At 34.7% G+C, this 144,179-nt stretch overlaps 10 protein-coding genes and 1 pseudogene across 11 annotated transcripts; 7 read left to right on the top strand and 4 right to left on the bottom strand.

Annotated features, from left to right (window-relative positions):
• The first annotated feature begins 36,161 nt into the window (after window positions 1-36,161).
• LOC145031920 (putative glutamine amidotransferase GAT1_2.1) lies at window positions 36,162-38,032 on the top strand. Its single transcript, XM_078980574.1, has 4 exons — window positions 36,162-36,332; window positions 36,550-37,277; window positions 37,377-37,583; window positions 37,674-38,032. Exons 1-4 carry the CDS (start codon window positions 36,242-36,244, stop codon window positions 37,911-37,913), a joined length of 1,266 nt encoding a protein of 421 aa, XP_078836700.1. The 5' UTR covers window positions 36,162-36,241; the 3' UTR covers window positions 37,914-38,032.
• Window positions 38,033-40,624: 2,592 nt separating this feature from the next.
• LOC145031919 (LEAF RUST 10 DISEASE-RESISTANCE LOCUS RECEPTOR-LIKE PROTEIN KINASE-like 1.4 pseudogene) lies at window positions 40,625-42,728 on the top strand (annotated as a pseudogene).
• Window positions 42,729-50,781: 8,053 nt separating this feature from the next.
• On the top strand, window positions 50,782-51,623 carry LOC145031918 (50S ribosomal protein-like protein). The gene is made up of 2 exons (XM_078980573.1): window positions 50,782-50,977; window positions 51,057-51,623. Exons 1-2 carry the CDS (start codon window positions 50,790-50,792, stop codon window positions 51,520-51,522), a joined length of 654 nt encoding a protein of 217 aa, XP_078836699.1. The 5' UTR covers window positions 50,782-50,789; the 3' UTR covers window positions 51,523-51,623.
• Window positions 51,624-75,397: 23,774 nt separating this feature from the next.
• On the top strand, window positions 75,398-77,320 carry LOC145031917 (uncharacterized). Its single transcript, XM_078980571.1, has 5 exons — window positions 75,398-76,007; window positions 76,306-76,342; window positions 76,441-76,677; window positions 76,754-76,801; window positions 76,886-77,320. Exons 1-5 carry the CDS (start codon window positions 75,703-75,705, stop codon window positions 77,054-77,056), a joined length of 798 nt encoding a protein of 265 aa, XP_078836697.1. The 5' UTR covers window positions 75,398-75,702; the 3' UTR covers window positions 77,057-77,320.
• A 2,188-nt stretch (window positions 77,321-79,508) lies between these two features.
• CRS1 (maize chloroplast splicing factor-like protein) lies at window positions 79,509-82,778 on the bottom strand. Its single transcript, XM_078980570.1, has 8 exons — window positions 81,947-82,778; window positions 81,511-81,868; window positions 81,288-81,418; window positions 80,857-81,216; window positions 80,602-80,758; window positions 80,222-80,511; window positions 79,919-80,117; window positions 79,509-79,792 (listed from the first exon to the last, which is right to left on the bottom strand). The coding sequence occupies exons 1-7, from the start codon at window positions 82,712-82,714 to the stop codon at window positions 80,040-80,042; spliced, it is 2,142 nt and encodes a 713-aa protein (XP_078836696.1). The 5' UTR covers window positions 82,715-82,778; the 3' UTR covers window positions 79,509-79,792; window positions 79,919-80,039.
• A 1,487-nt stretch (window positions 82,779-84,265) lies between these two features.
• LOC145031915 (delta(7)-sterol-C5(6)-desaturase-like) lies at window positions 84,266-87,063 on the bottom strand. 2 transcript variants are annotated; one of them, XM_078980569.1, is made up of 4 exons: window positions 86,593-87,063; window positions 85,723-86,028; window positions 84,796-84,842; window positions 84,556-84,680 (listed from the first exon to the last, which is right to left on the bottom strand). In XM_078980569.1, exons 1-4 carry the CDS (start codon window positions 86,807-86,809, stop codon window positions 84,678-84,680), a joined length of 573 nt encoding a protein of 190 aa, XP_078836695.1. In that variant the 5' UTR covers window positions 86,810-87,063; the 3' UTR covers window positions 84,556-84,677. The 2 variants fall into 2 exon arrangements, with proteins under 2 accessions (XP_078836694.1, XP_078836695.1); XM_078980568.1 differs by having other exon boundaries at window positions 84,266-84,842; window positions 86,593-87,044.
• Window positions 87,064-104,762: 17,699 nt separating this feature from the next.
• LOC145031913 (uncharacterized) lies at window positions 104,763-106,342 on the top strand. The gene is made up of 4 exons (XM_078980567.1): window positions 104,763-104,933; window positions 105,200-105,260; window positions 105,340-105,520; window positions 105,600-106,342. Exons 1-4 carry the CDS (start codon window positions 104,826-104,828, stop codon window positions 105,640-105,642), a joined length of 393 nt encoding a protein of 130 aa, XP_078836693.1. The 5' UTR covers window positions 104,763-104,825; the 3' UTR covers window positions 105,643-106,342.
• Window positions 105,773-109,019, bottom strand: PGLCT (plastidic GLC translocator). The gene is made up of 12 exons (XM_078980566.1): window positions 108,508-109,019; window positions 108,143-108,248; window positions 107,989-108,056; window positions 107,767-107,899; window positions 107,572-107,671; window positions 107,389-107,501; window positions 107,043-107,290; window positions 106,796-106,942; window positions 106,626-106,699; window positions 106,423-106,511; window positions 106,228-106,342; window positions 105,773-106,146 (listed from the first exon to the last, which is right to left on the bottom strand). The coding sequence occupies exons 1-12, from the start codon at window positions 108,752-108,754 to the stop codon at window positions 105,964-105,966; spliced, it is 1,623 nt and encodes a 540-aa protein (XP_078836692.1). The 5' UTR covers window positions 108,755-109,019; the 3' UTR covers window positions 105,773-105,963.
• Window positions 109,020-119,941: 10,922 nt separating this feature from the next.
• Window positions 119,942-122,752, top strand: LOC145031911 (zinc transporter). The gene is made up of 10 exons (XM_078980565.1): window positions 119,942-120,217; window positions 120,713-120,905; window positions 120,981-121,066; window positions 121,136-121,299; window positions 121,397-121,527; window positions 121,608-121,694; window positions 121,790-121,899; window positions 121,987-122,117; window positions 122,240-122,382; window positions 122,464-122,752. Exons 1-9 carry the CDS (start codon window positions 120,159-120,161, stop codon window positions 122,350-122,352), a joined length of 1,074 nt encoding a protein of 357 aa, XP_078836691.1. The 5' UTR covers window positions 119,942-120,158; the 3' UTR covers window positions 122,353-122,382; window positions 122,464-122,752.
• A 166-nt stretch (window positions 122,753-122,918) lies between these two features.
• Window positions 122,919-125,232, bottom strand: LOC145030194 (putative pentatricopeptide repeat-containing protein At3g47840). Its single transcript, XM_078978601.1, has one exon. It carries the CDS (start codon window positions 125,064-125,066, stop codon window positions 122,919-122,921), a length of 2,148 nt encoding a protein of 715 aa, XP_078834727.1. The 5' UTR covers window positions 125,067-125,232.
• A 3,825-nt stretch (window positions 125,233-129,057) lies between these two features.
• On the top strand, window positions 129,058-130,109 carry LOC145031910 (ribulose bisphosphate carboxylase small subunit, chloroplastic-like). Its single transcript, XM_078980564.1, has 3 exons — window positions 129,058-129,331; window positions 129,423-129,557; window positions 129,675-130,109. The coding sequence occupies exons 1-3, from the start codon at window positions 129,155-129,157 to the stop codon at window positions 129,906-129,908; spliced, it is 546 nt and encodes a 181-aa protein (XP_078836690.1). The 5' UTR covers window positions 129,058-129,154; the 3' UTR covers window positions 129,909-130,109.
• The last annotated feature ends 14,070 nt before the right edge of the window (window positions 130,110-144,179 follow it).

The following is a 144,179-nucleotide window of genomic DNA, read 5'->3' as shown; positions in this document are numbered from 1 at the left end:
AATATGCATCCAGCTGCTCCTAAAGTACTGCTTCACTTGAACTATCTGAAATTGACACAAAAAATGCTAGCAGTACAGGAATTCTGATAAAATACTTGAGCTAAACATTATTTAAAAAAATTAAATGAAAATGTACAAAATATGATGCTAGATGATAATAAAAAGTACCCTAAAAGATGCATAAAATGGCATCTAACAAATCTCCCCAAACTTGAACCTTACTTGCCCTCACGTAAGAAAAAAAAGGTTAAACATTATAAACAAATGGAAAGATGTAGATGACCTAAAAATAATTTAGAATAAAATAAAGGAAACTAAAAAATTAAACTAAAATACTTCACTTTTTTCTCTCCACATGATCAAATTTCACAACAAGGAAGCTCTAATGAAAATAGTGTATTTTCAAAAATACCTTATTGCAGTGTCAATACCTTATTGCAGATTCAGAATTCATATTTAATAAGTTAAACCAAACTTGAGTAAACAATTTTTATGCCGAATTAAATTTGTTAAAATAGTGTATTTTCAAAAATAATTTCATGAAAATTCGATTATAAAAACTTAGCTTGACCAACCCATCCTTTTTTTTCGAACTCGTCTAGTAAATACGGTAAGCTCCATTATGGAAAGAAAATCCAAGCTTACCCTATGATTCCACTATCGAGAGATCAATATCATTATACCACACATCTTCTTTGTCTTGATTAACTCTTCAGATTTAACTTTGTTTGCTTCTTGATTTCAACTTGAACTTGACTTGGATTTAACTTCGAATTTCATATTTTTCAAGTTGCTTGATGTACCATTTCTAACACACACACACACACACACACACACACATATATATATATATATATATATATATATATATATTGACTGGGCGCGAATTTTACTTTAAGGCGCTCCATATCTTCAATAGTTCAAAAATGATAATAAATTATGGATATAACAAGAGTTCTCTCTCCGACATCAAAAGGTGCATAAAGTATATGATTATGTACTTTAAGGAATGATAAGGGTTATCCAATCTATGTTCTTTGTAAGGCATCTGAGGAAATTATTTCTAAAACACTTTCATTTTTCCATCCCACACTTACATTGTAAAAATTATCTGACTGTTATGTTGGTTCATATTGAAAACACTTAAGCACTTGAAAAGATAACTCTTTAAAATTGATTGTCACGAGACTATTATTTTCGGTAACTATCACACTTCATCTTAGCAGAGCTATCGAATGTAAATATATATCCTCATCTCATGTAAAAATTTTCAAAAATCTTCATTTTTTATAAATGCAGAAAATAAATAAAAAACTAAAATAACTAGAAATAAAACTTTTTTTTGGTTTTTTATGAACGCAGAAAAATCAAAAGGAAAATATTTTTTTTAGATTTTTCATTTTTTTTATATGAAAATGCAATGCAAAAAATAAAATGCAAAAAGAAAAATAAAATTTGAAATTTTTTTACCTCAAAACTGAAAAATTAAATTTTTTTAACAAAAAATGCAAATTTTTTTAACACCCTCCACAAGTTTAAAATGATGCATTGTCCTCAATGCTCAAAGAGGAATGAACAATTCAATAAAGCATACAAAAATAAAAATGGTGTAGCTAGGAATGTATATACCTGATAAGTTTATAGTAATCTGATTTTGACGAAGATGTGGCGAAAAATCTGAATTTCAGCAACTCTTTCAATCCTTTTATTTCCCTAAGCTTGCTTAGAACTGCGGCCATCTCTTTATAGAAATTGTAAAAAACTAAAAACTACTCCTTGAGTTGCCTCCCGCAAAATTGTCCATTGTTAAAGTCGTTGGCTCGACTTTGTCCAACCAGATTATTAACTGGTGTAGTTGGGACTTCTCTGAAGCTCAACTTTCTTCCTTGTCACTCTAGATCCCTTCAAATATGGCAAGATGGGTGGATCTGGAACTTGTTCAGCAGACTCGAAAGACTCCCGATTGTCTTTAATTTTTTTTTTTCTAATTTTCAAACTTCTTTCTCTTTCTAATCTTCTTTTTATTTCCATAATTCTTGTCATTCTTCTTTTCAAATTTTCTTCTTTTTAGAAAATTCCTCAGCAGAAATCATCACTTTTTCTTGAATCCTTTTTCCATAAATCCTCTTTTCTTCCTCCCCAAGCTTATTTCTGATTAGCTCTATCTTTCGTGTTTCTTCATCAGAAATATATCTTCCTTCTCCTTTTCAGTTTTATCAGCTTCTACTAATTTCTTTTCAATAGCCAATTTCTCTTCTTTTTCGCCAAACTTTTCTTTTTCCAACTCTTCTGATGTGTCTGATAAATTCTTATCTACAAATATTCCTTGCACATAGATATTAGAAAACGCACACCAGCCATTAGAAAAAGGATTGTTGGTAGACAAATAATTAACAAAAATATTATCAGAAGGAAAATTATCATCATTAATTTTAAAATTAACCACTTCCTCATCAAAATCCATTGAAATCATGCCATTAAAAACATCTATTTTTGTTTTTGCAGTTTTCATAAGTGGCATTCCGAAAATGATAGAGTTTGTATCTGAAGTGTCCAAATTTCCCATGTACAGGATATAAAAATCAACAAGAAAGATAAGATTATCCACTTGGACAAGAACATCCTCCAGTACACCTTTTGGGTATACTGTCGAGTGGTCAGCCAACTGGATATGTGTCCCAATCTTTTGTAAAGTTCTCATTTTTAATTTTTCAAAAACAAAAGAGGAAAGGACATTGACTGGAGCTCCAAAGTCAAGCATGGTATTTGAAAAATTAAGGTTCCCCAATTTACAAAGGACTGAGAAAATCCCCGGATCTTTGCACTTTGGGGGCAAACCTTTTTGCAAAATAGTTGAAATACTTTCATCAGCTTTGATAATTTCATTAAATTTCATTTTTTTCTTTGAGTAGCATAAATCTTTCAGAAACTTGGCATAACGAGGGATGTGTTTGATAACATCTAAAAGTGGAAGATTTACCTCAACCTTGCGAAAAATTTCAATGATGTCTTCATCCTCTCTTTCACACTTCATATTCTTTAGTCTTGATGGGATTGGAGGTAAGGGCTTATATTCTTTCAGATTTGACTGGACTGGTTTTGTAGTTTCTTTTTTCTTCCAGATTTTCAGATTCGTCTTCAACCAACACCTTTTCATATCCTTCATCTTCTTTTTCATGCTCTTTTGCAACTTCTTTTTCAACCAGAACTTCTTCAAAATTCTTCTTCATCTTCGTCTAGTACAGATGCGCTTGGGCTTCCATAACTTTTCCCTATTCTCAAGGAAATAGAACTAACATTGTGCTTTGGATTGTTTTCAGTGTGCTCCGATAACTTTCCTTGAGATTCCAGACGACCCACATAAGTGGCAAGTTGAGACACCTACTGTTCCAGACTCTTGATACTAGCTCTGGTTTCTATCTGGAATGCTTGGGTGCTCGTGGCAAGACTCTTCACAATATCTTCTAAGACCACATTGGAACTGTAACAACCCGGATCCCCAGGTATCTTTACTTTCATATTTTTGATATTCTATGAGGGGACTCGGCGAGTTGGAGGTCGAACTCGCCGAGTCGGGTCGCGGTTTTAGGCGGAGGTTCGCGTACGGACTCGGCGAGTCCAAGGGATAGACTCGGCGAGTCCGCGCTGTTTAATGAAACCCTAATTTCCCAGCCCTAAGCCCTATTTAAAGGACCTTATGGCCTTCATTTGCGGCCACCTTGAACCCTAAGAGCACTCATACGTTTGTGAGCCCTTATGAGTGTGTTAGGAGGCCATTTGTTCATCATTTTGTGTATTATTGCAAGAAAGGAGGGAGAAGATCAAGCTTGAAGAGTTGGGGAGCTTGGATCTGCTTTTATTTCATCAAGGGAGCCTTCTTAAGGTAACTTTCAGAGCCAAACTTCGTATTTTGGGTTGATATGTCAAATCTAGGGTTTCTTCTTGCATTCCTTGGCTTAAATTGGAAGTATGAAAGGTCCCATGGAGATATGGAACCTAGATCTGGACCTTAGCAGGTGCAAGAGGTCCCATATGACAAGCTTTATGTCCATTCTCTTGAGTTAGAAGCTAGGGTTGCCATATTAGAGGTTATTTCTCCAAAATAAGCCTTGTATGGGTTGCATGGCGACCAAGACTGAGACTTTACGTGACAAATAAGCTTGGGAAGGCCAGATCTATGTATGTATGGAACGGATCTGACCGCAAAAGCCAGCTTTAGCTGGTGCATGGCATGGACTCGCCGAGTCTGAAGAATAGACTCGACGAGTCGCTTGAAGATTGTCCTTCAGACCACCCAGTGTGTAATCCTGACCGAGTTGTGGGTGACTCAGTGAGTCGCAAAGAGTTAGAAAGGTTTTGACAGGTGGACCGAGTCAAGTTGGGACTCGCCGAGTTGTCCTTGCGACTCGGCGAGTTGAGTCGCAGTGGCCCTGTGATTCAGGCCCAGGTGGAACTCGTCGAGTCGGGGGAGTACTCAACGAGTTAAAGGGAAAATCCTTGCGAGTTGGTTAAAACTCGTAGACTCGCCGAGTCACTATGGTGTCGCCAAGTCCGGTCCAACTAACCAAAGACTGTTGACCAAGTCAACCTGTGTTGACTTGATATGGATGGTCAACCTTAGTGGTACAAGTAATAATTATAGATTCATGATATCATAGGAGGATTACAGCTCGAGGGTTCGAGCACGAGTGATTCCAGGATTCACGATTAGCGACTTAGCGAGTCATTCGACGTGAGTCTTCTCACTATACTGTACCCGGAAGGGTTTGACTGTGTGACCGGAAGGTCGATTGTGATATGAGTTATATGTATATGTGTGATAAGATATTCGTTATATGTGCAGTGTATGATATGCTTGATTTGGGCCGGAAGGCATCATGTTATGGGCCGGAAGGCGTGGTCATATGGACCGTAAGGTTGACGTGGGTAGGACCGGAAGGTTTACCCAGTCGGGACGGAAGTCCCCTGAGACACATGGACCGGAAGGTCAAGGCCTGGAAAGGTGTACGTGCGTAGGTTGTATTTTGGGGAACTCACTAAGCATTTATGCTTACAGTTGTTGTGTTATGTGTTTCAGGTACTAGCGAGGACCGTGGGAAGGCGCCGGCGTGATCGTACACACACTCGGGGAAACCATTTTGTGATCTTTTGTTATGTAATCGGTTGTGGCTAAATTGTTATATTGGAACCTAAACTTATTACTCATGTTTCGATGATTGTAAAAATGAAAAAATTTTGGTTTGAAATTTTATGACGTTACAAGTTGGTATCAGAGCCTTGGTTTGAGGGATTCGGGTACACCTTCGGGCGTAACTGAACTCAAATCGGGGATTTGAGAAAATTTTAATTAATAAATCAATAAAAATTTGATAAGTGATTTTGAGACAACCAAAGAAGAAAGAGTGTGTACGGTCAGCCAGTGCCCGAACGGTAAAATCCCCAAAATACTCTTACAATATGTGTTATGATATATGATATGATATGATACGCATGCTAGTAGACTAGGTATACATATTAGGACTAGAGTGGCCTGATTTTGTGATGCCTTAGTCTAGGGAAACCTACTTATATGAGGTGCTTGAGAGCGAGTGGGTAACTAGTGTATGGCAAGAATAGAGTACTCAGGATTCGAGGTTTGGGGAGGAGGACTTGGGGTGAATACCGACGCGGTGTAATTGGTAGTATTGGGCCCGTACTACCAAGGACACCGGATTAGTGGGCAGCCCAAGTAAGAATCCCTGGGTATCGGAGACTGAGTAGGACTGCGTTATCGAGTGCGATTATGCCCGATAGAGTCTCTGATATTTTTATGTTGTATTTCAGAGACATCATGGTTGGACCACGACACAGACCTGGTATGAGTGGTGTGACTGACGAGGAGCTTTGTCAGATGATTCATGAGAAGGTAGCGGCAGCGATCCGGGCCGAGATTCCGAAGATGTTTGGGTCTATTAAGACCACGCTGATGGAGACATTTGATGAGCGGTACGCCGCGTTGACTGAGGTTGCCGCCGCTGCAGCTACCGCAGCTGTGGCCGCTGCCAGACCACAGGGGGGTGACTCGTTGCTGTTCCGGGAATTCAGCAACACAAAGCCACCAGAGTTTGACGGGACGCAGGATCTGATTGTTGCGATGAGATGGATTGCTGATATCGAGGGATGCTTCTATACTTGTTCATGTCCGGAGCATCTGATGGTTCGGTTCGCCCTGAACCAGCTCCGCCTGGGAGTAAAGGATTAGTGGAAGTTCGTGACGACGAACTTCACTCTGGAAGAGGTCTCAGCTGTGACTTGGGAGAGGTTTACTGATATGTTCAGAGACGAGTATGTTCCCCTGGTGGAGAGGGAACGGTTGGTTCAGGAGTTCTTGACCCTCAAGCAGGGTAATGATTCTGTTACGGTGATCACGCGGAAGTTTCATGAGAGGGCGATGTTCTGCCCCGAGCAGGTGTCCACAGAGCAGGCTCGGATGAGTCGGTATTTGGGGGTGCTGAGGAGGGATATCCGGGAGTTCGTATCGAACTCGTCATATCAGACTTTTGCTGAGCTTCAGGCGAATGCCAGGAAGCGTGAGATCGAGTTGGAAACCCAGGCCAGGGAGGAGGCCGAGTCTCAACGGGTGGATCGGCGGCCGGCTCAGTCTTAGCTGGCAGCCAAGCGGATCAAGTCCGCTGATTTGAGATCCGGAGGTCAGAAGAGCCGCACTTGCGGGAAGTGTGGCAAGGGTCACGAGGGGGCATGTCGATCGGGTGCTTGCTACAAGTGTGGCAAGGAGGTGCTTGCTACAAGTGTGGCAAGGAGCCGCACAAGCTCTAGTATAATCTCTTTGACCTAAATTAGTTAATAAAAAAAAGCTCTTTGAATTAAGAATAACTTTTTACTATTCAATTAAACAAGCTCTTAATTAAATCAGCAAAATTGTATTAAGTTCTATGTAAAATTCTCAACAATACTCGATACTTTCTATAAGCTCGGAAGCGTAAAGATATGATATTTACATTTTATACCATAGTTAAATCCTAACACGAAACCAATCTACTTGTTACTTTTACCAGTTGATAAGAACAATTACAAATTATATTAACTGATTAACTGGAATGATAAAACCCTAGCTAGGTGATTAGACTAAAGAGAATTAAAATCAAACATTCACTAAATTCAAAAACTGAAAAATCTAGATAGAAACACAAAACGAGTTGAATGAACCTAATGTACCCATTGTGCAACCTGAGTTGAATGAAGGACATCCAGAAGAAGGAAATTACAGTAGAATCGTTAGTCAAGCTGAACCATCAATGGTTAGAAGAAATAACCAAGACGAAGGAATTGAAAAGAATGGTTGCAAGTATAAAGACTTCACAACCTACAAACCATCAAATTTTACTAGGAAAGAAGATCCAATCGGAGTTATGGATTGGATCTCTGAGATGGGGCTAGCTTTCATAACATGTGGTTATAAGGGCAAGCTACAAAACACTTATGTTGTGCGTCAGTTTATGGGTGGTGATGTTCGTTGGTGGAACACTTTAGGAAAGATCACAAGCCCCAATGAGCCACTACAACTGAAATGAGAAGAATTCTTGGTAAACTTTAAACGCAAGTTCTGCTCAGCCTAAAACATGCTAGAGCTGGAGAACTAGTGTCTGACATTGAAAAAGGGCAACATGTCCATTCATGAGTATACCAATGCCTTCACGGACAATATGGAGTTTGCCTTGCGCATCGTCCCTAATGAGCTAACTAAAATCGACAAGTATACAAAGGGACTAACATGGGAGTACATTGTGCCAGTATGCCAGGCACCTACTCTTGAGGCGGCCATCTGGACTGCTAAGTCTGTTAAAGAAATAATCGAAGGATGAACTGCCAAGAAGGTTGAAGTTGGTGAGAAGAGGTAGTATTATGGGCCTTCAAGATCCAAACACAAAAATAGGTTCCCAAAGTCTGACCTCAATAACAATAGGTATGGGGATAATAATGAAGAAAAATGGTGTGATAATTGTAGAAGGAAACACATTGGGAGATGCTCTAAAGAGGTGACCCGCTTCAAATGCGGGAAAACTGGTCACTATGCCGACGAATGCACGGCCAAGAGAGAAGTTTGCTTTAAGTGTGGTGAAGAAGGACACTTCAAGCAAGATTGCGCAAATAGGGAAGGAACTACAAAGCTAAACGTACCACTGAAGCCAAAGGCAAGAGCATTCCAGATGATCCTTGATGAAGTAGGTGATAATGCAAGGGATCGGGATTGAGAATCTATACATCCAAAGATCGGGATATGAAGAAGCCAAAGAGATAGTATCATGTGATGTAGCCTAATATAAGAGGCATAATGTAGGGTGAACTTGAGTGTCCATGTAATCGTTTCAAGAAATAATATAAATCTTAGTTATGTTATCTGATGTATTAAATGAATATGTGAAAATCTTGTATGGTGACTTGGTGAACTACGAGACAATACTTGGGACGAGTTTGAGTAGGTGTGAAAGGTAGTAGAGGCCTATACTACAGGAAGCGCATGACTCACACTTGGATCAGGGAAAGTCACAAGGTTACTAGGGTGCTAATAAATGATTCCATTTTATTCATGTATGTCGTTACCATCGTTTCGGTAATGACTAAGAAGATGAATGCTATTCCGATCCTAGTGGTCATATCACATCGATTCTGAGTAAGATGAGTATGGTACGTGGTTCAGAGAACTAGGATCGATGTAACATCTGACTTAAGCCAGACGATTGAAGTGAAAGATAATCGAAGCGGTCAATAGAAGTATTGTGTTCGTTGTTAAAGTAAGAAGCTTGTAGCTAGAAGTGCTACATGCTATAATGTGATTATATCACATTAGATCATGAAGGAAAGGTATATTCCATTCTGGAATCTGACTCTAAAAGACCTGAGTCTAAGCATTGTATCATACAACAAGAGGTCATTAGAAATGACCCATCGGTCTGTTACGATAATCGAAGTAAAGTATGTTTATGAAGGAGTAGGAGTCTCTAATAAGGATTGATTTTGTAACTCGAAGGCTACAATGGAAAGTCAAGAAGTCCAAGAGTTAGATATTTATTTGAAAGAACATAAGAGTTACGTTTATTACCTAGGATGAAAAGATAACGTGTGAAGTCATTATACAAAACCTGTTTTGTTGATGATTCTGGGACGTAATCATCCTAAGGGGGAGAAAATTGTAAGGTACGTAGATTCGGCCTAGTCAATTTAGAGACAATAAGCGTCAAAAATGACTTTTTAATAGAAGAATATTTACAATAAATAATCTTAACCAAGTTATAATATATGTCACAAGGGTTTCGTACATATAAAGAACGTTGAAATCCGAGTTATAACGAAGAAGTTATGTCCCGTCGAAGTTGTACGGCTTAACCAGCACGACACCGCATAACATAAAAAGTGAATTTTTGATAAATTACTTTTTAGCCATATCAATCTAAACTAAATTCATATTAGATGGAAACCAAAATCGTGTGTATAGAGAACGTGCAAATCTGACTTCGTATGAGTAAGTTATGATTTTTCTAAGATTTAGCATGGCAATGCATAACCTAAAATTCGAATTTTTGATTGATCGATTTTTAGTCGACACAATCTAAACGAGAATTGAAGATATCGTTAATAAGAACTCAACGATATAAAGACAGACGAAAACAGACGTCGGATGACAAAGTTATGATTTTTTAATGGATTTTAATTGTCTAAATCTATTAAAATATAACTTTATAATTTCAAAATTGGCCGATGAAGTCTAAAAGAAAGTCGTAGAATGTGTCACCACCTACGCGTGGATATAAATAACATCAAAAACGGAGCTCGTATGCGAAAGTTACGGAACTTACAACTGTTGGGTTTTCTACGCATCAAATGCACTCTAAACTAGCTAGCAAAAAAATCGAAACTACGATATACCTAAGTGTACATGCAACCTATGGATCTATGGTTTCATGCTAATTACATCTACCCTAGAAAACAAAAATACAAAGAAGAAAAACATACATCTTATGTAGCCCTTGATCTCCATGCTTGAGATCTTGTCATCCACAAAGTTGCTTGGATGAGTGGACCCAAACCAAAATCCCTCTAATGGTATCACGCCCAATGACACCAAAGAGTGGAATAAAAATAACTAGGAGAAGGGTTAATTTCACAAACCATAAGAGGGTTAGAAATCGTCCCTATGGGAGGAGGAAGAAGAGTTGGCAAAACTGCATGCCAATGTGCAAGGAAGAATGAAATCCTTAAGGTCTTATTTATATCCTTGGATCCATTCGTAGGTTTTGTACTCCTTTCCGTGTGGGATTGAATACCTAGAACGAAATTCACTCCCTTTCCCATGTGGAATGGAGTGATTTTCATCCAACCCTAATCCCATAAAGGTTCTGGAATATTCCGGATCAACCAACTATTGGTTAATTAAATATTCAACCCTTTAATTAATTAAACTGTTAATTAATACCCATAATATATTTCAAATTAGTTTCTAATTAACTATTAACCATAATAATTAATAAACCAATTTCTCCTTTATTTATTCTACTCAATTTGGGTCTTGAGGGCAATCCAAAAGGACCCTGTTATTATTAGAATTATTACCAATAGTTAATGACCTTGGACACTATTCCCAACACTCATCACCACCAATTGACACACCACCCTCACCCAACACCCACCAAAACCACCACCCCACTACCATCACCACCACCCATCACCAGTACCCCCACCACCCACCACAACCACCACCCATTATACCACCCACCATTATGACCACCATCCTCCAATACCACCAACCAGTACCCATCACCACTAGTTGCCACCACCACCTATCACCCCCACCCCCACCACCCATCACCCCCACCCCCACCACCCACCACCACGCATCAGCACCACCCGTCACAATCACCCCCGCCAAGACCACCACCACATACTATCATGACCATCGACTACCAACCCCCATCACCACCACCCGTCACCACCACCCTATCCATTGCCTACCAAAACCACCATACACCATTACCACCACCCATCACCCACCACACCTTCATGTCATCACCACCCACCACCACCCATCTTCACCACTACCCACCTCCCACTACCTATAACCACCACCACTACCATATGTGATTAAATGGATATAATCACATAAATCGTATGTGATTATATGTATTTAATCATATAAATCACATGTGATTAAATACATATAATCATATTTGATTATATGTATCTAATCATATTTGATTATGTGAATGTAATTCCATCTAATTATTGAATCAAGTAAGCTGAAATGAATCTTGTCGACATAAATCATATGTTATTGGATACATGTTATCATATGTATCTAATCACATATGATCATATGTATTTAATCACATATGATTAATGTGCAGATTTTTTTTTTTACATATTGATTTAATAGTTATTCCCGCGTATATAATAACATGTGATTATATGTACTTAATCATATATGATTTATGTGGTCGATATTTAATAGTTATTTTCATGTATATTATCGCATATGATTATATGTATTTAATCACATATATTTTATTTGGATAATATTTATTGTCGTTTTTTGTATTAAATAGTTGGTCTCATGTATTTGATCACATGTGATCATATATATTTAATCACATATGATTAATGTGGACAAAGATCTTTTTCACATCTTGATTTAATAGTTATTCTCGTGTATATAATCCCATGTGATTATATATATATTTAATCATATATGATTTATATGGTCAATATTTAGTAATTATTCTCGTGTATATAATCACATATGGTTATATTTATTTAATCATATATGATTTATGTGGTCAATATTTAATATTTATTCTCGTTTGTATAATCAAATGTGATTATATGTATTTAATTACATCTGTTTTATCTAGACAATATTTATTTTCGCATTTATAACTCAATAGTTTGTGTCATGAATTTAATCACATATGATTAATGTGGACAAAGTTTTTTTTTTTAAATCTTGATTTAATAGTTATTTGTGTGTATTTAATCACATGTGATTATATGTATTTAATTATATGTGATTTATATGGTCAATATTTAATAGTTATTCTCGTGTGTATAATCACATGTGATTATATGTATTTAATCATATATATAATATGTATTTATTCATATATGTTTTTTATTTTTTAATTCAATAGTTGTTCTTGTGTATATAATCACGTGTGATTATATATATATATATATATATATATCTAATCACATATAATTTATATGGACCTTATTTGTTTTCACGTTGTCGATTCAATAGTTTTGTCATGTATTTAATCATACATGATTATATGTATTTAATCACATATGATTAATATGGACAAAGAACAACTATTGAATCAATAACCTAAAAATGAAACTTGTTCATTTAAATTGTATGTGATTAAATATCTGTAAATGTAAACCTATACTAACCTAAAAAATATATTCTTCGGCTCTAAAAATAACTTGGAAGTAACCTATAAGGAATCTCCTTATTCTAATAAAAGAGTAGTTTTATTCTCTATTGACAAGTGTTATAGTATTGTAACTCCTCATTAATATTAATTGACAACTATCATACCACTTGTCAACATATTAATTATCTATTTCAAATTTCAAATTTCAAATTTCTCACTCTAATTAAATTAAATTAATAATAGATTCTCTATTTTAAATTTCAAGTTTCAAATTTCAAATTTTCTCACTCTAATTTTATTAAATTAATAACATTAAATTAAAAAATAAAATAAAATTAATACAAATTATAAGGTAATATAACTTTACGTATTTATTTAAATCAACGATTAAAATTTTATATAACTAAAAAAATATCCCTTAAGTAATAGTTATTTAAATTATTGATTAATAATTTTGATTATTCAATATACAAGTTTAATTAATTTTATAATCGTGATTCTCACGGATTATAAACTAGTTAATTAATAAAAACAATGACGATAAACCCCCAATCAACTAATAGAGATAAATAAACTCATGACAAACCATTTATTGTTCAAACTCTATGATCCCTGGAAGATAAAAAAAAAAAAATGGGACCCTTTTTATAAAATATTTCAACTTGAAGTCATCAATCGATCAAATACGTAAAATTAAATATCAACCCACCTTGGAAATGTTGAACTGATATGATTAGAAGAGGTAGGATTTGGTATGTATTCAATAAAATTATAATGTCATGTATTGCTTATATTGAAATATGAATAGTATTTTAAGTAGGATTTGGTATGTATTCAAAAAATTATAATGTCATGTATTGCTTATATTGAAATATGAATAGTATTTTAAGTGTAGATTTAACGCTTTGTGATATGAGAAAGTGATTTGTAAGTTATAAATATCAATTCTATAAAAGATTACAATTAACATATAAAGTTAAAATAACAGTTCACAATTACATATTTAAACTTGCAAGTCGAAATTACCTCAAAAAGTCAAAGATGCTTTTGAATGTGCAATTTGAAAATGCATGGTTGCTTCAATTTGGGAGCGTGGCTACGGGAGCTACAAAGTGCTTTAGGACTCTTTAATAGTTGCTGACTGAGTTAGATCTGACTGAGTCAGGATTTGACTGGGTCTGAAGCTCTGTATTTATTTCTGACTGAAACTATATTGTTTGATTAAGCATCTGATTGGCTCTGTTGACTAAAAAATGATCATTTTATCCTTTTATTTTGTTTTAAGCGGGATAAAATGAATCTGGTTAATAAAATATTTGGATAAAATTGATGAATAATCATACAACATCGAATTAAGCATAAATAATTTTAAAGTCTGTAAACACAATGTTATCAAAGTCTATACACAACAAATATTACCAAAGTCTATAGATGATTGTAAACAATCACACCAGATCTACACCTAACCATTGCTTTATGTTTGCCCTTTCCTACATAACTCTTCAAACTTACAACCTTTATCGTCAGTAGCATGAATTAGCCAAAAGTTATAAACCATAATCTTATTTTTCTTTCACAACCACACTTGTTTTTCTTGAAAACATTAACAAATGTCATATAATCTGTAAATAAACAAAGTAAACAACAAGATCCATTGACAAGCTTGTCGATGACTTTTGAAATAAACACTGTAAACAAAAATCATATTTATGAATCATGATCATTAAACTCAAATTCACAACCAAAAAATAATCATTTCACACCAAAAATAATGATCCCAAATCATCCCTGAAGCCTTTACCCCACAATCATACATCATTACAGTAAACGAATTGCCCTATTTCGAACCCAATTAAGCTCAAGGTTTTTTCAAATTAAAAAACCAGGGCAAGAAAAACTGAATCGGACCTTTAGTAGCTTTGAGAAAATGAGCCATCGCAGATGATGAATTCTTGGGCAATCAAGATGTTGGTTCATGGAGAAGCAACGAATTGTTGAACTTCAGAGGAACAGAGAAGTAAAAGAAGCAGGTCGATGTAAGATGGTGCTGATGGTCGACGACGAAGAAGCAAAATCAATTTTGAAGAGAGCTGATGGTCGTGAATGGTAATGATCAATAGAGAAGAAGTATAGAACGGTGAGAGGGAGAACAGAGAAAATATGGTCAGTAACAAAGAGATTGAGAGCGATAAGAGAGACTCGATGGATATCAGGTTAAGGCTCCTTTTAATATACTGTATTGGTGGCGTTGGAGGAGGAAATCAATAGACTATAAGAGGAGTGGCAGACAAGTCTAGAGTGGTGAAGGAAGGAGAAGGAGAGCGATGGAGGTGGTTCACATAGAGCTAATGAGACCATTTGTTATCCACATAGCTTTTAAACCCTAGAACTTTTATTTTAAAGCTAAAGTGGGGTTTAAATGTTTGTTTTCTAAATATCAGGGCGATGGGTATTACAGTACCAAAGACTTATATAATCCTACCTAATAAATGAAGGTTTTTTGGCCACATGTCAATCTTTCATGAGTTTTGATACTTGTAATTTTGTGGTATTTTTGAAATAAATATTATTCACTTGTCATTTTTTTATTTGTTTCAACTTTTAAAATTAAAGTCATCTACTTATATATGTAAAGTATTAAATATCATATATATGATATTAAATTGCAATAAATAAGTTTCTTCCTTTTCTTATTTTAAAATTATACATTAAAAAATATTTTATGTTTACATTTTAATTTAATGTTTAATCTTTTTTTAAATCAATCCGTATAGTATACGAGTCTCACACCTAGTAACTTTAATAGAAAACAATCTTGTTTTTGTGGTTCTAAAACCTAACCGAGAGACCAACAAGTGCAAGTCAAATTATTTTGTCAAAATTGAAAAAGATTGACAACTTAGTGTTAAAAAAAACATAAATTTAGTGTCAAAATTGAAAAATAAAAATAAAAACCTAATTAGTGATTTTTATGCCATTTTTTTTAGTTTGACGCGTCAAGATAATTAAATATGCCATGTCGTTATCTATGCTATCAATAGCGCGTTATAGCGGTGCAATAGCGGCGCTATAGTATTTTGCGGTGTTACCGAGCCGCTATTTTGAAATAGCGTTTACAAATAGCGGTGACGCTATTAGTGGTGCTATTGACCGCTATTTACCGCAAACCTCACCAGAGCTATAGCGACGCTACACCCGTTTTTACAATTTCGTACATATTGGGCTATTTTGATAAAGAAAAAAACGATTGTATGTTATTTCAATATTAAATCTTTATTTTTTTTAACTAGTTCACTACACTATTTGTCTTAATAAGTCCAAATAATAAATATAATTAATTACAAACAACAAAATGATAAAAGATAACTTCCCTTTCTCTTCTATTTCAATACTTAGAACCCACGAACGACTGGAGATGCGATGACATTTTGAAACTTTTTAGTTTCTATATTATTATATTAGAATATTACATATAGATTAGGTAATGTTTTTATATGATTTTTTACGATATTAATTCTATGTAGTATTAATAATCTAATATATAAATTTTGTATAAATATATAATATAAATTATAAATAATATGAAAAAAACGATATACCATTGCTATACCATTGCGATAACCGCGATTTCAAGTTGCGGCATGTGACCGCTATTGAAATTTCGACCACGATAACTGCTTAGGTCGTTATGTCATAGTGGATTAGTGGTGTCCACCCTGCCGGTAAATGGTCAATATTGCAACAAATCTTAAACATAATGTTTAAATTGCAAAAAGTGTCAAAATAATAATAATAATAACAATAATAATAATAATAATAATAATAATTTTTGTGCAATTTTCAGTTAATTAAAATAAAAAGAGAGGGTTCTGATCATCTCCAACATACGTACAGATTTATATATACAAAAACAAATCTAATCATCTTTAAATTTTGTATGATAGAATTCCTTTTTTTTTCTTCCATCTCGTTGCGTATATCAAAATTGCTCATGCCTCATGCATGAATTTAGCTAATCTCATTCATTCACGTAAACCTACATTTATAAATAGAGCACACTTCGATGATTCGTCACATCTTCTGAAACATCCACATTTAAAGATGAAGTCGTTAGCCATGGTTGCACTTCCATTGTTAGTGGTATTACTAATCGACGGTGCAACACAGACCATGGCTGTCTCATGTGACCCCACACAACTTGTTGCATGCTTGAATCCGATTGTTAAAGGAACACCACCACCTTCAAGGTGTTGTAAAAAGCTCAAGGAACAGAAGCCTTGTCTGTGTCGATACGTGAAGGACCCAAGTTTTGGCAAGTTTGTCAACTCCCCTAATGCCAAGAAGGTAGCAGCAACTTGTAAAGTTCCGTTTCCTAAATGTAAATCTTGAATGTGTAACTACTTAAAAATGAAGGCAATTATATATATATATATATATATATACGTGAATTGAAACATTGGGTTTATTGAATAAAAGTATGCAATTCAAATTTATCTAACGATGCAAGAAATTGTATATGGTTAAGGGTAACAAATTACACCTCATCATCAAAGATAAAATCGACAGCTTCCTAGAAAAAGATTGTACATAATACACAAACACCGATACATTGAACAGAGACGTTGGCCTTTCGTGATATCCACAGGCCGAAAACAAGTTTCCAGTTAGTTTCATAAGAACCCTTGTGGTTTAATTACGACCATTACCAACCCAAAATATTTGGAAATAACAAACTATCCTACAGGTTCTTTTGAATCTGCTTTTCATTATTTAGCTACCATCGGAAAACAACCGGTTTACCCTTAAATGTAAAAGTGGTATTGAACTTGTTAAAAATATTTAGAAAATGTTGTTTACTTGTTTATATGCCTCAGCTATTATGTTGTATATTTTAGGTAGAGGCGACAATTGATGACATGATATAAAAAAATATAAAATACGAAACAAAATTGGGACGAAACTGAAATTTGAATTCATGTTCTTGTCGTGTTCGTGTCAAATGTAAAAAACACGAGGACATATCGTGTCGTGTGCGTGTTCAAAATTCAACACGAAATTGACACGCTTTAGCATTTGTTTGACGTGTTTTTCGTGTTTATCGTGTATGTATGATTAAGTATTAATTAAATAAACTAATTGTTATTTTATGTTATCTTTGTCGTAATTGGTTCGGTTTCGTGTTAAATTATTATGAAACCCAAAAGAGATTAGAAAAAAGTACCTTCAATGTGATTTATGGCTTTCTGTCGAAGGCGCATCCTATGTTCCTAAAAAAAGAAAAAGAAATATCAATACTAAAAGAATAATGTTTTTTTTTAAAAAAAAGTTTAATGGAACAACAACATGAACACTGAACTCACATAATATGCTGCCCAATGACAGACCTCATGCTTCAATTCAAAATCAAACATGGAATTTGGAATAAGTACACTATAATATGACAATGGCAATCACAATGACAAGAATAAGTACACATAATAGCGTTCAGATAGAAGAACGAAAACATTAGAAAGAGAAAATCAATAAGAACACACCTTAATAAGACACATGACTTCTAAATTTGAGCAATAGAAGAAGTAAGCCTAAGGTCAGCGGACCTGATGTTGTCGATAAGGGGAGGCGAGGTAAGATCTTCATTCGTGATCAGTTAAATGTTGTATATGTTGAATAGGGTTGTGAGTTGTTGGAGGTGTATAGCAGAGATGGTATCGTGATTAGGGTTCGCAAAGAGAATGAAGGGGATCTTGCAGCGGGGTATTAAAAATTTAAGAATTTTGAGTGGATTTCATTTCTCCCTTTCAAGAATGCGCGTTTTGAGTAAAACATAAAGCGACATTCATAGAGGACGCACATTTTACATAAAGTGTCCTCTGTGTTTTTATTTTTTTTACATGAGACACTAATTTAAGGGCATGCAATAATGCGTGATCTAAATCTTTAAATTTTTTGAAGAGACGACACTTTTTTAATGTCACTCTCTCTTGCGTGACATAAATCAAAGAGTATCGTGGCTTGCGTGTCATAAAAGGTCTTTTTCTTGTAGTGATGAGACATATGCATATGAAGGGTTTACCAATGAGACAAATATATATATATATATATATATATATATATATATATAATTGGTTAATTGTAAATTAGACTCGTGATTTCTCAAAAGCTTAATTGAGGGTGTATTTAGCACTTCATTTTGAAAGAGGGACCTGTGGAGAAATTATTAAATGTTAAAGCCGACAATAAAAGATTAGGATCAAAGTCAAGAAAGAGCAATGACAACGACTTTATTTCAAGATACAAATATTAATCTAATACTCCGTAATTAATATCATCACATTTATCGCCACCATCAAAATTAAATCACTTTAAATGATTGCCACCATCAAAATTAAATCACTTTAAATGATTACCATAAATAAATTATGTAATAAAACATCTGTTTACTAATAGAGAAATTAAATATTTTTTTACTAGGTGTGAGCCCCGTATATTATACGGGTTTATTAAAAATAAAATTTTAATATCAATATATAAATATGAAAAATTTTATAATGTAATATTTTAGATAACATAATCTAATCTTCAGGAAACTTGCAAAACAAACTAAATTGTTTGAAATATTTATGAAAATTTATTATCAAATTAATAAAATGATTTTATTTCTTTATAGAACCCATTATAATTTTATGGAATTTTATTTTAAGAAAATGAAAATCCCTAAAAAATGACAAGTGGAAAATAAATTTTCTAAAATTCTCACAAAATGACAAGTATCAAAATGAAGGAGAAGATGATATGTGACCAAAAAACCTTCATTTATTAAAGATGATTTTTTGTTTCTACTAATTCTTCTATCCATTTAAATGATAATATGTGTTATATTAATATACTAAAATATCATTAAACTTTATTAAATAAGAAATTAAATGTTACACATGTCACCATTTAATTGGGTATGAGAATTTATATAAACAAAAAGTAGGAAGATGTTTAATTTCACTTTTAAATATGTTTTGTATTGAAAACTATAGAACTGAAATATGAAACTTGAAGCTGCAAATGTTAAGAGCGCTAATGGTTCTCAAAATGTTTTTACAATAAATAAAATAGATTTTAGGTATTAGATTGTCAAGAAATTGTAATATATTATGCATTTTATTGATATGGAATGAATTTGTTTTTTATTTGGTTTGCAATTTGTCTAAATAATTTACAGATAAATTATGTGATAAGACAAAAAAAAAAAAAAAAAAAAAAAAAAAAAAAAAAAAAAAAAAAAAAAAGTGTGTATATTGTGGTGGGGTTGCGTGTATGTGGTCGTGTGTTAGGTGGAGGTAGTTGTAGATGTGGGGGTGGGGAGGTGTAAGGGAGTCACTGTAGGTATGTGTGGGTGAGATGTAGTTATGGTATACATGTCTGTGTGGATGTAGGTTTACATGATAGGTCCTAAGAAATCAAATATCATTAAAGGTGCTGGACGGACAAAAAAAAAATAGGTCTTTATTTTTGTTATAAGTTTTTACTTTTAACTAAACATATATAATAATATAAAATAGGTCCTGTGCGACCATCCATTTTACCCCCAACCCCCCTATGTTAGGTGTGGATAAAGGTGTGCATATTAGTGAGATTGTTGGGTGGGTATAAGTTTGAGAGATTTGCTGATAATTTGTTTAATTTGACTAATCATTATAAAAAAGTATGATACATTTTTATCCGAATGAATTCTAAAAATCTGTCGTTAGCCAAAGATTGGAAATTTATTAAAATACCAACTTAATGAAATTTAAAAAATATATATATATATATATATATATATATATATATATATATATATATATATATATATATATATATAGAGAGAGAGAGAGAGAGAGAGAGAGAGTTCAATCGAGAACATTTTTTATTGCGACACATTTGAGAACATTTCTTATTGCGGGATATTTGAGAACAAATTTAAACCATATAATTTTTTTTAATTAAAACTATAAAATAATATTCATAAAAATCAATCAATATTTACAAACAATTAAAAAACTCACTAGCCAAAACCACTCACCACCCATCACCACTACCTACCACCCACTACCACCTCCATCACCACCCGCCACCACCACCAACCACCACACCCACCACCATGCACCACCACTCATCACTACCGACCACCACCACCCACCTCCACTACTGCCCGCTACTACCACCCCCACCCATCACCCACCAAAACCACCACCCGCCACAACCATCACAACCTACCTCCACCACCCATCACCACCACCCCTACCCACCTTAATCACCTATCACCACCATCCCATCACCACTACCAACCACCAACCACCACCACCACCACCTATCATCACCCACCAAAACCACCACTCGCCACGACTAGCACACGCCACCATCATCATCACCCACCACTCTCACCACCCGCTAACACCACCCCCACATATCACCCACCAAAACCACCACCTGCCACCACCATCACCACCTACCTCCACAACCCTCACCCACCTCAATCACCTATCACCACCACCCACCTCCAACCATGACCCTCCACCACCACCACCCACCATCACTACTACCTCCACCCACTATCCACCAAAACCACCATCCGCCACCTACCGTCACCCACCCATCACACGCCACCACCAGTACCTACCACCCACCACTACCATCACCACCACACCCAACACCACCCACCCATTACCATACACCACCACTCATCACTACCGACCACCACCACTCATCACCACCACCTACGTCTACCACTACCTGCTACCACCGCCCCTACCCATCACCCACAAAAACCACCGCATGCCACCATTATTGCCACTTACCTCCACTACCCATCACCACCTTCCCCACCCCACCTCAATCACCCATCATCACCACCTACCACCTATCATCACCCACCACCAGCACCTATCACCACCATTCGTCACCACCACCTCCACCCACCACCCACCAAAACCAACACCTACCACCATCATCACCACCCACCACCTATCACCACGACCCACCACCACCATCCACCACCACCCATCACTACTTCCTGGCTACCACCACCTGCCCCCATCACACACCAAAACCACTACCTACCCACCTCCACCACCCATCACTACCACACACCTATTACCCACCATTATGACCACTAGATGCCATTACCACCAAGCACCACCCATCACCTCCACCCGCCTCCACCATCCATCACCACCACCCCGCACCGCCACCACCCATCTCCACCGACCACCACCACTTATCCCCACCACCCACCTCCACCACCCATCACCCACCAAAACCAACATACATCATCACCACCCTCACCACCAAACGCCACTCATCTACCCACCACCACTACATATCACCTTCGCCCATCTCCACCACCCATCACCACCAGTCTCCACCGTCACCTGCCACCAACTATAATCACCACCCTACATGTCACCCCTCCACCCTTCACCACCACCACCTAACACCTACCACCACCAAACATCACCACACACCACTACCATCCATCACCACCACCTGTAATTAGGTGTATATAACAAATGTGATTATTTGTATTTATTCACATATGATTTATATGGACAATCTTCTTTTTTGTCCATATAAATTATGTGAGTAGATACATATAATCACATGTGATTCGATATATTTAATCAAATGTGATTAGATATATTTAATCACATATGTCATTATTGTGTTCTCGATTCAATAATTATTTTTTTGTCAACTTTAATCATATATGATTAGATACGTATAATCACATGTGATTATATATATCCAACCACATATGATTTACATGAACAATATCCATTTTTGATTTTTCGTTTCAATAATTTGTCTTATATATTTAATCACATGTGATTATAAGTATTTAATCACTTATGATTAATGTGGACATAAATTTGTTTTAATGTTCTTGATTCAATAGTTGTTCTTGTGTATATAATTAAATGTGATGATATATATTTCATCACATATGATTTATTGAATCAATAACGTGAAAATAATTTTTTTTCACATAAATCGTATGTAATTAAATACACGAGACCAACTGTTGACTTAAAAACGCAAAAATGAATATTTTCCACAAAATCATATGTGATTAAATACATATAATCACATGTGATTATACCTAATTACATATGATTTATGTGGACAAGATTCATTATTTCTTCCTCAATTCAATAGTTGTACTCATGTACTTAATCACATGTGATTATATGTATCAAATCACATACGATTTATATTGATAATATTCGTGTTCACACTTTTAATTCAATATTTTTTTTCTTATGTATTTAATCGTATGTGATTGTATGTATTTAATCACATATGATTAATGAGGAAAAAGAAAAACTATCGAATAAAAAACGCGAAAATGAATCGTGTGTACAGAAATCATATACTATTGAACGAGAATGTGAAAATGAATATTGTTCATATAAATCAATTCTTATTAGATACATATAATCTCATGTAATTAAATACACAAGAACAACAACTAAATCGAGAATGCAAAAATGAATATTTTCCACATAAATTCTATGTGATTAGATACATATAATCATATGTGATTATATGCGTTTAATCACATATGATATATGTGGACAGTATTTATCTTTGTGTTTTCAATTCAATAGTTGTTCCCGTGTATATAATAATATGTGATTATATATATATATATATATATATATATATATATATATATATATATATATATAATCACATATAATTTATATAGACATCATTATTTTTTGTCCATATAAATCATATGTGATTAGATACATGTGATTATATGTATTTAATCACATATGATTACAGTTGACAAAGAACAATTACTGAATCGAGAATGTGATAATGAATCTTATCCACATAAATCATATGTGATTGGATACATATAATCACATGTGATTATATGTATTTAATCAGATATGATTTATATAGACAATAATTATGTTTGCGGTTTCAATTGAATAATTGATTTTGTGTATTTAATCACATGTGATTATATGTATATAATCACATATGATTTGAGGTGGACAAGATTCATTTTTTCCTTCTCGATTCAATAGTTGTGCTCATGTATGTAATCACATACAATTATACATATAACCACATGTGATAAAATACATGAGAGCAACTATTGAATCGACAAAGCAAAAATGAATTATGTCCACATAAATCATATGTGATTAGATTCATATAATCGCACATGATTAGATTTATTTAATCAAGTACGATTAATGTGGAAAAAGAAAAAGTATTGAATCGATAACACGAAAATGAATATTGTGTACATAAATCATACGTGAGTAAGTGTAAAAGAACAATTATTTAATGATATTTGAAAACGAATATTATCCATATAAATCATATCTGGTTAGGTATATATAATCTCATGTAATTAAATACACAAGAATAACAATTGAATCGAGATCGCGAAAATGAATATTTTCCATATAAATTCTATGTGATTAGATATATATAATCACATGTGATTATATGTATTTAATCACACATGATATATGTGGAGAATATTTATCTTTGTGTTCTCGATATAATAGTTGTTCTTGTGTATATAATCATATGTGATTATATGTATCTAATCACATATGATTTATATTGAAATCATTCTTTTTTTCCATATAAATCAGATATGATTAGATACATATAATCACATGTGATTAGATGTATTTAATCATATATGATTAAAGTTGACAAAGAACAATTACTAAATCAAGAATGTGATAATGAATCTTATCCACATAAATCATATGTGATTAGATACATATAATCACATGTGACTATATGTATTTAATCATATATGATTTATCTAGACAATATTTATTTTTGCGGCTTCGATTAAATAATTGATTTTGTGTATTTAATTACATGTAATTATATTTATATATAATCACATATGATTTGAGGTGGACAAGATTTATTTTTTCCTTGTTGATTCAATAGTTGTGCTCCTGTACTTAATCATATGCGATTATACATATAATCACATGTGATAAAATACACGAGAACATCTATTGAACCGACAAAGCGAAAATGAATTGTGTCCACATAAATCATATGAGATTAGATCTAGATAATCAAAAATGATTAGATGTATTTAATCACATATGTTGAATGTGGATAAAGATTTGTTTTCGCGTTCTTGATTCAATGTTTGTTATCATGTATATAATCACATGTGGTTATATGTATCTAATCACTTATGATTAGATATGCAAAAATGAATCTTAGCCACATAAATCATATGTGATTAGATACATATAATATCATATATGATGTATGTGGACAATATTCATTTTTGTGTTATTGATTCAATAATTGTTCTCGTGTATTTAATCACATGTGATTATACGTATCTAATCATATATGATTTATGTGAATAAGATTCAAATTCGTGTTCTCAATTCAAAAGTTGTTATCATGTATTTAATCTAGTTGTTATTATGTATTTAATTATATGTCATTTTATGTATTTAATCACATACGATTAATATGGACAAAGAACAACTATTGAATAGAAAACATAAAAATGAATTTTGTGCATATAAGTTATATGTGATTAGATCATATAATCACATATGATTTAATACACGAGAACATTTAACAAATCGAGAACACGGGAATAAATCTTGTCTGCTTGTCTCACTAGAGAAGAAACTACATTCTGCTTGTCCTTCTTCACTTTACCGGATGAGGGTATCCATGAACAATAAGATAAAAAAAGTAATGCCTATATAATTGGAGAGTTAGTGTAACTCACTTCCTTGAACTTGAAAATTAGCTAGCTTGAGTTAGATGGATCATTTCCTTTTCGAGAACCTACATAACAATTATAACATTATTTAGCTTGTGCTTTGTTGTATTACTCTTATAAAACTTTTGTACATATTTCTTTATTTTCTATTTGATTGTAGTGCTCTATTTGGGATCTGTTTTCTTACCTTTCAACCCATTGTTAAATTTCAACAAAATAATATTGGTGAATTACCCCTTTTATCTATTCATAAATATAAATATCTCGTTCTAACGATTTTTAGTTGATTTTATATTAAATTTACAAGTTAGTAACTTTAAGTTGTCACTTTATGTACCACTCAACACTCTTGGAATAAATTGTACCAATCTACTAGGAATTACATTAGTTCCTTTATATGTGGGAAACTATACATCCATATCTAACTAGAGGCTTTTGGAATTTTAGCATTTGAAGTTTTGATGAATTTATTATGATTTTTTGAAGACAATACGTGAAATCTATGACAACATGGACAAGCCTGAGAAGATTGCCAATTTTACCCCTCAAGGATTTAAAATTTCGAAAATTGACTCAAAGTTTGAAGAAACTAGGTACACTAAGATTTCCATAAAACTAAGTCTTATGATTTTTAGATGTTCTTATTGACCTGCACGAATTTTAGAAGTTGGAGGACAGATTTGGGAAAATTGTTTATAATAGCTTCTAAATCACTTTTGGTGTTCTATTAAGTGATTAATGGTTAAGCCTTAAGTTTATCACTTTTAACATGAGTTTTGGTTACTTATTAGGCTATAGAGATGTTAAATTAAATTTAAACTAAGTGCCTTAATGCTAGGCTTAATGAGGGTTCAAAGTTAAGGATTTTCATATAAAATGCCACTTTCACACTTATTAGGTTCTTTCAGACAATATGACAAACACTTGGTGTGCATGAAATCCTACAGTGACCATCAACTCTCTAATAGACTCCAATTAAGCTCCTAGAGCTTACAATTTTCAATAAAAACAATCCAACTGCACATATAATTCCTCACAAAAGCAAGCAAATGAACAAGCAAGTTCGTAATTCATTAACAACAGGAAAACATAAGGAAAATTTTCAAGTAGAACGTCTTCTATGATGTGAAATCAAGTATTAGACAACGATTAGTCATTCATTATAAGCTTAATTTCATGAATTTAGTAAGAAATCAAGTCAATTTAGGTTGAAAAAACTCAAGTGTATAGACTGAAAATTTACTACCTAGAAGCTCTCATAGACTGTGACAACCCGAAGTTTTTCCATCGCCACAACCCGTTCCATCAGTAAAACTCGTCTTAAGTGAATTATTCCGATTTCGTTTTTGGATTAGGTCAATTAAATTAAGACTTTTATTTTGACCTTGTAAGTATCCAAACATGTTAGAAACACATGAAAACGTCTCAAACTAGTAATTAGAAAAAGATTAGTTTCGACCATATTGGGTGACGACAACTTAATCTGGTGCGACCAAAAGCGTCGGTTAACATCAGTATCGGGTAGAATTCCACCGTGTCTCAAATCCAAACCATATTTAAAGTGGTCTAAGCCTCATTTCAAGCCTTTTTCACTCTCTCTCTCTAACCTCTCTCCTCAATCCAAGATCTAGGTCCAAAAATCACTCATTTCAAGCTTCAAATCACCAAGGTAACTATCCTAGCTTCTAGTATAACATCCTTATCCTTCATTTTCGTGTTCAAATCATGGAATAGGACCATAAACATGTGTTTACGGCCCTGGAACACTCTTGGGCCGTGAACACATATAAAGGGGGTTTTTGAGCCTTAAAACCCTTCCAAACCACCATTGGAGCTTAGATATGGCTTAAGGACATATTGGATTGGACTTAGAACACCTTAAACTCAACATTTGGGGAGTAAACATGAGTTTACTGCCCAAGAACATGCTTGGGCCGTAAACACCCTTTCATGGGTAGTAAACTCCTTTTTAGGTATTAAAATGTCATTTACACACCTCATAAGCCTTGGAATCAAGTCTAGAAACAACCACAAACAAGTTAGGGACCTTAAACTTTATAAAAGCCACTCCATAAGGAGTTCAGGGTCGTAAAACCCCCCAAGAATGGGTTCCTAGGCCGTAAACTCCTATAAATGGGTTAAATGGTGCCCTAAATTCACCCCTTGGCTTGTAAAAATGAGTAGAATCACTTATGATTAACCTACGACCTTCAAAGCACATAAGAATTGAGTGGGTGAGAGTTTACGGCCGTAAAATCATATTTTACTGCCGTAAACTCATCAAATGGTCCTTATGATTGATTTAATCCCTTTCTAATGCCCTAGAACCAAACCTAGCATCACCCCTCAAATGATATAAGACCATTTAGCACTTAAGAACACCACTCATGAGTTTACGACCGTAAACTCATGAGGATGTGGTGTTTAGGGCCGAAAAATATTCTAATAGTTTACTCTTGAAGAGTAAACTCCATATCCGAGCCATATATGTCCATAGATGTCACCCGGGTCCCTCCAAACACTTGAAATGAAGTGTTTTCGCGACTAGAAGTGTATATCCTCAATTAATTAGTGATTTAAAGTCTAATTAAATACATTTTTGTATCATTTAAATATTATATAGGAACCTCTCACGTTTTCAAGCCTCGATCCAACGTTTAGCATCATAGTCGACACATTTCTCGTCCGGTGAGTTCATACCCCTTAATTAACCTTTTTAAATGGTTTTTTTTTACATGTTTTTTTTTTGGGGGGGGGGGGGATACAAGTAAATGCAACAAATTATAGTTACTAATCATATGTGATTTATAACTTACAACCAATTAGGATTTTCTATACTTTTAGCTATTTTTCAATAAACTAAATTGTTGTTAAACTACTTTCAAGTTGTATTTAAATTACTCTCTTTTAAACTATAACGACATCAATATATTTATATAAACAAGACTTGAAGGACTTAGGACCGATAGCTCACCTTATTTCCTATTCTTGTTTGATTGTGGTCTTTGGGTGTATTGTTATCCGTCCGACTGTCGTTGATTTCTTATTTTTATATCATATATATTGTGTTAGATATAAAAATCTTCATCTTATATAATACCTTTGCATATCAAAGGCATCCGACTCTACACTCTATATATAACTATAATAGGTATAGTTAATACTACTGCTCGTTACCTCTATCATTATGATATCCGCTATAATTACTACCAACACGAGTTAATACACATTTAAGAAAACACTCACTATACTATACTATAAGTTACTATACTATAATACAAGAGAATGTATTAATCCAGAATATAACACACTAATCCTCAATACGACACTCTACTACGCAAATACCATGTAACCAGGGCATCCCGAAAGGAAAGCAACACTACATGTATAGATCTATACAAGAATGACGCTATTACATCCCGACTGTTATTTATAGTCCGAGCCGACTAGGCCCAGGGATGGCACTACATCACTACACTGCGGATGACTGGGAAGGTCATTGGACCCTCTATAATCACTCAGTCTAGTTACATGAGAAAAATCATATCCATATCCAAATTAACACACTAAGAATTTAAGTCTAAGTAAATTCCCGAAGTAAATAATTATACATTGAAGTTGCAACACTACTACAGTAAATCAACAATACTTTTACTCAGCTACGCTACTTGTATGAAATTTACCACCTTATTTTAGCACTGATGGTCTCAATGAAAATACTTTCACACATTTAATGGATTTAACTTACATATATTTAAAACTGGAAAATATAGGATTTTCTAGGGATTTCTACTACTCTCAACATTTATTTCAGCTTCTATATTACTTGATTGTAAACAATTTTGTACAAGAAATGACACTAAAATCTTATGAACTCACCATCTTTATGCTGATACTCGTTTTCAAAATAACTTGTATCCTCAGATCAAAGATAGACATGTACTGTGCAGCTTTTGGGAAGATGGAACATATACAAGACTCATCTTTTATTTTGTTATACTTTTGGGTGTCTATCAACTGTACAGAACACATTTGTAATTATTATCACTATATTAATGAAATGGTGGTTGTTTCTTGTTTTTACTATTATGCAATTGTAATGATACTGTACATGACGTCCTCCACCCCAAAATGTATTCCGCCGTTCTCAGTTTTGGGGTGTGACATAGACCGTCTTTGTAGAGATCAATTTCATTGTTGATTGGGACTTGCGGGAGAGATAGTTAACGATGAGCTCCGTCAATGATGATGTTGATTCAAATTACCTAGAAATATGTGTAGAGAGAGAAAGATATGTAAATAGAGAAATAAGAGAGAGAGAGATAGAGAGAGAGAGAAAGAGAAAGAGAGAGATGTAGAAAGAGAAAGATATGTAGAGAGAAATAGAAGAGAGATATGTAGAGAGAGAAATAGGAAAGAGATACATAAAGAGAAAAAGATGAGAGAGATACGTAGAGAGAGAAAAAAGAAAGAGAATGTCTATAAAAATAAAAATAAAGTTCTAATTATGTTTTAATAAAATTAATTTTTTTTTAACATATCATTAAATTTTCAGCATTTAAAAATTAGTAGTTAAAATTTGTTCTCGCAATAAGAAATGTTCTTGATTGAATATATATATATATATATATATATATATATATATATATATATATATATATATATATATATATACACTAGCCGTTTACCCGCGCTAAGCGGCGGGTGCGAATCATTTGTTTAACCAATTACTTGTTGTAGGCGATTACTATTCTTGCACAAATAGATTACTACATATAATTAATTATCAATAAGAGTCCTGTTAACAAATACGAAATCAATAAGAATTAAAAATGAAAAGTTAAGATTGTTTACAAATCTACAAAAACAGATGATTTATTGTGCATTATTAATTGTCCAACATTTATTTATACGTCTCACTTGATGTATACACTTCACTATCTTTATTATATATTATAATAATAAGGTTACAGATGATGCAATTCCATGTGATATCTTTGGTAGGTTACAAGCCTTGCAAATAACTTAATGGATATATTATATATTATAATAATAAGGTTTTAATTAGTATTGTATTGAATGAACAATTATTTTACAATTGTTCTTATTTTTGTTTTATTATTATTATTATTATTATTATTGTTGTTATTATATATATATATATATATATATATATATATATATATATATATATATATATATAAGGTTATAAAAAAATCGTCAATACTGAACGACTTCTTAAAAACCTGTTTGATACGATTTATTAAACATGTATAGTTGGATTTTATTTAGTTCGTTAAAAACAAAAACATTTCTAAAGAAAAATGAACATTTTTTAATTGTACATAACTCGAAGGCCGACACACACCATCAGATATAGGGAATTTTCTTAGTTGAATCAGCGGACAAACTAGTTGAACTGACAATCAAACCGAGAACAGCAGTTCAACTAAAAATCAATTTTTTAATATATATATATATATATATATATATATATATATATATATATATATATATATATATATATATATATATATATATATATAAAGTAATAGTTGATGTGGTGGTAAGGACAACTTTTGAAAGATGAGTGTTATTGCACTGATGTGAGTAGTCATTACAAACCTGATGTGTCACAATTAAAAGATCAGTGGAATTGCACTGATGTAGATGATCTAAACCCATATGACTTTCATGAAAACGCACCATGTTCCATAAAGGTGGATTCAATCCTAGTTCTAATTTTCCTATCTATTTAACACAGAAACATGTCGTAGTACTTTGTTTCACAAATTTATGTAATAGTTATTGTACATCAAAAATAAATCTCGCTCTATTTTAATAAATAAATATATTTTTATCGTATGCCACATTTTTATTTATTTTATAATATTTCATTTTATGGTTATTATAAATTAATTATTTTTCATATGTTATTTTATGTTATTTTATGGTTTTTCACAAAGTATTTAAAAATGTAATAATTACAATAAATCAAATAATAAATAGATATCAATATTATTAAAGTACTTACCTTCTAATTTCTAAATTAAAGTTAGTTTCATTTGTTTATTTATTTAAATTATATGTTTAAATTTAAAAGAAAAAAATTTAATTTTAATAATTCAATATTATTTTATTTTTCTTATAAATTCAAGTTTTTTAAATATTTAGACCTTTATAATTTTTTAAAATAAATTCATATAATACATGATTTTTATAATTAGTTTAGTTTAAAAATAACATGTTTTATAATGTTTCACCTTTAATGCTCATGTGTATTTGCATTCTAAAACGTTTTGTAGGGCATCTGCATAATTCATCGCTATGATAAATTTAAAAAAAGAATTAGATGAAAAACTGGAATTTGATTTGTAAATATAAATATATTAATTAATTTTCTAATATTAGTGGATTACAATGTATAACATAGATAATATTATCACTTAATATTTCCTTTTTTTATAGACTATTTAAATAGCATCAACTAACGGTGTGGATTCTAGATTGTCTATTATTTAAAATCACCAAAGAAGAAATAAGTTTTGGCTTTTAATTAAATACACTTGGGAGCATATTCTTCCAAATATCCATTTGAATGCTTATTGTAATGGTTGATTTTGATTAGTCGATTTTAGAAGTAACAAAAAGAGTGGATCAATAATCGGTAAAAATAAATAAATATTTTAGTTGAAGATAACATGAGTCGAGTTAAAGTTATATGCAAATATATTACTTTTCAACCTGCTAAACTTTATATACAAATAATACTAGTTTATAAACAGTAAAAATTACAGCTATAAAATTAATTAAAATTTCATATTAAAAAATTAAAATTGTTAAACAATTATTTTAATTAAGGGATATGTTTTTTAGTTATATAAAATTATAATCGTTGATTTAAATAAATATGTGAAGTTATATCGCCTTATAATCTATATTAATTTTATTTTATTTTTCAATGTAATATTATTAATTAAATATAATTAGAGGGGGGGATTTTAAAATCAAGAATCAATTATTAATTTAATGTAATTAGAGTGGGAAATTTAAAATTTGAAATAGATAATTAATTATTAATTTAATGTAATTAGAGTGAAATTTAAAATTTAAAATTTAAAATGGATAATTAATAAGTTGACAAGTAACATAATAAATGGTATATAACATTAATGAGGAGTTCTAATTGTATGATACCTGTCAATATGAGATTAAACCTATTTTTTTTTATTAGAATAGGGATTTTGTTTAAATTATATAAGTATAACTAGGTTAATACCCGTGGAAACCACGGTTAAAATAAAAATACTATTGATAATTTCAAATCATAATAACTAATCAAAGATTTGCAAAAATTTATTAATTTATTAAGATTGAAGTTTTGTCTGTAAATTTTATAATGATTACTTAAAATTCATATAAACATTGTTATTCATATCTTATATGTGTCCTGTATGTATAAATATATGATAAAATCATAACATTGTACTACACAATATACATTTGAATAGAGTAAAAGATATGTGTTCTTTAAGTATAGATATTTGATAAAACCATAATTTTGTACAATACAATATACATTTCAATAGAGTAAAAGATAATATAAAAAAATTTTATTTACAAATTGTTTCTAAATTTCTAAAAAGTTAATAGTTGTATAAGTAATTAGTAACGGATTTGCAAATAGTTATTTTATTAGAAACTTAGATATGAAATATTTTATCCGTAACATTATAATTGTTACTTTAAATTAACTATGCAAAATGCTTTAAAGATATAAGCAATTAAGTTTCAATTATTATTGCATTTCTAAAATCATGTCATTGAGTTTAAAAGAATAGTGTTTTGGTCGAATTTGTGATCAACTCAAATAGCAGTCCAAATTTAAATATATTTATTATAAAACACCACTTCTTAAAAATAGTTTTAATTTTAATATTAATTTGATTAAATGTTTAGATTGAAAAATTACAATAAATGTTGAATTATGCAAATAACAACAATAAATTAGAGTTATCAAAATTATGAATACAAAACAATTGAAGTAAAACTGTTTTTTGTATTTCATTATTTTATATTATTTACTTATCTACTTATCGATTGCAACCTAATTATGGCTTTCCTATATTTGAAACTTAACGTTATTTCAAAATAAATTATAAAATCATAAAAGATAAGCACTTAAAATAGATAGAATTTTTTTTTAACCCAACGTAAGAGTGATGTGAGGTGTAAAAATGATTAAATTTAACACTAATATTTTTTTTTAAAAAAAATTATAGCATTTTTAATAACAAATTCCCAATATTAGAACACATAATTAATTTTGATATCAAGTTCATTGCTACTTTTGATGTTTCCAAAAAATTCGATGTTATTTTTGGTGATTGTGTACAAAGTTTATTGGTATTTTTGTTAGTCCACAAAGTCTGTACTATTTTGGTGTTGCTCACAAGAGTAATTGTCATTTTCCAGGGTTGCTTCAGATTCTAGCAACTACTTGGTTGATAATTGATCTTGACTCTTGGTCTTTACTCCAATGTTGCAGACTAACATGTGTGTAGTTTCATTGTCTTTTGGTTCTGATTGTTATGGTGATCTGAAAATGTATAATTCAAAGTTAATTTTCTTGATATTTTGCAAAAGAGAAAAGGTTATACCCCTCCCTCATATCAATTAAGCAATGGATAAAAAACATCATATACAGTTCATAATTGCAGAAAAATAGAAACAAAAAACAGGAAATTAATTTTCAAACTATTTTTTTCTAAATGGTTAATAAGCATACATGCAAAAATCAAAAATCGACATTAAAAACTTAGGTTGCTAGATGAAAGACCAATGAAGTTGCAAAGGCACATGAGCTCCTATTAAGCCTATGCAAAAAAAATGTAGCGATAAAAAGAAAGAATATTTAAAAGATAAAGCACATGAAATGCAAGTAAGCATAATAGGATACCATCTCATTTGGGCTGATGATCAAATTAAAAATCAAAAATTGTTTGGAAGATAGGATACCTCACTTAAGTAAATAAACAATTAACAGGTTGGTATCTTTATTAAAGTATTCTACTTTCATTTCTTCCTATTATACATGTTTCTTATTTTTTTTTTACATTAACACTTGTGAGACCCGGGAACACCACAATCATGGTCAGGTTACCGTATTACTATTTGAATCCACAATTATGATTTTGAAGAAATATACTATCCCAGCTTTTTTGTGTCTTAAGTTGATTATAATAATGATGCTAATCATCTCAATATTACTAACCTTATTTGTTGCCTAAGTTCCTTGTTTATTGTGTTCTCTTTGTTTCTTGTTCCTTTCAACAAAGATAACATGTTAAATATTCATAAATTGTGTTTCACATAAATAATGTAGTAGAGCTAGAAACAGAATAATATACAAAATTTGACCAAATTCTCATCTCCAATCTTTCTTTAATGTGGTAATCCAAATGCAAATTTATACCAAAAAATGTTAGTAATGCTTGTGAACCATGAAAAGTAAAAGTAAAAAAACCTTTTGCTAAAAAAATGGAGGTGTCCCTCGATGTTTAAGATCAAAGAACCATGTTTGGCTTCAAGGTTAATATATAAAGACATTCTTATTATATCCCCGGTGTTCAAATATCACTACTGGAACATGCAATCAAACTTAGTTTATTTGACTTACAACATTCTAAACACACACAAATAGTAACACAAGCCCACGTTATTTAATAGTTTTGAAAGTAAATTTTGTTAGAAAAAAAGTTATCACATACATTTTATCAAACACATAGAGTGCGACATCAATTCATCATATTCAAGTTTTCCATCTGCACATCATGTACAATGGTTTCTGAATATCATTTATTACGCTAGATTAAGCAGAAAGAATTAAGTGATGGATCAAACTAATACCTACATTTAGAATCAAGAAAAAATTGAACAAACAATAAAATATAAGAAGCCCGGATTAAAGAACGAACACAAATTGCAGAAGAAGAGCAATATCAATGTCAAGGATGACACATTTGAGTCATAAGAAAAAAAGAATCATCAATTTGGGGGTTAAATGGTAGACGGAGGTAAAAGCATACCATGAGTAACAATAAAGGAGGCAAGAAGAGAAGGAAGCAACATCGTTTATAGTGGGGTTCGTTGTCGGTAGGTAGAGGACGAATGAGACACATCCAATGGTGGTGACATCTAGGGTTTTAGATCGAGAAAATAGGAAATATAAGAAGTCAGCATATCAAATACCTATTTACAAGCAGAGTATATCGTTGATTGATTCCAGATTTTCAGGAAAAAATTAGAGTGCAAGGACGAAAAAATAGGCAAATTGAATTGCACCGATTCAATTTGAAGTGAATGGCATTTATGTAAATCGAGCTAAAGAAAAGAAGTGGGAAAACTCTATTTTGGGGGTCTGAGAGACTGACACGTGATACGATTCTACTTATTTATTAGGATAGGGGATATAACGTATTTTATCTTTAATAGAAAAATGTATGCATTTTAAGCTATATTTAACACGCTCAACACAAAAATCTTTAATTTTAGCTTCTTTTTTTGTAAGGCCTTTATTTTAGTTAGCTGGTTATAAATGTATCAAAATTAAAACTACTATTTAATATCATAACTTCTAAAAAAATACATGACAATGAAACATATAACACTAAAACCCACACAAAATACATCCAATAATAATAATAATAATAATAATAATAATATATGAGACAAAATTGTTCCCTAAATTAAAGTATAGCCAAGAACTATAAATGGATAAAACCTCCACCGGTGGTGTATTTACTTATAATATCCACATAACCCTTGACACGTCACACTGCCTTCAGTTTTGACCTACCCTAGTCGCCATCTGATGACTACCCATATATTTCCACGTGGCTTCCACTCCTTCCTCCCTATAAATACATATCACCTCCTAACCTTCCATGTCATCATCAAGTTCCACAACTACAGCATCCGCGGCGCCTCGATTGTTTTCGTTCTCATCTCCCTTTCTCTTTCTCAAACAACCGCCATGTCAACCTCTGATCTCGCCGTCATCTTACCTCGTGTCATCATCGTATCTAGACGAAGCCTTCGCAAGAACAAGTTCGTTGATTTCGTAGGTACGAATTAATTAATTTCTTTGCTAATCGATCCCGGTTGAATCACGAGAAATTCGGATCTTTTTCTTTATGAATGTGGCTGTGCTTTTGATTAATTACTTTCACTCTTTTCATCATATATTTATCATAAATCTATCGTCTTTTTATGAACAAAACGACGGAATCATGTCGATAAAACGATAATTAATTGAGATAGGTGTTTTCTTTTAATTATCAGGCGAATATCATCTAGATCTTATAGTCGGATATGGAGCTGTTCCGGTGATTGTACCCCGGGTGGCCGGTGTTCATACGCTGTTGCACAGTTTCGAGCCGATCCATGGAGTCCTTCTGTGCGAAGGAGAAGACATCGACCCATCGCTATACGAAGCTGAAGAAACCAATCTCTCCCCGGAAGAATTGGAAGAAATCCGGCGTCTGCATGTCAGCGACACCGCCATTGACAAAGAAAAAGACACAATAGAACTATCGCTCGCTAAACTTTGCCTCGAACGAAACATCCCTTATTTAGGAATATGTCGAGGCTCACAAATCTTAAACGTCGCATGTGGTGGCACCCTTTACCAAGATATCGGGAAAGAACTAACCAAAAGTCGGCCACAAGAAAACAAAGTGATCCATATGGATTACGATAACTACGATGGCCATCGTCATGTGGTTGAAATTGTAAACGACACCCCTTTGCATCAATGGTTTGAAGAGTCTTTAGAAGACAACATGGAGATTCGTGTCAATAGTTATCACCACCAAGGAGTTAAGAGGCTGGCCCACCGGTTTAAGCCGATGGCTTTTGCACCAGATGGTTTGATCGAAGGTTTTTATGATCCCGATGCTTATAATCCTGAAGAGGGTAAATTCATCATGGGTTTACAGTTTCATCCTGAACGAATGAGAAAACAAAATTCAGATGAGTTCGATTACCCTGGATGCTTTGCAGCTTATAAGGTAATTATATTAAACAGTAAACACCATCGTCCCTTTTCAAAACCAGATAATCAGACATTATGTAATGAATGATATGTAACATGATGTGTAATGTTGTAGGAATTTGTTAAAGCGGTTGTTGCGTATCGAAAGAAGCTGAATAGCACAACAAAGATACCAAAATCTTTAAAGCTTGATAAGGAGTTGGAGCAAAAGAGAAAGGCTATTGTTCGAAGCTTTTCTCTTGCAAGAAACTTATATGAAGGAGGTAGCAATATTCGTCAACCTAAAGAATCTGATCTTAGACCAGGAGCAGAATTTCTTGAGGTATGAAATATGTACATATTAATGGAGTTTGGTTTCATTTTTTGATTCTTTTTCTTTTTTTAACTTTTGGAATTAATTTGTTAATTTCAGTCAAATACAGCATTGAGTTTGCAACAAGAGACGAGGTTGAAGCAAATGGGAGCAACAGTGAGGAATGCATCTTCATACATGGAGAGATTGAAGTTGAATGAAGATAGAGAGAAATTGGCAAGAGTTGTGATGGGGAAGATGACAGTTGAACAGTTATCTGATTTAAATATCTTCTATCACATGATGGGCCAGATTTGTTCTGAAATGCTGGAGAAACATCAGCTTCAGAATGCTAATTAATTAGTTGTTGTTCTGAAAACCAATGATCATAATTAATCATCTTTTATTTTTTCTTATCAAGAATCACATGAATCTTGATGAATTAGCAATAAAGATCAATCCTTTTCTCTTTTTGTTAACTACCTTTCTGAAAGATTTCTTGAGTGTTTTCATGATCAATCACATGCATCTATCTATGTTTTGTCACTATCAGCTTCCACCTTCTTTGTTGTTTGCTTGACAGTTGGAAATTGGCCTGTATTGGTCAACGATCTCATATTAAATGAAACAACACATCTAATTTACTAACAAGTCAAAATCAATTTCCCTTTTTATCCAACTAAAGTCAACAAAATCATATCATACCTAAATTGATCATGGAGCGAATTTTAAAACTTTGGATCTGACTGAAATAAACTCGAAATAGTTCCGTCGTTAATTTCATCAAAGATTTTGTGGGCATGATTTTCTTAAATGAGTTGTACGTTTTTTGTATACGATTCGATTTGCAGATTAATTGATTTATGAAATGAAGCAAGGAACGATTCTATATAGCTCATATACCATGTGAGAAATTCCACGAATTCGAATGATCGCTTTTTCTAGAAAAAAAAAAAAGTACATTAATTTTAGGCGCAATTTCCCAATATACTTTAAGTTCCCAAAATTTTCAGGATATTCACATTTTTTCAAATGCACTTCTTCATTTTTTAACAAAATTGATATTGTTCTTATTTTATTATTATACTCTCTTTTCCGCAAGTAGGCCATACATGTTCTTACGTCTAAACGACCAACAAGTTAGATTAAAATTTGAAGAGATGCTCCTTACATGTGTAGAGAGGTGGATCTAAAATAAAAAATCATATTTTTCTATATGTATTTTTCTATGTAAATTCAAAGATTTTTATTGATAAGATAGGTCCTAAATACTTTTTAAGATAAATCCCTAAAAAATTTCTATAAAAAATTTAAATAAATTAAAAAAAATAGGTAGTTCCTATGACCCACTTTCCTTATACATAGCCTCATCACTGCATGTGTCTGTTCCTATATATTTGGAAAAATAGAGAAAAGAAGGAAAACACACACTTGTGAGGTTGGACCATGAAGAGGCAGAAAGTGCGACCACATGGTTGTTGTTTCTACCATGTGAATGGTTCACGGCCAAGATGCTTCATTGCTAGAGTTAACACACCAGAATGATAAAAGAGAAAATTCATTAAATAACCAAAAGGTGGGGAGTGTTGCAAGCAAATGACTTTGAAAAATACAATTTTATAAAATGATCATGACTTCCGCAGAGAGTGGTTCTGCGGAAGTCCTTATGCTCTAAGGAACAAAAAAACTCTCTGAGGAAATGACGTGGAGGTGGAAAAAAAAAAAAATATATAAAATTTTAATTCCGCAGAGGGTACATCATTCCACAGAGATGTCCTCTGCGGATCTGTTCTTTAGAGGAGTATCTCTGAGGATTTAAACTACGCTAAAACATGGCTTGATAACGATTTTGGTGTTTGTTTTCTTTTAAATCTAACGAGGTATCAATATTTAGCACATCATTGATTCAAAATAACAATTTAAATTATAAAACTATGTTTCGAAGAAATAGACTTAAAATTTAGCGAAGAAATAAGTCATGTTTTAGTGAAGAACAATTCCTCAGAGTTACTACTTTGAAGAACCGATCTGCAAGGGGTATTTATGTGGAACGATGCACCCTCTGTAAAATTAAACTTTTATAATATTTTTTTTTGGTTTTTTCCTCGCCACGTCATTTTCTTGGAAAGTTTTCTTGTTCCTCAGAGCATAAGAACTTCCGCAAGGCCCCTCTCTACGAAAATCATGGTCATTTTATAAAATTGTGTTTTCCTTAATCATTTGCTTCAAATACTCCCGTTCTTTTAGTTATTTGATGAATTTTCTCATGAGTAAAGAAATCTAAGGGTACTAGTTGGACACTGCATCGATTTGTTTTGAAGGATAAGGCCCATCAGCACATATACATGTTTTGAAACAGTTTCACTTTTTTTAAAATCGTTTTTTGTAACAGATTCGTCTTTTTTCCTAAAAATCGGTTTTATTTCGGTTAAAACACCATTTGAGGAAAAAAAATACAGTTTCCAATTTTTATTAAAAAAACCGGTAAGATTTTTTCCCTTCTGATTAAAAAAAACCCATTTGAAATGTGCATTCTATTACTAACTCTACTATGATGAAATTGTGGACTCTTACCCACATACGAATTAGCGAGCCCAATCAGCCAAAATAGCTGTAGCTTTTTTTTTTTTTTTTTTTCTTTTTAAAGTACGCTGAGTGCCAGTGGATATATACCCTCCCAAAAGGCCAAAAGTGAAATTTTTGTGAATCACTACACTCTACAATATACTATATTCACCGAAAATATACATTAACATATCTATATTATTACTATCTTCCACCTTCTTAATGTGTTTATGTGTTGTCGCTTGGCAATTGGAAATGCACCTGTATAGGTCAACGACCTCTTTTGGTTATATCATATTGAATGTAACAACACATCAAATTTACTAACAAGTCAAAACCCAAATTTCTTTTATCCAACACTAAAGTCAACAAATTCCACCAAAACTTGACCTAAATTGATGATGGAGTAAAATTCCAAATTTGGTTGTAGTTAGTTGGACAATTAGGTCCATAATCTTGAACAAAAACTAGCAATTAATAAACCTCCATCAAATCAAACACAAAGATATCATTCCTAATGAACTCCCAAATCCTTTCTTGGTGTCCTTCCTCCCTAACCATAGTCAACTTGTTAATTCTCATTGTAGCTCAAAGAGCTTCAAGCAGCCTCCATGAATCTTATGAAAATTGTGCCGAGTCATTCAATTGTGGGAATATTTCCAACATCCGATACCCTTTCTTGAAGCATCAAGATCCCATCTACTGTGGGTATCCTGACTTCGAGCTCGACTGTAATGGCAAAAATGCCCCTACTATCGACATAAACAACATGACATACCATGTTCTAAGCATCGATCAAACATCCAATATCCTAAAGATCGTTAGAGAAGATGTGAAGGAATCGATATGTCCACATGATTTCGTCAACACCACCATTAATCACAACCTATTCGATTACTCTCCAGCTTACATGAACATCACTTTCCTTTATGGATGCCCAGATTCCTTCAAGCTTCATGGGGTTCCTCTTGATTCTTTGTCTTGTGATGACAATGGGATTGATAAAGTTCTTGTTTTACCCGGAGAACAAGGACCTGGAATCTGTAATCACAGTGTCATTGTCCCGATTCCTGTAATGGCAATCGAATCCACAGGATTGGTGAATTCAACCGGTTTAGATCAAGTTCTCCGGGGAGGATTTGAGGTTAATTGGAAACTCGATGCCACTAATTGCAGTCAATGCACTCAATCAAATGGTCGTTGTTTCTACGATTATGATTCAAATCGAACTTCATGTGCATGTTCTACTGAACCTTTCATCGCAGAAACTTGCACCATGGCTAACGCAACCCAAACCAGTTCTTCGTCAAAGAAAAAATCCATGATTATAGCTCTTCCTATCACCGGCGCCATTCTTGCTGCCATTGGAATTGTCTCCGGAATCTTTGTTTGCATAAAACGGAAGAAAAGGTATCCCACCGGAGAAGATGAAGAAACTCAGAACAAAGAAAGTGCGACAACGGCTGTTTCAAGCAAAGGAGTTGCTACCAGTTTTCCAGCTAGCATTACTTCTTATTCTTCTTCAACAACGGAATTGGGAACCAGCACCTATTTCGGAACTAGGGTTTTCACTTGCGATGAACTGGAAGCAGCTACCGGTGGCTTTGACGATTCAAAAGAACTCGGAGATGGTGGATTCGGCACCGTTTACTATGGTAAGCTGACGGATGGTCGAGAAGTGGCGGTGAAACGCTTATACAAGAACAGTTTCAAGCGTGTGGAGCAGTTCATGAACGAGATCGAGATCTTGACGATGTTAGATCACGAAAACCTTGTGAAATTCTATGGATGCACTTCAAGAAGAAGCAGAGAACTTCTCTTAGTTTACGAGTACGTTGCTAATGGCACAGTCGCCGATCATCTTCATGGAAAGTTCGCCAACGCGAACGCAAATCTGAACTGGCGATTGCGGCTGAACATCGCGTTAGAAACAGCGGAAGCATTAGCATACCTCCATGACTCCGACATCATTCATCGTGATGTGAAAACCTGCAACATCCTTCTAGACGAAAATTACAAAGTCAAGGTTGCTGACTTTGGGTTGTCGAGATTATTTCCGTTCAACGTCACACATGTCTCCACCGCGCCACAAGGGACGCCGGGATACGTGGATCCGGAGTATTACCAGTGCTACCGGTTGACAGATAAGAGCGACGTTTATAGCTTCGGGGTGGTGTTGATGGAGCTCCTATCGTCGTTAGAAGCCGTTGACACGAGTAGACACAGGCATGATATAAACTTGGCTAACATGGCTATTGACAGGATTCAAAATCGTCGGTTGAGTGAGTTGGTTGACAAGGCAATTGGGTTCGAGAACGATGGTGATGTGAGGCGGATGGTGACGTTGGTGGCGGAGTTGGGTTTCTGGTGTCTGCAAGTTGAGAAGGATATGAGACCGACGATGAGAGAAGTGGTGGAGAATTTAAGAGGGATACAGAATGAGAAGATGAATGTTCAAAAACCAGAGGTGGTTGACATTGTGGTGGAGGACGGTGGTAATCCGCCTTCATCTGATTCAGGGATCACCGGCAAATTGGTTGAGAGTTAGGCGCAGGAAGGTGATTGAGTTTATTTCATCTTCATAGTTCATATTCGTTTCCTAGAAGTACTATTCACTACTTTTGTTATTAAAATTAAAATTGTATCAAATGATTTGATACTTCCTTAGTTCCTTTCACTCTTTTTAATGTTTTTTTCTTACTAATACAACTATAAATTAAGTCGTCAGAACAAAAATAAAATATGTTAGTAATTCATAAATATATGTGAACTAGAGTTTAGTAGGTTCATGGGCTTATACCAAAACAAACGTAAACACATGTGAACTAGAGTTAAGTATGTTGATGGGCTTATACGGAAAAAAAACGTAATTCATTACATCTACAAATTATTTTACTAATATTTTATCAAATAAGATAGTCATAACTACTATATGCTTCTAAACAATAGATAACATCATATGTTATATAAAAACACTAAAATGAAATAAGTATATGAAGTTGGAATAGGACAAGTTTCAATCTTGAAATGACATGTCCTTCAATATATATATATATATATATATATATATATATATATATATATATATATATATATATATATATATATATATATATATATATATATATACTAGGCGAATACCCACGCGTTACGCAGAAACACCTGTATAGTTAAAATCTTTACAAATATATGTTTTTTAAATACAACAATAGCATTATTATTAAATTTGATATAATAATTAGTATACTAAGTTGATATAGTATATTGATTATTAAGAATTATATTATAATATATACGTTTATTAAAATTGCATAATCTTAATCGTTTGAATGATTTCTACCTATAGGTTACTTATGAATAAAATTAAATATAATATATGGTTTATGTTATTTATAGTTGTTGTTATTGTTAATTACATTTTTAAAATTTATTTGTTTAACGTTTTAATTTCTATCATTGTAATTATTTAAAATATCAAAAATTGTTTTTTATTTTAAATGTAACAATATAATCATTTATTTAGATTTATTTATAACTATTATTATTGTAAGTTATTTTACGCTATATATTTTAAAACTTTTAGCTATTATAAAAATATCTTTAGGAAATATTTTACTTATATCGAAATTACAATTTACTTTTTGCATTTAACACTTCAATTTATCACTTTTAACAATTCACAAATTATTTTTTGGGTTTTTTAAGTGGTCTGAAATTTATATTTAAGTTGACACTATAATGTTATATTTAAATTAACAATTTAAGTAATTTGTACAAACTGTTCAAATGTTGTAGCTTTAAACTCATAATGGTTTACATATAACAACATATTAAATCTAGTAAATTAAGTATAATATGTTAAAAATAAAATACATAACTTTATAAGTAGAAGTAAATATATTATTTTAATATTGAAATTTAGTTTATATATAATTATACTTTAGGTTTGATATTCATTTAACCTTATTAATCAAATTATAATCATTATTAGAAAGACACTATAATTAATCACTTTTAACTATTTACAAAATATTCTTTAGTTTGTTTAAGTTAAACTAAAATTTATATTTAAATTAACCATGTAATGTCATATTCAAATTAAGAATTTAAGTATTTTATACAAATTGTTCCAAAATTGTATCTTTCAAATGATAACGGTTCACATCTAACAATATATTAAAACTAATAAATTAAGTATAGTATGTTAAAAGTTGAAAAACATAACTTTATAAGTAGAATTAAAGATATTATTTTAGTATTGAAATTTAGTTTATATATAATTACACTTTAGATTTGATATTTATTTAATCGTATTAACCAACTTATAATTATTATTATTAAAAATAAATTGACAGGTCATGTGAGTTTCAAATTAATATGGTAAAAGGAAATATGCATAAGAGTTTCAAATGAATGTGGTGAAAAGAAAAATGTTTCATTTATAATATAGTATGATATATATATATATATATATATATATATATATATATATATATATATATATATATATATATATATATATATATATATATATATATATATATATATATATATATATATATCAGTTATTCGTGGATTTCATTCATTTTATGGTAGAGTTTTATATCCATTTTTTTTAGTGTATGTCTCTTAGATCATCTCTAACCCATCTCTATTTTTTTTTCCCTATAAATGAAGTAAAAAATTAGATAAATGGTGTTTCATCTCCAACCCCACTTCATTTTCTATCCAAATTTTTACCCCGAAAAATATATTCCTAAAATATTCCATTTTTATAACTTATATATATTATCAAATATACATCTTTACTAATTAGATTTTAACAAATATATATTATATTTTTTTATTAAAAAAATATTTCAAATTATATTATAATAAATAAAATGTTTATATACAATAAATTCAAATTAATTAATATTTTATTATAAATAAGTATTAGTTAAATAAGATTATATTTATAATAAATATATTAAGATTATGATCATATTTGTTTACTATATTTTATAAATTATGTTATTGTGTTTCAAGTTCTTAATATATATTTACTTTTTTATATGAACTCAATAAATAAATATTAAACTCTATATTTATGATTAATTAATATAAATTAGTATATAACATGATATTATAAATATTAAATATTGCATTTAAATTATAATTAGCAGATATAATAAACTATAAATATATAGAATAAAAATTTGAAGGACTAAAATTGACAACCAAACTTCACCACCATTTTTTGGAGATATGAATAGTATTCCCCCATATATGAGGGGATACTATTCATATCTCCAAAAAATGGAGGTGGAAATGGGGTAGGGTTGGAGAAAAATAGGAGAAGAAATTGGGGAAAAATGGAGTTTAGGGGTGGGTTAGAGATGCCCTTAGACCATCTCCAACTCATCTCTATTTTTTCTTCTAAAAATGGAGTAAAAAAATAGGGCAATTAGTGTTTCATCTTCAACCCTATTTTTATCCCCAAAAATTATATTCCTAGTATAGTTTATTATTCCAACTTACATAGATTGTTAAACACGTCATTCTATTAATTTAGTTTTAACAAAAATATAATCTATATTTTTTTCATTAAATTAATATTAGATACATAAGGTTATATTTATAATAAACTTGTAAATAAATATTATACATGCATTTATAAAAAATATTACACTTACATACTTTTAAATAAATATTATACATATATTTATATAAATATTAGAAATACATACTTTTAATTATAAGTTTTTGTAAAATATGTCATTGTATTTTAAATTTTTAATATGTATTTAAATTTTTATATGAATTTGATGAACGAAAAACAAACTTCATATTTATAAATAATTAATATAATTTAATATATAAAAAAATATTATAAATATTAAATATTATATTTAAATTATATATAGTATGTAAAAATGAACTAGTAATGTATAAATATATAAACAGAGGGACTAAAACCAACAACATAAAGCTTATCCCAATTTTGGGAGAAATGAATAGTATAACACCATATTTGGTGTAATACTGTTTATATCCCCCAAAATGGGAAATAAATAAGAGAATGTTGGAGAAGAATAGAGGAAGAAATGGAGAAAAAATGGAAAATAAGAGTGGGTTGGAGATGCTCTTAGACTGATACAAAAACATATTTATCAATTTTAACCTGAGTTTCATTGACCATAAGTATACAAAAACTTATTCATCATTGACAAAACTGCATAAATGGTCCCTATGGTATGTCGAAAATTGTTACTTTGGTCCAAAAAGGTTTTGATTAGCACCAGTGGTCCAAAAGTTTGATTTTATTACCACTTTTGTCCAATTTGCTTTGAACTTTTTTATAATGATGATTTTGCCCTTATTTTATTTTTTTCTTATTTATTTATTTATTTAAATATATTAAAATAAAAATGAAAAATAAAATTTCAATGTATTTCCTCTTCCCATCTCTCTCTCTCTCTCTATGTCTCTCTCTCTCTCCTCTCTCTCTCTCTCTCTCTCTCTCTCTCTCTTTCTCTCAGCTTCTCTGATTTTTCATAAAAAGGAATATAACATAACCACCATCAACTGCCAGAAAAGTATGAACAACAACCACCACCTATTGAAAACCACTGCCATCACCAGCAGTTCTACACCACAACCAACATCTTTTTTCAAGCAACGACGAGTTGGATTTAGAAAGAAAAGGAAGAATGTAAATGAATCCATCAGATAGAGAGAGAAAGAGGGATAGAGGGGGGAGAGAGATATGGGACAAGATAGAGAGCGATGACTTGGGATAAAGATCTATTCAACACATATCGACAATTGCCAACTTCGCCACTGTCGTTGCATATAAAGAACCCTAGCTCAATACTTTGCATTTTCAGAAACCTTAGCTTCACCTTCTTCCCTCTTCGTCTCTATCCTTCGTTGATGGAGACAACGATCTAGGAGTTACAGAAACCCTAGATTCGCCTCTCCAATCAGTCGTTTATGGTTTGACGACGCTAGGGTTAGGGTTTCCAAATGGTGGTGGAGGCATTAAGGTTAGGGTTTAATGGAGATGTGGTGGTACAAAACTGCTCCATTCCCATTTCTTTTTACTCATCTCCATTCTCGATGTCGACGGTTTGCATATATGGTGTAGATCCGGTGCCGACATTGGTTATCTCTGAGGAACCAAAGATCTATAAATAATTAACCGGAGTTAGGGTTCGCTTTATGAAAACTAAAACGGAAGATGAAGGTAGACGTGTGAATGGCATTGTACGATTTGATTTCCCGGCAAGAGCATGGTAGCTCTAGCGAGATGATATTGTCTTATTGTGAAAGGGAAATGTATTAAGAGAGAGAGAGAGAGAAAGAGAGAGAGAGAGAGAGTATGTGTGTGTGAAGGGTGTTTTTCTTTTGCCTATTTATTTTATCTCTATAATAAAAAATTGAAAAAAGAGTATATAATTTTTTTGACTAAGCTGCACAAATGGTCCTTGTGGTTTACTCAAAATTGTCACTTTAGTCCAAAGTTTTCATTTTGTTGCGAGTTTGATCCCATTTGCATTTAATTTTTTTATAATGACGATTTTACCCTTATTTTTTTTTTCTTTTTTAGTATTTTTATTTATTTAAAAACTTTTCTAATTAAAAGAAAAATAAAAAAGAAATTACCTCTCTCTCTCTATTTATACCAAACTTCCATGAATTAATACCACTACAAACACAAACAATATGAAGCTTATAACCTCAAAAATCCATAATTTCCAAACCTTTATAACCAGAAGAAGTTTTATAAAACATATGAAAATTGGTACTTCAAGAACATAATTCATTTACTTCTATCTCCTCTTGCTCGTGCTACAGTTTGAACCATTATCATGTCCGTTGAAGTTGTCTACTCCATCACCAAATCAATTTGCAGCTTCTAGTTTCGAATGGAAGAAAGATGACGATGGAGAAAAAGACGTTTCCGATGATAACAAGTGGAAGGAATCAGAGCTAGGGTTTGTTGTGGATCTTCATAGCAGGGAGCGCTTTTGTAGTGGATCTTCATAGAAACTTTGGTGAGGGATTCCAGATTAACGGTGAGATAGATAGATATAAAGTGGAGGCAAAACCCTAACTGGATCTTCATAACAGCGTTGACGAAACCCTAATCGAAGTTAGGGTTCATTGTGGCTCCGACGACCTTGATCTTCATATCTAGCTTTCTTCGACTTTTCTAGGACTACCGTTACTGTACTGACTAGTTAATCCGATGAAGGCTCTAAAAAGCGACATCTTTCTCTTCAACGATGTCGCCTTCGCCAGCACCTTTGACAACGAAGGATCTTTATCTAGTCGATAATGGAAGATGAAACCCAAAAATTGAGAAGTTGAAACCCATAAGATGAAACCTAGAAATTGGTTGGAGAAGATGAAACCCAGAAATTGATTTCTCATAAAAAATGATTCACAACAGATATTTTGAACACAAAAAATCGCTTTTGGAAGACGATAGTCATTGGAGAAAGACAAAGGAAGGTTGTTGGTGGGTTTGGGTTGCAAGGAGGAAGAACAAGGGGAAGGGGAGTGTATTTTTTATTTTATATGTTCTTGAACGATTGGAGAGAGAGAGAGAGAGAGAGAGAGAGAGAGAGAGATGACCCTTTGTAATTAAATAATAAAAATAGTAAAGGAAAAAAGAAAAGGAAAAAACAAATAGAAAGGGGCAAATCTGTCATTTGAAGAAATTTTAAAGTGCTTTGGACTAAACTCGCAACGAAATGAAAACTTTGGACCTGTAGTGCTAGTCAAACTTTTTTGGACCAAAGTGGCAATTTTGAGCAAACCACAGGGACTGTTTGTGCAGTTTCGACTTTTTTTTTTTTTTTTTTTTTTTTTTTGCAAAAGGCAAAATGGTCATTATAAAAAAAATGCAAAGCAAATTGGACCAAAGTGGCAACAAAATCAAACTTTTTGACCATTTGTTCTAGTCCAAACCTTTTTCGACCAAAGTTACAATTTTCGATATACCAAAGGGACCATTTGTGCAGTTTTGTCTTCATTATTTCATATGCATTTTCATACTAGTATAACAATATCTTTACAAATTGAATTCAATTATTTTATTTTCCAAACCATTTGTGCTAGTCCAAACCTTTAATGTTGTTTAGATGTAACTAAGTATTGTTACATCAAATTTATCTTCCCACAAAATAATTTATAACTTCAATTTCTCATCTTATGTTTCAGTTTTATTTATATAAAAGTTATATAAAATTACATAAGTGGTCTATATGGTTTATCAAATGTCACAAACTCAATCATTGTTAAATTTTTTTATGAACATGGTCTCCGTGGTTTCCAAAACTTGCAAAAATGATCCTTTTTACTAATATCGTTAGTTTTAGTCCGTTACTGTGAGGGTAATTTGGTCTTTTTAGTTACCAGAGTTTATGAATAATGGTTAAACTAGAGAGACAATTTATATAATTTTTTTTTCTATATTCTAAGTTTAAGAGTTTATGGCTTTTCCAACATTTTACTTATTAAAATTTCATTTTCATCATTCACTTTAAAATTTGTAAAATATTATTTTCACCCTTTTATTTTTTAAACTTTCATGATTATCCCCCGTATTATACATAATTTGATTTTCCAAAATAACTTCCGTTCGTTAACCTAAAAAAACTATTTTTTTACATTCTTATATATATATATATATATATATATATATATATATATATATATATATATATGTGTGTGTGTGTGTGTGTGTGTGTGTATTGGTATAAATTCAAGGTGTTCAATGTATCACTGTGATTTTAGAACTTTCTTTCGTTAATTCTTTAACTTACTTGTTTTTATGTACATGTCAGTATAATTTCGAGTTTGTCTACTTTTCAATGTATTTTGCGATGTGTGCATACCTCTCTTGTTAACATCTTTTAACCTATGTATGTCACATGATCTCATTTACGCACCAAGATGAAGTCAATTTGGGTGCAATTCCCCTGTTTTGAAAACTCAAGCAACATACAACCATCACTATACCTAGTAACCCCCAACATCCATGTATGTGTTATAATTTATGATTTAAATAGTTGAAAACACCATTTTTTATAATAAATATAAATTGTGTGATTAACAATTTCATGTTGCAGCCAGCTCTAGGTAATAAAATCATATGTAAACTATGAAACACTAACCGTTAAAGAAGTATTTCTCGATTTCAAACCTCAAACCTCCATTCTAAAACTTTAAGTCGCAACCAATAGACGCTTAGGTTGAAAGAAACAACTAAGAGAATGACACATATGAGCTACGATCGCTTTGAATCCACTACCTTTAAGGGGTATAGACACCTTTTGACTATCCAACAATAATGTTTATAAACAATAAAGTATTTAATTTTTGTAGTGTATTTGGTTAACAATTTAAAAGAATATAAAATACCAGACAAGACTAAACTAGATTCATGCACATTCTAAAATAAATTTTTGAATAAAATAATACATGTGTATATATATATATATATATATATATATATATATATATATATAGCTAGAAAACAATAAGTATACTCTAAAGTTGTTATGAAAAAATTGTTATTTTGTAAAGAAAGAAGTAAAAAGTACATGTAGTAGAAGTATCCCCTACGGCGTGACCCAGGGGAAAGACCGTTTCGGAACTACCTGTTATCGTCCACGTGGCATGGGCCCACCTCTATTCCATCCTACAAATCCTCCCGTATTATCACCTGTCACTTTAACCTTGCCGGCGTTAACTGTTGCTTTCCTTCACTTCTTTAACCTCTCTCTTTCTCTCTCTCTAGTGTGTAGAAAAAACAAAGAATCTATACTCTCTATGGCTAGATCACACGATAAGCATCTCGGATCTAGGTTTTTCTTTCATGATTGATCCATTTCTTGTCATATCACGATTTCTAGAAACAATTTGATTTACATGACCTTTTGTTAGATCGGAATCAATGGCGACGCTGCAGAAATTCAAGATGTTAGCGACACAATGCGCGGTTGCCGGAAGTCCTACGCGGAGTCCTTCCTCAAGCCCTGTCATTCACCTACGCCGACGGAAGACGCTACGGATGTTACTCAGTCGCGGCGGCGGCGAAACCACCCGGCGGTTGCCGCCACCTGATGAGTTTGTAGATCGGAGAGGAAGCGATGTTGATTCTTCGCCGGAGGATGGGAAGGATAACGGTTCAAGACGAAAGTTAAAGGACTTGTTTGTGTCGTCTTCGGTGTCTCCGCCGCTGGATGACGGTGGACGTGAAGGTGGTGAAGAGACGAATCGGTGGAGTGGTGAAGGCGATCTGATTGGCCGGCGCAGTGGGTCAAGAAGATTTAGGCATTTGCCGGGGACGTTACGGCAGCGGTTACTTAGACGAGCATGGAGGCCTGTTCTGGTGACAATTCCTGAATAAATTTTGATATTATTTTTGGAAAATGTAGAGATAATTTCCAGAAATCATTACAATAACAATAACAGAGTAGTAGTATTGAATACTGATTTTTTGTTTCAAAATATCTTCTACGATTTTTTTTTGAATTAGAATTCCGATGAAGAACAAGTTGATTAGATTCTACTTGAATTTAATCAAAGTAATTACAGAAACTATCAACTTTTACCCAATTTGAAAAACTGATTTTGCACTTATTTGTACAAAATTTCTGGATCTGATTGATATAAGTGCCCCAAGATTTTCCAACAAACTTTCTTCTTGTCGTTGAAAAAAAAGATTAGAATGAAATATTAAATTCGATCAGCAATTCTTCACGACAAAAATAGAATAATAATATTAGATAACAATTGATCAGATTGATATCTCTCATTATTTTTGATAGATCATGTGAAGTTTGAAAAACATTTATAGAAGACAGATTGTATTGTGTTTTTCAAGATGAAAAAAGCAAGTAGAATTAGAATTTAGAAAACACATAGTGGATCAGTGGATGTTTCATATAAAAATCATCAGGATATAAAAAATATTTGGTATAAAAAATTGTGTGATTTATTTAAAGGGAAAACGACAGTTTGTATTTAGCTTCGTTAAAGAAAAAAGAAGGGTTACTGTAGGTAGGAATGAGTGTCTTTTTGCAGAGAATGTATGGAGAAATCTTTATGGGAATAGTTGAAAGTGGAGTGGAGATTTCCTTTTTCAACATAGTCTATGTATATACTCTAATTTTGCATTTGTATGTTTTATATTTTTGGTTTCAAACAAAATTAGGTGTTTGGTTCTTATCGTTTAGCATATTTATCATTTTGAGGATAATTATGGAAAGGTAACCAGCTTTGTACTTTGTAGTTTTCTAAGAAATTGTCCGTCTTATCCAAAGTTTTAAGATCGGGATTCTACGTATGATCATTTTCAAATTTCCAAAATCGAGTTCATAGTCTTGAAATCTCACAAAAAGTGATATAAAAGGTTATTGATTGTTTATAAAACTTTTTTTTTCGTATTTCAAAGTTAAATAGCTCAACATGGTAACTGGTCATGTAGTAGTTAATGACATGGTTAAAAAACTAAAATAAGTATTAAGATTGATAATTTATCATACAATAATAGCAATTTACAACCTTCATATTAGTCACTTTAAATATTTAACATATTATGTACTTTTATTATAAGAAAGAAACCAATAACAATTTAAACTTTTGAAGTTCAATTAAAAACCATAAGTTTCAAGCTCTTGGTGAAAAGAACTTGAGCAAACTCAAATCTATTGTTGAGCTTGAACTATTGAAGGGAGAAATTAATAACAATCTGAAGCTAAATCTCAAATTCTACCATCGATGAGCGTAAACATAAAAGAAGAAAAAGAATTATAGACTTGTTAGTCATTTACAATTCATAAAATAGTACAAGAATAGAGTTATTATCAACTTACCTTTGGGTAAGGAAACTAGGTCAAACAAAATAGGGGTAAAGATAATAAAATTTTGATTAAAATTTGGAAATTTTCATGGATTGGTAGGATCGGATCAGATCAGATCCCGATCATACAATCATGTTTGTGATCTTACATACAAAACGATCATATTGCAATCTGACAATGTTTTATAGGTATGATCGCATGATCTTACAATCCTACAAACAATATCTCAATTTTAACAACCTTGATCATATCCGTTTTTTATGAAAATTAAGGAAGGATATAAACCACCACATATATACAACATAAAGTGTCCATATTGTACTAGGGTTTTCACATATATCTCCCTATTAATGAATGCAACAAGATCATGATTTATACAACATCACATGTCTCTTAGAAATGATTAAACATTTTAAAAGACTCATTGCGAGTAAAATACACAGATAAACACATATATTAACAAGCAATACAAAATATATCTCATCACAATGCATCTTATGGGGATATATATGTTCAATATTATGTACTCCCCTTGGTCCTTAACTAAGAATTATCTTAATTTGTCATCATAAGCTTCTTAGATCACCAAGTACTCCTAAATATGGTTACAATACACTTGAATTTAATCCAACACACTAAAATAACCATTTATTTGACTTTCAGGAATCAGTTACTTATTATCTTGATATATGATGTATCATTGTTGGAGATATTTCCACTGATATAACAAGTTTACGAAACTACTAATAAGTATATAGGTCTATTAGGTTGCACATAAAGTACAATCTAAAAGCGAGAATAATATATAAATGGATAGTTTATTAATGGTGTAATTAGAAAAAAAAGACTTAATTTTTAATTAGGAATATTTAACTATTACTAGATAGTTATCTATTTAATTATAGACAACTATGTCATTAATTAAAGTATTTTCTTGGTGGAAAATTTCGCAGTAAGTGACCCCTCTCTCTAACTGTAGCGTCCAAAAAAATCATACTAGAAGTTTTAATTTTTCAAAACCATTTTATAATCCATAAGTCATACAAAAGATTGTTTCCAAAAACATAGTTATCAAATCAGAGTGCCTAAAAACATCTCTCAACATAAATCTCAGGATGATATGTACAATTAAGCCTTCGTCTTGACCCAATCATCTGATATACCTAAAACCATAAAATCAAACTGTAAGCCAAAGCTTAGTGAGTTCCCCCAAAATACCCCATGCAGCAGAACATATACAAACATGCATGTTGGTTCCATAATCATCGGACCGGATTACCCCAAAGCCCATAACATAAGTTTGAATTGCCTTCCTGACCCTCAACTTACATCTGGATTGCTCCCGAGCCTACAGCATAAGTCTGGATTGCCATTTCGGCCATCAACTTATGTCTGGATTACTCCTGAGTAAGGATCCCAAGCTAAACTTCTTGGTGTGTGTCATGCGATCATCCCGAGCTCTTCCCTCCACTGCCGGAAGTACCTGAAACCAAAACTGAAAACCGTAAGCACGAAGCTTAGTGAGTTCCCCAACCTACCACATACCATACATATCTAGTGATCCAAACATGTCATATACAACCGTGAGCACATAATCACATACTGGGCCTCGCCCGCCATCGGACCCCGTCTGTCATCGGGCCCGCCTGGCATCAGGTCCTACCTGGCATCGAGCCCCGCTCGGTATGCATATATGTTTCCCTTAGGCCCCACTTGTCTTTAGGCCTAGCCCGTGATACACATACATACGATCAAATAACATAATGAAACATACATAAACATTCCCTAACCATACCCTGATCTAAGGCCTCGCCTAACTTAGGCCCCGCCCCTAGTCTGCTACTAAAGTAGTGGAACCCCATCCACACTCCTAATAGTAGTGAGATACGGACCCCTTCCTACACTCATATCCTTCCTACCACGGACCTCGCTTTTGTTCTACTAATATCGAGATATGGAACCCCATCCATACTCAGCTAGTGATGAGATGCGGGACCTCGCCCACACTCACCTCCCTACCAGGCACATACAAGTATCACGAAGACAACAAGTATAATCTAACGCACTACATAAGAATCTTCCTCGGGAATACCCCGACATTGGACCCCCGGCCCGGAAACATACTATTATCTAACGTACCTCAGGCTTACCCCAACATCCGACCCTCGGTCCAGATCCTATCATACCGTAACATGCAAGAATCACAAAGACCTCTAGCATCCTAACATTCCTCGGGCCTCGCCCGACATCAGGTCGTAACCTGGACCATATATCAATAAGTGCCTAGGGCTAACCCCCGGGTCTTCCTTCTATATATAAGCATAAACATAAACATGAACATAATGGGTCAGCATTGTGGCTGTAGACCCATGCACATAGTGAGGAGACTCACCTCGCACTGCTGAAGATTCGTTGAACACTTCTGACTGCTAACCGGCACTTCTGAACTGCTTACTCTTTGGCTTCCCGAACTATTAATACCCAAACAACATTTAGACCATAATAATCCAAAAGTCCACCCTGGTCAAACTTGGTCAAAGTCAACCTCCAGTTGACTTGACTCACCAAGTTATTCTACCAACTCGTCGAGTCCATACCCCTACAACCCAACACATCCCTCGAGTCTAGCAAGAAATCGACAGGTCCTCCTTCAATCATACTATCAGGACCATCTTCAATCGACTAGTCAAGTTCATCCTTGAACTCGTCGAGTTCATCATCCATATGAATGTGTCTAGTCTGTGACTCGCCGAGTTGTATGAAAAACTCGTCGAGTCCATCTCCATAAATTAAGGAGATTTCCTTAGACTCGTCGAGTTCTTCCTTGAACTCGTTGAGTACGATGAACTTCATGACCATCATGGACTTGGGCCGACTGAGTCCCTTTCCAAACTCAACTCATACCCTTAACAAAAGGGTTTTGGGGCAAGAACTGGCTTGACTCACCAAGTCCCACAACTGACTCGTCGAGTCTCTCTATGTCCAACATTATTCAGACGTATTCAGACAAGCTCAAGGCCTTCAAGACCCAGATCTGGCCTCCTAGGGCCGAGATATCACACAAAGTTGCTACCTTGCACCCATACATGGCCCTTTTTGCTCAAAAGGCCATAATAACCACTTAATATATGCATGGAGAGGTATAATGTCATAAAGCTCCCACCTTTATGTCTTTATTACTCTGAACACCTCTAAATCTAGAAGGATCTATCTTGGGGACGTCCAAATCCCACAAGACATCCTTCTTGGACCATAAACTCCATAAAAAGGGACATAAGGAGAATAAACAAACTAGAAGTCAAGGAAGGAACTTGATTACCAAAATGAGCAGCAAATAGAGTGAATCTTCTGGATCTACTCCTTTCTCCTTGAACCTCCAACCTTCTTCTTATTCCTCCAAGCTTCAAGAATGCTCCAAAACTCTCAAAATGACTCACAACTCAAGGGAGGCTCTAAGGTTTTCATTATGGACTTAAGAGAGTATCAGGGGGCTGATGACGGCTATAATGCTTCTTAAATAGGGTGTAAGGCCCACATTTAGGGTTTTCCCCAAACCTAGCCAACTCATCGAGTCAGTCTTTTAACTCGTCGAGTAGGTCACTAAACCTGCGACCAAATTGCGCTCCTACTCGTCGAGTCACCCATCTACTCAACGACTCACTTCCTCATTTGAGGTTTTCTTCTCTTTTTCGGCCTTCTAAATTCAGGGTGTTACAACAACCTAGTGGGTTGACATTGGTGCCTTCGATTGACAAGTACAGTGAGGAAAACTCACCTAAAAGTCCAAAAGATAGTTGAACTGATCATTTTTTCAAATATCAGCTCTACAAGTCGCCTGTACAACAAATAAGGACAAAGCCTCAATCTACAGCTTAAAATACCCCAAATGACCTAAAGTCAAACTTGGTCAAAGTCAATGGTCAATGATTAAAAGTAAAAGTCAACATCAAGCCTGACGGCGCCCAACGTACCAACTCTACACTCAACGTAGAGCCTAAGAAGGCAATTATGGGTGGAAATGAAGCTACGCGATGCGTAGCAAAAATTATGTCCCGTGTAATATGATGTTGTCTAACTTTTCCCGTTAAGTGCTTAATACCAAAAGCTAACCATCCAATTCTCAGATATAGTTCCTAATAAGTCTATAATGTATAAAGTTTCCAACTTTATCCATTAAGATGGTCCAAACAACCGAGATCTAGTATTTAAGTCTCAAAGGGACCAAAAATGCATATTTCTCAACTTAATCTATTAAGTCCTAGTCTCCAACCTTCATATCTGAATCAATATGATGTTTAGATGGATAAAGTTTCCAACTTTATCCATAACAAGGTCACAAACTTTCAAGATCTAAACTTTATTCACTAAAATGACCAAAAATGCTAACACAACTTTCATGGCTTAATGAACAAGCACCAACACACAACTTGTTGGATTTAGTGTGCCCATAATTATAATTGCTATATACTTGAATTGATAGTAGCACAATCTTTTTGGGTTGCCCTCAAAGCTGGCAATTGGACAGTATAACTTTTAGAAAGAGAGATTAATTTATTATGTGATTAATAAATTAATATAAAAGGTTTATTAATGTTTTATGAAAATAATATATTAATTAGAAACAATATTATTTATTAATAATTATTCACAAATTAAACAAAATTAATTTTATGATTAAAAGAATTAATTAAAAGTGCAGGGTCTAAAATACAATTGCTCAATAGTTGAACAAAGGACTCCAGAACCTTCCCGGTTAAGGGTGGATGGTTTTGGAGGGGATATTATAGGGTTTATAGAGTATCTCATGTGGATAAATAAGGAGTTGGATAATTACAAATTTGAAATATTATTATTATATTCCAATTAGTGTTATCCAAGGCTTCATTGTACCAATATATAAAGGATCCTAAGGGCTCTAAATTTCGGACACTCTATTCTCTAGAGTGTAACGAACTATCCCAAATCGTACCCATTTGGGTGTGGGTGATGTAATACGGATGATTCGGGTGTTCAGTTTGGGATTCGGAGCTAAGGGGTATTTTGAGAAATGGTAGCATGGGCTTTTATGGAAATTGGATTTGTGTTCGGGAATTTTATACCGAGTATGAGTTAATAAAATTGTAGAGCTTCTCGTTATCTTTTAATGGATATATGGATTGTCGGAATCGGATTTATATTGAAGAAGTTATGGCCTTCAGAGTATTTTAGGGTTTAAGAGGAAACCCTAGTATGCAGAGCGTACATAGGGAGTATACGGGATGTACTGATGCAAAGGTCAGTACATTCGGCGTATAATCGTGTATGCTTAGTGTACTGAGGAGGAAGGATCGCGAAGCATCGACCTCGTATGTTGGGAATACGAAGAGTATGTTGGGCGTACCAGGGGCACTTACAACCCTAATTTTGAGTAATTGTAACCTATTTAAGCATCTTAAGTCTTTAGGGATGGCCTCTTGACCAACCCCCAACCCCCCCCCCCTAAAACCCTAAATCGACCCTTTAGCCTCTTTGTGGTGTTCTTGAGCTTTTAAGAAGACTTTGGTGCCTATTTTTTTTTTTGCCTTTGCGGAGGAAGTAGAGAAGCTTGAAGTTTTCTTGCTTGGTGAGAAGGTTTTGGATCCAGAATCATCATCTTTTGGGTAAGCTTTCTGAGGTATCAGGTTTTAACCTTGGGTTGTAGATGTTTAGATCTCCTTATAGCTTATGTTGTTATGTTTTTGGTCCTTCTTGGGTTAATGGAAGAATTAAGACGTTTTGAGGGCAAGTACTTTTAGATCTGAGTTTGTATTGGACTCCTTAAGCATAAAGGTGCAAGCTTTATGAGATTTTTGGCTACATACATGAATTAAGTCACTTACTAAGTCCTTTTAAGCTTATGAGCATTTAGCCATGCATGAGCGTAAAGTTGGCAACTTTATGTGATAATCCAGATGAAGGAAGTTAGATCTATGTTTTGGAGCTTTGTCTTAAGGGATTAAGTGTTGAATCAAGTTTTAGGCTGAAGATGGTGAATACGTTGGGTGTACATGCCGGTATGCTTAGCGTACAAGCCTCCAAGCGTGTACTCAATCTGTTGGGTGTCATATGTTTGGGCTTCGGGTTTGGGCCATCTTTTGGGCTTAATTTCTTGGGGGAATTGTTGGGCCATCTGAATGAAGGTGTTTGGACTATGAAAAAATGGTGGGCCTTAGGGTAAGCCCCATGTAGGGATTTGGGCCTAATTTGGAAAATTGGGCCATATATGGGCCTTGGAAGGTTAATTGGTTTGTGGACCTTTATGGATTGAAGTTTGGGACTTAATATTAGGATAAGCTAGGTAAGGGGTAAAATGGTATTTTTTACCAAAAGTATGGATTGAAGGATATAGATACGACTCTATTTGTTAATTGGGTGTTATTTGATATTGATAGTTCAAGGAATTGTCGGATCAGCAGTCAGGGATTATCAGTGTGATTCAGCAGTGTGAGGTGAGTCTCCTCACTATACTTTTGGGTCGAAAGCATCAATACCGACCAAATTATTTATGTAGTATAGGAAGACTAGGGGGAGGCCCTTGGAATTTGTATAAAATACCAGGAGGTGGCTCCTGGAAAATCTGTATGTAAGACCAGAGTGTAGACTCTGGAAGTTAAGTAGATTAGTAGTTGTAGACTGTATGCTATTTGTATTTGTGATTCTTGCATGGAAGACCAGGAGGTGGCTCTTAACACTGGTCTGTAAGACCCTAGGTTTGGTCCCCCACCTGGCAAGGAAGACCATTATACAGCTCATGGCATAATGGCAAGACTATGGTTGGCACATAGCACCCCCTATTGAATGTTGGATATTTATGATATGTATGACTCGTATATTATGTATGGTATGTGGTATTTGGTGAACTCACTAAGCTTTGTGTTTACATTTGTTGTTTATGGTTTCAGGTACTTCTAGTTTGAAAGGGAAGGGCCGGCCTGATTGCAATGCATACACCTATATTTTCTTCAACCTTGAGATTTTTGGATTATACTATGATAACTGTTTTAATAAGAATTACCTTTAAGTGTTTTAGTAAATGATACATGGGTGTTTTGGTTGTTTTAAAAAACAAAATTTTTACCTTCATATTTTGGAGCGTTACAAGTTGATATCAGAGCCTTGGTTTGAGGGACTCAAACATACTCTCGAGTATGCCTGGACTCAAACTGAGGGTTTGGTGAACAATTTTATAAAATAAATGTTTTATTAAAAGGGTTTCTAATCAAAGAAAGGGGTGTGATGTGTGCAATCGTTCGAGCTCAAGTAAGTGGTTCCCACAATACCAATACATGTTTATTATGATATATGATATGATTATGAGAATTACATGCTAGATTGAGGCTAAGGATCTCCTCAGGATTTTACGATAGGAGAAATGACTTTATATGCCTGGTTTTATGAGCTTTAGAATTGCATGCTGGTATGGTTTTCATATTAGTGGATAGAATGTCTTGATTAGTGTATGTTGGTTAGATTTTCCACTTCCTGAAGGCTACTTGCTTTGTGCTTTGTGGGGCTCTTACCGATGTGAATCAACTACTAAGTGAATATGCTAAGTGACATGTAGCACAGGTTAATAAGTCTCAGAATGTTGTATCTAACCTTATTACGTAGATCTTGTCTGAGTCTAATCGTTTTAGGATTGAGTCTTTTACTAGAAGGATTATTTGATCTCTATTGCATGTGACTGTATTTATGAGGTAGTTAGTTGACATTGGTAGGAGCCTTTCAGCAGCTAAGGGCAAGGTGAGGTTTGGAACCTAAGGGAGCCTAGGAAGTGCTTCGGTAGGTTTAGTGGTGTTGTTTAGCGATCAAAGGGTGAATTAGTTTGAGAGGTTAACTTAGAGGATTCGGGATGATTTTTGAGGAAGGTATGGATAGGTGTGGAAAGTAATATTGGGCCCATACCAATAAAAGTAATGGATCCATACTTGAATTGAGGAGAGTCTTGGACAATTTAGAAAGCTTGTGGAATGAGGATTCTTGGGAATGTTCTGATTATTTGCATGTTGTATTTCAGTTTGGTGATTAGCACTTAAGAAGGATGTTCAGATTTTGTTCCGGATCTGGTGCAAGTACTGAGCTGATTAACGAGTAGATGTAGGAGTTCATCTTGTCGGAAATTACCCACAAAATTTTGGAGCATACTCATGTGATCTTTGGTTTGGTCAATAAGGGGATATTGGAGACTATGGATGAGCGCTTGGGTGCGTTATGTGCTGAGGTTATGGCTATTGTTGGAGCTTGCACTCTTTTTTTCCTTGAGTTTCGTGTTTGTGGAGCCTCCACGCTCTCTATGGAGAAGGACACCATTTCCAGTAGGAGATGGTTATCAGATATGGATAACGTGTTCAGGACGAGTTTCTGTCCCGAGGAGTCGAAGGTCGGATTTGATTCCTGTCTTTTGAAGGACAGGGCACAGGACTGGTGGGATAAGGTATGACGTGAGGTGGTGATGATGTTATTGATGCGTTTTCATGGGATGATTTTTTGACCAGGTTTCGAGTTAAGTTTGCACCAATGATTGAGGTACATTAGTTGGCGCGAGAGTTTCAGGATCTCGCTAGACTACTGAGACTGTGGAAGAGATCACTGCCAAGTTCCGGGAGAGGGCCATATTGTTTCCATAGTATGCGGCGAACGAGGAAATGAAGAAGGTAAGGTATCATGATATGTTGAGGGATGATATCAGGGAGTTTATGAGTATATCAGGGTGTAAGACCCTGAATGATATGAATTATAGAGTTTGAGAGCAGAAGATCGATTTGGAGCACCTTGGGAAGAGTGCACTAGATCAAGTGCAAGAAGTGGAGAGTCTCGAGAAGAGACCTGAGACTTCAGGTCAGCAATTGAGGGGCCAGCAGAGACAGGTTCAGTGGAGCACATGCATGAAACTACACGATGGAGTTTGTCGTTCTAGGGGTTTGGGTTTCTACAAGTGTTGCAAGGTTGGTCATGTCAGCAGGGATTGTCTTCAGGGGCAATCCTGTTATGTTTTCACTACAACCATGTGGGCCACAAGAAGGCCGACTGTACGATGTTGAGGGAAAGATCAGTGAGTGCCCCTGATCCAGTTACTTTGAGGATCACTGATGGTCGTGAGGGTAGGACAGGAGCTCTAGTAGAGAGGATTCGGGCATTGCAGTTTCAGATAGGGGAAGCCAAGACTCCAACAGGTGATATTCCAAGTATGCTATCTTTGCTTTCTCTTTGGTTGTTGCCAATATTTTTGTTTCTTGAAATTTTTAATTGGTATAGGCAAGCTTTATCTTTTGGTTTAATTCTATGTTATTTTTTAAATTGTATCAACAAGAATCCTTATATTCCATTTGCATGCCATGAATCATTAGTGGGTCATTAAGGGGGTGTATCTTGTTAAGTGGGTTTTAGTGTGTTCGATTGTTTTTCTGATTCTTTGTTTGGTTCAGTTCAGGGGTATCGATTAGAAGGTCTATGATCAGGTTCAACAAGTTAGTTCTCCAGTATAGTAGTTTATTGGTTTTAGCAATTAAGCTTGGTTTGCCACCATGAGTGCAAGGGGAATTAATCTATTGTTGAGATTTCAGAGAGTGTTTTTATGGATTTCGAGAGTTGAATGGACATCCGGATGGGCTAGTGAAGCAACACTAGTTTTGGTAAGTGCAAGTTGTCGATGGTTCGACCATAAGGAGAAAAGATGGATGGAGAATCCATCAAACTTTGTGGACTCTGAGAACTTCGTCGAATCGAAGTGGGTGAGAACCATTCAGTTTTCCGGGGGAGATATCAGTTGTGAAACTAGGATGAGTTTCACATTCCCGTTGGGAGAAAAGACGACTCAGGTGGCCATCTGGATTGAGGATTGTGTGAGTTGGGAGTTCAGGTAACTTCCAGTAGTTGGCTCACACCTTCTTCGTGATGGATAACATGCTTTTGATTGCATCACTTATGATGCGGTAATCAACAATCTCAACCTCCAGCAGGGAATCCAAAGTCCCTGGAGCATTCCGAAACTACTTGTCAAGCGCAAGAGATACAAATGATCGAGTAGCTCCCGAATCAAAAAGAACATGAGCTAACATACCATTGACCAGAAAGGACCCTATACAAATGCACATACATAGACATATAAGCATAACAAATAATATATCAAACAGGAAAATAGATTACATACTAGCCACGACGTCCGGTGCAGCTCGAGCCTCCTCCGTGGTCAACTAAAATGCACGACTCTTCACTATAGGAGCATCCGCCTTGGTCGGGGGGGGGGGGGCATCAGTGATCCTCATTTTGGCGAGCGTAGTCACCACCACTGCTTCTCCTCCTCCTCCTCCTCCTCCTTTCAACCTAAGACAATAGGCTTTTTTATGGCCTGTCTGGTTACAGTGGAAACAAATCAAGCCCTTATTGGGACAATCCCTGCTCAGGTGGTCCGGTTGGCCACACACGTAACCACCCAAGCTTGCTACTCGACAGATCCGTTGTGCGGCATACCGCACTTGGCACACATGCCACGACCCCCTGCTGCCCCCTACTGGAAGAATTAGAGGTCTTAGGCTTTTTAGCCTGACGTACCACTGTCCGAGCCTTCTCTGGCTTCCACTTGGTGCGGAACTCCAACTCCATCTCCCGCTCTCAGGCCTTCTCTACCATCTCATTCAGGGTTTTTCACCCTGAAAAGCTCACAAACTCACGGATATCATCCCTCAGCATGGAATGATACCTCATCCTCCTCATATCCTCATCCGTAGCATACTGTGGGATTAATAGTGTTCTTTCCCGAAACTTGGCAGTGATCTTCGCCACAGTCTCGGTTGTATGTTGTAGCTCCTGGAACTCCCTCACAATCCGTTACACCTTGATTGATGGTGCAAACTCTAAATCAAAATGCCTTAAAAACTCCTCCCATGTCATCTTTGCTACTATAATTGATCCCACCTGATGGGTCACCCCCTCCCACCAATCCCTAGCTCGATCCCTCATACACGATGCAAACTCTACCTTTGCCGCCTTGGGGCAAGACCTCATGCATTGGGCGTTCTCTATGTTGGCCACTCAACATAAGCTAACTATGGGGTCTCGGACCCCAAAGAACTTTAAATAGGGTACAAACCCTGAAAATTAGGGTTTTCCTTTCTAGAGTCTACTCGTCGAGTTAGGGCTCCCCAAATCGTTGAGTTGAGTCCTTAAACCCACGTCCAAAAATATTTCTACATGGAGAGTTGGGGCTTCCCAACTCGTTGAGTTCCATTCCAAAACTTTAAAATACTGAAAATAATTAATAATTGGACCAAGTGTTACAAAAATACCCCAATTTCCACTTCAACTTCAAACAATCATAACTTCTTCGTTTCAACTCCACTTTTGGCGTTCTTTATATGCACGGAAAGGTATTGAAGATCCCTAGAATCCTATCTAATTACTTTGGATTTAAAACATACTAAACTAAGACTATAGTCCATGCAAGAATCCTGGAATATTACTTTTCCCATCTTACCCTTTTTACTTCGAAGCACAATTTGATGGCTTTAATCACTTAACCCAACATTATCAACATATGATAGCATCTAAACTCTATTCCCTTGAAGCTCAAGGCGTTTACTTGATTCATTTATTGTCTACGGTCCTAAAATAATATACTTCTCGAAACATGATGTGACACTAACCCAAATATGATGGAGATTCTCTAACGTAAATGTCATGGAGATTCTTTCCCCTTTCGCTCTTACTTGCATAAAACCTAGCCTACATAAGCTAAGGGTTTGGTCTTCTTGATTTCCAATAAATTACACAGACTAAAAGGAAAGAGTAATATGTTCTTGTTTTGAAAATTATCTACTTTGTGGTGTAAGCTAATAAAGAAACTCTATTTTAGGATTTCAAAGATCATTCGACAATTTATTCTTTTAATCTTTCTTGGAGTTAGTTTGTTGCTTTTTTTCATGAATATAGATCATATATTGTAGTTTGATTGGTCAAACTTGGTATGCTTCCATTGCTTTACTTTGTATTTTTCAAGAGATAATAACAAAACATGTGCGTATACATATGTTATTTCCATTTCCCCCCTTGAAACCGACGTATATATATATATATATATATATATATATATATATATTTGCTCTCATGATGGGAGCCTAGTTGTAGCGCCCGGTTCCTGGTACATAATTAAAATATACATTTTTGCACAATTATTTTGGGACTCGTCGAGTTAGAGGCACAAACTCGTCGAGTAGAGGATAAAATTGGACACGGGAAGAACAACCTACTCGACGAGTAGGCTTGTCTAGGTGAAACCTTAATTTAATGGTTTGCATCATATTTAAACACCTTAGCCGGTCAGTTGTGGCCTCCCTCACACCTCCCTGTGTCTAGAAAACCCTAAATCGAAACCTTAACCTTGTTTGAGTGTTCTTGAGCCATTTTTGTGTGTTTGTGGTGGTTGTGAAGATTGAGAATGAAGAAGGATCTTAGGAGTTCAAGTGAAAGCTAGTAGATCCAGAGGTTGTGTCCCATTTCCATCTCATTGGAGGTAAAAAGCTTCAACCTTGACCATTTATCTCTTAGATCTCTAATTAGGGTTCATTTCTTCATTTTCTAAACTTTTATAGAGCCACATTCGAGATTGTGTGGTTCTAAGAGGGTATGACTTAAGATCTGGAACCATTGAGTGTTCTTATGGTATAAAGGTTCCAACTTTATTGCCATAAGCACCCTATGCATCTTGTAGACTCCATTTTAGGTCCATTTGGGCCAAATACCCAATGCATAGACGTCAAGTTTGGGACTTTACGCATATTATGGACCCTAAAAGGCCAGATCTATGTTTTGGATGCCTTAAGAATAACTGAAATCGAGTTTATAGTTTTGTACATAGAGGAACTAAGCGAGTCACTCATGTGACTCGGCGATTAAGGACGGATTTTCGACCAATTCCCTTCTGACAATGGACCATGTGTTAAGTTAGAAGAACACTTAGTCGGCTGGGCTCAGTAAGGACCTGGAAATCATGGGAATCGGCGAGTGTATGAACTAACTCAGCAAATTCAAGGCTATATCCAAAGAATATGAAGATGGACTCGGTGAGTCCAGCACTAAGAGCATCACCTTGCATGAAGATGAACTCGACGAGTTAAGGACTAAACGTCCCAACTAGCATGAAGATGGGCTCAACGAATCAAAGGATGAACTCGCCGAGTCACTTGCAAAGGATCCCGACTCAGTATCAGGGAACTAGACGAGTTGGTGGACCGACTCGGCTAGTTGACTGAAAGTTGACTTTGACCAGGGTGTTGACTTTGACTTTGACTTTGACCTTGACCTAAGTTGACCATGAAATGGTAAGTAAGGAAGATGATTATGTGTAGGATTTGAGAGGAGTTGATCCCGGCAGCGAGGACAGTTCAAACATTTCATGGCACTAAGGTGAGTTACCTTCCAGTAAAAGTGGGTCGAAGGCACCAATGTCGGCCCACTGGTAGATGATTATCGTTGAGATGATTGTCTTTGTGATAATTATCTGGTTTGCTACTACCTAATATGTTTATGTGCTAGCATCATACATTATATATTATAGTGGTAGTAGGAGGGGAATAGTCCCCAAGTTCGATTATTAGGACCGAAGGGAAGGTCGGGCACCCCAGATATGCCTGACAGTATGTTTATGCTATGTTTTGTGTGGTAGTGGTAGGGGTGAAATAGTCCCCAGAGTAGGTTAGAATAAATCGGAGGATAGATTAGCACCCCAGAACTGTTTGACATAGGTAGGTCAACACCCTAGAATCGCCTGGCAGGGTAGGTCAGCACCCCAGAATTGCTTGACATGGGTAGGTCGGGCACCCCAGAATTGCCCGAAAGTATGTTTGTTGTATGATATGTGGTATAATGGGGGGGGGGACTCACTAAGCTTTGTGCTTACGGTTTTCAGTTTTGGTTTAAGGTACCTCTTCGTCGAAAGGGGAGGAGACGGCACGGTAGTAGCACATCACACACACACACACGATTCCACATTTTGAGATCCATGGGATTGTACTCTGACATTATTACTATTGATGATATGATTTTTGAAAGTTGTGATTGTTGTTTTACGGATTGATATGATATCGATGTTGTTTTAAGTAAACTGTTTTATAAGTAACATATTTAAAAACAAAATTTTTGGTCTCGAAAATTGGGATGTTACAAGTTGGTATCAGAGCCTTGGTTCGAGGAATTTGGACACACCTTCGGGGGTATTTGGACTCAAATCGAGGGTTTGAAAGATTTTTCACAAGAAAATGGTTTTTCTAAAGTTAAAGTAAAAAGTTTTGGAGAAAGAACAAGTGTGTGATGTGCGCGACTGGTCGAGCTCAAGTAAGTTTTCCCCAACTTACCCATACATTTTATGATATGAAATGATTATGAGAACTGCATGCTAGATTAGGGCTAAAGATCTAGGAAGGATGCCTTTTATGCCTATTGTATGTGTATGAGAACTACATGCTAGAATAGGGCTAAGGATCTAGGAAGTTGTCTGATATACATGTTGTATGTGCCTATTGGGTTGCATGATAGTACTGATTAGACAGTGATATGATAGCCTAAATAGGATATGCTTGGTTTGGGTTACTCAATGCCCGAATGTTGCTTGCTTTGTGCTATTAGGGGTCCTAGTTATCTTTAATTAACTAGTAAATGAATACGTTAAGTTACATATTACGAGGATTAAATAATTTCAGAAGGTTAGGTTTATCCCTATTTCGCAACTCTCGTTTGAGTCTAACAGTTGTAGGGAGAGACCTCTCATTCGAAGAATTATCTGGTCTTAGTAATATGTAATAGCATTTGCGAGCTAGTTAGGGAGAGATGACAAGGAATTCTTGTGCAGCTAATGGAGGAGAGTGGGTTGAAGAGTTAGCCTAGGGTAAGCCTAGGACGAGATTAGTGCAGCGAGCAATAATAGTAGAAGGGACTTGGTGAAGTCAAGGAAACCCTTGAGGAAAGTATGAATATATGTGGAAGGTAGTATGAGCCCGTACTACTGAAAGCAGAGGATCCGTACTCGAGTCAAGGAGGGCTGAGACAGAACCAAGGAACCTATAGAATGTATGGGATCTCTTGAGATTATGTATCACCCTGACACTTATGTATTTTGTTTCAGAATGGTGATGATTACGCGACACAGAGCAGGAGGATCGGAATCAGGGTAAGGATTAGGATCAAGTTCGGGCTCCGAGCCAGTGGATGAGAGACTACACGAGTTCATCGCGTCAGAGATCACGAGAGGTATCCTTGAGGCGACCTCAGTTATCTTTGGGTCGATCAAGGAAAGGATCATAGAGCTGATGGAGGATCACCTCATGGCGTTCAGGAGTGAGAAGGCATCCAGCTATTCAGAATCGCACGCACTGTCCATAAAGGAATTCAGGGGGTGTGGTGCGCCATACTTTCACTGGGCGAAGGAACCCATCATTGCCAGGAGGTGGATTGCAGACATGGAGTCTACTCAGTTGACTAGCTTCTGTCCTGAGGGGTCGAAGGTTTGGTATGTGGTTGGATGTTTGATAGACAGAGCCAGAGATTGGTGGGAGTCAGTTGGTGACTGTCTGGGAGCCTCAACCATTGAGGCTATGACTTGGTCGGACTTCGTGACTAGGTTTAAGTCGGAGTTTGCACCGACTATGGAGCTCCAGTAGTTGGCCAGAGAGTTCCTCGACATGATACAGACGATAGAGACAGTGGTTGTGATTACCAACAAGTTCCTGGAAAGGGCCTTGTTGGTGCCTCAGTATGCGGGAGATGAGGAGATGTGGAAGACCCGCTATCACGACATGATGAGAGCTGATATTCAAGAGCATGTCAGCTACTCGGCATGCCCAACTATGGATTCTATGATTTACTGGGCGAGGGAGATGGAGATTTATTTGGAGCACATCAGAAAGAGGAAGGTGGAAGAGGTGCAGGTGACTAGGGTTTCGGGGAAGAAACCCAATGGATCCGACACTAGGTCGAGAGGCCAGTCGGTCCAGAGCTGCTGCAGGAAATGTGACAGGTCACATGAGGGATTTGTAGATTAGGTTCAATGGGTTGCTATAAGTACGACAAGACTGGGAACTTTAGAAAGGATTGTACTGCCCCTACCCCTACATTCCAGACATCATACCTGATTTGCTTCCATTGCAATCAGAAGGGCCATAAAAAGGCCGATTGCCCGAGATTGACAGCCGTAGCAGCGCCAGCCCCAATGACCCTGAGAATTACTGATGGATGGCAGGGCAAGACAGAGACTCCAGTAGTGAGGAGTTGAGCCTTCCAGTTGACTACCGAGGAGGCACGCGTTGCAGCCGATGTGGTGACGGGTATGTTTTCTTCTCCCTAGCACTTATTTTATGTTGCTTAAGATATTTATATATATGTTTTATGTGCTATTTAGGATCATTCCATGTGAACGGTATTCTGGTTTAGGTGTTGTTTGATTCGGGGGCTACCCGATCATTTGTCTCTCTTTCCCTTAGCAAGAGGTTTTCTGAGTCTTTAGGCATGTTAGATTGCCCTTTAGAGGTCGAGATTGTAGATGACCGATCAGTACGAGCTGCAGAGGTTTTTAGGGATTGTGTTCTGAGGTTGTATGAGGAGTGCTACCTAGTAGACTTGGTTGCCATTCTGTTGCATGGGAACAAGGTTATTACAGACATGAATTTGTTGATCCCCAATGGGGCAGTGATCGACTGTGCGCAGCAGTTGGTCCCAGTCAGGACCCCAAGTGGGGGAGTGCTAGTGATTCAGGGCGAGAGACCACAGCGAGGACCAGCCCTTTGCTCAGCAGCGAGGGCTAGGCGCTACCTACAGCAGGGTTGCGCTGGTATGTTGTCTATGTTATGGATACCCGAGAGGCGGGTAGGCGACTGTGAGTGATGTGCCAATGGTGCGAGAGTACACGTATGTATTCCCAGAGGATCTATCTGGGATATCACCGTAGAGACAGGTAGAGTTCAGGATTGACTTGGTACCAGGTGCGGCTCCGATAGCCAAGGCACCGTATCGGTTGGCTCCTCCCAAGATGCAGAAGTTGTTTGCACAGCTACAAGAGCTGTTAGACAAGGGATTCATTAGACCGAGAAGTTCGACCTGGGGATCCCTGATTCTGTTTGTGAAGAAGAAGGATAGGTCGCATCGGATATATATAGAATAATGGGAGCTGAACAAGGTAACAGTGAAGAACCGTTACCCGCTCCCGAGGATTGATGATCTTTTCGACCAACTTCAGGGGGGAAATTGGTTTTCCAAGATAGATTTGCGGTCATTCTACCATTAGATGAGGGCCAGAGACGAGGACGTACAGAAGATTGCTTTCCGGACTCGCTATGGCCACTGCGAGTTCATGGTGATGCCCTTCGGGCTCACCAATGCTTATGTCGCGTTTATGGACCTCATGAACTGCGTATACAAGCCGATGTTGGATCGATCTGTGATAGTTTTCATTGATGAGATCTTGGTTTACTCCAAGATGCAGGAGAAGCATGAGGAGCACTTGCAGGAGGTGTTAGATACCCTGCGAAGGGAGAGCTTGTATGCCAAGTTCTCCAACTGTGAGTTCTGGTTGCGCGAGGTGCAGTTTCTTGGGCATCTTGTCAACCAGAACGGGATTTTGGTTGACCCGGCCAAGGTGGAGGCTGTGATGAGATGGGAGGTTCTGAAGTCTCCATCTGAGATTCAGAGTTTCCTGGGATTGGCAGGCTATTACCAGAGGTTCATTCAGGACTTCTCCAAGATAGTCATGCCCTTAAACCGACTGATGAAGAAAACCATTGTATTTCATTGGGGGCCTGAGCAGCAGGCAACGTTTGATACTTTGAGGCTGAGATTATGCGTGGTGCCGATTCTAGCCCTGCCAGAGGGCATGGAGGATTTTGTAGTATAATGTGATGCATTTATTGGTTTGGGCGCAGTATTGATACAGAAAGGGCATGTCATTGCCTACACCTCGAGGAAGCTAAAGCCTCACGAGGCTAATTACCCGACGCATGATTTGGAGTTGGGGGCGTTTGTCTTCATCCTCAAGATTTGGCAACACTACCTCTATGGGGTATGATGTACCATTTACACGAACCAAAAGAGTTTGAGGTACCCCATGAATCATCTAAATCCAAACATGATGCAGTGTCGGTGGCTAGATGTGGTGTAGGATTACGATTGTAAGATCCTCTACCACCCGGGGAAGGCCAAAGTTGTGGCAAATGTGCTTAGTCGCAAGGCAGCCCCGATCAGAGACGTATGCTTGAGGATGACAGTAGTAACTCTATTATTGGAGCAGATCCGTGAGGCGCAGGTCGAGGGTTTGAATGAGGAGCACTGAAAATGCGAGCGGATCATAGTCCAGGTGGCCTCGTTTGATTATGACAGCCGCAGGCTGCTAACCCTGCATGGGAGGGTCTGGGTTCTGTATTGGGGTGGAGTACGGAAGATTCTGATGGATGAGGCCCACAAATCCAAGTTTCTATCCATCATGGGGCAACGAAGATGTACAGTGATCTTCATCCTAATTATTAGTGGCCCTGCATGAAGCGGGGTGTAGCTTGGTATGTTGAGAGGTGTTTGACCTGCAGGAAGGTCAAGGTTGAGCCCCAGAAGCCTCATGGCAAGACGCATCCATTGGACATCTCCATGTGGAAATGGGAAGACATTACCATGGATTTCATCACCAAGCTTCCCAGGAACGCACTGGGAGTAGATTCCATATGGGTCATTGTGGATCGGTTGACCAAGAGTGCCCATTTCATATCGATCCAAGAGAGCATTTTGGCCGAGAAGCTGGACGACATCTATATTCGAGAGGTTGTAACCCGGCATGGAGTGCCAGTCTCCGTGATTTTTGACAGAGACGTGCAATTTACTTCTAGATTCTGGAAGAAATTTCATGACGAGTTGGGTACTCGTTTGCACTTTAGCATTGCTTTCCACCCGTAGAAGGATGGTCAGACCGAGCGGACCATACAGATATTGGAGGATATGTTGCGGGAGTGCGTATTAGACTTTGGTGGTAGTTGGGATACCTACCTTCCCTTGGCAGAGTTATCCTACAATAATAGTTACCACGCTAGTATTGATCGTCCTCCCTTCGAGATGTTATACGGGAGAAAGTGCAGGACTCTGATATGCTAGGGTGAGGTTGGGCAGAGGGTCATGGGGAGCATTGAAGTGGTGCTCAAGACGACGGAGAGGACCCATCAGGTCCGAAGCAGGTTTCAGACTGCTCAGAGTTGGCAGAAAAGTTATGCCAACAAGCATCGTTCGGACCTAGAGTTCTAGGTCAGGGATATGGTCCTCCTGAAAGTGTCACCTTGGACAAGTGTCATCTTGGAAAGGTGTCATCCGATTCAGGAAGCGGGGCAAGTTGGGCCCCAGGTACATTGGACCTTTCAGGGTTGCAGCCCGGATGGGCAAGGTGGTGTATAGGTTGGACCTGCCAGCCGAACTTAGCCATATTCACAACACCTTTCATGTCACCCAGTTGTGGAAGTGTCTGGCAGATGATTCAGCAGTGGTACCTCTAAAGGATATTCAGGTGGATGACAGCCTGAACTACATCGAGCGACCAATAGTTATCCTCGACAGGAAGTCGAAGGACCTGAGGAACAAGAGGGTCAAACTAGTGAAGGTGCAATGGCAGCACCGCAAGGACTCAGAATGGACTTAGGAGCTGGAGGACGAGATGAGGGAGCACTATCCCGAGATTTTCCCAGACACAGTGGCAGACTTCGAGGACGAAATCTAAAATAAGTGGGGAAGATTTGTAGTGCCCGATTCCTAGTACGCAATTTAAATATACATTTTTACATAATTATTCTGGGACTCAGTGAGTTGGAATCCCCAAGTCGTCGAGTAGAGGTTAAAATTGGACGCGGGAATAAGAACCTACTTAACGAGTCGGATGCCCTGACTCGACGAGTAGGCTTGTCTGGGTGAAACCCTAATTTAAGGGTTTGCATCCAATTTAAAACACCTTAACTCTCCAGTTATAGCCCCCCTCATCGCCTCCCTATGTACAGAAAGCCCTAAATCGAAACCCTAACCTTGTTTGAGTGTTCTTGAGCCATTTTTGTGTGTTTGTGGTGGTTGTGAAGCTTGAGAATGAAGAAGGAGATTGGGAGTTCAATTGGAAGCTAGTAGATACAGAGGTTGTGTCCCATTTCCAGCTAATTTGAAGTAAAAAGCTTCAACCTTGACCATTTATCTCTTAGATCTCTAGTTCATTTCTTTATTTTCTAAACTTTTATAGAACCACATTCGAGATTGTGTGGTTCTAAGAGGGTATGACTTCAGATCTGGAACCATTGAGGGTTCTTATGGCATAAAGGTGCCAATTTTATTACCATAAGCACCCCATGCATCTTGTACACTCCATTTTAGGTCCATTTGGGCCAAACACCCCATGCATGGACGTCAAGTTTGGGATTTTACGTGTATTATGGACCCTAGGAGGTCAAGTCTATGTTTTGGATGCATTAAGACCAACTGAAATTGAGTGTATAGTTTTGGACATAGAGGGACTCGGCGAGCCACTCATATGATTCGGCGAGTCAGGACGCATTTCCCACCAAATCCCTTCTGATAATGGACCATGTGTTAAGTTAGAAGAACACTCAGTCGGGTAGGTTTAGTAAGGACCTGGGAATCATGGGACTCAACGAGTGTGTGAACTAACTCGGTGAGTTCAAGGCTATGTCCCAAGAATATGAAGATGGACTCGACGAGTCCAGCACTAAGAGCATCACCTTGCATGAAGATGAACTCGACGATTCAATGACTAAACGTCCCAACTAGCATGAAGATGGGCTCGGCGAGTCAAAGAATGAACTCGCTGAATCACTTGCAAAGGGTCCCGACTCTGTATCAGGGAACTCGACGAGTTGGTGGACCAACTCGGCGAGTTGACCTAAACTTGACTTTGACCTGGGTGTTGACTTTGACTTTGACCTAAGTTGACCATGAAATGGTAACTAAGGAAGATGATTATGTGTAGGATTTGAGAGGATTTGATCCCGACAGCGAGGACAGTTCAGACACTTCACGACACTAAGGTGAGTTACCTTCCAATAAGAAAGTGGGTCGAAGGCACCAATTTCGGCCCACTAGTAGTTGATTATCGTTGAGATGATTGTCTTTGTGATAATTGTCTGGTTTGCTACTACCTGATATGTTTATGTGCTAGCATGATACGTTATATGTGATAGTGGTAGTAGGAGGGGAATAGTCCCTAAGTTCGGTTATTAGGACCGAAGGGTAGGTCGGGCACCCTAGATATGCCTGACAGTATGTTTATGCTATGTTTTGTATGGTAGTGGTAGGGGTGAAATAGTCCCCGGAGCCGGTTGGAATAAACTGGAGGGTAGGTCAGCACCCCAGAATTGCTTAACAGGGGTAGGTCAACACCCCAGAATCGCCTGGCAAGGTAGGTCAGCACCCAAGAACTGCTTGACATGGGTAGGTCGGGCACCCCAGAATTGCCCGACAGTATGTTTTTTGTATGGTATGTGGTATGATGGGGGGACTCACTAAACTTTGTGCTTACGGTTTTCAGTTTTTGTTACAGGTACCTCTTCGTCGAAGGGGAAGGAGCCGACACGGTAACAGCGCATCACACACGATTCCGCATTTTGAGATCCATGAGATTGTACTATGACATTATTACTATTAATGATATGACTTCAGAAACTTGTGAATGTTGTTTTATGGATTGATATGCTATCGATGTTTTAAGTAAACTGTTTTATGAGTAAAAAATTTAAAAACAAAATTTTTTGTTTCGAAAATTGGGATGTTACACTAGTGGTTGAAGAGTGAAACTCAACATAGGAAGTTTGAATGTTCAAACCCAGACACACCAAAAATATTGTTAGTGTTCCACGATTGTCATTCCACATAAACATTGAAATTAATTGATGTGAGCATTTTAAAGGATATGATTTAACTATCTTTAGGTACATTTTTTTGATACACATATGATTTTGTCCTCATCTTCTTTTGAAGCATCTTCAAATTGAAACTCAAAGTCATGGTCATATGTCCATGTGTATATCAATATAGCCACTTGACAAACAAGACGTATAACATCATGTTTCTAAAAAAAGATTGATGGATTCAATACAGATATATATTAACTCGTTATTCTAAATAAAATAAAATAAAATAGTAAAAAAATCCATATTCAAACTTGTCACCCACTTGAGCCTCATTAATCGCCTCTATAAAATCCGGCCGATATCGATCTTTTATCTGCTGAAATTAAAGCAAAGTAAAAAGTTCATTTCCTTCCCATTTTTTAATTCCATCTCAGCAGTAATATATATGTCAATGTCATGCAGTATCTATGTATGTATGTATGTATGATTGCATGATACATGTATCATAAACGTGAGTGGTTTAACCTTGGAAACGTTGCCACCTCTTCTCCCACTCTCATCTCTCTACAGCCGTCTATCCAATTCTCTCTCTTTAAAAAATCACCTGAATCAGAACCAATTTACACGCGCCGCCACTCACCACCTCCAATAAAACCGTCAGTCACACACCGCAGTCCCATAATTTCTCCTCCACCCATTCAAGAACCAGCATCGGAATAACAAAAAGAGAGATCTGTCAGATTCATCAATCCACCTTTTTCGGAAGCTAAACCCAATACATAAAAACTTTTCAACAAAATCGAGTTTAATTTATGAATCGAACTCACTCAACCATTAAAAGAATTACAGATGGGAGTGGTAACATCATCAATCGCTGCAAAACTCGCTTTCTTCCCACCTACTCCGCCGTCTTACACGGTAGTCGGCGACGCTTCCGGCAACGGCAAACTATTTATTCCAGAGGCTCCCAGGAGAGAAGGTGTCGACGTATTGAAGCTTAGAACTAAAAGAGGAAACGAAATAGTCACTGTTTATATCAAACACCCTAAAGCTTGTGCCACCCTTGTTTATTCTCATGGTAATGCCGCCGATTTGGGACAGATGCTCGAGCTTTTCGTCAAATTAACTCATCGTCTTCGCGTTAATGTTGTTGGGTATTCACCTCTGTGTAATTACTTACTTTTCTGCATAAATTTGACCAATTTCTGATCTGATGTTTATGAATAAGGGCACGAAATTTCTAGCCTTTATTTAACTTCACTGAAAACAATAGTTGATTGTTGACTTTTTCGTTGTCAGATTAGTGTTTGATAATTACTAAAGGATTCTGATAAGTGATAACCAGAAATGTATAACATTATTCGAATAGAAAGAGACAAAAAAACTAAAACAATCAATCTGAATTTTATATTGGATTCAAACATCAACATCTTTATTTTTTTATATCTGCAGCTATGACTACTCTGGCTATGGACAATCAAGCGGAAAGGTTTGTGAATTTGTCATCTTTAATTATCTTGAACTGATATTAACACAAACCCTTGTCGTATATTTCATAAAAAGAGTATCTTTTTTCTTGTTTAACAGCCTTCTGAGTGTAATACATACGCCGACATTGAAGCAGTTTATAAATACCTCAAGGAGAAACACAAAGTCAAAGACAATGAGCTAATCTTGTATGGTCAATCTGTTGGTAGTGGGCCCACCATTGATCTTGCCTCACGTGTATCTGGCTTGAGAGGCGTTGTTCTTCATAGCCCTATCCTCTCAGGGTTAAGGGTACTCTACCCTGTCAAACGAACCTATTGGTTCGATATTTACAAGGTACACTACACTCTCTACTCTGTTATCTGTTATCTGTTATCTGTCTGTATTTCTTATGTTTTTTTTTTGGTTTTAGAATATTGAGAAGATTGGTTTGGTGAACTGTCCGGTTTTGGTGATTCATGTAAGTTTCTTTTTTAGAACATTTTATAGTTGATTATCGGGCATTGTTAAAAGGCGAAAATGTGTGTTTATAAATATTAAATAGGGAACAGCGGATGAGGTTGTTGATTACTCTCATGGAAAGCAGTTATGGGAGCTTTGTAAGGATAAGTATGAACCATTGTGGCTAAATGGAGGTGGGCATTGCAATCTTGAGCTTTATCCTGAGTTTATTGTTCACTTAAAGGAGTTCAGTTTGGCTCTTGGAAGGAAATAATGGTTGTAAAGAATAGTTTAGATGGTAGACTTAAGTAAATGGAAACATTATTATGTAAGAAAAAATATTTTTTTTTCAAGGTTAATTTTTGGTATTGAATTGCCATGTATGACTTTGTAGTTTGTATATACTATATAATTATATATCCTTGATTTTCAGATACAACAAGTCAACAAGTATCATGTAGATATTGTATTCATGTATTATGAGTATGTGTATGAAGTATGAACATGGTAATATGATATGAATACCCCGTTACTACTATTGAGCTTTCCATCTACATGAATCTGTTTGATTGTTGTTCTATTTCTATATTGAAGGGCATAAGTATGTGTCGTAATCAATTAATTAAGTAAGTGCAATATTGTCCCATGAAGACTTTAAGAGTTTGAGTCGTTAAGACGTTAACATCTACAGTTTGACAAAAGTGTTGCTTAATTGTAAATTTTTTTATAATGTTAGACTTGGAATTGTGATAATCCTTTTCTTAGTAAAGTAAAATAAGTAGTGAATTTTGTGAATAATGTGAAAGAAAGGGACTAGGATGCTTAATATTCGTTGGTTGTAGGAACCATCCGAATGCTATGAAAATGTTGCGATGTCACGGATAAGAATAATGGTCGGTTGGATATTTGGAGGGTGACGTTAGAGGTAAAAGGGTTAAAGAATAATATGGATAAGAAGACATACTAATATATTTGATGCAATTTTAGAGGGAACCATAATGATGAGGAAATACAAATAAAAGATACAAGTATTTATGGTCTATAATGTAGAGGGTGTTTGGGATTATTTTTGAGCATCAAAAGTCCTTGTAGAAATACTTTTTGTAAAATAACTTTTTTAAAAGAAGGTCTTTAAAATGTATTTGGATCGACAAAAAGACTTTTGATTTAACTTTTATAGGTAAAACAATAAAAAATCACAAAAAGTCATGATTCTAGGACTTTTAGAAGCTTTTTATTATCTTCTTGGCAAAAGTCATCTCCAAAAGATCCTTTGAACTATCCAAATACCTTTTTTTTTTTTTTTTTTTTTTTTTTTTAACCTTTTAGAAAACTTAAAAGCCAAAAGTTATTTTAAAAGCGACCCCACGCACCCTCGCAATTGATATAATAAATAACTTTTAACTTTAACTTTTTCAAAAAGCCAAAAAATGTTTGGATAATAGAAAAATTCTTTTGAAAATGATTTTTTGCATAGAGAAAAAGGAGGGGTTTCAAAAAACCTGACTTTTAATGACTTTTTTTGACTTTACATGTAAAAGTTACACTAAAAATCATTTTGTTAATCCAAACATATTTTAAATAGCTCCTTTTGCAAAAAGTAGAATAAAAGTCATTCTACAAAAAAAAAACTTTTGATGTTCAAAAACAATCCCAAACACCCCCTAAGATTGTCTATATCTAACTTCCCATTAACCCATTTTTGTATGAGATTTGGGTCTCAACTTTCTTTAATTAAATTATCATATTCTTATGTAGGAATTTAATATAATTTGACTTTTTCAGATCCAAATTAAACTTAGGTTTTTGGTCAGTTCATATTAAACTTAGGTGATATGGATGCACAGCATCATAGTTGATGGGTAGAGTTGTCTCTTGTACGTTTTTGTTTTTATTTTTTATAGTTATATCTTGCTTCTTGCTCATATATTTGTCTTCTGATTATTCATATATTATTATGTTGATCTTATTGACTTACATCCTGTGATTTGTCATTTTTTTTATGTTATTTCATATGCTTATCTATGATGTGTACGTTTTTCTATATACACCGACTTTTCTCTCATTTGCTCATTCACAAATGATTGTTTTTTCACATGTCATGTGTCATCTTTGTGAAGTAGTCATCACCCCCCTCCCCCCCCCCCCCCCCCCCTCCCCCCACAACACACACACACATGTGGAACCAACACTATAGACATCTACCTCATCTTACCCATATCATCCTAATGTCATCCTCAGAGTTTGTTGTTTGTTTTGGTCAATGTTGATTGTAAGACATGTGGAATCATTGGTTCACTCTCAAAAAAGAAACATTTAAGGAAAGAGGAGAACCTCCAACATATATATATATATATATATATATATATATATATATATATATATATATATATATATAAAGATTGTTGCATCAATATGGAATACACTAACAAAACATCAACGAACCGAAATAAACATTTGATCACATAATAAATACCAATATGAAAAAACCGATAATTTTGAACTATAGAGGATTCAACAAGTTTTTACCCAAAACATGTTTAATAAAAAGATAAAAAAACAAAAAGAGGAAATAAATAATATATCTAATTGATGATGTCCTCTTCCATTCTGCCTTCAATCTTCAATGTTTTCTCTTCAAGTTTGGTATTGCTCTTCTTTTCCCAATACAAGTCCAAGCCAACTATTCTTTCCAGAATTCAATCCCCCCCCCCCCCCCCCCCCCCCCTTTTTTTCTCTCTTTTCCTACTCCAAATTATATGGAGGCTAAAGACGAAAGAAAAAGACAAGTCAGTTACCTCACCACCCCTATTGTTAAAAAGACCTAAGTACCCTTCTTAAACTTTCTTTTTGGCTTAACAAACTTAATGAAGATAGGACTTAATCTAGACATACATATAGGGACGTTTCTTTTTGACCTAATACATAAAAGATGTCTTAATAGGCTAAGTGGGTAGGGGGTGCATTACACATTTAGATCATCCATCTTTCCACCTTCTATTTGATTTCCCTACAATAAAGCACACACAGATTAGCATCAACTTCTACCACAATCTACCCACTTAACACTAGAACAAATACTTTTAATAAAAAAATACAAGGGAATAAGAATAATATAATAAATTAGAATCACCACCTTTTTCATTGTGTCAAAAAGGATTCACTTTGTAGCATTCCAGACATAACCATTCTCCCAATATCATATCTAAAAGCAAAGTAGAGCTAGAAGAACATTTAATGGCTCAAAAGGAAGAAGACTATTTGCTAAGCTTCTCCAATTTGCACTTAAGTTCATAAATAGCTTGTTGTCTCATATTTGCAAAGAACTTCAATGACTAAAACACAAAAAACAAACCATTATTCTAACCTTCATTCTATCTTTAAGAAAGAAAAAGATAACACAACACAAACATGAAGATCTTAACTTTATTTTACTTACCCCAATTCTTTGCAACTCCAAAGATTTCTGCAATGCTTCTCTTTTACTAAGTAGATTTCTTGAAATCTTTAAAGGGCGTTTATAATTCTTCCCACGATACATAATTATTCCATACCCAAGTTTCAATTTCTCTATGGAAACAAGTATTCCACCACTTTCTACTTCAAGACATTGTGAAGTGTACAACACCCTTGAAAACACTCTTTGCATTGTAACCACTTTCACTATTTCCCTATGCTTCCAATGTTGATGCATACCTTCTATCACTCCATCAAACACACCACGTCGCCCTAAAAAAAACAACATTTTTTAATCAATAATATAAACATAATCACCAAAAAAAGCAAAAACTTCATATCTTATTTATATTCGTTATTTACCAAGAACTAATGTGCTATCCATTTTCAACCCCATCTTTCGGTAACACTCTCTTTCTTCACTAGTCATAATCTCTTGATCCTCATTTGGCTCTGTGGTCTTGCATGCAGAGGATAATTTCATTAACTCTTTTGATGCTTTGTTTATCTTCATCTTGAGCTACAAAATGAAACAAAAAGTAATTGATTATAAATTTTATAATATCCATTTTTCGAATAAAATGAAATGTGAAAGTAATTTGAGTATAATATCCATACGATGAAATACTTGTGTTCTTGATTCCGGATTTCTTTTGCTAACTTAAACTTTTCAGCTTCGATTTCAACTTCGGAATCACTAATTCCGGAGTTGAATCCATGGTGTTTTGATTGAATCATTTCGAATTCTTTTAATGTACCAATGGTGCTAACATGAGCAAGATCCGATAATGTTTCATCAATATAGTCAAAGGTTTGACTTATGTTGGAACGTGTGGTTTCTTCTAGATGTTGGAAACTTCTGATTTCCATTTCTCTATTGGAAACAAGGTCTGCAATGGTGGGAGAAAGGAAATCTTTGCCTCTGTAAAGAATTATATAGAATTTATTACGTAGTAACAAGACTCCACCTGTTAAAACCTGCACATGTTAACAAATTATCACTTTAACGTCTAAATTTCCCTTTGACTTTTTGGTCAAACGAATATTACCTTCAGTTCATAAGCCATCTGTTCATTGTTTGTATTGGGAATTCCCCATTTCACTGCGATCTTTGCAATGTGACATTTCTCCCATAGCTTTAAAATGGCGGAAGCTAAGCCTTGCAGGTTTTGATTTCTTCCTGTAAAAAAGTTAACAATGGCGCCCCTGTTATCTCTTTGAATCGTTAATACTTAATACACATAAAATTATCGAACAGATTGATGAACATACCGAGGACAAAATGGGTAGGAAAATGGTAAGCTTGCTTCCTCAAGTGGGTTAACTCGTTGTCTGTGAGTTTAGATGGAGCGTTCATTAGAGAAAGTCTTGAAGGTGGTTTATATCCATGAACGATTTCAGGAAGTAAATCTGCATCAATCGGCAATGGCTTTGGCATCCACCAATCAATAAAGCGAGGGCCCAAACCATCTAATAATCTATCAGTTTCCCTTTCGTAAAGTGATCCTTGTACAGGCTTCGTCTCCTCTTTTCCACCATGGAAACTAGATCGCATCTCTCTGTAATTGCATCCTCTGTAGATAACAAGAGTATCTTTTTTACTCCATATCACTAAGCCTCCCGTTTTAATCTGCCATGAAGAAAATTTGTGGGTTTGATTTGTATGTTGCTAGAGAATTACAAGATGTGATTATGAAACATTACGAACCTCGACGATTTCGCGTGCTCTATCCATGTTTCGACACAAGGGCATATCGAATTTGAGCATAGCGAGTTCATCGGTTTTCCAAATTAACCTAATTTGTTCAAGAACACCATCGTTTACTCCTGCTTTCTTAACATTCACCCACTTCCTCATCCTCCTAGCCTCGTCTCTCAATCTCTCAAGTAGTTCATCATTAAGGGTTATATCAGCTGCAGTCACCGCTTTCACCCTTTTTGTCCTCCTAAACACCATTCTTTCCACCCTTTCCCACGGCAGTTTCCGGCGAAACAATCTCTTATCTGCTCCGTCGCTATCTTCGCCCAACTTCCCCAATGACAATTCAAACTCGATTGGTGCTAAATTTTTCTGGGTATCCTCTAATTCTTGATTTTCTTCTTCAAGAATATCTATACTGTACAAGATTTTCTTCATCGCGTGCTTGCCTCTTCCGCCACTAACTTTATGGGTCAATAATTTTTCGGCCTTTTCGTTTTTGTTATCAGAAGACTTCTTCCTGGTTTTAGGTTTTGAATAGTCAATAACTTGATTGGGTTCAAGAACAAGAGGACCTTTCATCCATGGAGCTGTTTTTGTAGCTGGAATCGGAGGATTTAGCTTAAATTCATTATTTGTGTCAGGGATTTCAGGATTGGTTTGGATGGGAACAGAAAGGGAATCGGGATGATTTTGAGGGTTTAAGCAGTGAATTTTTTTGGGGAAACTCAAAGCATTTGAGAGCATGGTGGGGGAGAGAAACATCCTTGCTGACATTGTGATGGAAGCAAAAATCTTGCCTCGAAGCTGAGTTTAGAAGTCGAAAACTCGAAATGCAGAGTGGCGAGATAAATCTATCCAAATGCAACAAAGGTCCCATTAAAATCTTGACATGTCATCATCTACGTGGCTGATTTGGCTGATGAGGCAAGGTCTTCCAGACTGTATGTATGCATCTATGGATCTCTTTTTTATCTACTTGACAAGGACAAAGACTCAAGGGTTACATTGCATGGAAAATTTTCCTAAAAGATGGTAAAATTTATAGGGTTGTACCGGTCTTTACCATAAAACCTCTAAATAGGCCCCCACAATTTGTGGGAAATAATGTATATCATAATTAATAACTAATGATAACAATGTGGAGTATAGTAAGAATAAAATGCAGGAGAATTTTTAATTTCTCATGTCTAAATAGCCCCCCCCCCCCCCCCCCCCCCCCCCCCCAAATTGTGCGGGAAGAGATTGGATACTCAAGTTGGATTTGAAGTTGAAGAAAAGTTTACACAATAGGACCTTTTGCGAAGATGTTGCCATGTTGAAAATCCAATGGTGCATAGAGAACACATACGTGACCGAGTGTGACCTTTTCTCTGATGAAGGGTATATCCATTTTGATGTGCTTTGCGCGTTCATGTTGGACAAGTTACGAGATAGATAGACAGCAAAAACGTTGTCACAATAAATCAGGGTGGACAGATAAAGTGGGACAATGATCGGTCTTGAAAAATTAAATATTCTCAAAAGCCCAAGACGAACAAGAAAAAAAAATGTCCTTATATTTATTATAATTTTTTATTTCTTAAATAATGAAAAAAATCAGGTCCTATACAGTTGCCTACTCTCTCTCTCTCTCTCTCTCTCTCTCTCTCTCTCTCTCTCTCTCTCTCTCTCTCTCTCTCTCTCTCTCTCTCTCTCTCTCTCTCTCAATGCCCCCATGTGGGACATGTAGTTTAAAGAGTAAATTATATAGCAACACCCTTCAACAACGAAGTTTGCTACACCGCAGTATTCGGCTTCTGCATTGGACATGGACAACGTGATTTTTAGTTTAGCCAACCATGAGATAAGGTTGTCTCCAAGAATTAGATTTTGGGTTTGTAGTAAGAAGACATAAGTAATGGGGATGGATTATGAGTGTTTAAGGGTTGTTGAGATGTGGTAAGAAGACATTGATGATGGGGATATATAGGGAATGTTGAAGGGATGTTGAGATGTAGTAGGAGTGTAGGGAGATGTGTCTACGTGAGTTTTTGGTCCTATTTCAAGTCGGTAAGTAGCATGGAGGAGGGTTGTTTGAGCCGAGAATGTGAGGGTTGTTGGGTTGGTAATTAGTCTGAGGTGGAGGGCTTTTCATGGTGGGCCAAACAGCGAGAAGGATAGTGAACAAGGGTTGTTTGAAATGAGTGGAGTGGTGAAAAAAATGTTGTATGGTATCATCACGCAAATTTCCCATTCTCAATTGCCTCGGATTAAATACAATGGTCAATCCCTATAATATGGTAAAAGATATTCAATAGTCGAAAAAATATAATAATCAAAGAATAATGAAACAAAACTCAATATAATAATTAAAGAATATAATGATACAAAATACACCAAGTCTAATAACATGAAGAAAATGCCAACAAACCAATTCACTACCACCTCTTTTTTAGCAAAAATCTTAGCAGAAACAAGGGGATCATGATTCTTGACCACAAAAAAAAGGAAAATAAAATACATGGATCTGGTCCAACATACACATGAAGATATCTAACAGTTCTATTGATCAAATTAATCTAACTTAAACCATGGAATCGTACATTTACAAATGAAATTGGTCGCAATCATATATTCTTGGTTTCTTCTTCTTCCAAAGGATCACGAAGGGTACCAAATATGGAATCCATCCAGACTGTGTAATGCCCATAATTATGACGATATGTTGTATGATGAATTGTGTGGTATCCTGCCCCCATTACTGGCCAAATTTTTCCATGAATGCAATCATGAATGTTAGCTGTCCATATAGCTTCCAGAAATAAAAGCACAATGTGTGTTGTGAAATGTGTAGGCACTATAAATAGAGCAATTACATGTGGTAATGCTTGCAGAATTCCATCTATTGGGTGGAATGCCAATCCTGAACAAAAAAAAATACACACCAATTAGATAATTATATGATGCTTACTAAGAACTCTAATGTTTTCTTGTTTAACATGCTTAAGTTTCAAGAAGACAACCACCCTCAAGTTATATGCTTTAACATGCCTAAATGACAAGAACCCTAAAGTTTTCTTGTTCAACATGCTTAAATTTTAAGAACCCTAAAGTTTTCTTGAATACATGCCTAAATGACAAGAACCCTAAAGTTTTCATGAATACATGCCTAAATGACAAGAACCCTAAAGTTTTCTTGAATACATGCCTAAATCTCAAGAACCCTAAAGCTTTCTTGAACAGATGCCTAAATTTCAAGAATCTAAAAGTTTTCTTGAACAAATGCCAAAATTTCAAGAACCCTAAAGTTTTCTTGAATAAATGCCTAAATCTCAAGAACCCTAAAGCTTTCTTGAATAGATGCCTAAATTTCAAGAACCCAAAAGTTTTCTTGGTCAACATGCCTAATTAACAAGAACCTTAAAATTCAAAACTTTGGAGATCATCAACCTTTTTGTTACCAAAAAGAAATCAAGATTTTTAGCAAATCCTATATTTACAACAAGAACCCCAAAGTTTCTTGTTTAACAAACCTAAATGACAAAAACTCTAAAGTTTTTAATTTCACAAAACCATTATATTTTGGGCAAATTTGTAGTTTAACTAACCACTTACACCTTATTTTTTCCAACCAAACCACAAAAGTCCCAGACATTTTTTTCCCAAATTAACCTTTTTGACATGATATAAATTATAATAGGTCTCAATATCAAGTCAAAACGGTTAATTTAGAAAACTTTATGAGACTTTCATGGTTTGAAATAAAGTATTAGTGGTTGAAAGGTGTAGACAAGGTTACTCACCAGCAAATGGAGAAAGTGTATTTTGCTTATTGTAGATATGATGAGTTGCATGAAGATATTTGTAAAGAGGCTTAATATCATGCAACTCTCTATGCATCCAATAAATCCCAAATTCTACAATTAAGAAATAAAGCCCAAAATTCCAAACGTATGAAGCCCATCCAACGTCACTTATTCTTGAAAAGCATCTTGTCCGTCCATTTTCAACCATGTATTCAGAGATCGTAGGAAGAACACAATACCATGGCATCGCCTTCATTGCTACATATATTTGTAAAAGCATCGCTTTTCTTGAAGGAATCGCATCTGTAAATCAATAAAGATTTCAATAAACATAAAACACTACTAGAAATTTTTATTTTCATTCATAACATTTGAATCTGAAAAGAGATTAGAGTATGTGCTCCTTTTGGAGGATGATGTAAAGCAACCTGTGAATCGCATTCAAGTATGGGTAGAATAGTAAATCATATACTAGATTCTAAAACATATCCGAATATTCAAAATGGGGATCAAGATATTTATCCCGAAACAAATGGGGATCAAGTTCTTGAAAATCTAGAACGATATCGGGATCAATCGTTATTACTTATATCATAAGCTAAAGATTCGGTTCACACAAAACCCAAAAAACAAAACCGAAAGTTAGATAATTACAAGCATCTATGAATATCGATATGTGGTTCAAATCGCAAAACAGAAGAGAACAACGAAGAAACTAAGCGATCTTTATACGTGCTGCATACGACTACTGATTGAATTTATAATCGTAAAACGCCCGATGGAATTGGAACTCACATTTATCAAATGGAGACAAAAACAAGCAACTTTTTTATCAGCTAATTGCTAGATTATAAACAAAAATCTGACCTTTGGGTACGAAAACATTACGCTTAATGTGATAGATGTAGGAGCACCAGAGGACGCCGGAGATGAAGTAAATAAGAGTGGCGGCAATGTAGTTACGCAGCCACCCTTGGAGGAAGTGTGGAAGCGGGGTCCACAGCTTTTCCGGCAGTAAACCACCGAGCACTATTTGATTGTACAGATTGGTCTCCTTCACGAAGAGACCCAAGTAGTCATCCATGAGTAAAGTAGAGGAATTGCTACCGGTGAAGTAGGCGGCGGCTGAGGGTTAAACTAAACTCCGGCGATGGGTTTTTTTCAAGAGTAATAAAAGGACAATCTTGAAGCAGGAAAGGGGGTTGGTGGGTGGGTTGGCTGGTCAGATGTGTGCGGACTCAAAGGAAAGATGGCGATATAAATAATAAGACGTATCATCATCGACAAGGGCCATGTGTCTGGGCTTTCGGCAGCATCTTGTACAAGTCATTAAGAATGAAGTACAAGTACATCCCTAGAGTAATGAGTTTGAAGAAAAATGGAAGACTACTACTAGCTACTATATACTAGTAATTGTCTTGTATATATAACAAATAATTATCATAAAAAAAAATACTGCCTTTTTACAAAATGTACAACTAGAAATATAATTTTTAAGATAAATGTGATGTAACAAGTGCAAAATGTTATGAATACAAAAGGATGCTTGGAGTTTTTGAAAGAGATCTATATATGTTTCTTGGCTACAAAAATTTACACTTGAAAAAGAAGTTTTAAAATGGCAAAGATTAGTTAATTGCATAGAGGATGTGGACATATCCAACTATCCAAGATAAATATAGAATGACGTGAGGATTGCGATAGACAGGAAGTTGACTCACAATCAAATCTTTTTACTTTTTGTTATTTAACTTATATGAACTTTGAATTCTTTTACACTTTTGTAAAAAAAAATAAATTTTTTTATTTTGAAATTTTTCTAAGGCTCTTAAGACTACCCTCATCAAGGATTTTTGGTGAACCCAAGATTTATCAAAAGAAAATGAATTAATTTTGATGAATTAGGCCGACAAAACAACCCAGCTCACAAAAGATCATAACTATTTCATTTTAACATTGAATAAAAAAAATGTTCCACCATATTTATATATTTTAGGATAAAAATCATTATCTACTAAAAATCTAATATTATCTCAATAAAAAAAACAAAAAAATACTAAAATTTTTATTTCTTTTCTCTCTATAAATAGAGTATAATATTGATATATTTCATATCTCATCTCAAATTTTCATTTCTAAACTCTTTTAATTTCTTTAATAAGATGAATCTAAATTTCGTTTTAAATCTTGATGATTCTCAAGATTATCAAAACTTTCAAAGTTATGAAACCTCACAGTTTTTTCGCAAATCCCAATTAATTTCCCATCACTGAAAATGTTCAAACCTTACAAAATACAAAATACCGGAAAAAATCCAATAGATGATAAATGGGATGCTAATGAAGATATCTTTTTAATGTTAGCATATTGTATCGTTAGTGAAGATGAGAGACGTGGAAAAAACCAAAATAAAACACCAATATGGGCACGAGTGAAGGAGCTATATGACGCAAATCATGCGGAAAATCCAGGAAAGCTTGGTAACAAGAACATAGCTCAATGAAAAGTCATTATAAACGACTTGATGAAAGTGCTGGCAAATAGGTTGGTGTTTGGTGAGAAACATATAGAAAAAGAAGAAGTGGAATGAGTATGAAAGATGTTGAGAATGAATCTCATAAATTGTATGAGACAAGTGGAAGCAAGTTCAATGACACAATTGTTTTTAATGAGGTTATGTGTCAACATCGAAAATGGGATTTACAGCTAGATCATGATGCAACACGATCACGTCTTGAATATGAAGTGGGTTATGAAGAAAGTGGTGATAGCACAAAAAAAAAAAATCAAGGTCTACTGAAGAAGGGGAGTATTGTGTCCACTCCAACATAGAAGGGACAAATATTACTGGTTCAACAATTAAACGTCCAACGGGTAGAGATGCGGCTAAAAGAAAAGAAAAAGGTAAGTCTTCTTATGAAGTTGTTGCAGAACTTCGTGCAATGAGTCTTAGTAGAGATAGTGAAGTAGAAGCCATGAAAAAAAGACTCGAGTTGGATCAACAAATGGAGCAAAAAACATATGAAAAGGAGCTAGTGAAGATGCAGAGTTTGCATTTGAACACACTCCTACAAAAAGAGCACTTGTCATTTGAAGAAGAAAACATGAAATGTTTTCTAATATCTAATTTTTATGGAAACTAATTGCAATTTAGTGTATGTTTTATTTTCAGTATGCTTTTAGTGTATTTGTAAGATATTTTATTTTGTATTTGTATCTCATGTTTTTAATGTATTTGTAAGATATTTTAATTATGTATTTGTATCTCATGCTTTTAATGTATCTCTAATATATTTTATTGAATGTAGAGTTGTCATTATCAACTTTACTGAATGCATAGTTGTTATTATCATCTTTCGGAGACACCACTTAGTTCCAATATGCATTTATTGAATACAAAGTTGTCATTATCATCTTTATTGAATGCAAAGTTGTCAATATAATCTTATCATCTAGACAATCCGCCATTATCTTATGTGTATAAGATTCTATGATGTGTCATCTTTTTATTGGATACTTGGGTTTTATCTAGATAAACTATTTTAAGAGTAAATTACTAAAATCGTCCTTGTGGTTTGGTCAAAATTGCACGTTTGGTCCCTAACTTTTTTTTGCACTGGGATCGTCCCTATGGTTTGATTTTGTTGCGTTTTTCGTCCCTGTGGTTTGATTTTGTTGCATTTTTCGTCCCTTACATACATAAAGTTAGGGACCAAACATGCAATTTTTACCAAACCATAGGATCGAAAAACGCAACAAAATCAAACCACAGGGACGATCCGAGTGCAAAAAAAAGTTAGGAACCAAACGTGCAATTTTGACCAAACCACAGGGATGATTTCAGTAATTTACTCTTATTTAAAATTTGAAAAAAAACAAAAATCAATATTCTTCCTATATTAATAGAGTATAACACTTACATATTTTCATATCCACCTCTAATTCTTCATTTCACTCTTCATTTCTAATCTCTTTAAAAAATTTCTCATTTTGCAAACTCATCAGATGGGTCTAGTTCATTAAATGTGAATGAATATGATGAATGAGAAGCACGAGTTGCTCAACAGAATCGACAACTTGATGTTATCATGAGTGGGTTACTCATAAGCATGCCAAACATGAGCGTAAGAGATCATCCTAGAGCAAGAAGGAGGTATTGTGATCAGGAACGTGAGCAGAGTGAGGCACGTTTAATGAAAGACTACTTTGTTAACAACCAACGTATGGTGAAGCAAAATTTTGTGGTAGATTCCGAATGCGAAAACCATTATTTCTCAGTATAGTGGAAACTGTTACAGCCAATGACCGATATTTTCAACAAAGACGTGATGACACAGGCAAATAATGTTTTTCACCAATACATAAATGTATTGCAGCTATGAGGGTGTTGGCATATGTGACATCAACAGATGCACTTGATAAATTTTTTTGTTAACAAACAAGAGTAACCGGTAAATAAATCTAAACATACTACCTTTTGATAAATATTTTCCTTTGATTTACGATGTTTTGGTAAACTACTCCAACTAAGGTAATTTTGGTGAATACCCATTAAAAAAAGAACAAAGTACTAAAGTCGTCCCTGTTGTTGGGTAAAGTTGTGTGTTTGGTCCCTATCTTTTGTTTTGCATTCGTATCATCCTCACCTTTTCTTTTTATTACCCGCCTGGTCCTTGTGTCAGTTTTTTGGCAACTCCAAACATTAAGACCCCCTACGTGCTTCGCACATGAGGGGGTATTTTCGTCCTTTTATTTCATAAACATATTAGAACTGCCCCTGACTCTCTCTTCTCTTATATGCCAAATCTCCATCTTTTTCATTTCCTCTTATGTGAAGTGTCGATCAACCCTAATGGCAAAAACGTACAAGTGTGGTCAAGTTTGTGTAATACTATAACATCCCAAGCCCCGAGTATATTATTTAATTAATATTCTTTCATTTTGGCAGGGAAACTCGATGAGTTGGGGGCACCATCTCGCCGAGTAGAGAGTGTAATGGCCACAGGATTATAAAGTTTACTCAACGAGTCAGAGGACCCTGACTCGACGAGTAGGAGCTATGTGAGAAAACCCTAATTTTCATGGTGTGTGTCATATTTAAAGGGCCTTAAGCCCTCATTTCCACCTCCCTTATCATTCTAACCCTCTGTGAAAAACCCTAATCGTGTGTATCCATTTGTGAAAGATAGAAGGGAACTAACTTTGGGTGTTTTACTGCACAACTGGAAGAAGATTGAAGAGCATCAAGCTTTGGGTTGAGAAGAGGCTTGTTGATCAAGGTGATGTTTGTTTTTTTGAAGTCAAAATGTCTGCAGTCTGCGGACCACATCTGCAAGCCTCTGCGGCAGAAGAGGTGGACCAAATGTCTGCAATCTGCAATAAGAAGACTGTTTGTTTTTAACGTCTGCGGGCCGTTAAAATAAATTGAATTATTAAACTTAATTTCATGTTATAAACATTAAAAATGTATTTTTAACAAAAAAATGAAAGAAAAAAAAACTGCACGGTGGCCATGTTTTTTTTTTTTTTTAGGTTAAAATGAGGTCTGAAGACCTTTGAAGATAGTGGCCCATGTCTGCGCCAGGAAGACCTCGCGCAGACGTTTTCTGATCTGCGCACTTCCAAAAAAACAAACAATCTGCGAGGGCATATGTCTGCGCGTTGTCTGCGCGGCGCAGACAAAAGTGGTTGCACAGATCTTCAAACAAAAAACAAACAGCCCCCAAGTGTTTCTCTATGCTAGCTTCAGCTTGGAGGTAAAAACTACCACCTTGAGCATTTCTTTTGATAGATCTCTTTCTAGAGGGTTTTACAGCTTTGTCCCCTTATCTTGTGGTTCTCGAGTTGCTGGAGCTTTTCATGGAGTTGAGACTCCATATCTAGACAAAAGGAGGTCCCATGAGCCCAAAGATCAAAGCTTTATCAAGCTTTGGAAAAGTCTCCATGCATGAAACACTTTATGGAGCTTGTTTTGGCATTTTGAGCCCTAGATGGCATGCATGAACGTAAAGCTTGCAACTTTACGTGATAAGTGAGCCTTAGAAGACTAGATCTAGAGTGTAAGACATCATTTCCACCTTAAAATGTCTGAATGAGAAAATGGATTGAAGGAACTCGGCGTGTCGATAAGCGGACTCGACGAGTCGGTTAGGGTTTTCCCCGACGAGTCTGGACATGTGTAACTCAACGAGTTGATGAGACAACTCGATGAGTTAAGTTGGATTTTCACGACATTTCTAAGGAAACGAGGGAACTCGATGAGTCACATAGATGCACTCGACGATTTGGGTCAACAGGGACTATTGACTCGAGTGTTAACTTTTGTTGACTTTTAGGGTTTGGTCAATACATGGTTTGGAGACATGGAGGGGTAAAATGGTCTTTTACCCTTCCCAAGGGTTAGAGAAAAAGGTTAGCTTAACTTACTTAGTTTGAGGTGATAAGTGTTAATTAGAGATGATTATGACGTGTAGGCGAGGATTAGACCGTTCGAGGGTTACGAGGATTACTTGCTTACTTACGAGGTGCGTCTTCTCACTATGGTTACCATGAGTGGTATCATTGTGTAACCGATAGGTCTTGTATGCTTATATTGAGAATTGTGATATCCTGTTTTATGTCTTTGTGATTTATGTTGTGTATTAACCCAAACTTTATTGAGTTAGGACCGGAGGGTCCAACCCGAGTTGTGGGACCGAAGGGTTCCTACTGAGACACATTGACCGGAGGGTCTCTATCGAGATATAGCCATGAGAGGCTAATGTGATGTGTTTGGTATTTTGGGGAACTCATTAAGCTTTGTGATTATCGTGCTATGTGTTATGTGTTTCAGGTACTTCTCAGGATCACGGGAAGGCGCCGGCTTGATTGTACACACGAGATGGAGTTTATGTTTTTGAGGATGTTGGATTTTATTAAACAATTTATGTATTCGTGTTTTTTATAATTTGACAATTATGGTTTTGAAATATGATATTGATAATTATGTGGTCTTGAAAATGAAAATTTTGTTTGAAAATTTACGTTGTTACAAGTTGGTATCAGAGCCTTGGTTTGAAGGATTCAGATGTACTCTCGGGTATGTCTGGACTCAAACTAAGGAATTGTGAAAAAATTTATAAAGAGAAATAATTTTTCTAAAACGAGTAAGAGTTTTAAAGAGAAAACAAGACGGGGCAGTGTGTACAATTAGCTAGAGCCTGAACGGTGATTTCCCAGAATACCATTATTTCCTTATATTATGAGATATTAGAGTTGCATGCTAGAGGATAGGCTAGGTACTTCAGAAATTAGGGCTAGAGTTTCATGATTCATGATGACTTAGTCTAGGGTATGCTATTGATTGATGTTATATGTTATTTGCCTTGAGTATGTGTTGAGTGGGAGTACCTAGAGGGAACTTCTTAGAAAGAGTTCTGAGTCGGTGTCGGTTTAATTGTACACACGATATGGAGTTTATGTTTTTGAGGATCCTAGATTTTATTAAACAATTTATGATTTTGTGTTTTTTGACAATTTGACAACTGTGGTTTTGAAATGTGATACTGAGAATTATGCTTTCTTGAAACTGAAAACTTTGTTTGAAAATTTACGGGGTTACAAATACGAACACCGATTACCAAGAAAACCCCTAGAAGACTTTTCTATTGTTGTACTGGGAAGGTAAGGATAATTTCATCTTAAGTAGATCCATATATCACGTATCTCTAACACACAACATATTACTCAAAATGTAGGGATCAAAATGTGGTTTTATAGATTGGGTTGATGAGGGAAACTTTAATGGTGAAAAAACTGAAAAAAAGTATATCCCCTAGTTTGTAGAACTCAATGGACGGGCTTCAACATCAGAACACTACTAGAAAATAGCCCTTTAATGACGCGCAAACAATGACACGCGGTGATTTAAGATACGCAAAAGCGTGTGCCCTAAAAATAATGTTATCTCTTCTAAAATTTGAAGGATAGTGGACACGCTTTTATGCGTACCCTAAAATTAATGTCGAACAAAAAAAAACACGGAGGGCACTTATTTAAAAATGGGTGTCGTCTAGAAATGTCACTTTATATTTTTTTAATGAAAGGCGCGTTCTTTTCTTTTGCAGCTGGGGGAAACGAAAATCCCAAAAGTTTGAAAGACCGCCATTGTTTCCCTCTGCCTTATTTCCATCTCTCTTCTCTCTCTATCTTTCTCACTATGATACCCAAAAAAAACCCTAATAGCATCACCAATCCTCTTTTTTCCCACAACAAAATCGCAATATAATCCCGTCTTTTGAACAGATCAAACCCATAGGGGTTCTCGACGGAAGAGATACAACTTCATAGGAGCCCTAATTTCTCATCTGAATTCGTTAACTTCTTCAAATGGTTCTCAGACTTTTTTTTCTCTCTCTACATTTTCTTCTCGTTCATTTCTCAATCTCCAGAAGGTCAGGAGAACACTGCGTCTGCAATCGGATTGCTTAGTCGTAATCCTGAGAGTGTTGAACACCGGTGTATGCTCGTTATTTGTTAAAATTCTCAAAGAAAGTCCCATGAAAGAGCAAGCAGTTATCTCCTAGGATGTATCGTTCGATTAACACAATTCATCAAACCCTAGAATCGTAAAGGAAACCTAGCCCCCACAGCTTTCTTCACACTTCACCTCCTCAAAGATCTATCGGTAATAAATCAAATTATTCTTTGCTGTATACTATTTGTATGCGACCTTCTAATCTCTTTGATCCAAATTCTATTTAGGCTCCATATGGAGGAAGTATCTTCGTATGCGACATTCTAATCTCTTTCATCTTTTTTTACATCTCAACGTGTTTCCCAGAAGCATCATAACTGGAACCGCGCTTCAGCAACTAAAAGAGTTCTTGAATCAGTCACCATCCCGGCGAAGACAGAGGAAACCATGGATCTTGGTTCATTGCTTTGGCCTGTAACCGAGCCTCGATTACACTTTCTTGGACTCGTGTACTCAACCATCACCCCTCTTCTCCTTCCATTTATCATCGTCTTCTTTGAGTTTGCTTATATGTTTATTCATCATATGAACACAAGTCAAGATTCGAATTTGATGCCTTCTGTTGACCTCAAGAATGCAATATCAGTGAATAGAAACTTAGAAGATTCAATGAATTCAGGGAAGATTATGCTTTTGCGATTTGCACATCTATTATTGATTTCATGGATGTGTAAGTTGTTAGGGTTTTTGTATGTTAACTTGGTTATGTTCGAAATATTGTGTTCAGGGGATATTCCAGCTACTACAGAAGAATTGCACTTTCACATAATAATCCTACTAATTTTCTTATCAGTGGCTTCATTCTAAAATGATATGGTGCTATGCTGCATAAGATTTGTAACATGTTTATTTCTTTCATACTTTCAGGTTATTTTTCCAGCCTTAGACGACCGTGTCAAGAACATGGCTAGAATGTATTCTCTTGAACACGAGGGCGAAAGTGTCATCTTTGATCAACTGTTCACATTACTGGATTCAGACATGCAAAATGAAGAAAGCTTCAGAAGAGAATTAGCATCCTGGACAGGTGCCCTTCAAACATCAATCAATCAACACATGTCCAAAGAAGAAGAACAGGTAATAATGTCTAACAAGTTTATCCAAGAATCATGTTATTATCTCAATATTCAAACAAAAAAATTGTTAATTCTCATTTTAGGTGTTCCCCTTGCTCGTTGAGAAATTTTCATTTGAGGAACAAGCTTCGTTAGTTTGGCAATTTTTATGCAGCATTCCTATAAACATGATGGCAGAGTTTCTTCCATGGCTTTCAGCTTCTGTATTTTCTGAAGAACGCCATGAGATGCATAATTGTTTATGCAAAGTAATCCCATAAGAAAAGCTATTTCAACAGGTGAGCAAGGGTATTTTTGTCCATGTTCATCTTTTACTCATTTTCTCGTTCCTATTTGACAAATTACTTCTTATACTAATTTAAGATTATATTCATGTGGATGGATGGTGCAAATGGTTTTAAAAAGCGAAAAAGCTCTGAAGAGTGTGAGGAAGGGCATTATTGTCCATGTTTATCTTCCAGACCTAAAAAACGAGAATCTTTCTTGAGGTCAATTGACGATTCCATAGATTCACTACCTGATCGCCCTGTAGATGAAATATTACACTGGCACGAAGCTATAATAAAAGAATTACTTGATATAGCTGAAACAGCTAGAAGGATACAGTTATCTGGAGACTTTTCAGATATATCCGCGTTTAATAAAAGACGCCAATTTATTCCAGAAGTTTGCATATTCCATAGGTACCCTTCTGTAGCAATCACGTGAATTTGACAAGTTTGCATATTGAAACATTGATACTTTGATATTAATTTTATCCTTTTGAATGCATTATTGAAGAAGATAAAGTTATATTCCCTACTGTAGATGCTGAGCTGTCATTCGCCCAAGAACACACAGAAGCAGAGAGTGACTTTGAAAAATTTAGATGTTTGATTGAAAGCATAGAAAAAGATGGAGCAAATTCATCTTTATCTGAATTTTGTTCAAAGTTATGCTCACGTGCTGATCATATCATGTCCATCATTGAGAAACATTTCAAATTGAAGAACTTCAGGTGAATGAGTGAAATAGTGAATCACTAGTCTTTCTTTTTATGACTTTTATTTACCATAACGCCCTTATGTGATTTCAATTTCAGGTTCTCCCACTTGCACACAAGCATTTTACTCCTAAAAGACAACGAGAGCTCTTATACCAAAGTTTATGTGTAATGCCTTTTAGAGTAACTGAATGTGTTTTACCATGGTTAGTTGGATCACTTACTAAAGAGGAATCAAAATCATTTCTCCACAATATGCATATGGCAGGTTTGTCTATTTTTGTCAAATTTTTCTCAAACCATTGTTTATTTATTTCTTCATTGTGAAGTCTAGTTTCTAACTCTTAACACATGGTTTTTGTTAGCTCCTCCTTCCGATATTGCCCTTGTCAACCTGTTCTCCGTTTGGGCTTGCAAAGGGCGTCCAAGGGAAATATGCTTGTCTCCAGGCACAACAGGTTGTTGTCCTGCAAGGGCATTTTTGGAATCCAGTAATGGTTGCAATCCACCTTGTTGTGCAAGGGCATTTTTGGAAATATGCTTGTCTTCAGGCACAACAGGTTCTTTCTCTCTCTCTCTCTCTCTCTATATATATATATATATATATATATATATATATATATATATATATATATATATATATGATGGAGTTTCACTTGATTTCTTTCTTGTTTAAATTAACACTACACGACACATGCAATACTCTTTAAAATTAATAGCCAGTTGGCAGTATGTTCACTCATTATGTACCCTTTTTAAAGTTGTTTAATTATATGTATAGCTAAACAAGCTAGCTAGGTGCATAATACGATTCATTTGAATCTTGAGTTTTCTACTGAATATTGCTTTAGACTCATAACAGCAGGTTAGGCAAGTTTTACACCAATGGGCTATAAGGTGGACTGAGGTGATAGATCAACCAGAGGGGTCATCCTTTTTAAAAATTGATTTTATCCCCTTTATATGTTAAAGGACTTGGTAGATCATCATCTAGTGGAATCTTGAGTTCAATTAGTTATGGAGCCAATGAGATTGCTTCTTCTTTTCTAGCAAGTATCACAAGTCGAAGTAAGAAGAATAAAGGGAATTTCAATCGAGTGAATTTAGATAAAGATAAAGGTCATTATCATTTTTCCCTGAAAACCCTGAACCTCTGAATATTTAGTGAGAAAGCAAAAGGGTTGGTAATTATTATTATTATTATTATTATTATTATTATTATTATTATTATTATTATTTAATTTTAATAATGTTTGCAGATAAAAGTGGAAAGAAAGAAAAGGGGGGAACTATGGTGTTGGTGAAAAAGCAAAAACAAAGGGAGTGGTTGTGGAAAAGGAAGTAACAAAGGGAGAGGATTCTTTTCTATTATTAACTAAAATTACATGAAGTTAAAGTTAGGTCCTCTTCTTTGTGTTGAGTGCTTGTTGCTCTGATTTTGATGTATGTGTTGAGTGCTTTTCTGTTGGTGCTGAGGTTTATCCTCATAAAAGCAATCATCCATATAGAGTTACGGTTAGTAATTTCTTGTTGGTATACAATTGTTGAAGTTTGTTGATGTGTTCTAGTATATCCCCGATGACCACAAGCCACCACCGGAGGACCACTGTTGAACACCCCAAAAATCTAGTGGCCACTGCCCACAGAACAGGTAAGGATTCTTTGATTTGTTTTTTTTACTGATGTGTTGTTTTTCGGTGACCACCAGCCACCACCGGAAGACCACCTTTAATGCCAACCCGGAGAAATCCTGCTGCCACTGCCATATAACAGGTATGTTTTTTTTTATGTTATTTTATTTTGGTTGGATAATCTTATAAATTTTTCGATATCTTGTATGCCTCCTATAATTATTTGTATAATTGTTTGAAATTGATTGCGTGAAAGTCATTTACTAAAGCAAGGTTGGTGTAAGAGTTGATGATGAGAACATTGTTCCAAGACCTTCAGTGAGTTATGATGATGTTCTTTAATAGCAATGTAGTACTAGGTTATATAGTTAGCAATGATTATTTGTATTTGACATTTTAGTGCAAAGAATTATCTTTCTTATTTATTGTATTTTATTTTGTATTTTGTATGACATTAACTTTTGTGTAATGGATTGTATTTTTTGTATATGGTATTTTATTTTCTATTATGAGACATGAAATGCAAATTTAATTTGAAAAATAGTAAATCTATAAATAATTTTTTTTAAAAGAAAAATAAAGATTACGATACGCAAAAATGTGTGTCATCTTCATTTATGACATGGCCTTTCTTGACAGGGGTTTTAATGATACGCATTGTGTGTCATTAACACGCGCGTCATAAGGTTACGACACGCGAATGCGTGTCATCTTCCTTTATGACAGGGCCTTTCTTGATACGCATTGCGTGTCATAAACGCGCGTCGTAATTGTGTGTCGTAAATGAGCGTCGTAAATGCGCGTCGTCTCTCTTTATGACAGGGCCTTCCTTGACGCGCATTTGCGCGTCGTCTGAGCCTTTTACGACGCGCAATGAGCGTCGTAAAAGGCTGTTTTTCTAGTAGTGGAATATGATCTTGAGGTTGTTATTAGTCTTCAGTTAGGTTTTTGTGTCAATTTTAATTTACAAGCATTAAGTTACGTTGTCAATGTACTCATCTTTGTTTCATCAAGGTAGTAATGTAATAGAATGGCAATGTAAGAATGGAATTGACTATTGGAATGGACTTTCTGTTGGAATACAATTGACTTTTGGAATGGAATTGACTATTTTATAATGGAATGGAATTGAGTGGTGTGCAATAGAATTAAACTGGAATGGAATTGACAATTAGAATGGTTTGATTGTTTTTATAATGGAATGGAATTGAGTGGTTTGTAATGGAACTAACGGCTGGAAAGGCTGTCTATTGAAATGGAATTGAATTGAATGATTGAATGGAATTGAATTGAATGACTGAATATAATTGAATTGAATGATTGAATAGAATTGAATTAAATGGAATGGAATTAAATACCAATTGAAAATACAGATATAGGGCAATAAATTAATAGCATCAATGTGTAATTACTCATGGAATTCAAAAGATAATTGTTCATACCATAGAAGAAAATACAGATACATCAAGGCAACATACTTGTTTATACCATAATGTTTCATAACATAGATCCAAAAAATCATAACATAATTGTTCATAACATAATGATAGATACAATAGATACAAAAGATCATAACACCATAATTGGTTCGTAACAAAGACAACACATACACAACTTAAGCAATATTCTTCCCTATCTTCCCTTTCCTTCTTGAACTTCCATCACCTACACCACTAAATTGCATACCATCACTTGTACTTTGACTTCCACTTTGCCTACCATCACCCACACTTTGCACTTTCTTCCCAACATTCCCTTTCCTACTTGAACTACCATCACCTATACTTTGACTGTAACACCTGATGTGACATCCCCACTTTCACGGTCAGAAAAGACCGATTTTGTTTATGCTTTATAAAAAGGGTTTAAGTCATTTTTGATCATTTAACTTTTGGTTTTTTGCTCATTTGGTCACTTAACTCTTTTTAAGTTTTAAAAGGTCATCAAACTTTTGGCTTTGTGCTCATTTGGTCACTTAACTTTTAGGTTGGTCACATTTAGTCACCTAAATTTTAAAATTATGCTCATTTAGTCACTATTTTTTAAATTTTTTCAAAAGTTTAGTGACTAAATGAGCATAAAGTTAAGCGACCAAACCAAAAGTTAACTGACTAAATGAGCATAAAGTTAGGTGACTAAATGAGCACAAATCTAAAAGTTAAGCGACCAAACCAAAAGTTAAGTGACTAAATGAGCATAAAGTTAAAAGTTTGATGACCTTTTAAAACTTAAAAAGAGTTAAGGGACCAAATGAGTACAAAACCAAAAGTTATGTGACCAAAAATGACCTAAACCCTTATAAAAATCAGAGTATCTCTTTCAATAAAAACGTTGCGGAATTTGTTCCCAGAAAAACATGAAAATTTCATTATCAAAGCATTTCCGAAGAAATGTATTTTTATTCATTTTAAAACATTGGGATGTCATCGTCAATACAAAAACATAAGCATAAACAGAACTTACATTCATTTACACTAGTGATCTATATCTCCTTAATCTCTCAGTGTAATGTAACTTCACATCGTCACCTGTGATATAAGTAAACTGAGTGGGTCAGGTTGGGAAACCTGGTGAGTACATAGGGCTTTTAACCCATAATAATATAATTATTATGTTTAATCATCAAACAATTAACCCAATTACCCATCCCCATTATCTTCTTTATTCCTAAGTACCTTCCCTAAGGATTTATCCTAAGGGTCATCTCCTACATCATATTTACCTCTCATCTCTCAACATCACCTTTTCTTATATGTTTGTTCCTAAGGACTCTCCCTAAGTATCATCGCCTACATCGCGTAGACAGTATTGATTTAGGGATTACTCCCTCAATACGTTCCCAACAAGGGTTAGGGTATCATCGCATGAATACGTAGTTACAACATCGCCTGAACTCGTAATTCGTAGTAAGGGGTCAGAGTATCATCGCATGAATACGTAGTTACAACATCGTCTGAATTCGTAATTCATCACCTACAGGTTATGAGCTTGTTGGTGTTTCCACGGGGTTGTCTATAATGGTTTGTGGTCGCCATCTATACTCTGGTAGATGACTACATCTCGTATCTTTTATCCTACATCACCTATCTATCCTCACCTAATTATCATTACCTATCTCTCATCATTTTATTTCATCACACATCAACTATTTCCAGACAAGGTAATAGTATCCTGATATGCTGTAGTGATCAGTTAGATCTATGTTTGTTGCTTTGTGGTAATAACCTATAAAACTGTATGTTATATGTGCTTGCTGGTTATCATCTATGGAGTGCCCTTAGGGACTGTCAGTGGTTACATAGGATAGCCTAAGAACTCTTGGTCTAGGCTCTCTTGCCTGTTCCTTCTTTGGTTGTGGCTCTAGAGTAGGACTATCTGTTCGGGTGGCTATCTCACCTATGGTTAGTTATGGTTACACATTCTATGGGGGTTAGATGGTAGCGGGACTATATGTGGTGAAAGGATTAGTAGGTAGTAGTGATTTGTATGATTGTTGTTACGTGTATTATGTGTCTGCTTGATCATGATTGTTTATATGTCGACATATTGTGTTTGGTTGGGTTGAGGCGGTCTTGCTTTGTGCTGAAGACCAATAGACCCAAGGGTGGACCGAATAGACTGCAGGACCATTAGGGCACATTAGTTAGGCCGAAGGCCCGAAGAACGGTCCAGATAGGCTGAAGGCCCGGGAGAGCGGACCAGACATGATGAAAGTTCTGAGATTGGACCAAATAGATTGCATGCTCGGTGGGGGCGGTTCGGTCATACTACAGACTCTATATGCATGTTGTTTGTTTGTTGGTCTATGTTATCTGTTGTGTGGTGATATTTTGGGGGAAACTCACTAAGCTTTGTACTTATAGTTTTGTTTATGGTTTCAGGTTCTTCAGATGATCAAAATGGCAAGGCGAAGGTCTGATTGTACACATCCTTGGTTTTACAACAAATTGGATCTTGGAAAACTCTGATTTTCAAATAATGTTTGAGAGCGTTATATTGTAAACATTTTATTATCAAAAGGATTGTTTTGAAAAATTTAAATTTGTTGAAATTTTCAGGATGTTGCAGTCCGAGTACAAAACAAAAGATAGGGACCAAATGTGCAACTTTACCCCAAAATGACATTTTCAGTAATTTGCTAACATCGGGGATGTTGTTGGTACTAATCATGTTTCGGTAGAAAACTCATACAAAACATGCTTATTAGATTAAGATTAAACCTTGAAACGAGAATGGAGGAAGACGAGAGGAGAGAAGTAGCAATCACATTAGTTGCGTGTCTGAAACCTAAATTTAAGCCCACCTCTGTTGTTGCCCAAGCTCGTCTTTCCAAATTCATTACTAAGTGCAGTAGTCATAAGACACACTAATGTGACATAAAATTGTGCCATTTGGTGTTGGTGTAAGATATGGATTATAGATATGAAGTAAGCATCGTTAGTAGGCTCTGAACTTGCTTCCCAGCTGCCATCAGATAGCAAAACCATTAGACTGCCTTAGGGACTATAACCAGGGAATAGGCTAGATTCAACGATCAAGTTAGATCGATGTGTATGAGGAGATGGTCATGGATTGGGCCATCCCATTTTAGGATCAACTAGTTAGGAGTTAGGTTGTATGCACTTAAATGGCTAGGTTGTATGCACTTTAGAGGTTTGGCAGCAAAACCTAGCCCACAACTGGTTGAACCTGAACTGGTCCGGCCCAAGCATAACCTAATTGTCCATTAACTAGATCTATAAATAGAACACCTCATCCTCCATGAGGAGGATCTCTCATTCTCAAACATGAGCCTCCACTGTATACATACACTCTTCCCATAAAAATGGCTCTCCATCAAGGAGAAACCATCTCCCATACAAATCGATCTAACTTGACTGTCGGAGCATGCTTTCAGGCACAATCCCTAATACAGTTCTAACATTTTTTTCTCCATTAACTAGATTTATAATAGTCAGGAACCCGCTTATGACACCTACTCCGGACCTAACACCAAGACTCAATAACCTAATTCTTTGTCACATCATTGGATCTTATGGTTACTCGCATTTAACATAAAAAAACCCGATATTACTAAAACAGGTAAGGAAGTTTGGTTTGTTCATAATAATGTAATATTATCTATAATTACCAGTCATATTATCCTATTTTGAACAGGTCAAACAAGATTAATTGTCAAATATATAAAAAAACATGGTTATAAAGTCCAAAGTTTTAGTTAACCATTATATATATATATATATATATATATATATATATATATATATATATATATATATATATATATATATATATATATATATATATATATATATATATAAAAGATATTGTTTCTTAGTTGTTATTGGCACCTAAAACCACATTCATAAAGTCAAAACCGCCTACATGACTATTTAACATAATGACATGATTGATTTTTTTCAATTTTCATTTTCCTTATTAATAACTAAATTTCTATTTTAGATGCACCTTAAGTCCTTAACTATATAACTAACGGTAAACACTTTTTGAAATATTACATATTTAGTCCTCTTATTTACATTTATATTCGATTCTTAATATTTTTATCTAAAAAATTACTCTTGCATCTTTATTATTCTTATTATTATTATTATTATTATATACCCCCACACAAATTGTATATGATATGAGAAACAATCGACAAACATAATTATATTATTATAATGCATAGCGAAGTTTCTGTATATAGAAGAAATATTTCAATAGTATTCGGATATGGTAATTATAAAAAATAATAATTTTGAATATATATATATATATATATATATATATATATATATATATATATATATATATATATATATATATATATCGTTTTCTTTTGCTTATTTAAATGAACAAATTATCATATTTAGATTTGTTTATTTATTAAATAAATAGAAAATAAATGAGTTTTTATCAATATTTATAAACATTTGGATATATGTTGGGTTTGTTTCCTCTTATAGTTACATATTAGTAATAACATTAAATTAAAAAAATACAAAAATTAAAAATATATATCGGATTGAGGCCACACCGCACTGAAAACTTTTGTTTTGTAAAGCTAGAAGTTGTACTGTAAATTTAAAATATATATCATATTTAGATTCTTTCCTGACTCGCATACTATTCAAACACTAGTTGTTATGTGGTTGGATTCATTAGGTTGATTGGAAGGCAACGAAATGTGTTATAGACTGTTTTGATGACTTTTTTTTTTTTTTTTTGTATTTGAAATTTTAAAATTTTTATTATTTTTGGAACGGTTATACCTAGGAAATTCATCAGTTTTGATGAGATGGTTGATAGATCGTTTTAATAAATTTCTAATAGATGTAGGAAAACTAAGTTGTGTTTTGGTTTATTGGTTTTAAAACTCAATTTTATCTTCTATTTTATTGTTACGAGCCTTTTTAACTCTTCATTAATTTTTAAATAAAATTACACTGTTCCAACAAAAATTAATGAATTTTTGTCAAACTATTTAGAATGCAACAATTTAGAACGTTTGGATATACGGTTTGTTTATCGTTACATTTTTGGTGAATAAGTATGAATTTAAAAGTACAAATATTAAAGAACATTGTAATTAAAACTTTATTAAATAATACAAAATATTTTATTATAATATAAGTTTAATTAAATAAAAGTTGTTGGAAAATGCATAACTTTTAAGATTGCAAAAAATAATTTATATATTAATTGTAAGGTTTAATAATAAATATTAAAAATAAAGGCTTAAGTTAAAAGTTTGATATATCTCAGGGGAGGTATATGTAAATTTATATATTAATTGGGTTGTTATAAGTTTTTAGGTGTGCCATTAAAATGCCCCTGTTGTTTACTAACGGTGTTTCGGTAGAAAACTCATACAAAACACCCTTGAAACGAGAATGGAGGAAGACGAAAGGAGAGAAGCAGCAATCGCATCAGCTGCGTGTCTGAACCCTAAATTCAAGCCCTCATCTGCTGTTGCCCAAGCTCGCCTTTCCAAGTTCCAGGTTCCATGATTCAACTTTTTTTTTTTTTTTTTATCAAAATTATGATATTGCGTCTGTGATGATTCGTCGATTCCTCCGATTATCTACAAACAGTAGCTACATCGGATTTATTCTGATATCTGATTTGCTTCTTCTATGCTCTTCGATTTAGGAATCCAAAGTTCTATTTGCATCACCATGTCGGAATCTAATTTGGAATTCCAATTCATAATAATAGGATCTGGAACTGACTATGATCTGTTTGATTGTGATCCTTTCATCGATAGGAACTGCACAAGAGGCGATTACAGATAAAAGAAAAATCCAAAGTCAAAAAGAAATCACAAGGTTCGTTCGACAGCTTCCATTAAAACTATGTTTTATTTATTTATTTTTCACTGTAAGGTGATGAATCATGGTTCTTCAGGGAAGGCATCTAGGCCAAACAGATTAGAAGAGAAGGATAGCCATGTTGATGAATTTGCAGCAACCAAAATCCCATGTATAACAGCTGAAGATACAAGCAGTTCTACTTCTACCACATTAGATGTTTCTTCATTGTCAAAACCACAAATACCATCAAAGAAACCACATAAGTTACACTGGGGGTAAGCTATTATCATTTTTTTTTTAATTTTACCTCATAAATGCTTTTTAGTTTTACTAATTTTGCATATTAATTTGTAGGCTTGACACCAAAGAAAGATGGGAAAGGAAATCCAACATGTAGTCCAGAGATGAAGATTCTTAGGATCATTGTGTAATGTGTTTTCTCTTCTGAATGTATTAAGTGGAAAAAACTGCCCTACATATCTATATGAACGTTTTACCCTTACAATCTAGAAGCAAATATCACAACATTCATCAAATTTTTACTTTGATATATCGAAAAACACTGAAACCCCAAAAGTCAAATGTGTCAAAAAAGTGCCCATAGTATCAGAAAATTTACAATGTGGGCAGATTGCAGAAACTAGCTTATTATTAATATGAAGATGAAACCTAAAAATGTGCATATAGATATAGTGAGCTATATCTATATCTATATATATTATATAGCTGGGCTAAGTTCACGTTCAATATCTTCCAAAGATCTCCCCTTTGTTTCAACAACATTGGCAGCTATGTACATAACTGCAAGAACACAGATGGATGCAAATCCCAGGTACACTTTGCTTATCCCAAATTTAGTCACCACACTCAAGAAATACAACCCGATTACAAAGTTTGATATCTGCTCGTTAAAAAAAAATCACCATTTGTTAGTAAAAACAATCATTTTTTAAAAAAAAGATTGAACATAAAATAAACTTACCCAATGCATTCCAAGTGATAAGGCAACTGCTTTTGCTCTAATTCTGGAGGCAAATATCTCTGGTAATAGTAGAGCAGGAACAGGTCCAGCACCAAGTGAAAATGATAGCACATACCTGAAGAAGTAATAATTAATATGTTGTAATTAATTATATGAATAAGTTTATATAATTTTTTTTAAAAAATTTTGACTTACAAAATAGTTCCGATGACAGCAAGTGGTCCGGAATATGGTGCTAAAACTTTCCAAGTGAAGGATAATGAGAGCAGCATCATGGAAATAGCCTTGCAGACAAAACATGTGTATCAAATATTTTTGAACTTTATATAATTACAAAAATGATATTTAACAAAATTCACCATCTTTTTTTTTTTTACCAATTTAAATCATGTGCATACCATTCCAGAAAAGCTTGTGATGAGAAGGCTTTTCCTCCCTTGTTTATCCATCAAAGAAGACGCAATCATTGTGCCTTGAAATAAAACCAACTTCCATGCATTAGAAAAAAAACAAAAATTTTTACCATTTTCCATCTCCAAATTAAAAAACCAAAAAACAATAATCAAACCAAAAACATTCGCAGCTCCAACAGCAGCACTTGCTGCCACGTCAGATGCAACGCCAGCTGTACGGAAGACAGAAGTGGAATAATACACGACCGCATTTATTCCCGCCAATTGTTGGAACAAGAAAAGTGCTGCACCAACACTCACAACTACCATAAAAAAAATCAAAATAAAAACGTTAAGTGTTTTATAATAATGATTAAATAACATGTTGCTATTATATACTTATATGTAGTGATTTGATTTCACCTTTGAAATAGCGGGAACTGAAAAGGTCAAACCAACCAGCATCCTGTTCTTCTGAGCCTTGATTGGATGCACTCAAGTCCGCCATAACTTCCGTGACCCTCCCCTCACCGTATAATGTCTTTATTGCTTTTTCAGCATCCGAGATTTTCCCATGCTGAACAAGCCACCGAGGGGATTCTGGAGAAAATGCCATTCCAATTGCCAATAGAACTGATGGGATCACTGCAATACCAAACATTGTTCTCCACCTGGAAAACAAACATAGAATCAGTACTGACAGGACAAGACAGAACAGAACATAACAGATTGTACTGTGTTTTGAAAATAGTGGGAAACATTAAATCACCATAGAGGGTTTCCGGCTAAAGGTAGTCCAGCTACCAAAGCTGCAAGGATTCCAATGCAAATGAATAGCTGGTTGATAGACCCAAGTGTGCCACGGATTTCGGTTGGTGATATCTAAAAAAAATATATGTTTAATGTGAGAAATGTAAAGTTTTTGAATAAAAATGTAGAATCTTGTTTTTACCTCGGATATGTAGAGAGGGACAATAGCAGATGATATGCCGATTCCAATGCCAGCAAGCAAGCGGCCTATGATCATAGTTTGTACATTTGTAGCTGTGGCACTGGAGATTCGGATGATTATATTAATAAGATTTATAGATACAAAAGCATAACCACAATTGTGATAGCTAAAAGATGGGAGAATGTCATATCAAACCAAAGAAATGCTCCAACTGCAAGTGGAATTGCATCAAGTAGAAAAGTTTTTGTTCTTCCGAATTGGTCAGCTAAAGATCCTCCTGTAAATGAACCAACTGTGGCACCAGCGAGGGTTGAGCTAACAATCCATCCTGTATCAATGTGGAGCAGAGGAACCATTGAAATGAACCAAAATGTAAATCAATATCAAGTATTATCTCATAATTTCAGTGGAATTTACCTTGTAGGACTGTGTTTTCAGCAATACCAAGATCCTTGGCAAGATACTCAAGTGCACCATTGACAACACTGAAGCAGAAACAGATTGGGAATTGGATGAGAATTGTATTATAGAACAGTAGGAGTTTTATGATATGTAGAATTATGTGATGTACCCTAGATGATATCCGAACAGTATTGCTCCCAGACTTGCAATACCAACATAAGGCAAAACTGATCCAGAAGACTTTGATTGGATCTTCAGAGGAGTAATATCTCCATCTGAAATTGAGCATTTGTGTTAAAAAATGGTGATTCTAAATTGAATGTCTAATGGTTTTCACTAGTAGATCATAGCCAGAATACACACGTTGATTACAACATTCAAAATCTCAAACAACATTGAACAAGTTAACCGAACTAATTGAATCACAGAAGAATCAAACGACATTAGGTCAAACATCAATACACAGAATAGTTGTGCGCAAAATTAGATCGAATTATGAAGTGTAAATAGAGAGCATAATCCAATGAAACAAACCGGAAGCTTGAGCTTTGACTGATCTGGACTTTGTAGAGGAGCGGAACACACTTCCGGCGCCGGCGCTACCAAGCTCCATGCGTCGCATATGACCGGAGCCGAGTCGCGAGACAAAATCAGAATCTCTCCCGTTCCCAATCATGCGCACAGTGCTTTTTCTGTTCATGAATTGACACGAACCCGACGAAACCCTACTGCTACGATTTTGGACATGGAAACCATTGACACTGACGCTTAGAGCTTGCATCTTCAGTTACAAAATTTCGAGAAATCAACACGGTTTATAAGTTGTGAAAGCAATGCTTGTAATGAACAGGATCGAATGTAGGCAAAACGCAGAGAATTTAAACGAACTGGAATGAGTGTTGATCTGAAGGTGGAGGAAGTGGTATGAGGGGTGGGAGTGGGACCCTGACGTGTTCTTGTTGTTTCCGTTGCTTTGGTGGCACCGATCCGATCGACATGTATTTTATTTGTAGTTTGAGGGTTTGAGAAAATGAGAAAATATGTAATTGTTGTTGAATTTGTTGAAATTTTGTTAGATTTCGGATTGGATTTTAGTACACGCAGATGTCATGTGAATTTCTTCATCCTAATCGGATGACACACTTCCACGTGCTTCTGCGTATTATAGAGTACACAACTAATCACTTTGAAATATTCCAATTATTAGTTGAAAGAATTATATATCATATCCGAATCAAATCGGATCATATTATTTCCTTTTATTTTATATAAGGAGATTAACAAAAAAAATACTACGAATTAAAGATTTACTTGAGCATTATATCATTTAGTACACAACTAATCACTTTGAAATATTCCAATTATTAGTTGAAATAATTATATATCATATCAGAATCAAATCGGATCATTTATATCATTATATATAAGGAGATTAACAAAAAAAATGAATTAAAGATTTACTAGGTTTATAAAATTTTATTAAACGAATAAAGTATAAGTTTTATTTAGACAATATACAATTTGCATCATTTTTTAATTAGATAATATTCAACATTACTTGAATACACACAAATAGCAATTTTCTTATCACCTACGTAAGCACCTTACATTTCATTCACCACAAACACAAAGTTCAATATTACAATTACATGTTTACTAACTTCAAATAATCATTTGTGTATTCGCTCTAGGCTTGAATTTTGAGACGTTCTAATGATGTATACTTTATATTATCACACTTTGACCTTCCCTTAGTTTATGTTTGTTTCCAAAACAAAAAACAACACATAAATTATAGAATGAAAAGCAAGTTCATACTTGATAACTTAGTTTTGGTGTAGAAGCATCCTACATGCACCGGCAAACCTGCTAAGTAATTAGGCTAAATATTATTTCAAGAAAAGTCACAGCAATGAGAAAATAAGATATGATCACATTCATTATGAAATTTTATTGGGATAGAACTTTCTAACCCTTTTTCTTCTTTCTGTGATGTTATGATATTGTTTCTATGATGTTATGATATTCTTGCATATGATTATCAACAACAGTGTAACACCTCAGTAGCACTTATTTTGGCAAAAACACTTGTAAAGTATTATATTGTAATGCGAAAAATTAGAAAGAAAAAAGGTTTCATTCTAATCACACCCACACCCACCCACTTAGATGATTCCTTCTAAATACAAAGATTTAACATAAACCCATTTTGAACGGGAAGCTAGATGGTGGGTCTTCCCTCCCACCTACTTCATATTTTTCAAAATAATCATGAGACAACGTGATTATATGGGAGTTGATTTGCAAATAAATCAAGTTGTGTGATCAAATCTTGAAAAAGAAACATCCATACCTATAGCAATTTTGACTTGTCTGAGTGATACATAGCATACCCTGCCATTCCATCTGCAATGATGACCTACATGTAAAACTTGCTACATTTGATCGAACATAAACTCAATAGAACTCTTTTATATGACATTATAAAGGAAATTTATACCAAACGATGATGATGGGTTTAACATTATCTCATATTGAGACATGAAACCCAAACATTGATCCTCAATTATAGGAAATCCCAAAACATAATATCCAAAAACTCAAACCAAAAATAAGACCAAAAGGATGTAAGTTTATGCTTTAACCCCTTTTCCATAACATCGTGATCCTCTTGGAACGTGCATTAGACACCTGTCAGACATCATCAAACAAACAACTCCATTAACAAAAGACTAAACACCGTGATCTATGTCATGACCTATATGGTAAAAAAAAAAAAAAGAGGACCGAGTCAGAAACAACTTTCAGTAAAAAACAATATGCTACGAACCTGATCAAAATTCCTTAAAATTTCAGCAACAAAAGTGAAAACTCTACAAAAATCAGGTGGTTTGAGTTGAAGTTTTTCGAAAAAAAAATGAATATAACCAAAGAAAAGACATACTTTAAGATCATGAACACCACGAAAAATCAAAATGAGGAATCAAAATCGTAACAGAAGAAAGATTAATACATTGATGGTTTGACAATGCCACTAATGGACTCAAGAAATTTTACTTTTCTCTTCTTGGAAGAAACAATCCCAATTGAACCGAGTGCTGTGTAATGAATTAAACACCATGGATATAAAAATCCACTATTTTCTAATAGTTTATGATCGATGAAAGTTGGTAGAAATCAAATGAGAATCATACGTTAATTGAATTGAAGGTGATCGATGTCTCATAAGCACCTGCTTCGGTTAATTAGGCTTTGAATAAAAAGCTCCGGAGTAAGACGAAGATGAAGAACTTCCTATCCAAGTGTTCGAGAGATCGAGAGAAAGAGAAAGAAGATATGTGTGTGATTTCTTGCATTTCTGTCCCTGATTATGTGCGATCATGGTTTTGAAAAATGAAAAAGATAGATTGGGATTAGGTTTCTATAAACGTAAAAATTGAGTGTAAATAATAGAGTTTGGGTGATTTGATTTTCGATAAATTTGGAATGGATTACCTTAATAATGTTAATTTATTTGAGATTTTCGGTGAGGAGCACCCTGATTTATCGTTCCTGAATGACAAGAAGTAGCAGGAAAACAGAATGTAGAGATAAGGAGAGGGCAAATTCTGAAGTTCACTTTGAAATTTTTTGGGTGAGTAAGACGCCACGTGGCAAAAATGGTTTATTTATTAAAGAGGTAGATTTGATCATTATATCATTTTACATAAGGACCTTACAAAAAAAATAAATAAATATTTGAAATGATCATGTTTTCTATTGTGGGAAATTAAAATTTTTATTTAAAATAGGTTATTTTAGACTCATTTTATGCCATGTAATAAGTATTTTTGTGAAAAAAAAAACTATTCCGGAATATCAAGAAAAAAAAATGAAATTCAAAAGAATTTATAAATTTCAAAAAATATGTATTTTTTTTTACTAAAATCTATCAAAAAGTTATATATATATACATACATACATATATATATATATATATATATATATATATATATATATATATATATATATATATATATATATATATATATATATAATATGAGAAATATATAATACAAAAGCTTAAAATATGATATATTTGACAAAAGTATATGCTATTAGACATTAGGTTATAACCAATGTTTCAAATAACGTAAGATGTGACTTGTTTTTTGAGTTGTGACGAATCATGTCATTTATAAAACGTGACTTAAGGCGGTAAATTTTGTATATAATTAATAGTTTTACATGTATTTTCTATTATTATTCATTTTTATATACATATATGATTTAATGCGGCATTTTATCAAAGCTTGACGGCAAGTACAAGTTTTGGAGCCATGACGGAGCCGTGATGAGCTTTTTAAAACATTAGTTATAACCCGTGAAAACCAAGGTTGGTAAAAAATATATATAATAAAATAAATAATTATTTAATTATATGATTGATAGTTAATATATAATTAATGTGAAAAGTGTGATAAACATAATATTTTAACATATATTTTGAAACATTTATTTTTATTCAACATTGTAAGTTTTATATGTCAAATTAACATCATTATCCAAAATCAACAATACCAATCATTTTCTACTCTTTTCATAAAAAGTAAATGGTTTGTGTTTTAAAATATACATAAACAATGTGTTTAAATAAATTAATATAAATGGACGTTGTTACACAAAATTTATATAAATGACAGCTCATTAAAAAAATTTACAAAAATGAGTACAAATAATTTTGTTTACAAAATTTAATGTCTTTTAGACAGATGATGAATATTATTCGTTTAATGAATAGTAAAAATTCAACAATTAGTTTCCTCTTGAAGATATGATATTTCTTATGATTACACTACTACCGACATTGATTATGCTATTATTGACACAATATTATGATAGTTTTATGAAAATACATATTTTAAAATTATGAAGTGATGGTCTAGGAAATTCTAAAAAAACACTTTAAATTGTAAAATAAGTTAATGTTGACAAACACCTCTTTTGGAAACATGTCTAAATCTTTTACACTAAAATACAAACCAATCCCCCGCAATGGTGCTAAAATTTGGTGGTTGTTGAGGCCAACAAAATAAATAACCATAAATCTTTTACATTAAAATAATGTATAATGGTAAAAATATCGAATCCATGTAGATTGGTTTAATTCGTTATTTCTATGAAAATCTTTTTTTACAAAAAACTAAAATAAAATATAATTGGGGGATTTTGATCTTTGGAGATGTTTAAAAGAAAACTAGAATTACACTAAGATTTAAAAACACACTTCAACAAAAGCAAAGTTTGATGTAAAATCAATAAAATAAAGATGGTTGACTTTGGACTTTCATTACTTGAACATTTGGTTAAATAATTATGAGAATACCAATGTGCAATACTTGTGTTTATAATCTAATTTGGCTACATCAATTTATAAGCATAACTTGACTCAACTCTTCTTTTGTATTAAAATGACTAAAGAAGCTCATAACATATTTCCTAAATCAAAGTCACAAAACTAATGAAGCATGTAATTTTGTAAAAATCTAGGTTTTAAGAGTCACCAAATCCATAAGAGTAATCTATTGCTTTCATTACAACTATGGATAAAATATTTTCTTAGTCTAAATGAAATAAAAACAAACATTTAAACTAATTGTTGCTTGTTAAATTGAAGACCTATTACATAGTCAAGAATTCAACCAACAAAAACAACATTCACATATCAATATTCATGACTAGAGATATATAAACATGAAGAAAGTTTTCATAAAAAATATAAGCATAGATACTCAACACAAGTTCATGGAGTTCTTCAAAATAACCAAATCATTCAAGAAATTACATTCAAGTCAACCAATAGAAGTTTAGCCTAGCATGGCTAGACTCAAGAAACTAAAATGAAAATAGATTGTACCAAACATGTATCAAGATTTAAGAGTGAAAAGATGATGTTCTCCACAATGTTCTTGGTGGTCTTCAAGCTCCAAACTCCAGAGAAAAGTGAAAAAAAAGCGGATCGAAAATTCCCCCAAAAGTGAACCACCAACCATCCCAATATAGAGGCAAAACACAAAACTCGGTTTCTTCACTGCATGTTGCACACGGACGTCTGGCGAGTACACACGGACCGTGTGTGAGTGCTGAATGGACCAATTTGGTCAATCATTAAATGGACCTCTTTCTCCAATGCTTAAAATCTTGATCCAACCCAATTTCAAGGTTTTTGATAGCCTAAAATATGGCTTGTAAACTCTTCCAAGATGGCCCATTGCTTCCTTGGTCTTTCATAACTCAATTTTCTTCACATCATAATCCTTCGTCCAAAATTAAGCCCAACTTGCTCCTTCGGTCATGTTGATACCAAGCCCAATCGCACCAGTTTAATTCCACAAGCAAACCTCAAGCCTCCAAAAGTCTCGCACTCCTTCCATACATCCAATGACGAATAGTTTTCGGCAAATCCTGCAATTAAGCTAAAAAGACTAGAAAGTACCCAATAAATATGAAAAATAACAAAAAGGGAAAATATGCATAGATATTAACTAAAATGTGATAGAATTAACTAAAAATAAACTAGGAAAAGAAATAATAAAATGAAGCTATCAGTGTCCCCTCTTTTCATGCTTTAAATCCGCCCCTAACCATGTTAATCTTTTTTCCTTCAATTTCTCGATGATCAACATCATTCTTAGTGACTTCCTAAGTGTCATGTTCGATATTCCGCCCAACAATATATGAATGTAATATAGATGACCATCACAACATCCTCATTGTACGATCTCCATGGGCTGCTTATTTTTATAATTAAACATATGGCACTATTTTTTCAGATAACATAAATAATACAAACAAATATAATTGTTCTTGACATTAAACATTATATGTGTAGATTTTTTTGGACACTTATTCAAAAATATTTTTGAAAATACAAATATATTTTTGGGTTTATTATCCAATTTGATAGAAAAAAATATTTTTTTAGAAAACGTTATTTTGGAGATAATTTTTAGATATTTAGAATATTAGTTAAATTTAACATCAAAATCCTCAAACCTCATATCAAACTAACACTAAAATTAATGTTGGCAAATAACATTAAATATAATACACAATTCATTAGTGTCAAATATAATCTTAAATTTTCTTTAGTAAATAATTGGTCATTCAGCTTTTAACTTGCTTATTTTTAGTTTATTTTCAATATAATTATATATTTGTATTATTGATATTATTTGTGTTATTATATTTAATAATTTAAGATATAATATATATTTACATAAAACACACAATCGAATATATATATATATATATATATATATATATATATATATATATATATATATATATATATATATATATATATATATATATTACAAAATTTTAAAAAATCACACCACTACCATATATAATATTGGAATGCTAATTGTATGCTAAATATAAACTTTGTTTAATAAAATGATTGTTTCAATAGTATTATAATATGATAATTAGTTATATATAATAATTTAGTTTGATTATAACTCTTTGATAATATAATTTAGTGTAATTTAAATAATCATATATAATAATTTATTTTATTTATAAATTTGTGATAATATAATTTAGAGTAAATTTTTGATAATATAATTTAGAGTGATCATCAAGGTTGTGAAAATCGTTTTATCAGTAGCTCTGCGGTCGAATGACGTTAAACGATTAATCGGACTAGGAGACAATTAATTGAGGATCCTAAATTATTTAAAAAGTTATTAAAAAAATAATATATCCTAAAAATATAATTATTTGAAAATTTTAAATTTTAAAATTTTAGTATAATATATTAAAATTTGAAAACTAAAAATTTTAAAAACTTAAAATTTTGGTGTAGTATTTGAAAATTAAAAATTTTGAATTTTTAAAATATTTCTTGCCTGTGACCACCAATGGCCGTAAAGGACCACTAAACCCGAGTTTGACTGATTTCGACTAATTTCCGTCAAACACCCTGATCATAATCGGTTCAAGACCGCCGAACGATTAATTGACCGTCAATGCGTTAATCATATATAATAATTTATTTTATTTATTATTGATTTTGTAACGTGGTTAGTCCTTATGGTTTGCTTCCATTGTACAATTAATTTCTAGGCTATTAAATTTAATCATTTGGCTGATATTTTTGTAAATATGTCGATTTTCTACTTACCCCACCTTTATAAGGAACATAATTGTAACATCTTTTTTTTTTTTTTTTTTTTTTTTTTTTTTTTTTAATTTAAGAGATTATTTAGGCAATGTACATTAATAACCACCATCGCAATATATAATGCATTTTTAGGGGCAGTTATCAAACGTAATGTACTTTCAGGGACAACAAAGGTAATGCACTTTCAGAGGAAACATCAACAATATGAACCAATCACCACTAACCACCGATCACAAATCACCCCTTATGTTAAAACACCCATCGAATGTGGCTATTTGAAATAGTTTTTAATACTTTACCATCATTAACTGGATAACATAATTCATCACAAAATACATTACCACACAAATTGGAGCACATTGTTTTGACACAAACGTTACAAACAATAACAACAAGAAAACATATTATTTCTTTAAATAAACCCACACATCATTGTCTTATTTTTGTTGGAGCCTTAACATTTCCATTGGAACATATTTCTTCCCTTGAATAATGAAAAATACTAAGAACATTGTCCATATGATTTACAACTATAATATCTCCAGAAAAAAAAAAAAAAAAACACCCACCAGAATTTGAAGAGGATCATGCCTAATTTGCTCTAATGAGACAGTCTCCCCAGGGGACCATTAACGTCATCATTTAATAGGGATTGATATTGAATGACGACCTTTTTAGCAGTTAAAACAACAAAGACATTAGCAAAATAGTAAGATTCTTCGAAGCCTATATTTCGTCGGATAGTTTAACCTTGTCGACTCTCTCAAACAACATGATTCGATTTTGACAACATCAATTCGATTTCAATTCCGACGAAGGGTTTGATTAGTAAAAAAAGAGGAGACGACGAGAATGTTTTACCGAAGACGTAACGAAATAAATGGGTAGAGAATTTAGGGCTTTTCTAACAACAAGGGTACAATGGTATTTTCATAGGGATCTAACGACTCTAACCAGACGAAGTTAAAGTTATGGACTATTAGGGCAACGAAATCAAACCATATGGACTATCTATATTACGAATCAATAGTAGGACCAATAATGTGGATTGGGGCAAACTACATGACTACGTGGTCGTGGGTTCGAGTCCCACAAATGGCAGCAATGATGTGATATTAGACCTCCGGGATGGTGATGATGCTTCGATTGTATGGATTTCGGTGGAGATCTGCAATCAGTACAAGAAACAGGCCGTCAGCCGTTCTCCTGGAGGAGGTCCTGGGAGAGCACTCCGACTGTTAAATTAGTCTCCGATAGAGGATAATGAATAACATAAGGCTTAGAGAGTGATGGTTCCACTGCTTTACTGTTGGAGGCTAATGACCTTTTATAGTAGAGATCTGGGCACAAATCCCACTCTTGGAGACAGGAGTGTCAGGCCTCAATTGGGATAGGGGCGCTGATTGGTGGATTGTACATTTGTCCTCTACATAAGCCATGATTGGTTTAACCGTGGTAATGGTGCGCACACCATCATTGGAGTTAGCGTGTGCTTGTTTGTCGTTTGTCGATATTTCTGCATATGTTCCAGACTGGATTCTGGATATCAAGAGACAGTTCGTTCCAAGCCGGAATGGGTGTTAGGCCGGGAGCATGACCAACTGGATTGGCTGCGTGGCCAATACTTTTGATATTTTCCGACGTGTCTAGGAGGCACGCTATTAGTAATAAAAAAATATGAGACAAGATTGTAAAAACCAAATAAATTTAAGAGCCGTTGAAGTTAAGTGAATTTAATATCAAATCATTTATTAAAAGAACTAGTTTTAATAAATATTTTTATTATCATCAATATAATTTGTAGGGATAATGACTTGAAAGGGTAACGAACTTTCAATATTTGTCACATTTAGTCACTAAACTTTTTTTCGTTATCTATTTGCCATTAAACTATTGAAACTGTTCACATTTTACCCTTATGACCGGCTGTTGCCGGTCATAAGGGTAAAATATGAACAGTTTCAATAGTTCAATGGCAAATAGATAAAAAAAAAAAGTTTAGTGACTAAATATGAACAAAATCGAAAGTTCGTTTCCCTCTATAAAGTTCAATGACTAAATGTGAACAAACTTCCTCTTGTATTATGTTTTAGCAAATTATTTATTTTTGTTAAATTGTAGCAACATTTGTTGATGAAGAAATCTATGAAAAAAAAAAAAAAACAAAACCCTGAAAATATATTTAAAAAAAAACAAAACCGAAATAAAAAACCAATGGTTTGACGTTTTCCAAAATAAAAAATCAAAATTTCCAATCTGATTTTGGTTTTACAAAAAAATGAACCATTCTCACTAATGTGAATTATAACCATTGGTTTGGCATGCGAAATTTGTGACATCCTATGAATATGTAGTTACAATATCGTCTGAACTCGTAATTCATAGTAAGGGGTTAGAGTATCATCGCATGAATACGTAGTTACAACATTGCTTGAATTCGTAATTCATCACCTACAGGTTATGGGTCTGTTGGTGTTTCCACTGGGTTGTCTAGAATGGTACGTGGTCGCCATCTATACTCTGGTAGATGACTACATCGCCACATTGCTGGTTAAGGTTATGGTATCTTCTTTCATCCTACATCACATATTCATCATGATCTATTTACCGAATTATCATCACCTTTCTATCATCACCTATCTCTCATCATTTTATTTCATCACACACCAACTATTTCATCTACCCATGTTCCATTCGCAACATATTTGTAGATATAAAATAAATATACGGTTTAAATCTTTTAAAACATGTATAAAATCGTTCATCCAGCATAGACAACAAGTATTCAAATAATATGCACACGTAGCACGTAATTTATATAAAATACTTCATATCTATGTGTAAGATGAAATTAACTATATATACCATAAAAATCCAATAAATGCTTCCTAACTTCGAACCCCAAGGTTTACTCTACTAAAACTTAATATTCTCGGCTCTCTAGACCTAGAAGGGTCCAGATGTATCACACCAAAAAGCTCAAGATAGCTCTTCCTCTCACTCTACACACTCAAGCTTGCTAGGCTTCTTACTTATGGGAAAGGTAGTCGCAATTGAAGGCAATATGGCTTGGGCCCAAAGATTTAGGGTTTCTGCCAACAGCGCGGACTCGTCGGGTCGCCTCACCGACTCGTCGAGTCCATTCATTAATCCGAGTCATCAGTCGCGACCTTACTCGACGAGTTGAGGCGTCAACTCGTCGAGTCTCTCTTCTTAACTCAAAATAAAAATACTTAAATTATGATACCTGGAAATCCGGATGTTACATTTTGTTTTTTTATTTTCCTACATTTCTTCATCAACAAATGTTGCTACAATTAAACAAAAATAAATAATTTTGCTAAAACATAATACAATAGGAAGTTTGTTCACATTTAGTCATTGAACTTTTTAGACGGAAACGAACTTTCAATTTTGTTCACATTTAGTCACTAAGCTTTTTTTCATTATCTATTTGCCACTAAACTATTGAAACTGTTCACATTTTACCCTTATGACCGGTAACAGCCGGTCATAAGGGTAAAATGTGAACAGTTTCAATAGTTCAATGGCAAATAGATAACGAAAAAAAGTTTAGTGACCAAATGTGACAAAAGTCAAAAGTTCATTACCCTTTCAAGTCATTATCCCTAATTTGTATAATTTGTTATGATAGATCAAAATAATTGGCATGAAATAATTAATACTCAGATGATTTTCATTAATAATTGAAAATAAAAAATAAGACAAAATATAGTGGTTTGTTGCCCTATATTTTTTATCCTGGTAAAAAAAAAAGGGGGATTTTAAGGGATTTGGTCCAAGCCCAAGCGTTTACAGAGAGATCTGAGCCCAACGATGAGAGGAATGGAAGATGAGTGTCATCTTGTTGCTTACGAGATTCAACTTCGTTTTTGAAATTTCTGCAACTCGAAGCAATTCCTTCTGGGAGACTAGGTCGCTCGTAGACTTTTTACATGTTTTTCAACTCTCTTAAGCTTATTATCATTACAATATCGTTCAAATTTGACCCTTTACGATGATGTCCCCAAATCCTAGCTCCGACGATCGCGGCTCTTCTAATGCGGCTAATTTCAGGTATATTTGTCTGTTGATTTCGTATCAGTTATAAGGTCTATTGATTCGGTGACCAACGCCCAGCCTCAAACCCTGATTATAGAAAATTAGGAGAAAATTACACACAAGAGAATGAAACTCCTACATGTATTGTTGATCGAGGTTTTACAAATTAATTACTTCCAACTCTTTTTGGCCTATATCTTCTGTTGATTTACCTCACTCACATTCTTCACTGTTCACTAAACATTGAAATTAGTACTACGGGGAGTAGAATGTGCGCGATGAAAGCTCTTTCAGTCGAATGGTTTTCTTTACCTGTGATTCCCTAGTTATCTCCATAGAAACAGCATAGAGAGATTAGAGATAGATCGTGTGTATTCTTTTAATGTTCCAAACCTCAATCACAGTGAAAGGGACAAACATAATGAAACATTTGTACAAATTTCAAGTCCTGTGCTTAGTTATATCCTCTTATTGGATTGCGAGATCAACTGATTAATATGTGTACAACAGGCACACCCCCTTGCAAATAATCCATTTCATTGGCAACTTCTTGAGGATATGGTCTGTGTATTCCATGTACAGCTATCTGTCTCAAACAGGAGCTTCTGTTGTACTTTTTATCTTCAGTTGTCTTGTTCCATCATCCATCCTCTTTTTAATTCTGCAAAAGCCATGGAAAGGAAGGCCACTCTCAAATACACAGGTAAAACTGAATCCTTCAGACATAATATTTCTGTTACAATACATCTTTTTCTTTAAAAACTGTCTTAATTTTCAGGTAGTACCTTCGCTTATTAATGGTGTGATTACAGCTTTATACTACATCTTATGGGGAATAGGCCTTAAATCCTGTGGCCCTGTTAGGTATGTTTGCTTCTTGATAAAACAGTTAAGTTGGCTACATTTTCCCTAAGGTCAATTTGGTCATTTCAGGGCTATTTTGGCAGAGTACTCAGGTGCTGTTCTTGGAGTTCTTTCTGCTGTTTTGTATGGCCGAAAAGGGCATATTTGGAAAAAGGTTGGTGGTCTGTTTGCAATGTTGGCATCTTTCTACTTCTTGTCTCAAGGATGGGCTACTGCTACATATTCTCCATTCTATATCCTCTCATTAATAAAAAATTATACTTTTTTCTAACTTCTTCTGTAAATCTGTTGTGAGTTTTATATTTGATGAAAGACTTAACTAGAAAATACCATATAATGATAGCGATGATACTGAAGGTAAAACACAGGAAATATTAAACATGAAGAGCATGATAGCTCCTATATCTGCTGGAGTTTTATCAGCATTAAGAAGGGTAATCACAAGACGTATCTCACTTAAGGTATTTAAACACCTTGAAACATCTTTTTTTACAAATTCTAGTAACTAAAACATGATTAAACATATATTTTTAATTTTCAGAATCAACTAAAAAGAAGGCTTCATGCTATAACTATTGCATCTGCCACTTGCTTTCTGTTTCCTGTAGCCATGTGGGACATGATTGTAGTAAGTTTAGCTATTGACTCTTTCTACTTTCCATCACTTAAACATAAAACTTTTCTTTTTATTTATTTATTTATTTATTTAATATATACAAACAGGGTTCTAGCTCAACCAATGTGGAATTGCCATTTTCTGTTTGGGCTTTTTCAAGCACCATTCTCTTTGGTGTAATATTAATATTTTATGTGGATAGCATTGCTGAAGAAAGGTATCCTAATTCCTACATGATTTCTCAATTCTCATTATTATTTATTTTATTTTATATAATATTAATTGTAAGAATATAATATTTTAGGCTGCATATGGTGTTCTCATCTCCAAGACATTTAATGGTTGCTGGAGGATGCTTAATTCTCATGGAAATCTTTTACAAAATGGACTTCTCATTACCAGGCTTTTTGATTTGCTGCATTCTATTGGGCTTTGGTACATCACTTTTATATCAAATTTCACTATTACTCTCTTATCATTTACTAAATACTATGACAATAAGAAGTTAATAAAATTCTTTCATGGTTTTAACAATGTTTATTTATTTTTTCGTGTAGGAATATACGAAGCAACTTCTTTGGAACGTGGGAAAAAAGACAATTTAAATAATATTGATGTTGGGAATGGGATATTTGATGATCAAAGTCAAAGGTCTCCTCTTCCAACTTGATATATTTGAGACTCGTATCTTTGTTAATTGGTAAGTCCTGAATGTGTAATGATGTCTGTCTGGATAAAGTGCTGTATATATCTTGTCTGACTCTTTTGTCTTGTATTGTAGCATGGATTATGTGTATGTACATCACGAGAGAGAAGATTAGAAGCACGTGTTCCATAATTGATAATATCTTTATTTTCACAAGAACTCAAGAAGCTAAGAAATTTACTCATGAAGGAAGAGAGGTCAAGTGATGAAAATGAAGTGAATGTGAAAGTTGATTACTAACCAACTATTTTGAGTGTTATTACAAGATTAGTCACTTTTTTCACATTTTAATGTATGAGAAAGTAACCAACTAACAAATTTGTTCAAATTATACCAATATGACTTTCAATGGTTTTATCGGTTATACCCCTTTTATATGGCTTCTACAATCTATATGGTGTTCCCGTTGACATCAACATTAATAATGCTATAAACATCATGAATGAAAACGACGCACATTTGTCAGTTAATATGTTACTGTTACTGTTACAAAATCTGCAAAGAAGAAAGTTACTTGAATATACTTTAATTCAAAAAAGAGTAACGTTACTAGTTTCAAATTCTCTATCCGAGTACAAAATTTTCTCAACTTCATCAATGTTGTATAGCAACAAGTCTTTCTCTTTCCTTAAAGACAATAACCTTAAAACACAATCTATATCTTCCCATTGAGGATGCGAATGATCTCCCGCCGAAAATGCAAAAACACAATCTTTAACCTTAATCCAAGACCACCCTGGTTCCTTAACAACACCTTTTATCCTCATTAATCTCCTCAAATCTGCCGCTTCTTTCCACCTCCCTTTACCTGAATACAAATTCGCCAAAGTAATATAAGTTGAAGGGCAATTTGGGGTTTTCTCAAGAATCTTGGCGGCTGCCCGCTGCCCAAAGTCAACATCACCGTGTAATCTACAAGCTCTCAACACGGTTGACCACACAACATCATCGCCACTAAATGGCATGTCATTTATCATGTTTTCAGCCTCACGTAATCGACCCGATCTACAAAGTAAATCGATCATACAACCATAATGTTCTTTAGATAAACTTAGGTTATATTTTTTAATTAGGTCAAAGTATCGAAAACCTAAGTCAACTAAACCCGCATGGCTACACGCGGTTAGAACCCCAATGAATGTGACCCCGTCTGGTTTTAAACCGGACCCAATGAGCTGCTCGAAGAGGTCAATAGCTTGTTGACTCAACCCGTGTTCCGCGTACCCATTGACCATTGCAGTCCATGACACGATATCGTTACATTTAACCTCATTGAAAACCTTTAAAGCTTCTAAAATGGACCCACATTTTGAATACATATTGATTAAACCACTTTGAACCATGGGTTCACAATCAAGACCTACGCATAAACAATGGGCATGAAGTTGTTTGCCTAAATCAAGATTCGCCATGGTCCCACATACGCTTAAAACACTAGCAAAAGCGAATTCATTCGGTTTTAATCCTTCGTTTCTCATTAAAGAAAGATACTTAAAAGCTTCATCTCCAAAGCCCATTTGAGCATGTCCTCCAATTATAGTGCTCCATGAAACAATATCTTTTTGTCTCATTTCTTGAAAAACTATTGATGATGACTCTAACTTTCCACATTTTGAATACATTGTCATGATGGAATTAGCCACAGACATAAACTTTATAAAACCACTATGTAAAACACGCGTGTGAAATTGTCTACCGAAATCTATTTGTGCAAGATTTGCACAAGCAGAGATGAGTCCTGCGAGAGTGTACTCGTTAGGACTCACCTCTGATTCTTGCATACGCAAGAACGCGTTAATCGCGTTATGTTCTTGACCCGTTTGAACATATGATGTGATCATTGTTGTCCATGAAACAACATCTTTTGTTTTGATTTTATCAAATAAGTGTAACGCGTATTCACCTTTTCCACATTTGTTATACATGGTGGTAAGAGAGTTGGCAACAAATGAAGTTGTATCAAAACCTTTCTTCAATGTTTGTGTGTGAATTTCTTTACCACTACGTAATAAACAAGCATCTGCACATGCTTTTAATGCGATAGCTATTGTGTAGGAATCATATGACATACCATTTTGTAATAAGTTAGAAAAATATGAGATCCCTTCGGTGTTGAAACCAGCACGAACTAACCCAGTTATGATTGCAGTCCAGGAGACTACATTTCTTATAGGCATTTCATCGAACACTTTACAGCCTTCGTATACTTTCCCGGTTTTCATATACATGTCTAAAAGAGCGCTGCCTACAAAGACGGAACTCACGAGATCGGTTTTTACTGAGTACCCATGAAGTGATTCGCCTTGTTTAGCACTGAAACTGAGAGCGCATGCCTTGAGTGCTAGACTGAATACGAAGGGGTCCATTCGTTGAGAGGGGTCGACCCACATGTTGGAGAATAAAGACAAGGCTTCAGATGAATTGGAGGTCTTTACGTAGCCAGATATTATGGTGGTCCATGTGATTTCATCTCTGTGAGGTAATTTATCAAACAGTTGGCGGGCGTCACTCAACCTGTCTGATCTTACGAGCTCCTTGAGTTTGGAGTTGACTTCGAACATGTCGAATTGAGTGACATTGTGTGTTTCTTGAAATGATTGGGGCTTGAATGTTTGAGCGTAGGCAATACATGAGGTTGTATACGATCTTTTGATACAAATTCTGGCTGATATAACCATGATTCGTCACTAATCCACTATAGATCGTTGATCGTTTACGCACCTACTGACCTACAAAATGTATAGCAACCATCAATAATGCTTCTGGTTCTAGCCTCCCTATTACAATAAACTGTCTTTGCTTTGTATGGTTTAAGTCGATATCGTTATATACTTATATTATGTAATTATGTTTCCGAATATGTTTAACAATGGATCACTAAAATAACCAAAATAAAACTTTAAAATCGTTATTTTTACTATTTAGTATTTACTATAAAAAATTATTTATATTGTAAAATGGAATTTATAGTTTCTTCTATGAAATTGCTGTATGAATAGTTTTTCACAACATATATGTTAGAAAAAAGAGAAGAATTTAAATCGGATTACATATTTTTTTTATTTATACACATTTAATTTTGTGTTCTCTTTTGTCCATATTTTTCTATTAAAATTGTTTGAACCGTTCAAAAAACATCATTATGACTTTTTATAGTAAGTTTAACCGGTTTATGACATATTTGAAAGCTCTAGCGAAGCTCCAGTCGTCTTCTTCGTTGATTATATGATTTTTCCGACGATCGTTGATAAAAAGAAACAAAGAAAATAAGTAAGAAATGGAGGATTAGAGTGGGAAACGAGAGAGACGAGGAGGATCTAGAGATCTGAGAAAGAGGAAGGGGTTGTGGTTTGTGGTGGTGAAGGTTTGGAGGGCGACAACATTTGATGGTGGATTCAGGAGAGCAGATATGGAATTCTGACGAAGTCGGTGCCGAAGGGTGCTAGGGTTTTGGCCGAATGCTAACAACCATGGCATGGCAGAGGCGATGAAGGGTGATGACCAAAATCTCGTCGGAGAAGTAAGTGGTTTGTGGTGGTGAAGGTCTCGATTCTAATGGTGGATTGGAAGTTGAAGATGATGAACAATGATCGATTTTAATAGTGGCCAGAGAATATGACCAAAATCTCGTCGGAAAGCATTGTTGGCCAGAGAAGATAACCATAGTCTCATCGGGGCTGCCAAATATGTCAGAAACATACTATAGCATGTCATAAAGATGTTTTTCGAACACTTCAAACAAATTCAATGGGAAAATTTAGACAAAAAAAAAAAAAAAACAGTGACTAAATTTATACCAATAAGAAAATAAACCACTTTTCAAAGTCATTACTTCTTAAAAAATTCTATTGAATTTTAACATCATTTTGCCAAAACAACAAGGAAATGTATTTTACAAAAACATAGTTGAGTTAATTTCTTTTACAAAATTTTACAACTTGTTGATTGTGTTATATATTATTTAACTATAAAACAATACTGAAAAAATGACAAGGTCATTAAATGTTTGCATACTATCATTTTTTCTTTGAAAATTTATTGAATCTAAACATTAAAGAAAAAAAATAAGATGATCACAATAGCTATGTTTTCTAATTTTTTTTATCAGAACAAAAGAAAAAAAATACTCAATAGTTAGGATTTTTGCAGACAATCATCTACAAAAATCTGTCATTTGCGATTTTTTATCCAATTTTTCAAAAAAAAAATTTCATTTTTGGATTAGCCAAAATACATTTCCATAAACCATGAAATCCAAGTACAATTGTTTTCAAAGCTCATATCAATTACAATTTTATTTCAAAACATTAGAGTGTCCCATAAAATGTCTGAGAGAGTGCACGCCGCGCCATCAACCCTTGCCATTGCCCTTGGGCTCAGAAGTACCTGAAATAAATCTACAAACTGTAAGCTAATGCTTAGTGAGTTCCACAGAACATACCGCACATACAATCCACATAACACATATCATATCAGCCGTAAAAGCTACACATATCACATAAGACATGCATACAACAAATAAGGATGTCGTGGAACCTCCTAAGGTCTTACTCCAGGATGTCATGGGCTCCCCCACATGGTCTTATACCTAAATGCCATGGGCTCCTCCCATGGTCTTTAACTGGAAAGCCATGGGCTCCTCCACATGGTTTTACACCCAGGTTTCATGGGCTCTCCCATGGACTTTACTTGAAAAGCCATAGGCTCCCCCACATGGTCTTACAGTTAAGTGCCATGGGCTCCCCCATGGTCTTCCCTGCAAGTAACGCATACCTATAGCAAAGCACTAACATAACTAACTATCGCAACACGTATCTCTACAATCAACAAGTATGCCACATATCACACAAAATGGGCCGGCGTTGGTGCCTTCGACCCATTGGTATGGTGAGGAGACCCACCTCTCACGAATGCTATGCTGACAAGATAAGATCGAAAAAGTCCCAATGCGTAGCTCCAACTCAACTTCCTATAAGCATCATAAGATTAACTCGTCATAATCCCATAATTACCATCAAAGTCAACTCTGGTCAAACCTAGTCAAAGTCAAGGTCAACTATCCATGTTGACCCCAACTTGTCGAGTGCATCTAGCAACTCGTCGAGTTCCTACAGAGTACAGAGAACCTGAACAAACCCTAGCCAACTCGTCGAGTTGTTTCATCAACTCGACGAGTTCACTTGCTATCCAGAAGACTGGGAAACCCAATCCGACTCGTCGAGTTGCTAAGGCAACTCGTCGAGTCCCCCTCCCTGTTTGCTTATTATGATGATTCACCGAATGCAGGGACTCCAGGGCTTAGATCTGTGTGACATCCCCAATTTCATGGCCCGAAAAAGACCGATTTGTTTATGAGTAGTCGATGAGTTGACGGCTTGTAGGCGTGGGATAGTAGGTGACTGGAGAATCGGTGATGAGTGGGTGAAGGGGTGAGGACGTGAGGAGCGGCCGCCGGCTAATGGTGGTATGGTGGATGTGTTCTTCATTCGTGACTCATGAGTATCAAAAAATGATGACATGTGTTTTTTTTATTACGACACCGCAAACGCAAACTAGCCACATACGAATACGGAATGAATACAATGATATCGAATATTACGAATATGAAAGGAAATTAGATTTCATTAATAATTAAATATATCTATTTTTTAAATGTAAAATATATATACGGATTTGTGGGTTGACCCGCGAACCCAAACAGGTAATCCAAACCAACCTATGAAATAAATGGGTTAACGGGTTGGTGGGTTGGCGGGACAAAAATCTCAACCCAAATCCGTTTATTTTCGGGTTGGGTCAATATCGGGTTACGGATTAGATCGAGAGTTGTCACCTCTAATTATAATCTATCAACAAGCCTTCTTTTTTAGTGTTTTTAAAATTCAAGGCGGCTAAATTGTAACTATGTTGCTCATTAGTAATAACTTTAGAAGAGTTTTTTTTGCTAAAATTTTAATTTTTAATAGCTGGTTTTATTTTTGGGGGGGCAATCTGCCCTGGATGCACCCCGGATGCACCCCAATGAGGCGAGAACTAAACAATGATTAATAATATTTACGGAAAGCAATAAACTAATCTAACAAAGAAACAAGCTGGAATGTGAATAAAGTATTTCATTTATAGCAAGACACAAGTACATATTCCACATAAGTTTCAAATTGGCAACTCGCATAATAACATATATACATGAACACCAAACAAGCAATCTATGAATGTTTATGCGTGCCTCTTCCAAAATTACAAAAAACATTCTATTTAGGTGTCAAATTATGATTTTTAGAGGGAGAGGAAGAGCATTCTAGCCAACCGTATGTCATCCCTCTTTTGGGTTGAAGGTTCAAGTCTCTTGTTGGTGTTAAAAAAATAATAATAAATAAATAAATAGTGGATATCATCACCCACATGCACCATACGTTACTAAATGGTTAATTACTCAATGATAAGGCATTACATCCTTTTAAAATCTTTGTGGACATTATGCATGTAATGTCATCAGCCACACCATACGTTAGAATCAAGATATATATATATATATATATATATATATATATATATATATATATATATATATATATATATATATATATATATATATATATATATATATATATATATATATATATATATATATGTGTGTGTGTGTTTGTCCGTTAGATGGCAACTAGTACTATATATACCTATACATCAATAAGGACTAAAATAGTCATTGGATTCTAGAAGTCCATTCCTAACTACTACTAAGAGAAGAGCAGCAAATTACTTATAAATGGCGTCCATCTCCTCCTCCATTGTCGCCACTGTCAGCCGGACCACCGCCACCCAAGCCAGCTTGGCTGCTCCATTCACTGGTCTCAAGTCTAACATCGCTTTCCCAGTCACCAAGAAAGCTAACAACGACTTTTCCTCCCTCCCCAACAATGGTGGAAGAGTGCAATGCATGAAGGTATATATATGGTCGATAAACCATAATTAAGTATTCAAATTATTATCAGAGTCAGAATATGAGTTAGTTTACCAAATTTTATGTGATACAGGTTTGGCCACCAATAGGGTTAAAAAAGTACGAGACCCTTTCATACCTACCACCATTGTCCGACGCCGCATTGTCTAAGGAAATCGACTACCTTCTCCGCAACAAGTGGGTTCCTTGCTTGGAATTCGAGTTGGAGGTCTATTTCTTTTAATTGCCTTTTATTAATTTTATTAACTAATTGATTAATATAAACAAAACATAATTAATTGTAAAGTGAGTAAATATTTATATTTGTGGTGTGTATATATAATAGCATGGATTTGTTTACCGTGAGCATCACCATTCCCCCGGATATTATGATGGAAGATATTGGACAATGTGGAAGTTGCCTATGTTCGGGTGCACTGACTCAGCTCAGGTCATGAAAGAGGTTGAAGAGTGCAAGAAGGAGTATCCCAACGCCTTCATCCGTGTTATTGGATTTGACAACGTTCGTCAAGTGCAGTGTATCAGTTTCATTGTCTCCAAGCCCCCAGGTGTTCTCTAAGCACCAAAACCAACCCTCTTGCCTTGGGTGCACCAAGATTAATCAGTCTCTTCAAGACCATAGGCTTTGCATGTGGTTGTGGTTAAACAATGTGGAATTGGCATCAAAATTGATTGGTGTAAGGCTTTTCAAGATGAATGGTTCAAACTAAACATATGGTTGTTTTGTTTTTATATGAATAAGTAAATGGGTATTTTCTAACTCAGGGTTCAAGATTTATTGCTCGTTAATTCGTTATATATTTATCACATAAATTGAGTTTTACAACATGCATATATCACTATAGACGGAGACCCCTTTGTGGTGTTAAAGACACGTAATCATTTTCTTACAAAACCAAATCCGTAAAATATATGCTGTCGGACAAATTAAATCAAACCCTTGATAGTTGATTCACTAATTTTTCTAATTTTGTAAGGTGAAAAGTTTTTGTCCTACTCTTTTAACAGGATGGTTGGTAGATTCTTCTTATCTTCTCATGTAGTACAAAAACTTAGGGATGTGCTTTTTTGACACGAAATCTACTATTAAATACCGATACATATTTTTTACCGTTTTCTTTTGATGTTTAAATATTAAGAATATTCATTAGTTCTCGGTACATCTTTGACCAAGCTAATATTACATGCTCCGAAGTATAATTAGAAGAAAAAGATTGCCTCTTTAGTTTTTGGTTCGATTTGGGATTTTGGAAAATATTTGGGTACTAAACCGGTAATACGAAATGAAAGTGGTTGGAAAAGTGGAAATGAATACCTTACGAAATACATGTATTTGGTTTGGGTCTTGTATGGTTTTGGTGCAATACCGGTTTGAGCTTGGGAATTGGCTTTCCTTGCTCATCCCTGTAGAAAATAGCCTCTACTATGACGACTTATGTCGTCCTTGAATGCCCCGATGTATCCAGTATAGATTCCAACATGTCGTTGCTTTAGAATTCATCGTTAGAAGGTTGTAGCTATTACTAAAAATGTTGTTATACCGTTTGTCGTTACATTAAAAATTAAGAACAAAATAAAAATTAAAGATAAGTACGACATATCATGTCTATAGGTTTCCCTTTCAAAAATAGTTGGGGCATATTATAACGATATGACGTCGCTATAAAGTGTATCATTGGCAAATCTTTTCGACATCTACAACGACATATTGTCGTTTTATTTGAAATTTAATTTTTATTTTCCAAAGACTTTATAGAACAACTCAAAATATATATATATATATATATATATATATATATATATATATATATATATATATATATATATATATATATATATATATATATATATATATATATATATATATATATATAACAGTACTATCATTTGATGTTATACAATTTTCTTTTATAGCAATCAAAGTTCAATAGTATATCTACTTATCGTCATCCAAATATTCCTCATTGCCATTCTCCTAATGTTGTTGTGGTGATGGTGGTCGATTCAAGCTAGTCTTATACGCATCAAGGTCGAACGTAAGCAGCGATGAACACGTTGGTTGTTGGAGGTTAGATATGTTTCTCGCCATGATATTACAAAATGGTTACAATTGCATTTGAAATAGTTCATTTTAATGTTGGGATAAACCTTGTAACAACTCATTAATTCAACTTTTGAATGTAATATGAAACTAAATCCTCAAGGGACCTCTTAGGTCCACGAAATCAACTACGGCGTTAGAGTGAACCATATTTTGAGGATTCCAACCTTATCCAACGAGGATGAAGATGATGGTCCTACATGCTAACTTTGTGCATTGAACTTGCAACCGTCGTTTCATGCATGATTCAGAAACCCTTAATCATATGTAGAACTTAAGAGTATATTCTTCATTGTGATATTTCCATGTCAGATATGTGCTTTGAAACATATACTCATGTATGTGGTCATGAACCATATTCAGTTTTCAACAATGGATTCAAACTTATTTTTCACATATGATCCACTAAGCCATTTATGGTTAACATGCTTATTTGTATCAATAAATTTTGTGAAACCATTCCATAACTCCTTTGGGTTTTAATTTAATTTTTTTTATGAAATTGATCATCATATATGAATGTTAAAAAACAATTACATATAAATTTTGTAAGACCATAACAGTAACACACCTGGATTTTCTTTACATAGAATATCAACATACTTAAAACTTCCATCCATAATAGCAACACACTTACATTAATGTGTTATGCAAAATAGATTAAGAAAATGCTTAAATTAATCAAAATGTTTTTTTATAAGCCATTACTATATTTTAACATTATTTCCATTGTACAACAATGTTATAGTGTAATGAATTATGAGCATTTGGTTTGACATGCGAAATTGTAAAGAACACAATGAACATGGTGATTTGGGTGTCTAAGAGATGTATTTAATTATAAAAAGTGTTATAAAAAAAATTATAAATTAGATCTAGATAGATAAGTAGCTCACACTAACACTTTCAATGTTACATCTCTCAAACACACTCTAATAGTGGTATGCAACTCATTATTTATAGAGGTGCTAACAAGTAGCCACACACACACTCTCTCTCTCTCTCTCTCTCTCTCTCTCTCTCTCATGACAGAAGGCTTCAATCACACATGTATAGTTGGGTCTTCCAAAGCCAGTCCTTCACTAGTCATCTAATGGAGAACTTTCCACCCAACATTCTCCCCTCAAAGTTAGGAATGGATGTCTCGACTTCAATCACCAAAAAGAGCAACTTCACTAACAAAACCTCAAGCGTGAAAAATATAGAAATGAGCATCAAAACTTCAAGTCGTCAATGATTTTCCAATCCGGGTTCTAGAGTGTGAGACATCACAATCCGAGCATCAAAAGGAACTTTGGAGAATCCAAAACTCCATAAATCAATTACCCAACTTTGAGCATACAAACACACCACAAAAATCTTTATTATGTCTAAACCCTTCATGAAACTGGGAAAATCCCAAATCACTTCAGAATTTCCAATTCGAATCCCTTCATAAAATTTCCTTCTCAAGGTCACATCGGTCTTCAAATTTGCCTAATATGAAAAATCCAAAGCTTTCGATTTTGAATTCTCATATTACTAATCTCTCCCCTTTTATAATCGAAATATGATTATAAAACCCAAATGGGAATGAGAAAGTGTTTAATTTGGAATTTTCCATGCAAAACTCCCCCTGACAAGTAGCATAAATGTTTCGTTTCAAATTTAGAAAATCTAAAAAAATATCACAATTTTCGAATTCTTCACTTCTCAGACCGCCTTTGACTCGAAAATGTACAAAATAGTGCATATTGTTGGAAAATACTTGCAAAAATGACCACTTTTTGAAAATCCCCCAAAAAAATCTTCAACATTTGACAAGATTTTGATTTCTGGGTAAAAAGAGTCATTTTACTGACACTTTAGGGACCAATTGTGAATTATTTGTGTATCTTCCCCAAATACAGGCCCAGTTGCAATTTAGGAACGAATGAATGTAACACCATAGTCAAAACCACTTTTGACTCTCAACTTGACTTTTGTTTCCAAGATATTTAGCTATCAATAACTCAAGCGATTTGAATCAAGAATCTATTCCTTTGGATGATTTTTCGTCCATTTATCCATCGGTGGAAAGGTAGCATCAAATTCCAATTGTGCATCTTCATAAACTTATTCAACTTACTGTCTTCCTCCTGTAATTGAAATATTGTCAGCAAAATCATGAAAATCGTTATTTCCATCATTACCCTCATCATGAGTAGATCTACTTGCCCTCCCCCCCCCCCAAACCAAGGATTCATCATATCCTCCCCCTCGACATCAGGATGGTTAGACATATGCTCCCCCTCGTCATCATGATCGTTAGACATATGCTCCCCCTTGTCACCAGGATAGTTAAACATATGCTCCCCCTCGATATGGTAATCTTGTCATTCGTTGTGAGATGAAGAAATCAAGTGCTTCCCCTCCACTGGATCATCAGTCGAAAATTGCATTCTTTCGATATTAGCTCTTGAGGTTGATGAATAACGTGCATCATTTTCTTTAATTGAAATTGTCGAATCATCAGAATGTTTCAATGCCTTAGGAATTTTATTATATTCAACATTGATCTCTGCATCAATTTCCCTATCAAGAATACCAAAAATTAAATTGATATCAACATCAAATGTAAACATTTGCTCATACTCATCATTAGATTCTGAAACTATTGGTTTTTAAACGGAAGTTTGTTCACTTCTCTTGACATAATAGTCATCAAACGTGAGATTGAAAGTTTATTTAATCTTCATAGCTCGCTTATTCAACACTCTATAGGATACAAAATTGTGAGAATATCCCAGGAAAATTCCCTCATTAGCTTTCGTCTGAAATTTGGAAAGACTATCCTTGAGATTCATGAAGAAACATTTGCACCCAAAAACATGGAAAAATTTAATATTAGGTTTCCTTTTGTTTATAATCTCATAGGATGTAATATTAAAACGACAATGCATACAAGAGTGATTTTGTGTGAAGCAAGCAGTCAATATAGCTTCAGCCCAGAAGTATTGAGGCAGATTCGCATAAGTGAGCATCATTCTCACCATTTCACATAATGATCAATTTCTCTTTTCGACTACACCATTTTGTTGCAGTGTGTACAAAGATGAAAAATTATGTGAGATTCCCAGTTTTGTCATAAACGAATCTAAGATTCTATTTTTGAACTCTATTCTATTGTCACTTTTTATCTTTCGAACTTTTCTTTTCAAGCTCAATTCAATTTTCTTGATAAAATCAATCATCACTTGAGTAGTTTCAGACTTCTATCGAAGAAAGAAAACCCAACTAAACCTTGAAAAATCATCAACAATAACTAGTATATACTTCTTTTTATTGAGTGACTCAACAGTCGAAGGTCCACACAAGTTAATGTGAAGAAGTTCCAATGGTACAATGATCTTTAAATCAATTATGATTGGATGACCCTGAAGATGTTGTTTTCCCTGTTTACATGTCGCACATGATGAATCATTGTCAAATTTCAGAACAGGTAAACCTCGAACAAGATAATTAAGAACAAGTTTGTTTATCTTCCTAAAGTTAAGATGAGATAGACGTTGATGCCATAACCAACTGAGATCCGAAGATGCTTTTGATAGCAAGCACACAGAGGGTATGCCTATAATTGGTTTCATGTCGAGCGTGAACATGTCTCCATTTCGTTTTGACTTTAGCTAATGTTGGAGCATGGAAATGCTCTACTAATTATGAGTTATTGTTAGGTTATTTTATTCTTTTATTGTATTGTTTGGTTTTTCTCTCCTTATAAATAGAGAGAGATGGTCATGTATTATTAAAAAACCAAGAGTGCACAAATGTAGTTTCTAGTGAGAGAGAGTGTGGTGGGATCTCTCCCACCAAGGGAGAGTTATCTCTCCCAACCCATCTTCTTCATGTAATATTTTAGTTCTCTCTTTCTAGTAAAATCTTGGAATTACTCATCTCTTTTATGTTCTTCATTTAAATTTTTTATGATCGTTTAATCTCAAGATGTTCTTATTCTGCATAAACCAATCGTCAAAATAGGTTTCAACAATTGGTATCAGAGTCATACCTTCAAGGTTTAAGCGACTAGTTCAAGGGAACGACTCCTGATCGGTGTTTATCTTGAAGATTTTTCCAATTTTTGCAAAAAATTTCGGGTTCAAATCGGAAATTTTTATGATGAGTTTTTCCAGTTTTATAGTGTTGATTCAAGCTTTCAAGAATAAAAATGTTGTTGTTTCTTGTTCATTTTTCTACTGGAAAATCCAGGTGTGCAAAGTTTCTTTTATGATGATGTTGAAGAAGAAGCAGAAAAAGGGAGAAGAAGATTGTTGTGGTCTAAAAATTGTTGAAGAATTTGCTCTAGACATTTTATTTATGCCTTAAAAATAGGAGGCAAAAATCTTGGGCTTTATTGATGAAAGTGGAGAATATTTCCTTGAAGACTATGTTCCAGCAACCTCTTGTTCATAAACAAAAAGGTATGATGTTCAAGTTCCTTTGCTCTTAAAAGTTGCTGGTAGATCTTCCTTTGAATATGTTGGACGTAGCTAAATGGTTTTGAATAAGACACTTGTCCTCTTTACTCTTTTTGGAAAAGAGTACTCCGTTTTATTATTCCCTCCAAAGCAAAAACCATGTGACTGTGTCCAATCCCATTACCTTTTGTCCCTTAATTTTCCTGCACACTCAATCTTTTACCCTTGACCCATGCCTTGTCCCCTTAACTTTTTTTCCTTCCCAACACTCCACCTGTGACAACCCGAAATTTATCACGTCATTTTAACCTCTTCTTCCGTTAATAAAACTCGCTTTATTAAATTGTCCGTTAAACTTTTGGATTAGGTTAATTAAATTGGGACTTTTATTATGACTTCATAAGAGTCGGAACAAATTAGAAACACGTGAAACACCCTCAATATTCCCTTGAAAAGTTTTAGTTACAACCAAGTCAAATTTCGACCATTTAATCGGGTACGACCAAAAGCCCCGTTCAGCGTCAGTATCGGGTAGATTTCCACCAAGCTACAAACTCAACCCTTATATAAGGGATTGAGTGGTCACATTGAAGCCTTTCCCACTCTTAACACCCTCTCTCTACAAAGCCGATCTTGATCCAAAAACGCCTCTTTCGAGCTCCATAATCGTAAGTAATCTATCCTAGCTTGTTGTTTAGCTTGATATACCTGCAAATTCGTGTTTAAATCACCGAAAACCCTCATAATCATGTGTTTACAGCCCAAGAACACTCTTGGACCGCAAACACCCATAAGTGGGGTTTTGAAGCCCCAAAACCCTTCTAAACCACTCCTAGGGCTTAGATATGACTTGTGGACTTGCATGTATGAGCTTAGAACCCCAAAATCATATCATATGGAGAGTAAACATGAGTTTACGGCCCAAGAACACTCTTGGACCGTAAACCCCTCTTCATGAGCCGTGAACACCTTTTAAGGTGTTAAATTTCCCCTTAAACACCTCGTAAGGCTTGGTTAAATGTCTAGAATCAACCACCAATGAAGTAGGGGCATTAAACATCAAGGAAACTATGGACTTAGGAGTTCACGGCCGTAAACCCCCCCAAGGATTGGTCCATGGGCCGTAAACTCCCTTAAGAAGGCCAAATGATGCCCTAACTTCCCCATATGGCTTGGAATAATGCATAGAACCCTATATTCTTGCATTCAAGAGCTTAAATCATGAAGTGAAAGACCAAGTGAGAGTTTATGGCTGTAAACTCTATGTTTACAGTCGTGAACTCCCTTAAATAGTCCATTTGGAGCCTTAACCCTTTCCTATGCCCTAGATTTGAACCTATCCTAATTCTACAAGTGATATAAGACCTTTTAGCATCCAATAACACCCCACCCATGAGTTTACGGCCATAAACTCATGGGGATATGGTCTTAGGGCCAAAATCTCCATAAAGAGTTTACTCTTGAAGAGTAAACTCCCTAACTAGGCCCTACACTCCCTTATTGCAAACCAATAGCCTCCTAGCACTTGACCAAAGTGTTTTCCGCACATTAGGATGCGTATACGTGTTTAATTAGTATTATAAACACTAATTGTATGTAAACATATGCCTTCATATGTTACTAGGTCATTAAGTGTGTTCAAGTCTTCACTTGACACCGAGCACCCAACCGACACCTCCATCCGATCCACTTATAGCATGTGAGTTCATACCCCTGAATTAACCTTTTAATTGATTTTAACTGCTTTTATACAGGGGGAATACAAGTTGATCTATACAGTTATTAGATAAATCACATGTGATTAATAACTGTATAGCAAAATAGATTTTGCATGATAACTGTTTTATCCAGCTTAAGATGTTCTAATCTCGCTTTCAACTCTTGTTAAAGTATAAATTTCTCTTTTAGATTATCATAAGTATTCGAAAGGTTTTCCAAAGGTTTTCTTTACTTAATCTGTTTTATAAAAATCATTTTCAAAGCTGTTTATGAAAAGATTTTCAAAGGATTCCAAAGATTTTCAAAACTTGTTTTACAAACTGACATCAAGTCATAAATTTCTTATGTGTAAAGGTTTTCCAAAGTTTTCATCAGAGTTTTCTTCTGTGCTTTTATTTCGTTAAATGAATGCCTGTATTTTTATAGTTATATAAATAATGTTTAAAAGACTTAGGAAGGCTAGTTCGCCCTATTTCCTTTTCCTCGTTAGGATGTGGTCTGGTGGGTATCGGTTATTCGTCCGAAGGTCGTTTAAACATTAGTTATATATCATGTATACACGTATAGAGATAAAGGTTTCCATCGACCAGTTCATTTCCCTTGGGTATCAAGGGCATCCTTCCATTCATCATTCATAGATCTTTCGTTAAATGCATGCCTGTATTTGTATAGTTATATATATAATGTTTAAAAGACTTAGGAGGGCTAGTCGCCCTATTTCCTTTTCCTCGTTGGGATGTGGTCTGGTGGGTATCGGTTATCCATCCGAAGGTCGTTTAAACATTAGTTAGACATCATGTATACATGTATAAACATAAAGGTTTCCATCAACCAGTTCATTTCCCTTGTATAGCAAGGGCATTCTTCCAGTCATCATTCATAGACCAGAAACATTAGTAACTATTATAGGAATAGTTAGGAGATTCTATTTACTTTTTCTAGTATGGAGAATTCCAAAAGAGACAGTCCATTCTTGAGTCTATATCATTATTCCAGTACTTATAATAAAATTCGAAATTATGAGATGCATCCTCTGGACACGGATTTCCGCGTTGTCAAGTTGGTAACCAGAGTCTCTTGGAAGGAGAGCGGGCATTGTGTGTATAGACCTATACGGGATTGACACTCCCACACCCTGACTGCTAGATACAGTCCCCGGCCGACCAAGCCAAGGGGTGACAATGTCACATTCATTCCGACGCTTGCAGGGCGTCAAGTACTCTATTGTCCTTCCGCCTTTTATGATAGTATTTTTGGGGAAAATTACTCCTTAAAACGTAAATCCGTCGGGTCTTGGTAGAAGACTGCTTTTATTTAGAAAATATAGGATTTTCTGGAAAGGACGCTAATACACCGTAGATTCTAAAATACTATCTTACATAAAGTTATTTTGAATAAAAATGCGTATTTATACAAATGACACTAAATACTTATGAACTCACCAGCATTATAAAAATGATGATACTCGCTTTCAAAAAATAACTTGTATTCTCAAGTCAGCGATAGACAGGTACACCCCGAGAGCTTTTGCGAAGTCAGCCTAGAACCGAGCTACATCTATATTATTCCTTGTATTACTTTGATGTCACAATGAAATGTATCCTATGTAAAACTATTACTATTAATGCAATGGTTGTTGTACTTTGATTACTATACTACATATGTTGTGATACTTGACATGATGTCATCTACCCCAGAACGTTTCCGCCGTTCCGGTTTTGGGGTGTGACACCACCTCATCGCCTCATGCCTTATGAAAGATTCCCCTTAATAAATGTGAAGAATTAGGCTATTCGGTATCATTTTTTCACAAACAAAAATAGCATTTTTCGTCATCAGCATGCCCCTCCTTGGGATCCATACTGAAGACCAAAATCTGCCTAAAAAAAGGCTGCTGAGCATGCTCTGCGTTCCACAACAGACCTGATCCTTACCCGGAAACCTGCTTAAGCCTAGTACCAAAAACCACTTTTACACATATCCAAGTGACCACAACCTCTGACCGTAGACCTGTCCTTCCGCCTTTTAGCTTCATTCTTTACACACCTACCGTAGACTAGTACCGCAGCCTAACCTCTTGACTACTAGCGCAACCTTCAACGCCTCCTCTCACTGTAGCCTCCTCTTCTTCTCCTACCGCAACTTAACCTTCTAACCTCTACCGCATAGCTCACATTTCTTACCCGCTGACCCTTGTCCTCGGTAGCTCTTCCATACAGCCTCCTACTCGTCGGTACTCCTTTGTCATCAATCCTTCTCCCACCACAGCTATACAGCTGGCCTTCCTCAGTACCTCCCTCCTCCTTCCTCTTCCCCTCTCATAGAAGCCCCCCCTTTCCTTAATTCTTTTTGCCTTATTTTTTTTAATTAACACCAATTATTTTGAACAACAATTTTTTTTTATTAAAACCAATTTTTTTTATTCATACCAATTTTTTTTAAAACAATTATTTTTTTAATATCAAATTTTGCCACAACCCAACCTTTGATCGTCACATTGGTTCACTTCATGCTGATTATATTGGAAGGATTTTATTTTTTCCATGAGGATTACTCCATACCGCAGTCGGACATAATATTTTTCTTCGCGAGGATTGTACCGCAGTTGCGTGTGATCAACTAAATTGTTTTGCAACCTTCACTTTACGAGATTTTTATGATTTGTCGCTCTTGATCTTCGGTTGATGAACCATGTATCTTTAGCATGTGGACTTTATTTTTTGAAGACCACTTCAGGAGTTCCGACACTTCAGTTTGAGCACATCCGTATTTATCAGCGCAACATAGATTTTTTCATGCAGAGTTATTATTTGTTACTTTGGTATTTGTTTGAGCAATTTTCAGTGACAGAATCAACTGGATACAGATGACCGGAGAGGATTTATTTTACTCTTATTCTTTTGTATTATCGAGACTCTTCATACATCTAAGGAGAACATGCAAAGCTCTTGGTATTTGACACTCTCCATCCAGATGATTTTTTGTTCTTTGATATCCGGTCATTTGTTATTAAAAATAGGGAGATAATATTATGTTATCATCCGGATATGTTTTTATGATATTTTGAGTGTGGATTTTTGAATACCTCTGAAGAGGATGATTTATTTAGTGATGTGACATGAGAACTGATTTTTGGTCATCATGATTAAATTTTCAGCTTCACTAGATGTTTACAGGATACATATTATTTATTATTCAGACCTACCACAGGATGTTACATATTTTTATTAGGTTTTTCGTTTGAAGAATTTTGGGTGTATTATGATTCGAGAAGTAGAGATGTTTTTAAGACATCTTGAAGCCGAAGTGTTTTTTTGATTGGATCTTCTACTTGATCATTAGGGTTATGACTAGTTTGAAGATTTGGATCTCATTTTTCTTTCTCAAGAGTGGTGACCTTGATGCTGAAGACCTTTACTGATTTTATGGCCAACATCAGAGATCACACACAGATCAGAGTTTCAGAGACATTTCAACATTTGTTTCTCATTTTGTTTCATTTTATTACCACACTTTCTAGTCGATTACTGTGTATTTTATCCTCTTATCACTTATTTGTATCGCTCATCATTTGCGAGCATTTAGGGAGAGAATGTTGGAGCATGGAAATAGTCTACAAATTATGAGTGATAGTTAGGTTATTTTATTCCCTTTATTGTATTGTTTGGTTTCTCTCTCCCTATAAATAGAGAGAGATGGTCACATATTATTAAAAAAAAGTAAGAGTGCAGAAATGTAGTTTCTAGTGAGAGAGTGTGTGTTGGGATCTCTCCCACCAAGAGAGAGTTATCTCTCCCAACCTATGTTCTTCATGGAATATTTTAGTTTTCTCTTTCTAGTAAACTCATGGAATTACTCATCTCTTTTATGCTCTTCATTCATATATTTTTTTATGATCGTTAAATCTCAAGAAGTTCTTATTCCGCACAAGTCAATCTTCAAAATGTGTTTCAACAGCAAAACCTCCTTCATTTGTTTGGTTGAAATTGTACTACATTCCTCAGCAAAAAGAACATGATTTCCCGTTCCAACAACAAGTTGTGAAACACCAATCAGGTTATGCTTCAATCCTTCAACATAAGCAACTCGATTCATCGTGAATTTCCTATTTGTTAGTTTTCCATAACTTTTGAATTTACACTTTTGATTATTTCCATACCTGACAACACCAACATTCTCTAACTTTTGATAATCTATCGAATTTTCTTTCCTTCTAGTCATGTGACGTGAGCATCCACTATCGATATACCAACTTCTGTCATATTCATTGTCACATAGTACCTACAATCAGTTAGAATAAATTTAGGTCCCCAAGACCTTTTGGGTCCGTGGACATTAGTTTGGAACATATTGTGCAAAGACGGACATAAAACCCAATTACGAACTTTCGAATTTAAAATGTCAAATACGTCAACTTCATCTGCTTTAGGCATTGAGATATAATCATGCAATGACAAAGTTTCTACTTTGATTTCCTCTTTTCCAACCTTTTACTGAGAAACGTTAATTTTCTTTTTTGGATCGCTTTTCCATTTTTTCACTTTTGGTGTAGATTCTCAAGAGGAAGAACTTCCACTCATTGACTCACTCAAATATTTCTTGTAAGCATCTTGGATTTTTTCCTGACAAAATTTTCGTGATTGATATTGTTTCCCCTTTCCTTCAATCCAATGATTAAATTCGTTACATCATTACTCCTTTTAACAAATGAAGCGTTCATCTTTTGCTTCAAATATGGATTTGGAAAATGTGGATTTTAAGGCTTAAAAGGCACATTTTTCTTTCATTTGATATTCATTTTCTTAATATGTATCGTTGGAAATGATTTGTGCGATGGATATTGAAATGATTTCGATATCGGTTTTGATAACCAAAATATGAATTTTGTTGAAAAACTTTCTGATGTTGAGAAAATCTCCTTCGTCCATGATTTTGAGCAAATCCTTGAAAACCATTTTAATTCTAAAAATTGTTCTGTTGGCATCAAAATTTATTTTGAACTTGATTTTCACCTTGTCAGAAGTTATTTTGAACACGATTTTGATTTTGTTAAAAACCATTTTTTTGTTGAAAAGATTTGTTTTGAAAATTCTTTCCAATTTTCAAAATATCATGATATTTTTGTTTGAAAACTCTTTGTTTATGAAAATCTTTTTCATTTTTCCATACACTTTTCTTGGAGCAATTAGTTTCGAAATTCCTTTTCCGGAAGCTAATTTTTCCACTGTTCTTTTGAAATTTTGTCTCTTTGCCTCTTGATGTTTTAAATCACTAGACAAAGATTTGACACATTTTTCTTTATTTTCATTTTCAATAACAATATTTTCCGGTTTTATTTTCCAAACATGTTTTATTCTGTTTTAACATTGATTCTTTTGGTGGTTTGTTCATACCATTTTCAAGAGTTCATTGATTCGAATAAAATCTTTCATTTGTGACATTCAAATTATCTTCATTTACCAACATAAACTACAAGAAAGACAGCCTTTTACGACACACAATGCGTGTCGTAAAATGCACAGACGACACGAAAATGCGTGTCAAGGAAGGCCCTGTTATAAAGAAAGATGACACGCAAATGCGCGTCATATATGTACGATACGCATTTACAATGCGCTCTTATGACATGCAATGCGTGTCAAGGAATGACCTTTCATAAAGAAGACGACACGTGTGACAACCCGAAATTTTCATTCGGTCAAACCCTAAAAGTCAATCACTTCATATGATAAGTCAAGTTCACTTTTACTTGTTTTTGGGAAAAATAAAGTTCGTTTGATTATTTTAATATTATTTTTAAACGAACGGGTGAAAGAAAGTGCCGTCTCGGGTTTTGAATTTTAAAAACCGCAAACACCTCGCGTCTTAGAAGTTCCCGGCCAAACTATTTTGTTTGGGTCGAAAAATCATCCCAAAAATCCATAAACTCATGCTTATCCATGAGTTTACTCCCCAAGTCTAGCCATTTGTGTTTACTCCCCAAATACTCAAAAGAGTAAACTCCAAAATATCCTTTCAAGTATCACCCTTGATTTTGTTCTAGATCTTCAAACTTGTAAGTGTTCTAACCATTTCAAATTGGTTTAATACTTAATATAGTGTTTGTGCATCTATTCATCCATTCATTTTTGTTTTTAGATTAGTTTTTTCAAAACACCAAGAACACACACTAGTGTTCTTGGACTTAAAGTTCATTTCAAGCTTCCACAATGTAAGTACTTCTATCCTAGAGTCATTTAATGCTAGCTATACATGTTTATACCAAGGAAAAGTCCCAAGAACACCAAGTTAAAGGTGTTCACGGTTTTGGGAGGTCCCAAAACCGTAAACACCAAGTTTAGGGCCAAAATGGTGTGTTAAGTTGCCTAAATGCTTCACAATGCCTTAGGGAGTTGTCTAGATTCATCCTTGATGAGTTTATCACACAAAAAACACCAAAATCATACATTTTTATGTGATTACGGTTTGGGGATCTCCCAAAACCGTAAACACCCCAAATGATGTGTAAAAGTCCCATAAATGTCCCACGGTTGTTCCTTATGTCTAAATCTAACCTAGACTATTGCCATGTTTGAGC

This window comes from Lactuca saligna, chromosome 2 (genome assembly GCF_052625555.1).
Source record: "Lactuca saligna cultivar CGN05327 chromosome 2, ASM5262555v1, whole genome shotgun sequence".
Lineage (NCBI taxonomy): Eukaryota > Viridiplantae > Streptophyta > Magnoliopsida > Asterales > Asteraceae > Lactuca > Lactuca saligna.
The sequence above is the reverse complement of the archived record's forward strand: the minus strand, read 5'-3'. Positions and strand labels throughout refer to the sequence as shown.

What these genes read in the sequence shown, in the direction of transcription:
- LOC145031913 (XM_078980567.1), top strand. Translation starts at nt 104,826, where the DNA reads ATGGAGGAAGACGAAAGGAGAGAAGCAGCAATCGCATCAGCTGCGTGT. An exon ending in AGTCAAAAAGAAATCACAAG is followed by an intron (nt 105,261 to 105,339) that starts GTTCGTTCGACA and finishes ATGGTTCTTCAG; the next exon opens with GGAAGGCATCTAGGCCAAAC. An exon ending in CCACATAAGTTACACTGGGG is followed by an intron (nt 105,521 to 105,599) that starts GTAAGCTATTAT and finishes ATTAATTTGTAG; the next exon opens with GCTTGACACCAAAGAAAGAT.
- LOC145031920 (XM_078980574.1), top strand. Translation starts at nt 36,242, where the DNA reads ATGTCAACCTCTGATCTCGCCGTCATCTTACCTCGTGTCATCATCGTA. An exon ending in GATGCTTTGCAGCTTATAAG is followed by an intron (nt 37,278 to 37,376) that starts GTAATTATATTA and finishes GTAATGTTGTAG; the next exon opens with GAATTTGTTAAAGCGGTTGT. An exon ending in CAGGAGCAGAATTTCTTGAG is followed by an intron (nt 37,584 to 37,673) that starts GTATGAAATATG and finishes TGTTAATTTCAG; the next exon opens with TCAAATACAGCATTGAGTTT.
- LOC145031910 (XM_078980564.1), top strand. Translation starts at nt 129,155, where the DNA reads ATGGCGTCCATCTCCTCCTCCATTGTCGCCACTGTCAGCCGGACCACC. An exon ending in GAAGAGTGCAATGCATGAAG is followed by an intron (nt 129,332 to 129,422) that starts GTATATATATGG and finishes TATGTGATACAG; the next exon opens with GTTTGGCCACCAATAGGGTT. An exon ending in GCTTGGAATTCGAGTTGGAG is followed by an intron (nt 129,558 to 129,674) that starts GTCTATTTCTTT and finishes TATATATAATAG; the next exon opens with CATGGATTTGTTTACCGTGA.
- PGLCT (XM_078980566.1), bottom strand. Translation starts at nt 108,754, where the DNA reads ATGCAAGCTCTAAGCGTCAGTGTCAATGGTTTCCATGTCCAAAATCGT. An exon ending in AGTCAAAGCTCAAGCTTCCG is followed by an intron (nt 108,249 to 108,507) that starts GTTTGTTTCATT and finishes GCTCAATTTCAG; the next exon opens with ATGGAGATATTACTCCTCTG. An exon ending in GCAGTTGGAGCATTTCTTTG is followed by an intron (nt 107,672 to 107,766) that starts GTTTGATATGAC and finishes CCGAATCTCCAG; the next exon opens with TGCCACAGCTACAAATGTAC.
- LOC145031911 (XM_078980565.1), top strand. Translation starts at nt 120,159, where the DNA reads ATGATGTCCCCAAATCCTAGCTCCGACGATCGCGGCTCTTCTAATGCG. An exon ending in AAATCCTGTGGCCCTGTTAG is followed by an intron (nt 121,067 to 121,135) that starts GTATGTTTGCTT and finishes TGGTCATTTCAG; the next exon opens with GGCTATTTTGGCAGAGTACT. An exon ending in CAAGACGTATCTCACTTAAG is followed by an intron (nt 121,528 to 121,607) that starts GTATTTAAACAC and finishes TTTAATTTTCAG; the next exon opens with AATCAACTAAAAAGAAGGCT.
- LOC145031915 (XM_078980568.1), bottom strand. Translation starts at nt 86,809, where the DNA reads ATGGATGACTACTTGGGTCTCTTCGTGAAGGAGACCAATCTGTACAAT. An exon ending in TAATGTTTTCGTACCCAAAG is followed by an intron (nt 86,029 to 86,592) that starts GTCAGATTTTTG and finishes ATTGATTTACAG; the next exon opens with ATGCGATTCCTTCAAGAAAA. An exon ending in TACACTTTCTCCATTTGCTG is followed by an intron (nt 84,843 to 85,722) that starts GTGAGTAACCTT and finishes TTTTTTGTTCAG; the next exon opens with GATTGGCATTCCACCCAATA.
- LOC145030194 (XM_078978601.1), bottom strand. Translation starts at nt 125,066, where the DNA reads ATGGTTATATCAGCCAGAATTTGTATCAAAAGATCGTATACAACCTCA.
- LOC145031918 (XM_078980573.1), top strand. Translation starts at nt 50,790, where the DNA reads ATGGGCCCACCTCTATTCCATCCTACAAATCCTCCCGTATTATCACCT. An exon ending in GATAAGCATCTCGGATCTAG is followed by an intron (nt 50,978 to 51,056) that starts GTTTTTCTTTCA and finishes ACCTTTTGTTAG; the next exon opens with ATCGGAATCAATGGCGACGC.
- LOC145031917 (XM_078980571.1), top strand. Translation starts at nt 75,703, where the DNA reads ATGGGAGTGGTAACATCATCAATCGCTGCAAAACTCGCTTTCTTCCCA. An exon ending in ATGGACAATCAAGCGGAAAG is followed by an intron (nt 76,343 to 76,440) that starts GTTTGTGAATTT and finishes CTTGTTTAACAG; the next exon opens with CCTTCTGAGTGTAATACATA. An exon ending in ATTGGTTCGATATTTACAAG is followed by an intron (nt 76,678 to 76,753) that starts GTACACTACACT and finishes TTTTGGTTTTAG; the next exon opens with AATATTGAGAAGATTGGTTT.
- CRS1 (XM_078980570.1), bottom strand. Translation starts at nt 82,714, where the DNA reads ATGTCAGCAAGGATGTTTCTCTCCCCCACCATGCTCTCAAATGCTTTG. An exon ending in GAGCACGCGAAATCGTCGAG is followed by an intron (nt 81,869 to 81,946) that starts GTTCGTAATGTT and finishes TCTTCATGGCAG; the next exon opens with ATTAAAACGGGAGGCTTAGT. An exon ending in TGGAGTTGCAAAGAATTGGG is followed by an intron (nt 80,118 to 80,221) that starts GTAAGTAAAATA and finishes TTTGTGTTTTAG; the next exon opens with TCATTGAAGTTCTTTGCAAA.